This window comes from Sinohyriopsis cumingii, chromosome 19, assembly GCF_028554795.1.
Source record: "Sinohyriopsis cumingii isolate HCF-2022 chromosome 19, ASM2855479v2, whole genome shotgun sequence".
Lineage (NCBI taxonomy): Eukaryota > Metazoa > Mollusca > Bivalvia > Unionida > Unionidae > Sinohyriopsis > Sinohyriopsis cumingii.
Window position 1 is genome coordinate 49368854 of NC_142979.1, and position 116842 is coordinate 49485695.

Below are 116842 nucleotides of genomic sequence, written 5' to 3' on the forward strand. Positions count from 1 at the left end.
AGAAAGTGAAGACAGAAGTGAAGACAGAAGTGAAACAAGAACCGATATCCCCTGTTCCGACATCCTCCTCTGCGACACCTATTGCTGGTCGCACACGCAAAGCATTGCAATCCAAGAAAGTACCCCAAGAGAAAAAGAGTAGCATCTTCCAAGAGTGGGTGTCTTATTAACACAAACACAAAATGGAAAAAGTGTTAGCCAGCATTTACTACGATCCCTCGCATCCTGCAGGTTACGCAGGAGTTCAAAAATTGTATCGTGCTGCCAAAATGCGACTGAAAAGTCTCCGTTTACCTCAAGTGCAACGATGGTTACAAGAACAAGCTACCTACACTTTACACAAACCCATTCGACGGAAGTTTGCCAGAAGTCGCACCCGAGTGGAAGGCATCGATCATCAGTGGCAAGCCGATTTAGCCGATGTCTCTCATTTGGCCAGCTACAATCGTGGCTACAAATATTTGTTTTGTGTCATCGACGTCTTTTCCAAATTTGCCTGGGTCGTACCCTTGACTTCCAAATCGAGTAGCGAGTTAGTGCGAGCCCTGCAACGAGTGTTGAAACAAGGCGGTCGTCACCCTCTTCGATGGCAAACGGACAAAGACACGGAATTTCTGAACCAAGCTTTCCAAAAATAATTAAAGAAACGTGACATCCATTTTTTTACCACCGAGAATCCCGAAACCAAAGCCAGCATCGTGGAACGTTTTCAACGCACTTTGAAAGAACGTATGTGGAAATATTTTACGCATCACCACACTCTGAAGTACATCGACATCTTACCGCACCTGGTGCAAGCGTACAACCAATCTTACCATCGAAGCATCGGACGTGCCCCGCAAGAAGTGACTCCCGAGAATGAAGTGCTGGTGTTTGAGCGCCTGTTTGGTACGTCCCCGACGAGGGCTGTCCCCAAGAAAAGTGGAGTGTTGACCGTAGGAGATTGGGTACGCATTGGCAAAACCAAACGCACTTTCGACAAAGGTTACTTACCTAACTGGACGACCGAATTGTTTCGGGTCACTGAACGAGTGCTTGGCCGTCATCCTGCCGTCTATAAATTGGAAGACATGAACGGAGAAGTGCTCAAAGGAACGTTTTACTTACCCGAGTTACAACGTGTCACCAAAAAAGAAGACGACGTGTACGACATCGAAAGCATTCTCGAACGCAGAACCCGTAAAGTGGGCAAACGACGTGTCAAAGAAGTCAAAGTACGTTGGAAAGGATATCCACCCAGTTTTGATTCTTGGATCGACGCTTCGCAAGTCATCGACTATAAAAAGAAGTGACCATCATGCCCTTTCACACAGACGCAGCTACGTCGACCACTCCTTCACCTAGTTCTTCTGTGCAAGATTTACAAAAACAACCCTTGTGGGTGTGGTGTGGAGAACGTGTACCTAAAACGCAAATCGTCTTTTTATGCCAAATCTTCGTGGTGTATTGTGTCATCGGGGCAGCCATCGCCAATTTGAATTTGCAACAAGGAGACAAACAATTGTGGACGATTTTATTGAGCAGTTGCATCGGTTACCTGCTTCCTAATCCCTCCCTGAAATTCTCTTCCAACGGGAACCAGGGGAACCTTGTGTCCAGTGCCAGTGTCAGTCACCACTCCAATAACAACAACAACCCTATTTTGGGCGGAGTCACGCCTCTGACGTCCAGTAACCCCTCGGACAGCCACAGAAGTCTGGAATTATGAGTCACCAAAACCAATTTTACTTGACCTTACCCAGTGACAGTTCCATGGAGGTGTTTCCCAAGAACACGTTGTGCTGTTACACGGCCAAATTACCTCAAACCATCCCATTAGATCACGAAGCCCATTGGAAAGTGACTTTAGTAGAAATCATTCACCCGACCCAAGTCCTCAATGTCCTTCCCAATCAAAACTTTTTTGATGTAGAAGTTTATGACGAACAATTGCAACAGTACTTGGATACCCATGGCAAATATGACAAGAAAACCCCTGGCACAAAAAATCAAAAGTACACCACCTATCACTTGTTCGTTCCCCCAGGCTATTATTTTAGTGGTCAACATTTGGTGAGCACCATAACCTCCAGGTTTAATGTCGTGTTTCTGAAAGCTTTGGAAAGTGTCAAAAAAAGTGTCACCATGGAATACCACAAAGCAGCTCGTCGCTTCTTGATGAAATTTGACGGGAGTAAAATCGTGTCCATTTTATTTTGTCCTGAATTGTTTGACATGTTGGGCGGAGACATGGACATGAGAAAGGCCATGCTCAAGAAAAACGAATTACCAATCATTTACGACAACGAGTCTTTTAGCAAGTTATTTCGTGCCCCGGTAGAACTGAACCAAGGACTGAATTTGATGTTTGTGTACTCCGATGTGGTGGAGTACAACGTGGTGGGACACACCTCTGTGTCGTTACTGCGTGTCATTCCTTTCAAAGTGGATTCTGCCACGAACGCTGACGAGGAAGGTGGAAACACTTACCACGTTCACCGCGAATTTGTACATCCTCACTATTTGCCTGTCAGCAAGTCGTATTTGGACACGGTCAACATTGCTATAAAAGGAGATCTGGGACAAAATATTCCATTCACCAAAGGAAAAGTCACGGTGAAACTCCATTTTCGAAAACGGTTCTCTTACGATTCGTAAGTCATGTATCCAGTGTACCGAGGGGTTGCTCGACAGCGAGGACACGGTTTAGGAGATATGTTAATATCGGCCTTTCGTTCGGTGGCCCCGGTGTTGAAACCGATGGTGACACGCGGATTGCACGCCTTGAAAGATGCGGCACTGACACAAGGCAAAGAATTTCTCCAAAATGTCATCATCGACAAACAAAATCCTCAAGAAGCCTTCATGAGGGCAGGCAAAAATGTCTTGCTGCAAACGGGCAAAGACCTTTTGGGCCGACGAGACACACTTATAAATGCCTTGCACGCTACCGAGTCAAGCATTCAGCAAGGACAAGGCAGAAAGAGACGACGAAGAAAACACCCTTTCACCAGACTTCACACGTCTAAAGCTAGAAAGGCAAAGAAAAGAAGAACCGTTCGAGACTTAGACGTTTTCGATTATTGAGAAAGGGAAAAAAATGATGCACCGAGAGTCTTGCGCCTGTTCCAAGTCGGAACTGGATCTGTTTGCTATGCCCGCCACCATGATGACCATGCAAGAATCCCAGTGGGTGGAATTTCATCCCGTCTCCTCTTTGACGGATTCCGCTCCCATCGAGTTTGAAATCAAAGGACAACCCGAAGATTACATCGATCTGAATAACAGTTACCTGTATTTGAAGGTGAAAGTGATCAAAACGGACAACACCAATCCAGGAGGCGATGCTAGAGTAGCTCCTGTCAACAATTTCATGCATTCCTTGTTCAGCGAAGTGGACTTGTACTTGAATAACAAACTGGTCAGCAGCAGCATGGATACTTACCCATATCGTGCCTACCTGGAAAATCTCTTGACGTACGGAAAAGAAGCCAAGAATACTCATCTGGATGCTTGCGTGGTATGGAAACCTGACACGGCAGATGTAGGCACGTTTAGCGACACAGTCCTGACAGAAGATGACAATCCTCACAATGTGGGGTTTAACGACCGTCGTAAGAAAATTCTGCAAGGGCGAAGTTTAGAACTGATGGGTCGTTTGCATTTGGACATGTGGTTACAAGAAAAGTATTTGCTAAACGGGGTGGATGTCCGCCTGAGACTGAATCGGAGCAGTGCCGCTTTCCATTTGATGTCTGGTGTTGGTGATGATATCCCTTCTTACAAAACCGTCATTCAAGAAGCCCGACTTTACGTGCGTCGTGTGGAAGTGTTACCTAAAGTGGGAAACGACGTCAGTCAGACGTTGAGCAGAACGACCGCCAAGTATCCGATCCGACGCGTAGAATGGAAAACGTTCACCATTCCCGCCGGACAGCGATCTATGATCGAAGATCATCTGTTCCAAGGACAATTACCCAAGCGTTTGATTGTTGGTATCGTGAGGAATTCAGCCTTCAACGGAACCCACGATCAAAATCCTTTTGAGTTTCAACATTGCAATGTGTCCAAGATCGAAGTCAGTCGCGACGGCAAGACCTTGTGTACCCGACCCTTTGAGCCCAACTTTGGTGTCGCGAAGAATTATTTGAAATCGTACTTGTCCCTGTACGAAGCCACCGGACAGTTAGGAACCAACACCAGTCACGGTATTACGTACGACGATTATGCAGGAGGTTATGCTTTGTGGGGTTTTGATTTCACTCCAGACCAAGGCAGCGACGAAGGACATTTCCACCCTATAAAATTGGGTCAGATTCGTGTGGAACTTCAGTTTTCAAATCCACCTCCAGATCATACAGTGAACGTCCTCATGTATGCAGAATTTGACAATACCATAGAAATCAACAGTTTGAGAGAAGTCATTCTAGACTATTAGAAGCCATTGAAGACTGTTATCCCTCTTTGCCTAGTGGAGAAACTTTGAAGATGGAATGTGAGGAGACCGGGGAAGAAGAATCTCAAGACAAAGACTAAGAAGTTATCATGATGAAGTCAAGATGGCCAGAACAAGAAGCCCATTTAGTCTCCTGTTTTGCCAAACACTTGGTCGAAAAAATGACGGAATTGATCAAGAAAGATTGCTATGGATGTCAAAACGATCATCCCAGTCAAATTCAACACGATAAATGCCTAATGCTGAGTGAAGAAGAAAAATTGAACGAGTATCTGGACGAAGCTTGGAGTCTCATCTCGGACGAAGTCGTGTTGCATCAGTGGTATAAAGACTTGCGTGAACATTCTTGTCCACCATTAACCATTAAAGAGATCCATCGTATCGAAGCTCTCCTGAAACAGAGTGGGGAGACGAAGCGAAGAAACGGTTATTTGTCAGACATTTTCAAGCAAAAAGTCAGGATCGAATTGATGACTTATTATTACCTGTGAAGAAGAAAAAAACCACACAAAACATGGATACCTGGGAACTTTATTACCTTTTGAACCACAGTTCGTACACGGCTTCTTGGAATCCTGTCGTCTGTGCTAAAGATGAACTCCCTCATCGCAAACCTCAAGACCATCTAGCTTATGTCATCAACACGGACGACAGTCATCTCCCAGGAACCCCCTGGGTAGCCGTCTACTTTCCTCAAGAAGGATGTGTGGAATATTTTGATTCGTATGGATTGCCCCCTTTCGAAGACGATATCATTGACTTTATGAGAAGAAATGCTCAGACCACCCGATTCAATAATGTGAAATTACAAGGCACAGATTCCTTGGTGTGTGGACAATATTGTGTGTTTATTTTCTGCATCGTCGCAGCCTGGGCTATTCTTTAGAACATTTAGTGACTCATTTTGATCCTCGTTCTTCTTCTAGAAACGATGTGAAAGTAAATCAATGGTTTTGTGACCATTATGCTTATCTTTTGTCTCAAGCTAGGAAACGTAGTGTCCATCAATGGCCTAATGACTTCCAACAGTGGAAATCACAATTTCATTCACAACGTTGTCAGCCTTGTCCAAAATAATGTGTGAGTTGGAAAAAAAATGTTTGTCATTTGAAACAAAATGTTTGATGTTATATTGTTGGATTATTGTTAAAAATGTTAGAGTTGTTTGTTAGTGTTAAGTGATTTTGAATAAAAAAATGTTGTGTTTTGAAAAAAAAATGCCTTTGTGGTTTGTTTGACTATAGAAATCTTGAGTCATGCTCTTTGACTTCTTACTATCCCTCTCATGGCACTCATTGAACGTTCCGGCTCGAAAACCGTGGAGAGATGTTTTCCTTCACGTCCGCGCTTTGACTTTAAAGCCAGGGTAACCTCCAGTCTAACCATCCATTGTCGACTCATCCTCCTACGAAGATGTGATCCAAACTAGCTAAGCTAAACGAAGCCTACGTGAATTTGTACAGGGTCAGACACAGTCTGATACAGAAGCCAGAAGAGATAGAGAATGTGAGAGTGCTAAAAGTCACTGAAGACCTGATAGAAGAGCTCTTCAGAGAAGAAATGAACAGGGAGAAAGAAGAATGGACAGAGAAGTACAGACTTCAGAAACAGCAGAGAGAGCAGCAACAGCAGCAACAGCAGCAGCAGCAACCTGAACCTGACAGAGGCTTTGTCGATTGTCGTATCGACACCAAAGAGTTCTTCTTCTCTTTCCGAAGAAACAGACCTATCGTCAGAATGTCTATCGTCAGAGGACATCGCATTCTTAGAAACTAAAAGATTGCCATAGCAAACAAAAAAACAGCCCTTTTCAGGGCTACCCAATACTCTAGAAAAGAAATAGTAATCCATTTGCCAATGTGTGTAGGTAGAGTAGTATGAATATAAACACCGGCTCTTTTTTTATAGTGTGAGTGTATGTGTTTGTGTATATGATTGTGTGTTTGTAAGTGCTCACGTACGTTTGTGTGGATAGTAGATTATGATGATTTTTTTTTTTTTTTTGCTGTTTCACGTGTGGGGAGAGTAGATTTGGGGTTTGATTGGATTGCCTTGCGTATGTGGATAGTGTATTATTTGTTTAATAAAATTTTTTAGAATAGTGATGGGTAGTATAAAAAGTGAGTGTTTCTTTTAGGTCCGAGCGTTGTTTGGTTATGATCTAGGTAAGATCAATTTTGTTTTAGGGGGATGTTTTCCATCACGTCCGCGCTTTCAGTATAAATTAAAAATCGTTCGGCAGTCTAGCTACCCTTGTTGATTGATCAACTCCACCAGAATGAACACCAGACTAGCTAAACTGCTTGAACTTCATGTACACCTGGAATATGCCAGGCGTATAGTGAATTGAGCTGGCTGCAGAGGCCATCGTAGAAGAGGGAAGGATGAAAGAGGAGGAGAGAAGAAACAAAGAAGAGGAGGAGAGAAGAAACAAAGAGGAAGAAAAGGAAAGAGGAAATTTCAGAATCCCAGGGACAGAAGATTGGGGTTCTGAAACCACTTATCCCGCCTCTGCTCTCCCCCAAAAAAGAGTGAAAAGAGACTGGGGAAGAAGATGTGTGTGTGGTGCCAGGCCTGGAAGGTGTCATCATTAACCAGGTACCGTGGAGTTCAAAAACAAACAGCCCTTTTCAGGACTACCCAATACTCTAGAAAAGAAATAGTAATCGATTTGCCAACGTGTGTATGTAGAGTAGTGTGAATATAAACACTGACTCTTTTTTTCTTGTGTGTTTGTAAGCGCTCACGTACGTTTGTGTGGATAGTAGATTTGGGTTTAATTTTAATGCTTTGCGTGTGTGAATAGTAGATTAGGTTTTTTTTATTGATGCTTCACGTATGTGGATAGTAGATCATATGAAATGAGAAAAGTAGGGGATGTTTTCCTTCACGTCCGCGCTTTAACTATAAAACTAACAGTGTTTGCCATTGGAGCCCATTCCACGGAATAAGCAAACAAGAAGATGCCAGCAGCTTCAGCTTTGTATAACAACCTTATGGGAAGTTGGTACTGGATGGTGGATGGATTGAATGTAGCAGAAAGGCTTGAACAGGAATGGAGGCATGCAGTGACAAAAGACTTCGTCTCAAGACAAGTAACCAGCCTCCACTTAGCAATCGATATTGTGAAAGAAATGATAGAGGATGAGGAGAAGAGAATCAGAGGTTTCATTAACCCACCGTATGTGAAAGTGGGCAAGTTGAAAGAAGCCACAGTTTGTGACGAGTGTAAGGTGTTTTTTAGAAGACATTGTAGAATGGACAGATTGGTCTTTTGTGAAGTGGGGCTTAGACAAGTTTAAGAAAGCGGAAGAAGTAATGAGGAAAGTGCTGACCGAAGAGGTCAAGAACATCAAAGAAAAGTGGTCAAAGGAAAGAAAAGAAGAAGAAAATAGAAAGAAAAAGGAAGAACTAGAGAAACTAAACGCTAACTGGATGAAAATCCAACAGAAGTTCCGAGCCATGGGTCACCCGGACTGGATACCGGAAACAGAAAAGAAGAAGAAGAAAGAAATGATGGAAAAATAAGGGGATGGATAAAGAAGTTAAGGAGTTAGAAGAAAAAGAAGAAGAAACCCAAAGGCCCTTTTCAGGGCCACACCAATTTCTCGAAAAGAGATCGACTTTTAATTGCCTACCCCTTTTTTTTCTTTTCTTTATTTTTTTAAAAAGAAAACAAAAAAATCCAATGTTCAATTCCCCTTGTCCCTAGAATTGCTTTTTTTCTCCCATGTTAAATTTCCCTTGTCGCTCAACAGACCCACGATTTATTCCCCATGTTAATTTCCCTTGTCGCTCAACAGACCCAAACTCTATTCCCATGTTAAATTTCCCTTGACGCCAAAGTGACCCAGGGGATTTCGTAATGTTAAATTTCCCATTGACGCCTAAGTGACCCAGGGTGTTTTTTAATGCTAATTCCCATTGACGCTAAAGTGACCCGATTTACTACTGGCAGGCTTTCCCACGTATCCACGCTAGCCGAGCCTTGGACTCGAACCCTCGCAGACAGATGTGAGATGGGATGAGTGAAGCAAAGTCATCAGTTGTAATTGTTGTTATCCTCATTTTACATATATTTAGACATTTAGGCAACCTTGTACCAGGATTACCTATTCGAGTTTTCGTTCACTGAGCAAATGAAGCTACCCTGATTACTGTTCATGCTGGATTGTTCTATTGTATGACAAGTGGTAAGTAACTTTCTGATTGGTTGGTTTGCTACTTGTCTGTATAAACAAGATAGTATGAACAGCATACTAGTGGTGGTCATGCCACTGGAGTTTCTGAAGGGTACTGGTCATGGCACTGAAGTAAGAAAAGTGCCTGATTCTATTGCTTCAAGGAAAATGTGACTTTATCTTTGTCCCATATGATAAGGTAAATAGATTTTGAATATGGTTAATGTAACAGTTTATTTTATATGTACTCTGTATATTTCTCTAGAATTTTATGTTGATGAATTTTAGTCTGCATATTTCTCTAGAATGTATGATGTATTTTAGTACCTTTAATAGGTTATCAACCTACATATTCATTTTTAAGAGCCTATCATTATGTCCATACGCTTGTCTGATTGCCTGTCTGTCTGCTCTCTACTTCTGCTCTACACACTGATTGTTGTGTTTAGGTTTATTTGGTCCACTATCTCTCTAGATGGATAATCAATAAATATATGGTGTAGTCAGATTGAATGTACTGTAAACATGATCAATGTATACATGCAGAACAATAATGCACTGATGACGGTATTATTTATTGTTGTAGTAAATGTATTTTCATTGTATTTGCAGTGTGTAACAAAGCAGGAGAAATGTATTTATTTCCACTTGTCAACCTCATGCACAATAAAACCCAATTTCTTTTAACAAATACTGGACTTGTATCGTCTATTCTGTTAGTAGAAGGCATGTGCTGTAACTTTAATCCATTAAAATATGCGGGCAGTTAAAAAAAAATATGGGATTAAGAAGGCAAACGATGTTTCACTTGTGTTTCTACAATGATGTTCAGCAGTTCTGGTGCTAAATAAGAGAATTATTTAATTTCTTTCACTATATCTAAGGCACATTTTCAAAATATATAATTGTAGGCTGAAAAATAACTTGTGAATCACCGTTCCGCTGATAGACTTGTCATTAAACTCGTGTTAGTATCCTGTCCACGAAGTAGGATAGTCCTACAATGTAAGACATCGACCCAGATATTTATCCCTAAAACATAATATCGGGGTCGATGTCTTATATTGTAGGACTAGGAAGTAGGATTACTAATATTAGTACTATCAAAAGTTAGTCATGTTGAAGAAGGGCAATAACTCTTGGAGCGCCATCTTCAGTAGTCAGATATTTCTATCGGTTGTAGGCGGGAAGGTCACCACTATATCAGTGTTCGAGACAGGAAATTTCAGGTACATCGTTTTTATATGGGGAGAAAATCATTGTTTTTGTTAAATTACATTGATAACTAGTAATAGACTGTTGTTCTTCTGCATTCTCTTACTAGCTACGATGTCGTATCCTCCGCAACTTAAGTTGATGAAGATAGTATAAGACCTATACGCGTCTGGGACGATGTCGTATCACAGGGGTCTGACGTTTTATAAATAAAGTACGGCGAAATCTCTGACAATATGAAATCCCCTTATCGATAATAGTGTTTATTTATATTACCGACAAGGGGATTTCATATTGTCAGAGATTTCGCCGTACTTTATTGATAAAACGTCAGACTTCTGTGGTCGTATCCTCCGCAACTTTAGTTGATAAAGATAGTATAAGACCTATACGCGTCTGGGACGATGCACTTGAACATTAATAACATGTGATACGTCTTACATTATAGTGGTGGTGTTTGGTACCGCCCCATTTATAATATTCTGAAAATTCTAAGGATATTGTTTGCTTTACATCAGCAATATATCGATGTTGGATATTTATTAAAAATACTGTCATTATTTTCATTTCACAACTGCTGAAAAAAAAAAAAAAGAACAGAAGAACAGGACGGAAAAATGTTAGTTAACTCCACTACTAACTCCATGGTTATGTTCATGTACACTACATCTCCAGCATTGAACAACATATCTATTCATAATGAAGTTAACGACAGTACTGTGATGTTGTGGTTATTGTTGTGGTTGCTGTGGTTTACAGTGTGAAACATACCTCAGATCTTTTTTTCATTTTTCCTTTTCTGAACTGTTACGTAATATTTAATTTGCTTACTGACCAATCGAAATATCTCCAGCATGTTGATGATTGTGTGTGTATATGTGACTTGGATTTTTAATGTAGTTTTAACAGTTTTTCAGTCATATCGGTATGATGTCTACAGTGTGGCAGTTTATAGTGATGTCTAGCACTGGGGCATCATGCCGCAGACATGTAGCATGATGTCCCACCCAGTCACATTATGCTGGCACCAGGCCGACCAGTCCCAATACTATCCTCTTAATGCTGAGCGCATAGCGAGGCAGCTGTTACTACCATTTTATTAAGTCTTTGGTATGACTCGGCTGAAGTTGATGATTGATAGAAATTATAAATTTTCAAGCTTATTCAGATAAATATGCTGAATGTATCTGATTGTGGAAGGGTGGGTAGGGATATCAGATGAATTTTAATCACTGCTTTATTCTTGTTAAAGCAAGTCTAATTGCATTTATCAGGCAACTTATTTCTCAATAAATTGGAGTTTGTGATCTGGCTTTATATTTCAGTTTAGACCAAGGAAGTCTCTTTCAGATTAGTTTTATGTAAAAAGTTTTTCTTTGTAAAACCTGATGAGATTTTCTTTATGAAGCGGGATTATAAAGTTAAGTACTAAACATTGGCTTAAACTGGATGTTTAAGATTTTTTAGTAAATTTTTATTTCTAAGGTAAGTAGGGCTGATAAGAATATGGTTTAGAGATTTTGTGATATTGTTCTGCACTTCAGATTATTTTTTTTGTTTATTGGACAGGGCATGACTTTTATAATATATATGATATTTTAAAACACAGTATTCATGTTATATATATATATATATATATATATATATATATATATATATATATATATATATATATTTGTAAAATGAAAAAGTTATGACAAGTTCTCATGTGACTGGAGGCTGGTTGTATGTTGAGGTAATGGTAATACATACTTCTGTTCTGAAGCATGACATTTGTATATGGTTGGTGTGGGGTGCTCCCAATGTTTTATTTAAACAATTATAGAAGTCCCACCCAGGCTCTATTTCCTTGGAAGTTAAATTTAGTAAAAGATGGATGTAAAGCTCTGAGCCCCTAGTCAGCAATGCTGACAATTAAATGATTGAATCTACAAAAAGTGAAATTCAATGAGTAATAATTAAGTAACAATGCAATAATCAAATGACTCAAATTTCCAATTACACTCCTTCGTCTCAACCCTTTAATAAGCATACTGCATCACTTGAGAGATTGATTTCTGCCTTTCCTTGTATTTCTCCCAATTCCTTCTCTTCCTTATTGACATTTCTCGAAATTCCATCTCCCCTCCTCGACTTTCTCTAGACTCCTCCACTTTCTCTCCAATGACTTTGTGGATTTCGACTGTCTTGACAAGTCTCAGTTTTGTCTCCAGCTCTTGAAGACTTGGTATCCAGTGGACTGAAAAGTTCTGTGTCCCCTAAAAAGCTTCTGTGAAAACACAAGGACAGTACAATCTTTTTCCTTAGCCCTCTCATCTCACACTACACACAGCCTATCATCACCCTCTCATCTCACACTACACGCAGCCTATCATCACATAACAGCTATTAAATTTCTTGGATCACACATTCGTTCACATTGAGATACCTATACATTCTTGTATGGTAAAGCAGACATCATAATACAGCACGGTATCAATTACTTCTTACACATGCATCAACAAATTCCAAATTCACAATTCAAGCATGTATAAATTCTAACATGACACATTAATAAATACACTAGTTTACTATGATGTAACCTAATAGCAAATTTCAAAATTAATTCTGACCACAAGCTAACAAGCTTTATTATATAGTTCGCCTCATCTAATAATTCTCTACGTAGGCTCAAGCCCATTTCTCAAATACACACGTAAATGAAACATTACAAAGGTTAGTCTACAAAATAAACAATCCTAGTAAGTATACATACTTCAAATAATTACAGTTATGATGACGTAATATTCTGCAAAAATCACGCAAATAACTTACTGACCTTTTTGAAGCTTTCTTTCCTTAGAATCTACCTCTAAGTTTTGCCCCCAAATTATGAGTGGCTTTGTAAACCCTATTGATTTGCAATCCCTCCAAGTGAATACTAAAATTTTTCTTATGAGTTTGGAAAGTATCATTCGGGTCTAAATTGTAATCACACCCTCTGTCTCAATTTTGATTGGATATTGCTGTAAACCAATCCAATAGAACTTCGCCAACAATGTACCTCGCTGTCTGTTAATGTGGGGACTGATAAGAACACACCCCGCTCACCACGCGGGCTTCCCTTTGATCCTAAATTAACCTTTTAGCACATAGGTGTGATAATGGCAAGCCTTTGTTTAGTCATGTGGTCTATTGCGTTTGGCGATTCAAGTTTCTGGTCTCCAGCTGGTCAGGCAACCTTGTGTAAGAGTTCAACACAAACCCCACAGCAATCTTCAGACATGAAACACATGGCCACGGTAATATTCCCAAGACAGGTAGATTATGGCTTATTTATAGCTGGGGCTTAGAAAACGTAACATAAAGGAAACTTGTATTTTATTTAATATGAAGAAATTTTCGGCATAAGGTTTTTTATCAGAATGCTGACTGCGTGTATATATATATGTGTGTGTGTGTGTGGTCATTTATTAAGTTTTCTTACAAGTGGAACATATTTATGCATGAAGTTGCACAACAGTAGAAATGAAAAAGGTTGAAATTCACCAAGCTTACATGCCATTTATTTAGACCTACAGTTTCTTACAGAAAGGCTGTTAAAGCAAACTTAAATAGAGATGGCTAGTTCCACTAGTTCTGACTTTTCTGAACCTGCTACCAAAAGGAGAAAGACTGAGAAAAGGGAACCTTTGGGAAAGCAGCCTGGTGGTAACAAATTTTGGGGGCCTTATCTATCAGAGAGACAGTGGGGTACAGTGCGGGAAGACCTGTCAGCAAATGGAATGTGGTATGCACTTGAGACTGGCATTATAATCTTGGCCTGATTGATCCAATAGGACTTTTATTTTACTGTTAACGTCATTACATATTTTGTACCCTTTGAGTGTTGTTGGACATCTGGATATTAATTAAAACTACTATGAGGAAGACTTTTTTTTATATATCTATGAGAGCTTACATAAATATGCACCATTTTTGATTAGCTTCAGAGGGATTTCCAACTTTTTCTGATTTTATGTAAAATTGTAGTCTGAATCAGGAAGTCACATTGGTGGTCAGGGAGGTGTCACATATAATTTCTCCAGTCTCTAAATGTTCATATTCACCAGATTCAACAGGAATTTTACATTTTTGTTTTTATCTATAATTTTTCATACACATGAAGAAAAAATTAAAAACAATTTGAAACATTGAGGACAGTATGGTACTTTCACCATAAAGGGAAAGATATTACCTTAGTCATCTAATTCTAGTGTTTCTACCCTGTGATGAACTTGCATTGAACAGTGTTGAAGATAACTATTCATTTAAGTGGCAGGAAAATATTTATTTAGATTCAACATCCATGGCCAGCAATCAGTAGATATTCTAACATTAGGGAAAGAGCTGAAAATGTCATTTGTGAGGCTTGTATACTGTTGCAGTCTTAATTTTTTTATATAGTTAGAGCCATTGTGGGTGACTGCTCCTTCTGCCAACAAAAGTAGCACTTAAAACAGGTGGTCTGTTAATGAATATCATATTATTATATCTGCACCTTTGCAGATATGTTGATAGTTCATGTTTGTCCAGTCTTCTTTTTGTCTGTTAATGCATCCATGCATCTATCAGTGTAGCACTGTGTTATACTTTGACACCTGAGCACTGTCTATACTGTTTGAGGGACCGTGATCATATATGGTGTGATCTTGTAGAAGGACAAAAAGATGAAAACAAAGGTTTTGGATTCTGGATCCAGCTTCATGGTTGGGATGGGGATTTGGGGGTTCAAGAACACATTGACTCTGCCATGTGAATTTAACACCACCTACATCAATTTAGAGAAGGTGGTTGTATTTGGTTTGATATTTTATGAGGATGAACAGATGTTAACATAATTTTTGGATCCTGGGTGCAGTCCTAGGAAAGAGATGGTGGGGGTCAACATAACATTTTCATTGGTAATATGGACTCTACCTTGTGACCTAACTAATTTTGATTTGTTGGCTTAACTTCATTTTTCAACACATGAGATTTTACATGGCAGCCAGTTTATATTTTGTAGTGGAAAAACATGGGAAGAACGAATACATTGGAAGCAACTGGCAAATTTTCTTACATACATTGACCAAGGTGAGACTTTTCCATAAAGACACAAATGAGATGTTAATGATCTTTAAAGACATGCAGCTTAGACCACTCAACCACCTGTACGTTTTTTTTCATTTTTTTAAACTCTTCATTCTCAATTCACATCTTTCACCTTAGGAAATGCCCTTGAATATCATGATCCCCCTACATGTACATAGTTGTAATCCTCAAAGCTCCCCATTATTTACTTTAAAGTAATATTTTATAGCTGGAATTACCTCCCTTACGAAGCTGCCCATAAAACTGTGTACCAGTCAGGGGAAGATGGCATATTTGGGATTACTGATGAACAGTCAGAATTCTGCATATCTTTTGCTGTATGGAATGGAAAAGATTCTCATCTCAAGGAGAGACTCTTTGGCTTGTCAGGACCCCAGGTATACCATTCCCTCAATAACTCGCACCCTAATCACTCTCAAACCCATTTATAACAGGGGGTCAGGCATGCATCCCTTTTTTTTCTTTCTTTTTTTATACTAGAAAATGCCCAAGAAGTTACCCCTATTTGTTGAACTTGAAGAAAATTGTGATCAAAATTGTTAATAAGAAGTCATATATTTTGTTACATGTTCTTTCCAAATGACCTTCTTAGTACACCGTAAATAATGATATTCAATGAAATTTTGATCAATGAAAATGGACTATGCCTACTGGAGGCAGTACTTTAATAAATAAAAATTCAATAATTTGTTTATCAAGCAAAATTTTTTTTAAAGTTCAGTTCTTCAGTTTGGTTTAAGTGTAATCATCATAAATGCAATGCGCACACGTGTATTAAGACAAATTGCATCAATCAACCATAACAGCTATGTCCGTGAATGTTTCACTGACAACTTAATTACGTGCCAACCGTGTTTTGATATCTAACTTGCAGAAGTATTTGTTGTATGGTTGCATGGAATTAATAGCTAGTTATGAGGCATGCAGATCCTACATGCATAAGATCCCAGTCCTAAATTGCTTGAACTCATTCCAGATGATAAATGAAACAGATATAAATATTATTCTGTTTAATTAAACTGCTTTAAATTAACCTACTCATTCATAAACGTGATCATAATTAGTAAAAGGCAAGCAATCAAAGTGAATACTTTGGAAATAAAGAGCTATATTTCAGTTTGTGGAGAATTAAGTTTCAGAATTTATGAATTGGCACTTTTAGATATTCACAAGAATGAGGAAAAATATCACTAATATTTGCAGTGAAATCACCTCATCACTATTTTACTAATGAACAATACAGAAATGTTGTTTCAATGTAGGCGATTGTTTCACAAAATAAATATTGCTAGATTTTTTGGAAAAAGGAATCTCGTATTAACAGTTAGTCTGATCCCAGTGTTTGGTTGACTCCCTGCTTTGTACTCCATAGCGTTATATGAAGCAGGAAACCAACAACAAAAAGCAGTGGTGAAATACATGAATGTTCAGGTGCACATGGGAAGGTTGTTGGAAACCAGTTGGAATAATGTTAACAATCTTTCAGATGTTGGGCATCATGTAAATAAATGTAATTTATACAGAAGCAACTTCATTAGAAAAAGAGCTTTATGGACAAGTTTTCTCGATGTGATTATGAAATGAGTTGTCATCTATTAAACAGTATATTTAATTTACACACACACACACACACACAACCTGGTCCTGCAGTTTTTCATTCACTTATGTTTGGAGGTCTATCTGTAACTTGTGCTTTCACTTATAGTAGGGTCTGTTTTTGGAGCCCATTTTGCATGAGTTATCAAGGGAAAGGTGTACAGGACTGAAATAAAATATTTGGTTTATTTTATCAGAACATGTTATAAAATGTTAAGAAATTTGCTGATTTCATGTTTGTACATAAATTTTACCCATCTGTATAGCTGGACTGATCCTGAGTTTGCTAACTGACAAGTTTTGTTTTGAAAATGCAACCAAAGAATTGTTTAAATATTTAATCAGTATTATTTTGTAGACTTTTTAATAACTATTTTAGGTGTATTTAATAACTATTTTAAGTGTATTTTATTATTTTAAATGTGTAAATACTTTATAGTAAAAGTTAATTCTGATTTTCTTACTTACCTCCCATTTGCAGATCTGTTTAATAAAAAGAGTTCTTCATATGAAAAATGACAGGAAAACATAAATATGATTTCTTTCGATTAATTGAGTATGAAATATTATAAAAAGTTAGTGACAAGACTGTAAATTAGATTTTCTTCTTGCAGAATGAAAAATATTGTTACTTTCAGTGTTTTACTTTGATTTTGCTCTCACTTTGCAAGTCCGATAAATCTAGTAAAGTTAGCTGAAATGTACAGGCATTGCAGAAACCAGTGTTTTTACATTGGTATTTCAAAAAAGACAATCGGGTCTAGTGAGCTTTTATGTCCAGGCAACAATATTGAAAGGGGCATTTTGTGTTTATCATTTTTCTCTCCAGTGCCATTATTATCCTTGTCCCAAAACACTATCATGTCATCCCAAGATGCTTAAGAAATGGCTGATACCAGCTTTTATATGTTATGTTTCCAGCTATCCTTTCAACATTATTGTTTAAGTAGACATACTTTGACCCAGAAGACCGTATTCCAAGCCTTATCTCTTGAATGGCACCTTTTTGTAATTGCAATAATCTGAGGTAATTACCCCTCCCTCAGCCCTTAACTATTGTACCTCACTTAGTTTGACTAACTGCATAATGCAAATATCTGATGCTGGTCCAGTCTGTCACCAACATGGATGCTATTGATTTATCTTAAATGTCAGTCATTTTCACTTAGAGCTGATACCAGCAATACCCTGTTTTGGCCCCTGATCCCTAGAATTGGGAGTTTTGTTTAACGAAAAAAAGTACTTTTGGGAATTAATGATGCATTAGCTTTGTGTTTCTAACCTTCTGTCCCACATCAGTAATTTTTGTTGCAATTTCATGTCTTATTTTAGCAGATTTATAAGTGTTTGTGTATAGTGTAAACGAAAGTCAGTCATTTAATTTTGTTCTTGTTTTGTAGAGAAGTTGCATTTTTGTAGTAGAAGCAGTAGTAGTATTTGTTTTGTGTATAAAATGCAGCTTTTACAGAACAAGTTCTTGATACAAGGCAGAGTATCCACAGCCAACAAATGTTTATTCATCAACCATAATATAAGGCTGCATTATAATAATTATTTATTGATTCCAGGTGCTACTGTTTTGTGACGTTTTAGTTGAGAGTAATCTGCAGATGTGTCTTACCAAGTACGGGTCATTTTGACAGACATTACAACTTTTAGTTCTACATTTATGTCAGTTTCTTCATTAAATACATTACCGAATCATAATACCTTAGGAGACCTATTATTATCTTGTAAATTCAGCCTTCCCAGATAAAACTTTGCACTAAAAAGAGCTATGAGTTATCTGCCTACCTAGGTTGTGGATGGTCAGTCATCTCCTCTTGATGTGGGGATTGGTGACAGAACTAATGAATATTTCAGTTACCACTTTCGCTTTTGCTGAGAAGCACACTCTCACCATGAGAGACCTTGCAAAAGCCAGAATCAACATTGATACAAGGTGGAGTTCTCACTTCGCAAGGAAAGTATACTCAATCTATATGTCCAACTTGTGTTTCTTTCTTTGTCAACAGAGTTTGCCTTTACAATTTTCGCCACACTTTGTCCATCTTTACACATTTACTTGTACTTAGGTACTTGCATGGGTAGCCTGTGACTTCACAAATAATTTCGGGCTGTACTTTAAATTATGTTTATGTGCAAGTCCCTGAAACCTAAAGAAAACTTTTAATATATGTATAATTACACAATGACTGGTTACATACAGGTGAGTTTTCTCTGCTAATACATTTAGTGTCTGGACACCACGTTTCATTGCATTTACCTGTATGGGTTGTCCTTGAACCTCGCATAAGTAGTACCGTATAAGCTGACCCTCCAAACTTAACAGGTATAAACGCTAAAAAGTGCATGACCTGCGTATAAGCCGACCCACAACTCGGAGATTTCTCAAGATGCACAAGGTAAGTTCTAAATGTGTTTATTAGGCAAACTTATATTTAACAAAAATGACATGTATACTTAAGTAATTTATTTAATTTTCTGTTTTCTTATTGTTTCTGCATAAGTTAGATTTGTGTATTTGATTGAACGGTGACAAGAATTTAGCAATCGCGAGTTGCTGTAACACTACCTCTCCCTTTTGACTCGATTATATTTTGTTTATGCATTATTGCATTGGACATTTTATATCAGTGTACCGGTAATTACATTTTTTTCTTTGCTTTGAAATTGTAAATCCCCAACTATTTAAAATGTAAGCCCAGTATGACAACACAACGAACATCAATACGGTTCGATTCAGCGCTTGCAATTAGGCTACTGTATGTATTTATATAATGGCGCCACTGCATGTACATTGTAGATTTGATTGCGCGCTGAATTAAGCACATCCCATGGAGTCGAATCATGGGCACCATTGCGCTAAACTTTAATGATATTTCTAAAATAAAATAATGAAGTTTCAGAAATAATGCTTCAAAAATTATGCTGATACCACAAAAGATGAGTTGTAGTTTGTTTTGATGTAAGCGACCTTACACCGTACCTGTCAACTTTCACGCCAGGAGGAAAGGAAAAAAAACTGATTTTGGGAGTCGTTCCACGCCTACCTCCCGATTTCATATCTTCTGATTTTTGCAGAGGACTCCCGATTATTACATTATGTCTTCGATTTTCATTTCTTCTAAACAAAAAAAGTCCTACATGTTCTGTTTTATCACCTGTGAACTATTGTTGTGACAAAATAATTACTAGGAAGAATTCGCTTCTTCAGTAAACAGAATGTTAAGCTTAAACAGTATTCATGTAAATTATTTTTTTAAATTCTACAACAATAAAAAAAGAATAAAAAAATAAACTAGAACAAAAATTAAACCACAACATATATAAAATCGTCCAGTTAATTTCAGTCCCAAGAGTGATCACTATGAATGATGTAACTCCATATCCTGAAGCGCCAGTCCCACGAAAGAAACTTGCATGAGTGAACACCTGGCATTTTTATGCCGTATATACCAATGTTAATTACACTGGTTAAATTAAAAGAAGGAATGAAAATATATTCCATGCAGCAAATGTGTCATCAAAAACTAATTCGAAATACATGCCTTATGATAAACCATACTAAATGCTTTACAAGTTGACAATAAGGGAATATGGTCGGATATACAAAGAGGGGAAAATAGTTGCCACATGTAAGGTACCATGAGGCTGGCTATTTTGGTACCTTTAGTTCAACAAAATTGGGAATCCTTTATTTGCCAATCAATTGCTGGTGCTTGTATAACACACAATAGTGTAGAACATGGTTTCTTTGAATTTAGCTGGAGGGCCGGTTGTTTTCACAACATAGTTGCATCGATAAGGATTAACTTTTAATTAGTCACACAAGCTTTCTTGCTTGTTTATTTAAGACTAACCTTTAGCTATTGTGCAGTTTGACCACAGCTGACCAGAATATGAAAATAGGGCACGTCCTGGGGGAAAATATGGCATGTCACAGGGAGAAATGGTGAGTCTTCTTGCGAATTTCAAGTATATTGGACCAGGAAGATCGATTAATATTTAGTGAAAATAAGGCTTTAAAAATGCCATGAGAAACCTCCCGATTTTAGGTCCCAATCATTTTTTAATTCAGTCTCCATACTTGGCTTTTGAAAAGTTCATAGGTATGCCTTACTCCCCATTTTACAAAATTACGGTAATCGTGCTAATATTATGGAATAAAAGGCAATTACACATCAATGTATCGGTATAGTTGCCAGTCAAAATTCCCACTTAACACAAACCAGTTTCGGGGTTTTAATGATTAACAGGCCTGTATTACTGTCGCAAAATGAAAGACAAATTCGCCAACTATCAACATAGGAGATGCCAAAACATCAAGCTTTCCATTGTGTGGAAAGTTATGTTTGTTCAGCCAAAACACAAAACTAAAATTGATTGATGTTGATCTTAGTTGAACTATGAGAAATTTAGCCTTTATTTTTACCACTCTTCCTGAAAATGTAAATTATGCTGGTTATGTGCCTTGTACAATCAAACATGCATACCTTTTTTAAAATATTACCTCAGTTTGTAGGATCGCTTATATCATTAAAAATGAGTAACTCATGAGCGCGTGATTCAACATAAATGAAACAGATATTATGGACTAGCTGAAATGTTATCTGGAAGAATGCAGTTTGGTCGAAACAATGAATAAAGTAAAATCTGCATCTAATATGTTTGGGAACAAGTAAGGATTTAAGTGATGCTATGCACGCTTTGCACTGTGTAAGTATTGTACATTATAGTTCAGCCTGGTCTCAACCGTCCTGCGAATTATGAAGTCTGTATTTACCTTTATTTAATTTCGTGTTAGAGAAATCAGAAAATATGCACTTAAAATAATAACAAAATCAATCATAGTACTTTATAACAGTTTAATAAATGTTGGGTTACCAAAAGTTGTTTTTTATATGCCTCTGTCTTAGGACATGAAAAAATATTGTTTTGTGTCCCAGGATTTACAGCCATTACAGTAAAAAAAAACTGGCAAGTTTAGATATTGGCCCATGGATAAGGTGACCCCCTTACTTCCCAACCTTTAATTTTTCCTAAATTATTTGGCTTATAGAGTATATATGGTACTGTGAATTATTTTGCTTTTTACATGGATGTTTCATAGCTTTATTAAATATGTCTGCTTCTTTTCCAGGTAATGCTATATGGCATAGTTCTGCACTGTCTTGATGTTCAGTGATAAGAGACAGTTTCATTACAGTTTTATACGTTCTGCTCTCTTTGTCTTACAGATAAGACCATGGGCAAAGTGCAGATACTCACAACTAAGGTGAAGACACTAGAACCCTACATGCTGACTTGCCCTCTGTGCGGGACTTTATGGTGGAAAAAGGCAATAGATAAAAAAAAGGGCTCTCCAATTAAAAATGCCCAAAATATATGCAATGAGAGACAGTCCCGATAACTATGTCACCACCACAGGGATCGTTGACCACTATGTGGCCTAGGGGCTAGAGCATCCACCTCGGATGTGGGAGGTCATGGGTTCGATCCCCGGCCAAGTCATACCAAAGTCTTACAAAAATGGTACTAACAGCTGCCTTGCTTGGCGCTCAGCATCAAGAGGTTAGTGTTAGGACTGGTTGGCCTGGTGTCAGGATAATGTGACTGGGTGGGACATCATGCTACATGTCTGCGACATGAGGCCCCAGCGCTAGGCATCACTATAAATTGCCACACTGCAGACATCATAGTGATATGACTGAAAAATTGTTAAAGCTACGTTAAAATCCAAATCACACAAACACACACAGGACTCGTTATTGCTGGTGATACCTTTAGGCCATGACAGTATAGCCCTTGATGATAATCAGCAATCAAACAAACAAAACAGTATCTTTTTGTTCCACTGATACACGGACCAGTCACATGGATCAGACATCCCACAACCCATCCCAACATTGTGACTTTGACAATGCCATCCATAACATGGCCTATTTCAATTTTGACTGGCTATGGCCTACTACAAAGGATCTTCAGAGACAAAGACCTCAACACATAAGTTCCTGGAAATTGGACTGTCATCCAGTCTGTCAAACCTGGTGTATACATTCAGTTATGGTGACCAGTACCTGCCATCTCTCAATTCTCAACCTTTGGTACAGTAGAAGAGACTCTTTAAACAGTGACCGATTGGAAATGACCATTTCTACTTCAGGACACTCCATGAGTTTTTGTCAGTGGCAGATCTAGACACACTTCACCAGCTCCTTTAGGCAACAGCCTGACCTCAGGCAAGCAAAGACTATGATGCTTGCCCTCAGGCTCCTTCTTTGCTTCTTGATTTCACTATGTCGCTGGAAGACTCATCCTTCAGAGCTTTCATTACAGAAGTTTTCTGTCCTTTTGCCTCTGGAGTTCTGCCTGCCTCCTTCCTTACGAAACATCTGGACCAGAGCTGCAGCATCTGTCGATCTTATCACATAAAATGAAGAATCCAACTTCAAATTACTTCAGCAGTCTGGCAGATTCAGACTTCTTGCACAGTTTAACATCACAAAATGCCTTCCAGCAAGTTTTCGTCAGTGGTTCTATAATTGCCATACACTATCCTTTCATTTGGAAACTGCAACAGTTGACATTGCAGCTCGGGATAACAAATCATATTCTGTTCCTAAGGACTGAATACACTTGGTCCACAATGTAGTAGCCATGGGCTCTGTTTTGACTTGGTATTGATGGCTGTCTTTAAACCGGTGGAACACAGCTCATCACCTCTTATTCCAAATTCCATGGTACATGCATGTTTCTAGAATGGCCAAGGTCTTGAATTGAGCAGACCATACTTTAACCAGTGCCATCACAGCAGCTGCAGATTTAAAGTTGGTGGAAATCTGAATAAATTTTTATAAAAGCTGTCCTTGTTCAACAATTTCATAGAAGCACACATATTTTCCAGGAAAAAAAGAATTGATCCTTTTTAATCCAAGTAATTTGAAATAACTCCAAACAGCACAACATACAACTTTCAGTGTAAGAGCCCAACTGAGAATAGGTCTCCAAAACAAAGGTTATATCGTATTATAAAATGCAAAAGGTGGGTTACTTGATCATGTTCCAGAAGCTTGTCGAAATTATTTACCCATTTTACTCTTAAGAAATATAAATTTAAAAAAAAAATGTTTACATCTTAAACATGCAGTCCCATCATGACCTCAACAACAACCAATCATTTTAAAATAAAAATAGAACTTATTTACGTGGTTGTTACTATTTTTGAATTAAGGTCAGGATCTAGGTCAACACCTGGTGTTTACAAAATGAACAGTCAAGGTCAAATTATTTTCTGGAAAAATTATCATCCCCAGTGAATAAATTTACATTACAATAGCATGTAATGAAAAATAAATAAAATTTAAAACTGACAAACAAACAATTAAATTGAAATAAATATATATTAAATCAGATATAATTAAATAAAATATAACACCATGCTGTGGGATGGTGATCAGAGTCCACATTCTCCAGTTTTTACCTCAGAGATCTTTGATTCCAAAGGGCTTACCTTGATAAAGTCGCCTTATCAGGCTCAACAGCTTCATAAGACGCGGCTTCACAATTTCCGTTCGATTTGCAGAAGTAAAAGTTTCCTTTTCAGAAGCCTCTCCACGACAGATGGAGTGCTCTCCAGTTGGATTACATTGAAGTTACCTCACATACCTTGAGCGGCAGGTGATGGTATCTGGTGGGTAAGGGGATGTACCTCCGTCCACCTCTTACCTATTTTCCTAATTTATTATGATTGGGTAATGTATTTCAAGAAGAAACTAATTTTTTCTAGGAAAATGTTTCTTTGCGAATACCTAACCAATCATACACATACACCATCCCAGTCTTGCTGCAGTTACATCCTTATAGAGAGCAGGCCTGAGACATTCATGGTTTTTTGACAATCTTTATATCTGGGGGAGATCACTCTGCCCCACTTCCACCTACATGGGTAGATGACTAGCTAAGTTTTATCTAGGAGGGCTGGATTTGCGAGGTAGTAGTAGTTCTCCTAATGTATTATGATTAGGTAAGTATTTGTGAAGAAACATATTTTAGTAGAAAAGATTAGTTTTACAGGTATTGTTGGTTTTTTTCCGGGTTCTTCCTCTACCATTGATACTGGCCGCCAAGTATAGCCTATCATGTGCTGAAAAATGGTGTTAAGCCCTACAACAACAACAACAACTTCCAAGAAAAATTCTGGTTTCTACTTTAACTTTTGTCCTGATTTTCTATTTATAGCAGCTCTATGGCTTAGTTAGGAGAGAACAGACCGGTTGTCTAATTTTTAATCTTTGCTTGCAGATTCTTTGTTCTAATTTATATCTGGTATAGAAACTGTATGTATTTGGCACTTAAAGTCAAGATTTTATCAAGTCAATTGATGCAGTGAGTCTGACATTTTATCAGTAAAGTACAACGAAATCTCTGACAACATGAAATCACCTTATCAGTACTCCTGTGATCAATGCATGTGTTTGAGCAAAAATGTTTTTCAAATAATTTCACAGATGGATTAGAATATGACGAAAAACCGATTCAAAGATGAATACATGAATTACACAATACAGCGTTTCATTCTAGGGCAGCTTCACGTCCATTGCAGGCTGTGTGGAAAGGATTTTAATATTGGTCATGGTGGTAAAACAAAGAAACCTTGAATAAGCTCGTTTTACTAACTCCAACACTATGGTAACTTTTTTACATCAGAACTAAATTGTAAACATGAATTTTATAAATGCAGACACGTTATTTACTGAGTTCTTAATAGAACAGACTAACCGTAGCAGTAGAAGACTGTGTTGGTCCTTTATTCAAACAGATGTTTCCTGATTCCAAAATTGCAGAAAATATGCATGTACAAGAACAAAATCATCTAATATTGTTTGGTGTTTAGCAGAAGATACTTCAATTAAAATTGCAGAAGCCAAGAAAATTGGGCTGTTTAGTATTGCAACATACAGGAGTAGTGATTATGTTGACAAAAAGTTGTACCCAGTCTGTGTAAGAGACTTTGACAATAAAAAGGGCAAAGTCAGTGCTTTTCTTTCATTACGAGAATTAACAGTAGATTCCACTGAACTTTATGGACTTTTCAGCTGATACTGCATCAATGATGACTGGGATATCAGGTTGTCCCTGTCATTTGATGCACCTTGCTGCAGGAAAGGCTGCCGATAAATTAGAACTCCTGAAGTATCAAGTTGCTATTCTACCCAACAATGTACTTCATACGGACAGAGTTGATGTGCAATAGCACCTTATTTCCCAGTTAAAAGACCCAATAACTAGAAGATATAAATTTCTTCTTTCTCAAGTTATGAAAGGAATATTGGTTCTTTACCATTCTAATGCTAACTCTGAGAGATTGTTCGTTATTGTTAACATAAAAAGACTGAATTCAGATCCAGGCTCTGTAACCCAGCACATAGTGCTCTACTGGTGTGCAAAACATTGATAATCTCAGCTGGTACAAGGTGTTTTGAAATGCAGTATGAGAGTCTATTGCTTTTTAAAGCTCAAGGTGCTACAGTTGAAAACTTGAAACAGTAATTGATGTTAAAAGATGATCAGGGTATATAAATCATTTTGTACGTATGCTTTGAATTTTATTGTGTTATATGTGGATTACTCTGTTTGTCCACTTGGATTACACTTTTTCCTCGCCACGGGTTTGGCATGTATGTACACGTTGATTGGTTCCTTTTCCCATGATGTACAGAGTCCTAAGAGCACAACAGTAGAATCCAGTCCAGGTCCATGTATACTAATGCATAATGACAATGGACTAAGGTGTAGATGGGGTCACAGGAGCATTATGGTTATAATAGATTCTTGAAGAGCATGAACTGTCATCATGTCATTGTAAACAGAAAATATGAATGCAACATTATATTTTTTAAAATTTGTGGGGAAATACATAATTATGCAGAAATCTTCTGTTCACAGAATGTCTCTTGAAACTTACTGGCATTTACTTCCATTTTGTTTTTCCACCAGGGCAACCATGGAGAGGATGTAAAAGAAGTTTACTACTACCTTGATAATGTACCAGATCATAGTTACATGAAAGCACTGTATCGGTACCCTCAGACTGAGTTTCCATATGATATGTTACTACAAGACAACAAGGCAAGGTCCTGTCAAGAACATGAGTTTAAATTAATAGACACAGGCAGGTTATTTTAGAATTTTCCACTAGCTTGCATCATTGTAATTTTGCAGTAACTTTGATGGGAAAATATGCCATGTGGCTTTGTTGTAATTAATGTTATTTGGAGCATCATGTAAAGGGCCCAATTGGACATCTTTTTATCCATGACTTATAACTACCAGGCTTTTAATTGTTGGACTTAACAATAGCTCAGTATTTTTTTTCAAATTTGGAGAGAAAAAAAAGTATTCTGTTCTGTACAATTTTTTGGTTGATCAAATTGCAGTGTATGCATTATTAATTTTTAATAGCACATCAGGACAATCCAGGTTATATAGTACATTGTAAGTTTAGGTAGCCTAAAGCACAGAATACAAAGCAAAGACAAAGACAGTGAAAGGTAGAATTCTTAAATTAGTGTCAGATTTTGGGTATAAACCGCAGACAATTTAAAATCCAAGATTTCTGCTGGAACATCATCACAGGATGCATCTTGGAGCAGAAATGATTGTCCCCATTAGTCAACTCTTATAATATTCAAGGCTCTAACACATACCTGGTGGACAAGTTAAAAAATGTTTTTAAATAAAAGATGCCATTATGTATGCAATTGATTAAATACTGTCATAATACAACTGCAATAAATTCAGAGTTATATAAGTTCCAATATGTTCATGCATCAGATGACATTTGAAATTTAAATTGGACTATGTCATTTATATGAAGTAGTCATTTGATTTATTTTCTCGAGTATAAATTTGTGTGGTTTTGTAAAACAACAAAGATTTTCCCTTGTACTTAAATTTTGTATGTGCCTCTATAGGTACTTAATCTTGGATAAAACAAGGAAATCAAAAGAATATGCCGACAACAAAGGATGCTAGTTTGAATGTTAACACTAACACCAATATGAGCACAGATCAAACACTTGTCAAGATCAGTCCCTTGTTTAATTCAAGTGCTGAACATCAAGACAAAGCCAGCAACACCAAGGCAAGCAGTAATTAAAGCATGTCAACATATAATATTTTACTTAAACGAGTGTACATAAAATTGCACCATCAGTATGTTCCAACAATCATGGTGTTATGAGTAGGTAAAATTCAAGTTAGATTGCCCATGAGAAATTGTATGAGAGAGCATAGCTAATTACCTGTGGCTTTGATAAAGTTGGATTAATTCTGCTGTTTTAGAGTTATGTAGGTGGCAAAAGTTTGCATGTGTCAGGAGAAATGCTAAATGATTATTTAGCGGCTTTGTCTGAAAATCGGGATCATGCAAGTTTTAATACTGGGCTATAATTGTTTCGTGGTATATATGCATATTATTACTTTTGATTATTACTAAGATGAAATATTTTGTGGTTTTAGGAATATTTTCAGCAGCAGTTTCACCTGTATAAAAGATCATTGTAATGTGAAATAAATGTAACTTTTTTAGGTAATTATGTTATCTTTTTTTAATTTCAGTAATACTAATATTCAAAGATACTTTACACTTTTTTTCCTCCCTACCTTCTAATGTTGAAAAATGTATTTAAGGCAGTTAGTGTAGCTTGCAACTACCAGATGCTTCATATATACATATGCATTAAAAAAAGATATATTTTATAATTTTTTCTTGAAAGCATTAAAATAAAAGACATAAAAAGTAATATTTTATTGCAGTAATGAAATTAAAGTTTTCAACTAGCTAAGCTATTATGATCACTAAAAACGTTTTTGTAAGAAACGGAAGGGGCTTTCTGCATCATATTTTCATTGGGTCTTTAAATGTGTGGCTTAATTTTCATTGAGTCTTTACATTTTTCATTAGGTCTTTAAATTTGTGGCCTAATTTTCATTGGGTGTTGAAATTTTTCATTAGATCTTTAAATTTTTGGCTTAATTTTCATTGGGTCTTTAAATGTGTGACAAAATTTTGATTGTATCTTTAAATTTGGTTCTTAATTTGATTGGATCTTTAAATTTGTGGTTTAATTTTAATTGGGTCTTTAATGTGTGGCTTGATTTTCATTGGGTCTTAATGTGTGGCTTGATTTTCATTGGGTCTTTAATGTGTGGCTTAATTTTCATTGGGTCTTTAATGTGTGGCTTGATTTTCATTGGGTCTTAATGTGTGGCTTAATTTTCATTGGCTCTTTAAATTTGTGGCTTTAATTTCATTGAGTCTTTTAATTTGTGGTTTAATTTTCATTGGGTCTTTAAATTTGCAACTTAAATTTCATTGGGTCTTTAAATTTGTTATTCAGACCAGCCACAAAATCCTTGAAAATTGGTACAACACACAAAAATGAATCACATTAGTATACTTATGAGCTAGTGGTATGACATGTAAGACTTGTTAGAAAATTATCAACATTTAACTGTGATTTTCAATAACCCATAATTATTCAATCTGTCTTTGGAGTATTTCTTTATTCTAGCATTTTCACAGCATTGCAACCCAGCATGCTTATTAGATCAAATGGTTGGCCATTTCACATATTCACTCCCATTGGATGTTGATCAAAAGTATGAGACAAGTGGGGTTTTGCATGATAATCTGGTGACAGGGATAAATCTGAAATTAGGACAAGGAAACATTTCCATGTATGTAAAATGACATTTGCTGTGCAAAATAGAAAATATCTCCAACCAATTAAAATTTGTTGTTTATTGGTGATACTGAACTTAAAATTGATGTTCAAATTTAAACTGATTCCCATCATAAACCCACTTCAAATTCTTGGTAAGATTATGTCTGAAATAAGGTCACCCAGATAAATCAGGGTCATTCTATAAAGAAACAAAATCTATTTAAAAATATCTATATTAAAAGTAGTACCTCTTCATGTGAGCTCAGTTTGAGATGAAATTTATAAAACTTTTAAATAAAACTATTTGGATCTTTTGTTTCACAAGGTTTTATAAATGATAAGAATTAATGGACTTGTTAAATTAGTTTTCATGTCACATTCATTGAAGCTTTTTCATCTATATTTTCAGGAGTGCTCGATGATGGCAAGTACTGGAATATTTATGTGGAGTATGCCAAATCCAGGGAAAATCCAAAGCAGCTCTGGTGTAGGTACACTGTTCAGAATGTTAATCAAGATGAATCTGCCACGCTGAAACTGCTGCCTCAGTTTTGGTTCAGGTCAGTATTAATGTCCAAGTTGCATTAGCAGAAAGGCACATATTCTTTTCTGCTGTAAGTCGGTATGTCAACTGTGATAGCATCCATCTCAGATCTATTTTAGCATGATTACTTGGAAATCACTTGACTAAGATGATGTTTCTGGAGTCCCTCAGTATGTCAGCATGTATTTACATTCATCCCAAATCGTTTTTAGCTTGATAGCATGGAAACCACTTGACACAGATGAAGTTTTTGGAGTACATCTAGATGTCAGCACATCTTTACATTGATCCAGAATTTCTTTTAACATGGTTACATGGAAACAGTTTGACCTAGATGAAGTTTCTGGGATTGATCTGTATGTGAGCATGTATTTTCATCCATCTCCTATCTCTTTAGCATAATTACAAGGAAACTACAAGACATAGGTAATATAATTTACATCCATTTCAAATCTCTTTAGCTTGTCTGTGTGGAAACCACTTGACATAGATACAGTTTTTACGGTCCATCAGTGTGTCAGCATGTCTTTACATCCATGTCAAATCTCTTTAGCTTGTCCGTATCAAAACCACTTGACATAAAGTTTTTGTTGGTCCATTTGCCTGTTAACATATCCATATGTCCATCCCAAGTTTCTTTAGCATGATTTCATGGAAACCACCACTCTGGTGGCCTGGTGGTTAGAGCGTCCACCTCGGATGCTGGAGGTTGTGCGTTCGATCCCAGACCAAGTCATACCAAAGACTTACAAAAATGGTACTAACAGCTGCCTCGCTTGATGCTCAGCATTAAGAGGTTAGCGTTTGGACTGGTCAGCCTGGTGTCAGGATAATGTGACTGGGTGGAACATCGTTCTACATGTCTGCAGCATGATGCCCCAGTGCTAGACATCACTATAAACTGTAACACTGCAGACATCGTAGCAATATGACTGGAAAATTATTAAAGCTACATTAAAAATCCAAATTACACACACACAATTTCATGGAAACCACTTGACATAGATAAAATATTTAAGTCCATCTGTATTTAAGCACTTTCTTATATCTATCCCATATATCTTGACTATGTGAAAATCGCTTGACATAGATAAAGTTTCTGGGGTCTGTATGTTAACTTAACCTGGAATGATGGGAAGACTATTTCATTACATTACTTCAAGTTGTTTTCATTTCTAGGAAATGCACTGAAGACAAGCAAGATAATGAAAATGACTTCCCAAAACCACAAAGTCCATATATAATGCAGATCAGTGATCACACTGTACAGATGACTTATGACCTAGGTAAGAAATAAAGTTCAAGACCCTGAACCACCAATTATCTTATTTATTTATTGATTGATTTTCACCCATCTGAACCTTAAGGTCACATGATGCCGTGGGATGGTCTTGCATCAGTTGTTTGCATTGAGTGCCATTATTTATGTCAGCTTGTTCAAAAACTGGAACCATTCTTGCACAAAGGGCATTAATAATGCCCAGTCCACCATTTAAGTTACAGAGCAGACCTGCCAACCCTACTGATTTTTGGACCTATCTCCCAATTCCCCAATTTTTTAACTCCTCAAGAGAAAAATAAATCTGTATTTATTTTTATACAAAAACGTCATTTCCCTGTTTCTGTTTCTGGTCTTTCTGTGTCTGGTATGTTTCTTAGTACTTTACCATATCCGGCTTGACTTCCAGTTTTCATCTGCCAATAGAGATTTTCTCAGTGTGGTTCTCTTTATCCAACCCCATCAGCAAATCACAGCAACATAATGAATAAGTTTCTCAGCAAGAAGCACAAAAAAAAGAAGAAAAGGGAGTAACTGGTGAATTTTCACCAGCCATGAAAAAGAAATGGGATAAAAAATATAGGAGTGATTGGGAGATGCTTTTCATTCGTCCATCGAATCACAGGGCCTATCATGCAAACTGCTAATGTTGCTCACAGCATCTCTCCGTATGATGTGGTGGTCTAAATGACTAATAAACACAGTGCAAGCGTTGCAGATGTGTCTAAACAATCAGTAGTATCATTTAAGGACCTACCCTTTTTCTCCAGCTGAATGGAAGGAATTGGCACTGATGATTTGCATAGATAGTGTCATCTTTACCAAATCTACAATTTAGAAGCAGAATTGAATGTGGAAAGAGCTGATCATCAGTGGGTTGCTCTCGGGGAAAAAAAATGGATCTGGCCAACTGTTGTTTCCAACCCTTGGGAGAGTAGTACTATCAATACTTTCAATACCGCAAAGCATCAGAAATGCTGAGAAAGCCTTCTCAATGGTAAAAAAACAGAACAAGCCAAAGAGCCAGCCTGTCAACATCAACCCTGGAAGCTATTCTTGTTAGCAAATTTGGCACTCAGGGACAAATAAATGCAAATTTGCAACATACAATGGACTGAAATAACAAAAGTAGACATCTTTATCATGATATATACATCTTTTGTACCTCCTGATTTTTTACCATGCCTCCTGATTTTTAATGGTGATTTTCCTGATTTTGATTTTTTTCAATGTTGGCAGGTCGCTTTCAGCATGTACTATAATAATAATAATAATAATAATAATAATAGCAGCTTTATTGAAAGACATCTAAACAGTTGGAGAACTAATGTCTTTTAGGCCCCCATTCAGAGTAGCATATTCTCACACATATTCTGAAGGTTATACACACCCAGCATCCCCCATGGTGGGTATCTCATTGGATGGGCTATATCAGTTCTTTTTAACACAGCCAGTAGTTGTCATCTTATTTCTAAACTTGTATGGATATAATTTTTAATATTTACGTGATATAATGTTTATAAGTTTGTTTATGTTAATCAGAATGACAACAGAAGCACAGCAGCTCGTGGCTTATATCGTTGCTTACAATTTACCTATGGTATAGTGGGCCATATTAGAGACTATGGTGGCACATGGTATAGTGGGCCATATTAGGAATTATTGTGGCTGTGCTAGGGCTATGGTGGCACATGGTATAGTGGGCCATGTTAGGGACTATTGTGGCTGCGCTAGGGACTATTGTGGTACATAGTATCATGGGCCATACTATGAGCTATACCTGATGGAATTCAAGTAAAGGAGGTATTACTTTTGAGTTTAAAAAAGGCAGTGTGACAACAATAAAATAGGAAGAGGGTTGAAATCTCACTTGTAGTCCTTGTGTATAAATTCTGATATTTTGTTTTCCTCGGCATTTTTTTGTCACTTTTTATGGATAAAATTTGAAAATCGTGCATTGACAAACTGCTGTTTTGATTTAGGTATTTTTTCATTTGGAAACAACAGCATTGGCATTAAAAAGTGAAGAAACAATTGTTATTATATGCTGATATTTTTTTCCCCGTTAACTTTACATTGTCAGAATCGTGCAATATTACCCGATACTGAACCTGCGCGCCAATACACTAATAGCATTCACATGCATAAAGGAACTACTTTCTGTTGTAAACAAACAATGGACGCAGACGCCAGCACTTTTGATTTGTAAACAAATCATGTATGCTTGTAAGAGGCGCTTTACGTTGTGGTTGTTTAAATTTGTTTCTGAGTGAACTAAAACATGTTTCATGGACTGCCACATACCAGCTGCTTTGGCACATTTCATGTTGATACAATGTTTCGGATTTAGGCTAGCTACAGTATACAGTATAGCTTCATATTTTTCCCACATTATGATTTCAAATAGTCAATGACAGAACAAACACACTTGCAGATGTAAACGCGCTTCTCCCACGCTGCTTCATTTTGATGTATTTCATGAACAATTTGCACAGATGAATCCAGTCCAAAATCACAAACTTTCGTAGAATCGAAACAAAATGCCAAAATATATTCAATCCAGAACAAATGGAAAAGTTGTTGCAATGCTCATGCATTCACAATATGACTGCAAATTTCAATTTTAACTAGGCACGGCATTTTCTGTAGAAAATTATTTCGAGCTCGCGACTAAATTCACATTTATCTTGGCGGAGTTATGTGCACATTAATAATGTTGTTGTGTAATGATGAATCTGCTCTTGTGTATTTAGTTTGGAATACGGCATACATTCATTTACATTGTTTATTGTAGTGTATTTTGTTTATAAATTAAGCCTTAGGTAGAATAAGAAAATGAGCATATAATAAAAAGGTTACTGCATTTGTATGGGAAAATATGAACTCCCAAGGTTGTGCAGTATTCCATCCAAAAAACTAGTTCATATTTTCCCATACAAATGCAGTAACCTATAAATATTTAGGTTAAAAATATTTTGATTTTGTTGTACCTGCAACTTAATCATTAATATCCTGATTCCTGGTAATACAAAAAGGTCATCAATCTTGCCCTATCTACAAACCAACCCTAAAGTTTTGGACAGTTTTGTTGTAAGCTATTTTTTTGCCCAAAGATTTTGGACATCAAAAAAGAAAATTATTTTTGACATCTGAAAATATAGGATAAAACTTGTATTACTGCTTATTACCACTGTACTACTTGCTACTTTGGCTGGATAGTAAAAGTTGTCCAGTTGCCTTGACAATGGAAAATTGAATTAGGTCAAATAACATTGCATCTCACATGACTTGAAATTGACTAAGCTATTTACTTATTTATTCAGTTGCCATGAAGTTTAAATGTTCATGTGATCTATTTTTATAAATAACATCAACTTATGCAAAGCTGTTTAACTTTGGTATTACTTCAAGATGGATATAAATTAAAATTGTATTGACTGTTTCTTTGAACCATCTCCTCCCACCAAAAAATAGTCTGTTAGAGATTATTTCTTGAACAAACATTGTTGAGTAAAAGATGGGAGATTTGTTGAACAAGAGACAACTATAGACTAGTGAAGTTTACATTGCACTTTTATGCCAGAATAAACCAGTAATTTTAAAAGTTAATATCCAGCTTCTGCTACAGCTACTGTCTCTGTTAATAGTACTATATATCATAGATTGTTTCAAGAGGTTTTAGTGATCTCTGCCAGTAGTACCATATAAGTTTGTTTCAGGAAGTTTTAGTGATCTATACCAATAGTACTATATATCTCAGTTTGTTTTGGGAGGTTTTAGCAATCTCTGCCAATAGTACTATATAAGTTTGTTTCAGGAGGTTTTAGTGATCTATACCAATAGTACTATATATCTCAGTTTGTTTCAGGAGGTTTTAGTGATCTCTGCCAATAGTACTATATAAGTTTGTTTCAGGAGGTTTTAGTGATCTATATCAATAGTACTATATATCTTTGTTTCATGAAGTTTTAGTGATCTTTGCCAATAGTACCATATAACCTAATTCATTTTAGGAGGTTTTAGTGATCTATGCCAGTAGTTCATCTCTTCAGGAGACTTTAGTGATCTGTGTCAATGCTGTATATCTTAGTTCATTTCAGGTTTAGTAATCTCTTCAGGAGGCTTTAGTGATCTGTCTATAGTACCCTATCTCGTAGTCCTCTTCAGGAGGCTTTAGTGATCTGTCAATAGTACCGTATCTCTTTGTCCATTTCAGGAAATTTTAATGTCAGTTTTGACATTAATGATCAGAGACCAACACTTCTGTTTACTGACAACAAAGATGATCCTGGTGGCGAAAGTGGGGGTCATGGTTGCAAAGATGCCTTCCACATATACCTTATATCGAGTAAGTGGGGCTATCGCATCTTTTCAATCTATGATCTTAGTTTTTTATTACTGCCAGCAGTTGATAGAAAAGAACTTGGTATTGCTTTTGTTGCTGTCATTATTTATTCTGCTTTTGTCACTGTGGCTAGTGTAAAGCATCAGCATTTAAATTTATAAACTAGCACATTTTACTTAGTATGTGAAAGTATTCCTGGTGAACTGTTAGGGCTAAAAGTATTCTGTTCACTAGCTTTTATTTATGAATGGTGGCTAAGGAAGGACAGGTGACTCTTTCAGGCTACTCGTCCCATTTGACACCTGGCATTTTAAGCAGATTCATGTGTGTTGTAGGGTGAGTAAATATAATGCAGGACATGTCAAAGTTCCAAAATTGCTAACCCTGCAGGACAAGTAAATTTTTTTAACCCTGCCTATAACATTTATGATTACTGTTGAATGAATGTATGCATTTTAAACCTAGATGACAGTGCAGTGGTGAAGTCAGATAAATGTGGCACAAAATGTGGGGCATTGTTTGATCTACAATTACCAGCAGGAGGCAGCATTGAAGTATATTGGGTACTGAGTCCAGAGTTTTCACAGATGAACCTGGACCTTCAGACAGCAAAGAGAATTTTTGATGAAAGGCTGGAGGAGGCTAATGATTTTTATGATAAGGTATTGCCATGGCAACACATGTTATCTGGAGTAAATGAAGTCTAAATGTAAAATGTACTTAATTAAATTATTACCCCAAAAAATCTACTTACAAAAGATGCAGAGCATTCATGTCTTCAACAGGTGTTAAAAACTGTATGCTAAATTGATGGGTTCATTCTAGTGTTTTTGTTTTAGTATTTATTATTTCTTCTGTATTTCCAGATAGTAACTTGTATTTTTCATCTATCCTGTATTGCATAGGTGAAACATAGGCATCAGTTTTCTCACGTACCTGCCATAACAAGACATGTTGCGCTATAAACATGATTTTTGCTTCCCCCCAACACATTTGTTCCAAAAAACACAATTTTCACTCATTTTAGGGAAAATAAAACAGATTGCAAGACATTTCTTTACCACCACTATATATGTCCATAGCATGTCGTCAATATAAACTGTAAACAGTCCTGTTCAAACCCAATGTAAAGCTATCCTCAGGACAGTTTATACAATTTACAGCTGATGATCACCAAGACAATTAAAATTCAACAAGATATTGGGGATGGTATGAACAACAATACCATTCTTTCTGTAATTAGTGCAGAGATGAACACACATGAAGCTTGCATTGCCTTCAATGCTTTCACCCCTACTGAACTGTTGAGAGCAGCCAAAACTGCATGATAGTACAAAAATATTCCTGTCAAATTGATTTAAAGACAAAACTTGGTATAATTTGTATTTATTTAATGTCTGTGTAGTTGTGTTTATGAGAGTATGGGCATGTTTGTTTATATGTATAGTAATAATATTGGACATTACTCTGTCTAAAAGGGGCCCGAGTGGTCTAAAGCGCTCTCCGTTATGGATCACTACCATCTCACCTCAGTCTGCGTGGGTTTGAGTCTCAGATTTGACCAATGTGGGTATGTGAGAAAGCTTGCCAGTAGCTTCTTTAGGGTCGGTGGTTCTTCCCGGGGGTTTTCCCAGGTTCTTCCTCCGCCATTAATACTGGCCACCATGTATAGCCTATCGTATGCTGAAAAATGGCGTAAAAACACTACAACAACAACTACAACAACTCTGTATAACAACTGTTTTTGGTGCGTTAGTGTAGTAATGGCTTCAAAGAAAACAGATGAGATTTTCTTTTTTATAATTTTAGAATTTCCAGGACACAATTTTATAGGCTTCTATGAAAGGATATTTTATGTTTAATTGGATGAGAAGTTGTTTTGGGGTCATGCACACTTACCCCCACTGCTTGTGACCTAAAAATGCACTCATAAAACTTGATGTGTGTATTTTGAATGTTCTGTTATCTGCATACCCAAACCTTGACATTATTTACAACATAACACTTGCACCATTGCATGGAGCATAACTCATAACTATAAAACAGCATCTGTAGGACCGCATATAGTTATTGCTGTTACATACGGCATACCAAATTCAAGGGGAAATGTATTGTCATAAAAAAAATCTCTATAGTTATCCAGACAGAACTAAGAATTTATTGTGATTTTCTAAATATACAGTGTATCTGCAGTTGTCTCATCAAGTAGGATTAATGTAGCCTTGAGATACTATGTTGGAACTGTTCATTTTGATAGATTACTTGTATTTCCAGTTGTTTCCCATTGGTTGGAATAATGAGCAAAGAAATCTTGCCAGACAGGCTTATGCTGGTCTGCTGTGGAGTAAACAGTTCTACAGCTTTGATGTCAAAATGTGGAGGAATAAAAAGACACTTCCAGAGAGGAAGAAGTTGTCTGTAGATTCTGAAATCTCTGGTCAAAGATCAGCTTTGAAAAGTGGTATGTGTGTTTACTGACTTTGACTTTACATTGTTTTTACATCTTGGCACTGTTGAAAACTTAGATTTTGATGTAGTTTGGGCTTTTGTGTTTTAGGAGGTGGAGAACCCAAAGGAAACTAAATGTGTGACCTTTGTTGAATACCAATATACCTATACACTTCCTAAAACCTGGAATTGAAGCCAGAGCCTCAGAGGTCTATAGTGGGTGGCTAAGAGTTTTTTTTTTATGTCATCAGTTTTGAGTCCTGCATGAGCAGTTTTTAGTTTTGAAATCATGATCACTGAAAATTGGTTCAGTGAAATGCACTTGTTACTTACATTTTCATTGTTATACCCACATTAGAAGTACAGTGGTGACATCTTAATTTACTCCTACTTGTAAATTCAGCGATACCTGCATTCATTCTTACCTCCATTGAGCCATCCAGTCTGGGATAGTTTGTTTGCATTAAGTTTTAGATACCTGTCTGTGAGCTTACTATATGGCTTGTTTTTCCATCAGCTTCAATTCCCATAGCAAATATTGATGTAAACACAACAGACATCACTTTGCAATTCCCATAGCAAATATTGATGTAAACACAACGGACATCGCTTTGCAATTCCCATAGCAAATATTGATGTAAACACAATGGACATCACTTTGCAATTCCCATAGCAAATATCGATGTAAACACAATGGACATCACTTCGCAATTCCCATAGCAAATATCGATGTAAACACAACAGACAGCACATTGCAATTCCCATAGCAAATATCGATGTAAACACAACGGACAGCACATTGCAATTCCCATAGCAAATATCGATGTAAACACAACGGACAGCACATTGCAATTCCCATAGCAAATATCGATGTAAACACAATGGACATCACTTTGCAATTCCCATAGCAAATATCGATGTAAACACAATGGACATCACTTTGCAATTCCCATAGCAAATATCGATGTAAACACAACAGACATCACTTTGCAATTCCCATAGCAAATATCGATGTAAACACAATGGACATCACTTTGCAATTCCCATAGCAAATATCGATGTAAACACAACGGACATCACTTTGCAATTCCCATAGCAAATATCGATGTAAACACAACGGACAGCACATTGCAATTCCCATAGCAAATATTGATGTAAACACAACGGACATGACTTTGCAATTCCCATAGCAAATATTGATGTAAACACAACAGACATCACTTTGCAATTCCCATAGCAAATATCGATGTAAACACAATGGACATCACTTCGCAATTCCCATAGCAAAAATATCAGTGTAAACACAACAGACAGCACATTGCAATTCCCATAGCAAATATCGATGTAAACACAACGGACAGCACATTGCAATTCCCATAGCAAATATTGATGTAAACACAATGGACATCACTTTGCAATTCCCATAGCAAATATCGATGTAAACACAACGGACATCACTTTGCAATTCCCATAGCAAATATCGATGTAAACACAATGGACATCACTTTGCAATTCCCATAGCAAATATGTAAACACAACGGACAGCACATTGCAATTCCCATAGCAAATATCGATGTAAACACAACGGACAGCACATTGCAATTCCCATAGCAAATATTGATGTAAACACAACGGACATCACTTTGCAATTCCCATAGCAAATATCGATGTAAACACAATGGACATCACTTTGCAATTCCCATAGCAAATATTGATGTAAACACGATGGACAGCACTTTGCAATTCCCATATACAAATATCAATGGAAGAACAATGGACAACACACTGCATTCCCATATGCAAATGTTGATAGAAAAACAATGGACAGTATTTTTCAGTTACAATAAGCAGATGTTAAACAGCATCTTTCCATCAGTTTCTTTTCTTCAGACAATGCAGATCTGCTAGTTGTATGTACAAACTTTTTAAAAAACTGCCTGTTGAAAATCACAGAAAGCATCTTGGCCAAATTTGACAGTGCATCCTGTTGCTGAAGCTTGTCACATTTTTACAAATAAGGCAGACACACACACACACACACACACACTTTAAATATGGTGATTCTTGCATGAAATATTACTGCCATTGTTTAAATACAGAAAAATCTTGTAACATCTTCTTCAAAGATGCCAGACAGTCTGGATGGTGTGGAATTGTTTTGAATCATATTGACAAAATTTATATAAAAAACTACATTTTATGGTCATTGGTAGGGAGAAAAGTAATTTAGCAGCAGTATAATAAATAGTTAGTTTAAGAAATCCATAGTTTCCAAATGTGAAAAAATGGTATGTAGGTAACTAGAAACCAATCAGCTAGATAGTATTCAGGTGAAAAGTGATGACAAATGAAGAGTAAATAAAGACACATATAATGCATGAGGAAAACTGCTGTTTATGGTTTTTGTTTAGGATGAAGAAATTCAAGGTTCTTGAATGGATACATCATGTATTCTTATGGAACCTTAACTGTTACTTTATGCTCACAGAAAGATGCAGTATGATTATATAGATGTTTGTTACTTGTAACAAATATGTTATCATTTATAGACTTGCCTCCTAGATTTTGAACAGTTGATGATGGTAGGCTTTCTCATCAGCATGCTCATGGGTTGGCTTCATGGTTTCTTCACTATCATTTCCAGATTTGACAAGAGAACTTTTCAAGCACAATTTGACAAAAGAACATTTCAAATATGATTTGACCAAACATTTCAAGGTCAGTTTGACAAAACATTTCAAACACGAACTGCCATAGATCAACTTGATATTAAGCTTTTAAAATTGATGCAGTTGATGCCAGTCTGTTTCAGATATGGCTGACATCTGTAACAAAAAAAAGAAAACTCTTTGAAACCACTTCCTAGCAAATTAGAGATGAAGAAATTTTAACCATAATTAATCCTGGCACCAAGTCCTTTCAGACTGACAATATAATACCAACCTGCCATCAGTTATGGTTGATATTGTTAACCCAGGTTGATATTGCTAACCCAGGTTGATATTGCTAACCCAGGCTGATATTGCTAACCCAGGCTGATATTGCTAACCCAGGCTGATATTGCTAACCAAGGTTGATATTGCTAACCCAGGTTGATATTGCTAACCCAGGCTGATATTGCTAACCCAGGTTGATATTGCTAACACAGGCTGATATTGCTAACCCAGGTTACTTGCCAAGTTGCATTCAGCTTCTAGGCAAATGCCAGTCAGGTGAGGTCTCGTGGATACACTCGAGCCTCTTGTTATCTGATTCCATGGACCTGATCAAAAAATTGTTTCAGAGTCAGACATGAAGTAAGATATCTCTACCATCAGACTTTTACATTTAACTAATATCCTCCTTGAATGGTATATTTCATCATGTTAACAAATATTTCTTGGATTACGTGCTGATAAATTTTGTTAAATCTTTACATTTGGTGGATAATGATATAATACATGGCTTGCAGTGAGACTGTTATTTAATAATGTTATTGTGTAATATTACCTGTGAAACTATAGATGGATGTTATCATACTAATCAATTTTAATGTTATGTGATAAATTATATTTCTGAATTAAGAGGAGGCTGGATGTAGTCAACAGTCAGCACATGTGGATCCTGTGGTTTCTTCCGTGAATCCTGCCTATATTCCCTTGGAGAAAAAGATGCTGGTTGAAAATTATGAGAAAGACGAGGAAGCTGGATGTAGCCAACAGTCAGCACATGTGGATCCTGTGGTTTCTTCTGTGAATCCTGCCTATATTCCCTTGGAGAAAAAGATGCTGGTTGAAAAGGATGAGAGAAACAAGGACTGGAAACATATTCAAAACCATGATATTATACTGATGCCAGACAAGTGGGAATTTCCATGGGTAGGTACCTCAAAACTAAATTATACCAGAAGAATGGTAATTTCCCTGGATAGGTGCCTCAAAACTAAATTCCATCAGATGAGTTGAAATTTTCCTAGATAGGTGCCTCAGAATTGAATTCCATCAGATGCGTGGGAGTTTCCCTGACGAGGTGCCAGAAAACTAAAATCCACATAATTATTCAGTAGAAAGTTTTCTTTGGTTTTATTATATCAGGATCAACTGGCAATTAATTTTGGGGAGAGGTAGAGTGGAGCACTTATTTTCAACACATAATAGCACTGTTGTACCTGAAATTGCAGACTTTGTATCTGTCTCAAAGCTGGTTGTGTTAGATTATAATGAGCCAGTAGAATATAAAGGATCTTGTAGATTCACTTGAGGACCAGTGAATACATTGTATATTTTAGTTTGTGTGTGTTTTAACATTTGTGTATGTAACATTCAGTATGCCACATACTTGGCATTCAGTATGCACACATACAAGGCATTCAACATGCACACATACAAGGCATTCAGCATGCACACATACAAGGCATTCAGCATGCACACATACAAGGCATTCAACATGCACACATACAAGGCATTCAACATGCACACATACAAGGCATTCAGTATGCACACATACAAGGCATTCAACATGCACACATACAAGGCATTCAACATGCACACATACAAGGCATTCACCATGCACACATACAAGGCATTCAACATGCACACATACAAGGCATTCAACATGCACAAATACAAGCCATTCAATATGCACACACAAGTCATTCAACATGCACACATACAAGGCATTCAGCATGCACACATAAAAGTCATTCAGCTTGCACACATACAAGGCATTCAACATGCACACATACAAGGCATTCAGCATGCACACATAAAAGTCATTCAGCATGCACACATACAAGGACAAGGCATTCAACATGCACACATAAAAGGCATTCAACATGCACACATACAAGGCATTAAGCATGCACACATACAAGGACAAGGCATTCATCATGCACACATACAAGGACAAGGCATTCAACATGCACACATACAAGGCATTCAACATGCACACATACAAGGCATTCAACATGCACACATAAAAGGCATTCAACATGCACACATAAAAGGCATTCAACATGCACACATACAAGGCATTCAACATGCACACATACAAGGACAAGGCATTCAACATGCACACATACAAGGACAAGGCATTCAACATGCACACATACAAGGACAAGGCATTCAACATGCACACATACAAGGCATTCAGCATGCACACATACAAGGACAAGGCATTCAACATGCACACATACAAGGACAAGGTATTCAACATGCACACATACAAGGACAAGGCATTCAACATGCACACATACAAGGACAAGGCATTCAACATGCACACATACAAGGACAAGGCATTCGACATGCACACATACAAGGCATTCAGCATGCACACATACAAGGCATTCAGCATGCACACATACAAGGCATTCAACATGCACACATACAAGGCATTCAACATGCACACATAAAAGGCATTCAACATGCACACATACAAGGACAAGGCATTCAACATGCACACATACAAGGACAAGGCATTCAACATGCACACATACAAGGCATTCAGCATGCACACATACAAGGACAAGGCATTCAACATGCACACATACAAGGCATTCAGCATGCACACATACAAGGACAAGGCATTCAGCATGCACACATACAAGGACAAGGCATTCAACATGCACACACACAAGGCATTCAGCATGCACACATACAAGGACAAGGCATTCAACATGCACACATACAAGGCATTCAGCATGCACACATACAAGGACAAGGCATTCAGCATGCACACATACAAGGACAAGGCATTCAACATGCACACATACAAGGACAAGGCATTCAGCATGCACACATACAAGACATCCAAAATGCTACAAAACAAAGCATTCAGCATACACACATACAAGACATTCAGCATGCACACATACAAGGCATTCAACATGCACACATACAAGGCAAACATCAACACATACAAGCCATTCAACATGCACACTGTTATGTATATTTAATTTAATTATTTGTTTGTTAGTTATTTAATTTTTTTAATTCTATTTCATGCTATTGTAATGTAACTTTGTTTACTGGATTTGATATTGTCTAGAACAGAGTTCAGTTCTGATTGTTTTTTTAATATATTTTTGACAAATAATGGAGACTTTGTATCTAATGCTGACATAGTTCCTGATCTTGTTTCAAAATCAGTGGCAGTTTTGGTAAACAACTTTTTATATATATTTTGTTATATTCTTTCACAGAGTAAGAATTGTTAAGTTTAGCAAAGGTTATACCTGGACTAAGTGATAATTTTCATGAACAAACTTTCATTTCTTCTGGAGGGGCTCCGAGTGGTCAAGTGGTCTAAAGTGCTGTCAGTTATGGATCCATGCCATCTCACCTCTGTGTGGGTTCGAGTCTAGGATTCAGCTAATGTGGGTATGTGAGAAAGCTTGCCAGTAGCTTCTCATGGGTTGGTGGTTCTTCCTGGGGTTTTCCCGGGTTCTTCCTCCACCATTAATACTGGCCGCCATGCATAGCCTATTATGTGCTGCAAAATGGCATTAAACCTCACAACAATCAATCACTTCATTTCTTCTGGAAGGTTGATCTCTTGACCCCTGTCCGGGATTCTGTTTTGCGTCTTAAGTTAGCTTTCATTCAGGACATTTTATTACAAGGATTTTTTGTTGTATTGTTGGATTATTTTTAGATTTGATTCATAAAACCATAAGTCCTTTTTTTCTCATTTTTCACTTGATATTCTAAGGAAATAAATTATTTGTTAAATTTTACAAAGCTTGTTGTCGTCACTTTTTTCCTGTTACCTTTTGTCAGAGCCTAGACACGTTACACACATGTACAATGCATTCAGCAAGCACACATACAAGGCATTCAACACGCCCACATACAAGGCATTCAACATGCACACATGCAAGACATTCAACATGCACACACAAGGCAATCATGCACACATTCAAGGCATTTAACATGCCCACATGCACACATAATATAAACATGCAGACATACAAGGTATTCATCATGCCACATAAAAGACATTCAATATGCCACATACAAGACATTCAACACACAAAGCAATCATGCACACATACAAGGCATTCAACATGTCCACACATCCAAGACATTCAACACACAAGGCAATCATGCACACATACAAGGCATTCAACACACCCACATACAAGGCATTCAACGTGTACACATCCAAGACATTCAACACAAGGCAATCATGCACACATACAAGGCATTCAACATGTCCACACATACAAGGCATTCAACATGTCCACACATACAAGGCATTCAACATGTCCACACATACAAGGCATTCAGCGTGTGCACACATAAATGGCATTCAGAATGTATACACATACATGGCATGCAACATGTGCACACATACAAGGCATTCATAAATCATGAAAATAATAGAGAATGTTGATCTTTTGTTTTCAACTGAGGAATTTTTTGAGGAAATGGATTGCTTCCTTTTGCACCAACTTAATTACTAGCCCAACATAACTCTTTACCTCCAAGTGCCTATCACTGTACTGCACGTCAGTTTACATTTCTCTTTACTTGTACAGTGTGCTATAAATAGATCAGCTTACCATCAGTGTACAGTATCTCATTATGGCTAGGAGAAAATGCATCTCAATATATGCATATTTAAAGCTATCAAATTCATTTTTAGTAATGATTTTGTTCTTTTAACTAAAAATACAAAATGAAAAGCCCTAACATTATTGCTTGTACATCAAGCAGTGAATTTCCAGTTAGTGTGCTATAATTAGATTCTACTCGGTGTTGAACTTCGAGATCAGTGATCATTGCCATTGCCTTATCAGCTGTTTGGGCTTGTTGGATCATTGCCATTGCCTAATCAGCTGCTTGGGCTTGTTCTAGGGGTGCAAGGCTGTGAGTCAAAAGTCATCTTGATCTCAAAACTTGGGGTCAGACTGAGCAAAAAACAAACTTTGGTTCAAAACTGAGGGTAAAATAACAAATTTGGGGGTCTCTGACACACAAATGAGGGTAAAGGGAAACACTACTTGTTGGATCACTGCCATTGCCTGCCTTATCAGCTGTTTGGGCTTGTTGGATCACTGCCATTGCCTCGTCAGCTGTTTGGGCTTGTTTTATCATTGCTATTGCCTCATCAGCTGTTTGGGCTTGTTGTATCATTGCCATTGCCTCATCAGCTGTTTGGGCTTGTTGGATCATTGCCATTGCCTCATCGGCTGTTTCAGCTTGTTGGATCACTGCCATTGCCTCATCAGCTATTTTGGTCTTGTTGGATCATTCATATTGCCTTAGCTGTTTGGGCTTGTTGGATCATTGCCATTGCCTTATCAGCTTTTTGGGCTTGTTGGATCACTGCCATTGCCTTATCAGCTTTTTGGGCTTGTTGGATCACTGCCATTGCCTCATCTGCTGTTTGGGCTTGTTGGATCACTGCCATTGCCTCATCAGCTGTTTGGGCTTGTTGGATCATTGCCATTGCCTCATCTGCTGTTTGGGCTTGTTGGATCACTGCCATTGCCTCATCAGCTGTTTGGGCTTGTTGGATCATTGCCATTGCCTCATCAGCTGTTTGGGCTTGTTGGATCATTGTCATTGTTATGTAAACTAAATGGACTTTATTGGACCAATGTCATTGTTATGTAAATTAATTGGACTTTATTGGACCAAGGTCATTGCTATGTAAACTAAATGGACTTTATTGGACCAATGTCATTGTTATGTAAATAAATTGGACTTTATTGGACCAGTGTCTTTGTTATGTAAACTAAATGGACTTTATTGGACCAATGTCATTGCTATGTAAATTAATTGGACTTTATTGGACCAATGTCATTGCTATGTAAACTAATTGGACTTTATTGGACCAATGTCATTGCTATGTAAATTAATTGGACTTTATTGGACCAATGTCATTGCTATGTAAACTTGGGCTTGTTTGATAACTATTAAGAATATTGGTAAATGAATATAGTTTTGGGTGTCCAGTAGTCAAAGTAGGACATTGACCCTGACAGTTATGATGGGAGAGGGGCGGGATATGTCTCCCACCCACCCCACATTGTACATTGTAGGACTATGGGTCAAGTTGTTAAAATCTTAGTTTTTGAACCCCCTTCCTCCTAGTGTTTATATCCTTTTAATTTCATTTGTAACCAGATGCAGTGAATGTGCCGTTGCACAATGTTCTTGGTAGATTGTTAGTTTCCCATCTTTGAAGGGGTCTACATAAGAGATCTACTTTTTTTATAGGGGTCTACATGAGAGATCTACTGCTCCGGTGGCCTAGTGATTAGAGCGTCCGCCTCAGTTGAGGGAGGTTGTTAGTTCGGTCTCCAGCCGAGTCATACCAAAGACTTACATAAATGGTACTACCAGCTGCCTCGCTTGGCGCTCAGCTTTAGAGGTTAGTGTTAGGACTGGTCTGCCTGTTGTCAGGATAATGTAACCAGGTGGGACATCATGCTACATGTCTGCAGCATGATGCCCCAATGCTAGACATCACTAATAAACTGCCACACTGCAGACATCTTAGTGATATGACTGAAAAATTGTTAAAGAGTTTTTAAAAAGTCCAAATCACACACACACACACACATAAGAGATCTTGAGGGGCCAAGTGGTCTAAAGCGCTCACCGTTATGGATCACTGCCATCTCACCTGTCTGCGTCGGTTCGAGTCTCGGATTCGGCTAATGTGGTTATGTGAGAAAGCTTGCCAGTAGCTTCTCATGGGTCAGTGGTTCTTTCCGGGGGTTTTCCGGGTTCTTCCTCCACCATTAATACTGGCCACCATGTATAGCCTATCTTCTGCTGGAAAATGGCATTAAGCCCTACACCAACTACAACAACATAAGAGATCTTGCTATTTTGAAGGGGTGTACATAAAAGATCTTACTCTTTGTGAGATTTAATTCATTTTTGTTTATGTTTGCCCTTCCTCTTTGTGAGATTTAATTCAGTTTAGTTTGTGATCATCTTGCTGTTCAAATGGCAAGTGACTCAAATTTAGTTAGTTCATTTGAAATGCTTGATAATTCAGCTTGTGAAATATTGTATACTTCATAAGGAAAATTAGATATTGTTGGGTAAGGGTGTGATATGTATATGATATGGCAAATATGGGGAAAAGTTTAAGAATTCAGCCATTTCAGACAACAGTTGCCTGCAGATGATAGGATGCACAACAGACCTAAACCACATGTAACAGTGTTTCCAGGTTGGGATGAAAAAAGAGAACGATTTATTTTCAGAAAAATCTGTTTCAGTGTGTATATTAGCTACTTTGCACATAATGACTGTATTAATAGATGTTGATATAAAGTTGTTCTCCATACAATTTATACATAAAATAAATCCAGTTCAACCTGATCACATGGTTATGTTCAGACCAATCAAAATTTTCATTACATTTATAAACTAATGCAATTATTTTGATTTTTTTTGGTATGCTGTATTTATAGGACAGTCTGGTTTAATTAATGGACTTCAATATAAACACTAGATTAATGAAACTGAGAAATGGATGATGACTGAGTAAATCATTCTTATGGCATCATATCAGCATGTAAACATATAATACACTAAGTTGTTTTTATATTTATTTAAAAATAGATGTCTCATAAACTGTAACAAAATGCTTATAAACTGTATGACATCATAAAATATATAACATGTTACAAGGTTGTTCATTTTGTTTTATAAGGTACTTTTTTATACTTAATAGGATAGATCATCAATTTATTAGATATAAAGTTTATAAGATATCATATACTTTATAAGATACCATATACTTTATAAGATACCATATACTTTATAAGATAACACACACTTTATAAGATATCATGTACTTCATAAGATATACACTTTATAAGATATCATTTGCTTTATAAGATGTACATTTTATAGTATATCTTACACTTTGAAACATATCCTAAACTTTATAAGATATAAACTTTATAAAATTTTAAACTTTATAAGATATCATAAACTTTATAAGTTATATACTTTATAAGATATCATGGACTTTATAAGATAACATATACTTTATAAGATATCATATACATTTAAAGATACGATATACTGTGCAAGATATAAACTTTACAAGATATCATATACTTTATATATAAACTTTATTACAAATTTAATTAAGATATGAAGTTTATATTTTGTATAGATATCTTATGAAAAGTACAAGAAGTCTGCAAAAACGAACAAGATATCTAAAACAATTTTCAATATGCTTGAGATCTTGTAAACAATGAGATATAAATAAACTATGAGAAATAATGTAAACAATATGAGATATAATGTAAACAATATGAGACATCTTTTATACCATATGATACATCTTATTAACTTTACAAGTTTATAACATACCATAAAGTTTGTAAGATATCTTTTGAATTTTATAAAATAGCTTGTAAAATAAATATCTTGAAAACAGATTTAATTTAGATATTTTATAAAGTATATAAGATATCTGTAAGTATGTAAGATATAAGTTTGAGATATTTTATAACGCTTATAAAATATCTTGTATAGTTTATGAGATATATATATTTTGGAATAAACAGTAACTTGGATTTACAGGTGTCACATAAATTAAACTAGACTATTGTTCTGCAGTCTCTATTATTGTTTTCCTATTTCAGTATGCTATATGGGATCTGGCATTCCATATGATACCACTGTGTAGAGTGGACCCTGATCTAACCAAACAGCAGCTGCTTCTAATGCTCTCTGATACTTATATGCACCCTTCTGGACAGGTAAAGGCATCACTTCACTAATTAAGTTCCTTCTGGGCAGGTAAAGGCATCACTTCACTAATTAAGTTTGATACATAGATATATCCTTCTGGACAGGTAAAGGCATCACTTCACTAATTAAGTCCCTTCTGGGCAGAAAAAAGGCAGACATACTTGTACCCTTCTAGACAGGTAAAGGCAGACATACTTGTACCCTTCTAGACAGTTAAAGGCAGACATACTTGTACCCTTCTGGACAGTTAAAGGCAGACATACTTGTATCCTTCTGGACAGTTAAAGGCAGACATACTTGATCCCTTCTGGACAGGTAAAGGCATCAGTTCCTTATATATTTCCATAATTTGTTGACATTTTGGATGATATCCAGTGCATTAGTTCAGATGGACTATGACTATCTTACTGTGGTTCAAGTCCTACTTGGTCAACAGGACACAAACTGTGTCTGCAAAGGAAATACACTCCAGCCCATTTAATCTAGGTTGTGGTGTTCCACAGGGGTCTGTTCTTGTAGAGGTGCATTTCTGATGTGAAATCATGGATGACATGTAACAAAGCTGCAGATGAATGATGATAAAACTGAGGCCATTCTGATCACAACACAAAAATTTTCTCAGTCATATCCTTTACCTCAAACAATAAATGTCAGCAACACCAACATTAAATTCACAGTCATTACGAAACCTAGGTGTTACTCTGGACAGTACTCCCACATTGCACCAATATGTCATGAACATATGCAAGGCTGCATATCTTGAGCTGAGACGCATCAGCTCAATTCTCAAATATCTTTCAGTTGATGCCACTGAAACTTGTGTTCATTTGTACTTTCAAGAGTGGACTATTGTAACTCATTTCTGTCTGGTTCATCTCAATTTCTACTCCAGAAACTTCAAAAAGTTCAAAGCCCAGCTGCTCAGATCATACTTAGAGTACCACGATCAGAGCTCACCTCCCCGCTGCTCTGTACCCTACACTGGCTATCCAGTCGATCCAGAATCAAACACAAATTTGTTCTGTTATACGTTTCACTGATGGACTCCATACCTATCTGACCTCACCCATGTGAACACACCAGCAAGATACTTAACACTCCTCTTCTGATAATCATATACTCATTATTCCCACCATGAAAACAAATTCATATGGATAACATTCATTTTCATACCAGGGCCCTGTAATGTGGAATGAATTGCCAACTGAACTTAGACACAATGACAGTGATCCCATTCTTAAAATTCACTTATTTCAACTGCAAGAATTTAAAGACCTAATAAAGTGTTCTACCTTAAATATTTTCAGCATGTTTTTTATGTTTTCTAATTTCATGGTGTTAGTTTTTTTGTAATCATATGCTTTTTTATACTTATAGGTGTTGTCTAATGTTGTAAAGCACTTAGAGCTTCTAAATTTTAGGTGCTATACAAAGTCCTCATTATTATTATTATTATTATTTCATTATAAAAACTGTCTGCATTTTCCAAAGTTAAAAAAAACAACAACAAAGAAGATAATAAGCATGATTTGGCAACAGTATTATCATTATTTATCATAGTGACTTTACAATGACTTTGAGATATACTTCCATGATGCTTTTGTTTTCTGTTGTTTGAAAGGGCCATTATATTTCATGTTGATGAAGTTCAAAATATCTCTTTCTTACACACGTACTGCATTTAGCTTCCAGGGTGTGAGTTTAATTTTGCTGATACTAACCCCCCTCTGATACCCTGGGCATGTCTTGATGTGTACAAGCGAACTGGCAGCTCTGACACAAAGTTCTTGAAAACTTGTTTCCACCGACTGAACTTCAATTTCTCTTGGTAAGATGAAAATAATGTATATCTTTCTTCCACTCGTCATTCTGGTTTTTAGTATATTATTTTTCGATGATCTTTGCTATTGACAAAATTGTTCTTAAATGAAAACTTTGCTTTTTCAGATAGAAAAGTTGATGTGAGTAGGTAAAGATGTTCATTTTTACAATCAATGATGAATTGATAAAGGCGAACATTTTGTAATGGGCTGTTTTTCTTTTTTAAAAATTTATATCTTCATGCTGGTCATGCCACACAAAAAATATTGGTGAAGCTCAGATGCATCCCAAATGGAATGGCACTTTTTGTCAGACTAAGTCATTGTGATCTATATTTCAGATTATATTGTCTTCACGTAGCTTAGCATTAAAGTTTTTAAATGCTTTGCTGGCAAGGACTTGTGGATCCAATGGCAGTTGTCTTCATTTTTTAATGGGTTCAGTTTCCATAACTTTTTGCCTCTCATGGCATGAGATCTGGTTGATGCCCTTCGTGGCATTAGATTTGGTTCAAGACTATCGTTGCATGAGATTTGGTTCATGCCTGTCATGACACGAGATTTCGTTGATATTAATATGAATATCTTACTGTTCTTTACTGCTTAAACAAAAAAGATCATTGTTGTGACATTGAATTTAAAATGGATACATGAATTTTAATATATTGCATATAAACTTGGCTCAGTGGAATAATCTAAGACTGTGATCCGTATGCTCGTTTTTCACATTGCCTTTTGACTGTGCGCACTCTTGTACTTAATTTAAGTTTGCATTATCAAACTGATTTTTTTTTTAATGTTTCAAACAGTTTTTGTTTCTTTACTTATAATGATATGTGCAGGTGGATAAACAAGAAAGAAGATGGGACTAGTGGACTGTTCACAGGAGGGTTCTTGGGACTGGATAATATCAGTGTGTTGGACAGATCAGCAAAGATACCAGGATACACTCTGCTTCAGGTTATTTTTTTTAAAAAGAAGAAAGAAAAACAAAATCTGGACTTTGTGTTCTAATTTATTGTTAATGGGTATTAATACATTTCATATAAGATTATTTGGTAACAAGATTTTTTAATTTATTTATTCAATTAAATTGCATTCAAAAGTGTAGTGACAGCATTTTGAAGTATTTTTGGATGCTTCAGATATTATGTGTTACTATTCATATTGTCATTTGTGAAACAATAGTTTTATTATACAAGAGCACTGTGAAAAAATTACATTGTAGGTTTACATATCTACTTAACACAGTAGTCACAGGACAATACAAAACAAAGACTCCTTGGAGCATAATGCAAGTCTTTGAGTTCTTCTTGTGTTTATGTTTTGTGTTAAGTCCCTTGACATTACAGAGTCTTAAGGAATTCTCAGATCACTTGGATCTGGTGGTTTCTAATACAATTGGGTCATTAATATAAAATATACTGCATGTATCAGAAAATTCCATAATTTTGTTCTGTTTACATCATAGAAAATTGGAAGAATAAGGAGACATAAGGTCTGAGTTTATTTACTTAACAGGATTTTTGGATCTTCAAATACAAAATTTTGTACGCAGAGTAAACAAAGCTCAAGTTACCACTTTATTTAGCTGCTTATGCGCAGATGATTAAGGAATTATGATGTCTGCATATCACAGATGTGTTGAAGAACATGGCTCTGTTGTTGATGCATGTTTTTTGTATTGGTTGAACAGGGAATTATGTTAGGTTTGATAACATCATGGACCTTGCCACCATTGTGGAATGTCTGAATTGAGAAGTCAAAGATTGGAATTTACCACTAAGGTGCCATTAGATGGTGATCACAAGGTACTATTGTGTCTAAACAACTTATCAGCATAGTCTTTCCAAGCTGTTGGACCATTTGGGGACTACATCACATGCTTTTTTTTGCCTGTAGGCAGATGCCAGCGGGTGGATGGCCCGCTTCTCACTGTGCATGCTTGAGATGTGTGTAATTCTGGCCGAGTATGACCGTGTATATGATGATTTGGCACTCTTCTTCCTCAATCATTTCATCAGAATTGCTGAAGCTATCAACATGCGTATTGAAGATGGAGGTGAGTTCATGGTTTATGATGATAATGTCAGGCACAATAAAATTGATGACAATCATGATGAGGATGATGATGATGATAACGACAGTGGTGGCAGCGGCAGTCGACCTGTCAGCAGCCTGGTTTCCATAGAATAACTTTACTGGGAAAAGGTAGATTGTAACCAGATTTACTGTGCAGTTTATATTAATGAAACCTTGAAGAAGTTTAATTTTTCAGTCTTCTACGTCATCATGTCCAGGTGTTGTGGGTTTTTTGTCCAGCTAAACTTAGGTTTTTGAAGCATTATTTTACTTAGGATTGTTGAATATCAGTCAACTTTGTTAACAAAACTGTCAACTTTGATAGCTTTATATGAATGAGATTCATGAGTTAAATGTTTCCAAATGATTAAGTGCTAGGATGCAGTGACATTTATTGGTAGAGTGGTGATCTATATTTTTCAGACTTTGGTTTTGCAACCTCACAGTTGCCAGGAATAATTGAATTTCACATAAACTTCTTGTTGTGCTTTAAAATGTTAATTTTTTGCATGAGTTGGATTCTGAGCAGTTTCAGTCATCAGTTTTTAGAGTTATGGCCCATTATTCATGAATGCAACCACTTTGTTTACAAAGTTTCTCTGCGTAAGGCCATGCCAGGCAAATTGTAATACCCATCACTAACATCTTTTGTTATAACCAGAATACATATTTGACTATCATCTTTGTTCAGGTTTGCTTTCTTTGCTTAAGACACATGATCTCAGTACTAACTAAATCAATAAATTTCAGCTAGAAAAACTGCTTGGTGCAAATTAATGTTTCAAAGCTGTATTTCAGGTCACATAAAAATATAAATTATTTTCATGTAGTTAATAGTATGCATATATATATAATAATAATCATGCATTTGTTTCATTATGGATATTGTCGTAATTTTGTCCTTTCATTTTAGGTTTGTGGCATGAAGATGATTGTTTCTATTATGATGTATTGAAAAGTAAAACAAGCCGACGACCACTCTGCATCCATTCACTTGTTGGTCTGATTCCTGTGCTAGCGTTTTCCAGAATAAAACGCACTGATCTTTTGAATGTACCCAGTCTTAGAGACAAATTGCGGGCTTTGAAGGAGACGTATCCAAGTTATGTAAGCAAATTTGTATTGAAAATTATAATGTTTTCATTTTCATTTTCTTATTTCAATAAATTGAAATTGTGTTTTGATGTCAAGAATGTATGGACCTGCTTTTACAGTGTGACCTCCCTATAACATGGTAGTTGGGAACCATAGAACCTGACCGCATTATAGACCGAACCGTGTTATAAGCAACCAGGTCAGTTAGCCGAAGAAAATGTACCCCCAAAAATTTGTGTGAAGGGTGTGTAGGTAATAAATGCTGGCAGTAAAATACATGCTTCATCAGCACAGTTACCATCTTAAATTGATGCATATTAAATGAGAAATACACCTGTAGTGAAAACAGAGAAGAAATGTAATAGTTTGCTTTTATTTAGAGAACCACAAATAATGCAGTGCTGTCCAACCCGTGGCCTGCATGCGGCCCGCAGGCTGATTTTAAATGACTTGCCAGACCTCAAGCAGCTATATTGTCATTGCTTTTCAGTTTTCTGCTGCGGCCCTCAGCTTCAAGAGAAACATTTTTCAGTGGCCCATGGTGTCATAAGGTTAGACAGCACTGGTCTAATGAATAACACGAATGGAGTATCAATACCATGTACTCACCCGCGAACCTCATCATATACACAATACAAGTGATTCCATCGAAAATATGCACACAGCTTTAAAATATTCAATAATTTTGTAACAGGTCATATTGGTCTGAATTCAGTGGAAAAACATAGCACAATCATGTAACAAATGATGAAGCACATTTACTTTTCAGTACGTTCCAAGTCGGTAAAAGTTAGTTTTCATTTTAAGCCGCCGTTGGTAGCATTCTTAAGCATAAACTTTTTCCCTACAAAAAGGAAACTTTCACAGCACAGTTAACTTGTTCACGTCCTGTTGGAAAATGCAAAAATCTATCAGATTCCATCACTTTATTTAAGTTTGGTACTGACTTTCTTTAAAGAAAAGTTCTTTGTTGTTATTGAAAGATTGTAGTCTGCTTTTTTTTTATGAAGGGTGCATGCGCTATTGAAGTCACCGCTCAAGGACAGCTTTGGAGAACCAAACAAATGCCCATTTCTTATTGTGGTGCCAACATCAAATAATTGTATTGCATGATTGAGACTGGTATCTTTTTCCATTTGCTGAGTACATTTTCATAACAATCGGTGCATCAAAGGTAATCTCTTTCCTTTGAAATTTCAGCAAACGATATTATCTGGGTACATTTTTAAAAAGGAATTGGCTGTCGTTTGGACTATTCTAGATACTGTCATCCCATGCCTATTGAACAAACCAATAAGTAAGATTGTTTTTACATTTGTGGTAGCAGCATGATGCTGCAATCCACACGTGCGTTTGAAAATTAACAAAGGATCAACAGACGATAGAGACACGGGTGTTCTGATGACAGGGATTATTACAGAAAATGTGAGTGTTCTGAAAGATTTAATTCTGAGTGAAAAGAAGAGTAATTTTACTTACTATCCACATAAAAATGCCAGTCTTTGTAAATATATTAATTACTAGCGAGTGGCCGAATATGCTACAAAAGATAGATTATGAGATAATGCCTCATCTGGTTGATCTCTATTGCCAGAAATGTCAACAACAAAAAGAGCAGATAATTCACAACATACAGAACTCATGCTAGATGTTAAGATAAGTGGATTATGATATAACAGTGCACTGTTTAGATGGTTTGTCAATATGGACAAAGAATTTGTTTATGTAACAATAGATAAATTTCAGTGCATTTTATATCCAGTTTGCGGCCTCCTTTCATGGGGCCTCTGAATTTCTGCACTCCAAACCAATAGTTGTATATAAAAGTTTAAAACAGCCAACAATGTTGCCAATAAAAAAAAAAATCACCACATGTTATGTTTTGCAGCTAATAAGGAAAAACAATCCAATTTGCGACATTGGCGAAGACCTACACGATCCCAGAATAAACTTATTTTTTGTACTTTTAAGAAGAAAATACTTTTTTACGAGAAAAATACATATAAAATTTCATGAGCCAAGCCACGATTATCTTATATTATTCATACACGATCTCTTCCCCAAAATGATAATAAACTTTTTACAGGTTTTTTTCGTATTTTTTAGGAAAGAATTTTTTGTGCACAAGAAAAATACGTGTTTATGAAATTTTGGGATCAACACAATGACCATGTTATATCCGAATTCGTATTATAACGGAGCGCGCTATAGTGGGGTCACACTGTACTTAATAAAAAGGGTGACCATGCATAAGATATTTTCCAGACACTAGTCTTTAAAATTAATTTAGATAAAACATTCTCTTTGATTTGCATTCTTTTACCAAGAGGTTTATTTCATTTTCTTTGATCCAGAATGTAAACAATATCATAATCATGGTCACTTTCAAAGATTTTATTAAGTTAAAGATTGTGTGGCATTTACATGTAATAAAGATCAAATTGATCCTTATTTAATTTATCATCAGGTTCACATAGCTTGTTGTAAACAAAAATTCTTGATTTGACTTGAATATATGACCAAATATATCAATTTTCCATAAAAATCCAGAGACTGGACCAGGGAAAATTGTATTAGAAATGTGCAAAAGAAATTGTGTATACAAATAAAACCGAGACTGCCATAAATTTAGAATTGGTTTTCATACACATAGAACCTCAGTATTATCGTGATTGCTTTTTAAACTGCTATTAAATTTTAACAAATTTAAATTTTAAGAAATATAGTTAATATGCATGGTGTATAATTTGAAAGTAAAGAGTTTAGCTGATGACATTATTAATCAGTTACTTTGAAAACTTTTTTGATACCTTTCCAAAATGTTCTGTCATTTTTTATCCAATTTTTGATGTATAGAAAGTAATCACTTTTATAAATTCATTAGGAGCCTTCGTTGTTGTACAGAAACTTTATAATAAGCACCTTTAACTTCTGTCAATCCATCTATGTGAATCTGTGAACACTTCTTGTAACCACTATAGCTGTGCAGCCCTCCCGCAAAATTGAAATAGTTAGATGAAGAATTGTGTAGTAGATGTGCTGTTTAAAGGTATTGTCTTTTCAGGTACAATATTGAATGAATTTTAAATCACCATTATAGCAGATCCTTGTAACCGACATAGAACAAGAACAATTCAGCATGTTCTGATGCAGTTTGGCGTTCACATTTTCTCATAGACCTGGATGTGCTTTTTTATGGATTTTTGTATTGTCAGCTTCTTTATGGACAGAGTACATTTAACTTCATATCTTCACATGGGATGTTGTTTGTAACCTGCATAACCACAAACTGTTCAACCTATTCTGATACAATCTGGTATGAACATTTTCTCGTAGACCTAGACATATTTTTTGATGGATTTTTGTCTCATCATCTTCACTATTGACAGAGTTATAGTCCTTGACACTTAACATTTTCTCAGACTTCCATGTGCCTTGTATGGGGTTAGTCTCGTTCATTTTGGACAGGGTATACCATTTTTAAATGTTTTGTTTTAAAGTTGGCCTGTGTTCTTCCAGTAATGATGAAAATCTTTTAATCCATATATTGCAATCCAAGTTAAAATTTGAATGCGAAATCATTGCTTCAGTCCAGGCTCTGTATAGTAGAATAATTTGAAATATAAGGTGAATTCATGCCTTACATGCATCCCATTTATTTGATCATTTGGTTGTTTTAAGAATATCCTTGCTGATTTAATGACTTCTTTTTATTTTATTAATACATTCACCATTTCTTTTGTTATTCTGCAGGTTCTTTTCTCTGATGATGGAGATGTGATACTGACTCAGGTCCCTACAGATAGACAAAAACATATTGTCTCTTACCTAAAGAATCCAGATGAGTTCTTATCTCCTTTTGGAATCAGATCTTTGTCTAAGGTGATCTAAGTATTACACAAACTTGTTATCTTTGTCTATCTGTCTGACAAAGTATTTTTACAACCTATGTTTATGGATGACCTATTAGGAAAATTACCCGTAAAATACAGACTTAAGCATACTAGCAAAAACTAAGGAAAAATGATCGTTGCCAAAAATTCCAGATAATTGGTTCATCCGTGTTTTATCTTAGAATTAGTGAGGTTAGTCAGGGAACCAGACTAACTTTACAACAGCACCCCAGATGCTTCAAACTGCACCTATTTGTTTGCGAAGCATCTGTATGATCAAACTGTTGATTATAGAATTTTTTAAAAAGGCATCCAGAAAGCGATACATGTTTAAGACAAAAGGGAAAATAAACTTCTAGAAAAGTGTTAATAATCAACACAAAAGAATAAAAAGGAGTATTCAGATTCTTGTGAATAAAAGCTGGAAAGGACACAATTACGTTTATTGGACATAACATGCCAATTTGAGTATGTCTTGTGGCAGGAGATATGATTGCCATCGCCATGTGAAATGGAAAAGAATTTCCAAGAATTATGTCAAGTTGAGAGATAGCAACAAGCCATTGAGCTGCATAGATTGGGAACTAGAGTTTGTGCAGCTGTAATAGTGGTAGATAAAGTCTACGCATACTTTACAAACTTTTCAGTTGAACATAATGTTTATCATCGATGTGTCGAACTTTTAATTATGTTTTCCAGCTTAACAAAAGCAGTTATTGATATTTTGTTAACCTTACTGAAAACTGGTCAATCTTATGGGGAAAAAATCAGCTGCCTTACTGACACAGACTCATCAGAGCTGGCAGGTCTGTTTTTATTGTAATTTACTTAGGTAATTACAAAGTGTTCTCTCTCTGACGCTGTTCAGGGAAAACGTAAAAGTGGACCATAATATAAGTGAGGTCACCTTAACACTTGGCTACATTACACTTTTACTGGTGGCCTAGTGGTTAGAGTGTCCATCTCGGAGGCGGGAGGTCATGGGTTTGAACCCTGGCAGAGTGATACTAACAGCTTACAAAAATGGTACTTACAGCTGCTTCGCTAGGTGCTCAGCATTAAGAGGTTAGTGTTAGGACTGGTCAGCCTCGTGTCAGGATGTGACTGGGTGGGACATCATGCTGCATGTCTGCGGCATGATGCCCCAGTGCTAAACATCACTGTAAACTGCTCCACTGCAGATATCGTCGCAATATGACTGAAAAATTGTTAGCTATGTAACAAATCCTAATCTCTCACACACACATTATTATTTGGTAGTAGTTGTCATGATCATCATCAGCATAATCATCATCATTACCACATACATCATCATTATCATTAAAGGCATGAGGTAATCTTTACATTTTTTTCTCCTTCAGATCTATGACCAAAATCCCTACGAGTTTCAGTTAGATAAAGAGAGAATATTATCATTGTACTATGCCCCTGGAGAATCTAACACCAACATGTTTGGAGGGAACAGCAACTGGCGAGGACCTGTGTGGCTTTGCAGTAAGTTCTAATTATTTACAAGTTTATAAATACCTCTGACTGTATAGCATGTACCTAAATGTGAACCATGTAGACCCAGATCTGCCATCACATAATGTGCAGGATTTTATAAAGGTCAGCTTATTTTGAGGGCTTTGGGGAGTTCATAAATGAGTGCAAATATCAATCAGTATTTGATAGAAAAAAAATTGTTCCCGATTCACAACTGATTTCTGCATTAGATTTATTAGCATCAGTATTGTTGATAACTATGAGTTGATCAAGTTTTGAAAGGATAAATACATAATTTTTGAAAGTACTTTCATTCCTAATTTAGACTGCAACCGCATTTCTACTTTGCCTTGTAAGAAGTAGATTATAAGTAGATTAGACACACGGTTAGGTCATTTGAGTTGAATTTACTGTAAAGTTGCTTCTTTCATTGTATATACAAAAGTCAAAGAAAATATTGACCCTTTGACCCCACTTGTATTCTCCCCATTCCAAAGGTTGAAGAAGACATTGGAAAAGACACTGATGATTATTATCTTTCAACGTTTCTGATGTGAGGACTTGTGTACTTGATAAGTATGTGTAGTATGCTGGGATTGAACCTAGAACATATAGAGATGGAAACTAAGTGGTTTATCACTGCTCTGTCTGGTTTTAGACCATGTTTTTTGTCCATAACTTTTGCTTCTCTTTTTCAGTCTACTGGTCTTAGACCAGAAGAGTTTATGGGATGGTCTGTTATCTGTTGTTCACTGTCTGTCTGTTAGAACAGATTTGTTATCACTACTCCACTTAAACTTAATGGAGGTTTGCCAAGAAACTTTACACACATTCTTGCCAAGGTCTAGTTGGACCTAAATGAAAATGGTGCTGTTCAGACATCTCAGACATCCAGTATGGCCACTGAAGCAGCCATCATGAAAATCTTGGTATTGCTGCTCTACCTAAATAGATGGCCCTGTCATCATAGTTTTCACTCTAAGAATTCTTATGATGCCTAATTGGTGCTAAATAAAAATGGTGCTGATCTGATGTCCATTGTGTTGCCACAACAAACATCTTGAAAATATTGTTATAGATTCTCCTTCTAAATGGAAAGTCATATTGACAAGGGACTTTCACCAGAAGACTTCATATGATGTCGTGTTAGTCCTGAATGAAAATGGTTCTGCGTGGACATCCAATAAGGCCACTATAGTTGCCATCTTGAAAATCATGTTTTCACTATTCCTTCCAAATGGATGGTCACATCAAAATGGGGTTTTTACCAAAGGACTTTCTATCATGTATGTTTGATCCTAAATGAGAATGGTGCTGATCTGAAGTCCTATATGACCATCACAGCAGCCATCTGAAAATCGTGATAAAGTTACTTGTCCTGATTGGAAAGTCATATTGACATGGGGTTTTTGCCAGAAGACTTGTTATGATGTATTGATGGTCCAAAATAAAAATGGTTCTGCTTGGACAACCAATATGGCCACTACATAGCCATCCTGAAAATCTTGTTTCTCATCCTGAAGAGAGAGTGGTTTTCACAGGAAGACTTTTTATGGTGTCTAATTGGTTTTTTAATATCGGTTTACACCAGAAGACCTATTATGTCTAATTGGTACTAAATGAAAATGGTACGAATCTGACATCTATTGTGGCCATCATGGCAGCTCCTTCTAAGGACTAATTGTGATATGTGATTGGTTCTGAATTAAATTAATGCTGATCTGATTTCAAACATGGCTGCCAAAATAAACATGTTGAAAATCTTGTCTCAGATTCTCAGTGGGTGGTCATATCAGAATGTGGTTTTCACCAAAAGTCATTTAATGGTGTCTAGTTTGTCCTAAGAAAATGCTGCTGATCATAAAGCCAGTTGCCACTATGAAAATATCTTGCTCAGGAATGTTAAACATGGTTTAAATACTCGGCAGTTGAAATGGTCTTATATTGAATTCCTGGAAATTTTTTGAGACAGTAGACCATCAGTCTGTTTTGAGGGGCTCTTCTTTAGCACATTGTTACAGTATTTTTCTACATGTTGACTGCCTGTTTTTAAGGAAGACTAATTTCAAGAACTTATAATAAGAGTTTATAATATCCACCATTCAACTGAACGAGTTGTTTTCTTACTGTGGATTCATCAAATACAATATAAATTTATGACTAAGAGCAACAGCAAGTTAAATTACTTGGGATATTTTGTCTTGATCACCAGACATTTTCTACAAAATAATGTGTGATAGTTGATGTGTAGTGTCCCATGATAAAAGAAGACAGTCAAAGATTGTTAATAAATGCATGAGATGGTCTCTGTATCTGCTATATTTGATACTGTAAAGTCCAAATTGTTTTTTGTTTGTCTGATCCATAGTGAACTACCTGCTGATGGAGAATCTAGAGGCTCGTGGTAAGGATTTTATTATACTGGGGAGCAACATGGGAGATGAGACTTTGTCTGAATTGGCTGGAGACGTAGCCAGAAGAATACTATCCATTTTCTTGCCAGATGAAACTGGAAGAAGACCTTTACATGGTGAGTATTTTTTTATGTATTTTTAACTTTGACCTTTTGAGGGAATGTGGATTATATAATGTGTTTTGATCCAATATTTAAAAATTTTTCATTTTTTTAAACCGTTATGTTGTATCCCTAATAAAGAGTTTTAACATCTTTACAATTTATTGTATAGTATTGCATGTTTACATTATTATGGAGGGTTTGTCTTCCTGAGGATTTCTTCATGCAATTCTTTGTCCTGACTTTTAGATACAGAAATATTGTGCTGATGTGCCACTAAACCCTATACATGCGTCCATGAAGATGAAGAATACTACACACAGTCTAAACTGAGTCACTGTGACCTGTAATCTGCATTAACCTTTGCAGTTAGTGCCCTGTGTTTATTAGAAACTGTTGCTTGCAGAGTCCTGTAACTTGTTATTTAGATGTGTCTTGATGTACACTTAATTTCTTCTTAGAATACCCAATCATAATACCTTAGGAAAACTACCACTACCTCGCAAATCCAGCCCTCCCAGATACTACTTTAGCTCATTGGCGGTTGGGCAGAGTGATCTCCCTGTACAATAAGACTTTGCGGCAAGGCGTAAGGATATATTAATTACTTCCGCTCGTGCCAAGAAGCATGCTGTCGTCACAAAAGACCTCGCAAAGTCAAAGCTACATGGAACGTATGTAACTTCAAGTTGAGTTTCTTCACTTCTAAGGAAAGTATACTCCATCTATTTTTCCAACTTTTTCTCTCTCTTTCTCTCTTTCTCTCACCACAGAGTTCTGCCTTTACAAATTAGTTGCACTTTGTCCTTGTCACACAATGGTTACTTGCATGTGGAGCCTAAGTGACTTCAGTCCATTTGCGCTTTACTTAATTTCACATGCAAGTCTCTAGTGCTCATATAACTCCTACATATGTGTAATTTCCTTACTAACGGGTACATATTAGCAAGTTTTTTATTCAAGGCTTTCATAGCATCCAAGCGCCATTTTAGTGTAATTACTTGTACGGGTGGTCTCTGTGTCTTTTTTCCCTACAAGTAGGTGTTCCAAGCTGCCCTAGCTGACAAGGTCAGTGGGCTGCCAGCAGGGCAAAGGTTAAAATTTTGCACATTTTGAACAATAAATTTTATGCCATCACTATTCATAAAAATCAATAAATATATGCATTTGTCACAATAACTACTTGTCTTCTATCATTTTATGCATAAATCTTTGTGATTTTTTTTATTTTCATCTTTAAAATTGTTTGTTTGAAGTATGTAGAGGGCATTAATTGTGCAGATGCAGTTTGTCCGAACGTTGAAATTTTACATATTTATTGTAAGGCTTGAGATTATGTGTGGTATTTCCATGTTACTATATTTAGCACCATTGCAGAGCAGAGAGAACGACCTACATTTTGATATCTTTACTTTGTAAATCGGTTTTGTTTTTGCTTCAAATTTTACACGATGAAAAATTCAAAATTACAATTTTTCAGGTAAATCTCAATTTTAAAATACAAATTTGAAATCATTTTAACGTGTGTTCGTTATTCTTTATTTTTGTATAAACAGTGGAATTTTCTGTAACGTCATGCAAGATCACCACGTTTTTTAAAGTCTGCTGGGAATAAGCCATATGCAATGGCTGGCCCAACACTTATACCACATGACTTGATGTAAATCCAAGATGTATTATGACCTCTGATATTCCATCCATGGATTATTTATCGCTAGTTTGTAAGTAAAATGATTCATTTTTGATGTTTTACATTTATTTTTGTCTTTATATCTGTGTTTTGAGTACATGAAGTCATTAATTGGAGGTCCTTTCCTATGGTTCAGGGAAAACTTTTCGAGTCCAATTTCCTCGGCTAAATCATTTTTACACATGTAGTACACATGCAAAAATGGCGTCAGATGATGCTTGGTATGTTATTTTATGTATTTAAAGTAAATTTGTTGACGTAATTTTTTTCTTTCTTCTTGTATGTGACCGAACAAGTAATAATTAATAGATTGAATTGGATAGCGATAAAATTGTGACCTTTGACTTTTCTGTTTGTAGACACGATTCACTAAAAGGAAAATGTGCTCTGTTACCCTTCTTTGAGTAAGGTCCAGAATTTAGGATAAGTGTTATTAACATTGAAAGGGCATTGTAAATTGAGCTAACTATAGACTGGCAGTTTATATTCCAATTTTTATATATTTACATGACATTTATAATTATTCCAGTCTGTAACAACTCTGTAAATTTTCAAGTCAGCATCATTAAATGTAGCTAAAAGTACCTAATTCGTTTTAAAAACTTCGTGTGAAATGAATTAATTCAGCCTCATTTAGGAAATCAAAGAACAAGCTGTGCTCAACCACAAAACAGGACCATTTTTATAAACATAAAACTATTTTGGGCTGAACAAATAATCTACATGAATTTATTTAAATTCTTTCACTTCTTAATATTTTTCTTTTGCTTTGTTGCATTCATCAGTTCAAGTGCATCTGACTTCACTTTTTCTAACCTTTCAGGTTTAGGAGTGGATTAAGAAACTCTGTCCTGAGACATCCTATCCTCATACTGCTTCACATGAGTAGCTGTGTATTACGATTACCAATATTACATTGGACAAGTGTTGGAAGTACACCAACCTGATCTGGCACTTGTACAGTTTTTATGTCAGATGAAAACCAAAACCAGTTGTTTCAAATGGCCAGCCAGTGATGACATTCCCAAGGTTAAGTCATGTTTTGAAACTTTACAACTAGTTTCAAGAGATGGCCAAGCTTGGAAAGTTGAAAATATGGGACACATTGACCAGCAAAATACAGCAGAATAAAATTCTCAAGCTAAAACTTTGCTAAAGCTGTTACTTTTCTGATTATTTTAAACATAGCAGTCCTTTATGACATTTACAATTGTATCTACGGTTTGAAGTGTATATTATCTTCAAAACACTAGTCGTAGTGAAAGATTTTGATACTTTGATAATTTTGATAGTTCTTGCTTTGTAACCTATCTTTGCTTTATCATAATTACATTTGCTTTATTAGTATATATGCATTAAGCCTGTAATATGCTCCATTTTGGTGAGAAAACTATCGGAGTGAACCAAATAAAAGGATTTTTTTGTGTATGATTGTAGTGTTTGCATTTCTTGAGTAACGAAGAACTTGTCTAGCTTTGCAGTAAATGCCACTATTGTATAGCTTCAAATTTTTTTTTTTACTCATCCGAAGTTGATGGTAATTGCATTTTCGGTGGGTATCGCAAATTTCCCAAGTCCCTCAAAAATGTTGAAAGGTCATATCTTGAAAAGTATTTGACCGATTTGCATGATTTTTTTAAACATTTTATTTTCATATTAAGATTTTAAGGATGGTAACAACAGCTTAGTGCTTTTAATTGTATATGCTGATATCCTAAAAGTGCTTGGAATACCTACTTCAAGTATTAACTCATAATGGATTTTGCCGCACCTACCGGGTATATCTCGATGATGGTGCCTTTATTCCATTCTTTGTGAAGGTTGTTTTTGTGTAATGTGGATACTGGTATATTCTTAGTTATACCATTCTAGTCAGACAAGTACAGTTCAGTGCTCTATACATGGTTCATTCAGTCACCTCCTGTGCATGCATGTTTATATAGGTGACCCTTGAGTCATGCATAACTTTATATTATGTTGATTGAACATATAGTCGAGTGCTCATGTAGCCCGTGTCTTCATTGTTAGGTTTGGGCTACATTATTTACGTCTTTACACTCTGAATAACCCCTTATATTTGTATTATTCCATTCTTTTTGTATATCAAGGTGAGTTCATTTACCATGGTATTTTTAACCTTGGAACACCATGCTTCAATGATTCTACCTGCATAGGCCATCCTTGACCTTCCTACAGGTAAGCATGGTCGTTCAAGTCATTTGCTAGCAATATTTTCCAGATAACCATTATATATAGATCTGCACCCACAAACAGGTGGTATTGTCACATGTATGACATAACATGTGCAAGTACACGGGTTTGTAAACAGGTAATATTGTCATTATTGTTTACCTGTACATTTCATTAAATTATTAGACTTGTACACTTCATTAGTATGTCCACTTCCAGCTCCATCATCAACATACACCAGTGTTCCAGCATCTGTTGATCTTACAATGAGTGGACAGTTCTGACTTGAATGATATTCATGAGAGAGACTTTGCCTTCACTCTGGGCTTAAATGGCACATACTTTCATGTCTCCTCATAGGTTCACGATCCATGGTAGTACATTTCTTTCTAGGATTTCCATCCGCATGGGATTGCTCAAAGCGGCAGCAGACATATGGAGCAGCCTAACTTGGCTCATGGTGGGTATGCATCTGCGCATCCACCCACTCGATTACAGGCTGCACACTGACCGCTTCAATGGCCTAGTGGTTAGAGCGTCTGCCTCGGGAGCGGGAGGTCATGGGTTTGATCCCTGGCTGAGTCATACCAAAGACTTACAAAAATGGTACTAACAGCTGCCTTGCTTGGTGCTCAGCAGTAAGAGGTTAGTGTTTGGACTGGTCATCCTGGTTTCAGGATTTTGTGACTGGGTGGGACATCATGCTACATGTCTGTGGCTTGATGCCCTAGTGCTAGACATCACTATAAACTGTCACACTGCAGACATTGTAGCGATATGACTAAAAAATTGTTAAAGCTACGTTAAAAATCCAAATCACACACACACACACACACACAGGCTGCACTGATTCAAGTACAAAAAGCAGGGGAGCCCACCCACTACCATCATTTCAGGACACCAGTGGTGCATGATCTCCACAGGAGCAACATCTACATATCAATACTTCAGGAGAGGATGGCCAATGTGAAAGCTTTTCACTAGGGGCAAGAATACCTAAGGGAGTTCTCATTCTATCTGACATATCTACATTGGTGACTTTTATCTCAAGACTACAATAATGGTTTATCTCCAGCAACAAGGGGGATCCCAGTCCCCAGACCTTTGTGTCATGGTGTGGGACTTATCTCGTACAACAAAGAAGAACTCAATCCTACAGTGGTGATTATCTTCAATAACAAGGATCCCAGTCACCAGACCTTTGCATCGTGGTGTGCAACTTGTTGAAGTGATGTTGTCATCAACAAGAATTTCAAGTTCACCACATCCCAGGACTCCTCAACGCACTGATCATCCCTTCATCATGGAACAGTCAAAAAGTACAGAAGGAATGGTCTCTCCATGCCTTGGTTCTCATGCAGATCTGTACCCGATGGGATTGACCATTGGTAGGCCTGTTTGCGACAATAGGGAATGCCAAACCCCATTCTTTCTCTCCCATTCCAGACCCAACAGCTTGGGCAGTGGATGCGCTATTGTTGGATTGTACCAAGCTTAACTCTTAAACCAACCACCAATACCTCTGATTCCAAGCAATACAGCGAACAAGGGAACCAGCATGTGACCTCACTTCATCGCTCTCCAATGGAAAAAAGTGATGGATCAATGACCTCATCAATCTGGCATCGGAAACCCGGTGCAGTATTTAGGTCTTCCCTCATCTGCTCAAGCAACTAACACAGCAGTTGTTCATCCATGCCTGGAGTTCCTGGACCTGCATGTCTGGATCACATTAAACAGGCCCTCAGACACAAACAATTCCTGCAACCAGTAGTGGAGAGAATCACTCAGGCCATCCACTCTAAAGCATATGAAGGCAAATGGCACTTTACACCCACTAGTGCGCTATCAACATATCTTTCGCCAGGCATCGATATAGCACATAGCTAATTTCATCCTCAGGCTCTTCGAAGAGAGAAAATGAGCTCCATGGATGCGAAGATATCGGACAAAACAAGGACATATCCAATCTCCTTGCAAATTAACCCTCTGCCTCAGGGGGAACCTATCTTGAGTATTAACCGGGCTGAACAAGAACCCTTCTGAACCAGTTGCATGTGCATCTCTGGTGCATCTTTCCTACAAGCCCTGGTTCCTCTTGGCCTTAGCAACAGCAGGCAGAATTGGTGAAATACATCCTCTGTCCTCAGACCCCAATTAACTGCAGTTTTGACAATATGGGTCAGTCTTTCTTTTCATGGCATCCACTTTTATCACCAAAAACCATCACCCTTCAATGGGTAGCCAGTCTTTTCTCATGAAACCTGTCTCATCTGGACACTTCAACTGAAGGCCACTTACAAGAACTTGTCTGATCTTTGAACTGGTAACTTAATCAAATGGAGCTGGTGCGTAGAGGGGAGATAGCACCTTTTACAATCTCATAAATCAGGTCAAGATGATATATCAGCTCAGAATGTCTCATCCTTAATCAAGTGGGTTATTTGCTCAACATACAGGGGAAAAAACCCGGTTTATTGAACTTTTTTATGTGTTTCGGCCGATGAGTTTAGGGCAGTTGCTACCAGACTAGCATTCATTCAGGTTGTGGGATGGAGATCGAGTCCAAAATTTTTCTAGCTTATATCTCCGAGATTTGTCAGCACAAAGGGTCCAATTCGATCTGGTATTACCAATATACGCAGCTCAACAGATCACATTTCCAGGTCGATAGACAGCTTCTTAAGATGCAGCTTCACTACCTTCACTCGATTTGCATGGGGAAATTTTTTTCCCTTTTGAAGCCGTGCCCCAACAGATGGAGTCTCCTCCAGTTGGGCTCCTCTTAGAAGCTGTATCTCATATCTTAGGGGGTTGGAGATTTTATCTCCAGAATAAGAGTATGTACCTCCCTCCACCTCTTACTTATTCTCCTAAGGTATTATGATTGGGTAATGCATTTGAAGAAGAAACCAATTTTTTATAGTAAAATGTTTCTTCGAAAATACTTACCCAATCATAATACACATACACCCTCCCAGTCTCGCTGCAGTTACATCCATAGTGAGCATGCGTTCCGTTCTAGTAATAACTAACATATCCTTATGCCTGGCATCTTATATGTAAGGAGAGATCACTCTGTCTGATCACTAATGGGTTGGCAGACAACCTGTAGCTCCATTGAGCTAAAAGTAGTATCTGAGAGGGCTGGATTTGTGAGGTAGTAATATTTCTCCTTAGGTATTATGATTAGGCAAGTATTTTCGAAGAAACATATTTTACTATTTAACAAAAATGTTTTTTTTTATATCAAAACTAGTTCACTGTGCCCTATAATTCATGCTAGTGTGATCTGTGTTAATCATTTTATTTCTGCAGTTGCCTGGACACTGTTCCATGCAAAGTAATTGTCTTTATAAGATGCATAATTAGAATTAGGAGTCAAATAATTAGAATTAGGAGTCAAATACCATTATGAAAAATCAAAGATTTGTAGTTTGGCTATACATATTGGCAGCTCTTTTCTTGTGTTCAACATAGCCCCACCCCTAATGCAACTCAGTCATAATAACTGAATTATATTTTTTTATTCAGACTTAATACAGATTTTTATATAAGCTTCTCATGTCTCTTGCTAATGTCGGCATTTCAGGGTCAGTTTCCCTCTATGACTTGCCAGACTGGAAGGACCTGGTACTATTTTATGAGTACTTCCATGCTGACACAGGGAGAGGCTGTGGAGCAAGGTTAGTGTACCAGGGTGACCAACATAAGATTATTGTTAAAAAGAGAGAGAAAAAACCTCATATTTAGAAGTATGGGGTTATTACTGTGCAACATAGGGCATTGGAGAGATCTACATTTTAATTTAATGAGCATTTTTCAAATGAAGAGATTATAATGTGTATAATGTACATAAAAATGAGTGTGAATAATTGGTTGCAGAAAGATAGGGTTACTGGACATACTTACTTGTAAGTTGAGTCCAGCTGCAAACAACGTGGACTTTGATTTGCGATAATGTGCCAGCAGATCAATGTCTGTGTTGTTCTGCTGATTACTCCTAACAAATTGCACATTACAAAGACAGATTTGGGTCTGTGCAGTTTGAAATTGGACTCAACTTATGTGTGAGTGTATATGGTAGATATCACATCAGGGTCAATGTAGTTTGAGGTAGGACTCTACTTATAAGGGAGTATATATGGTAGATGTCATATCTGCTATGTATACTATCTGGGTCTCTGCAGTTTGAAGTTGGACTTAAGAGTGTGTGTGTGTGTATAAATATATATATATATATATATATATATATATATATATATATATATATATATATATATGAATGGTAGATATCAGATCTTGGTTTGTGAAGTTTGGAGTTGTACTCAACTTATAAGTGAGTATGTATGGTAATGGCATTAGTAGTCACCATTGTATAAGTTCCAAGTTATATTAATGAGAGAGCATATGGTCATTTTGTCTATAACTTTATGTCACTGTCAATTGCTGGCAACTTGCTATGAAGAGAAGAAAGTCGTGTTGTAGTTGCATTGCAAAATGACAGAACTTGGTTGGCAGGAGACTATCTTTGTTGCCTGTGAGGGACAAAAAGTAAGCCTCCTGTGAAGGTGCTAAGGGCTGAACATGGGAAGCAGGTTGTCGAGAACACAAACTAAACAGGGAGATTGGCATTGTTCAGAGAGTGGGGGCTTTGGGTATTGTTCATAGTGACAGTCTGGTATAGTGTATCACGGAAAGAGGAATCAAATAAACGGGCTATAAAGTGCATGGGCTGTGATGGGGCTGCAGCTGTGATGGAATGGCCCAGTTCCCTTTGCCAGGCAACATTTACTTCTTTTGTCTAGAACTAGATATTGCAGGAAGGTTGATGATCATATCTTTTGTCAGTTTTGCTGAGTTTAAATTATGGCCATGCAAGAACTGGAGTGGATGGGATTTCATACTGGCTAACATCAAGTCCAGATTATAATAAATGGTACACCACTCCCTCGATAACTCACACACATCGGGGTCCAGAAACATTGACCGCACTATAAGTGAGGCGCGAGTTATCGAGGGACCTATAAAATAAGCCCAAAACCAATAAAGTGATTGACGATATAACGGAGAAATAAGGGGTGGGGGGTAGGCAGATTATACTGTTGAATACTCACTTTATAATCGTTCTGAGATTAAATGTTAATAAATATCTCTTCATAACGGTGTACTTTATTATTTCCTCATAGGACAACATTAATTTCAGGATAAATTACAGTATATTGAGGCGATCATCGAAAACATTATTCCACGTGGTTTCCGTTCGCTTAACATGTGTACCACTTCACACATTGTGTACTACGTCACTAATTTTTATGTTGAATAGGATACATTCTAGTTTTATTGTTTGATCCAAATTAGACGTTTTTTTATATACAAAAGATCAACTCTTTTCAAGAAACAGCGTCAATCGAACAATAGATAGATAAATAGATTTGAATGTGATAGAAGTAAAATGGAAAAAAAACCAAAAAAAAAACAAGGGTTAATCAGTACTAACATATTTAATTGGTCTACAAATTTAAAACAACGTAAATTAGAACAAGTTAATACTTGCCGTTTGTGCCACGCTTGATAAATATCAATTCACTTTTTGAAAAAATCAGTTATTTTTTTATGTGTGTGTTACTCCTTGGTTTCTCTGCCGCCGAGCAAAATCCCTCAGATTTCTCAACTGCATGAGCTTTACGTAGTCAACATTTTGGGTCTCCAGCCACCTTATGGCAATATCAAAATATTTGATTGCTTCCTGTGCAGAGGGGTGGGGGGTGCAACATCTGCGTCTGCATCACTTTCAACACTTGTGTTACTCCAGTTAGAATCGTCTTCTGCTGCAAATTTGTTCGCCATAGAAATAATTATAGTTTCATCTGACATGTATTCGGCTGTGGGGCAATCATTGTCAGCACAAATCCACTCCTCCATATCATCAAGAGAAACGCCCATCTCAGGACCATGAGTCTGTACGAATTTCTCCCAAACAGCCTCGGCATTAATGTCATCAGTTTCACTGAAGCATTCTAAGACACTATCATCGTTGTTGTCTGTTACTGTTTTGCTTTACGTCAAAGGCAGCTCCAAGACCCTTAATCCAGCACCCGAGGTCTCTTGTAAACGATTTTTTTTTTAATGCAACAAACACTTCCCCAAGTTGTTGATCAAAACAAAGCCGGCATGTACATATAATTAGGTTCTCACAGAAGTACTCACGGGTTTTGATGTGACGGTCGATTGACTCTTTTAATGTTTTCAATGAACAGAATATGTTGTGATTATAATGTTTACACTGAAACGGAATTAAAGGATTAGAACATGACTTTCACACAGGAAGACGTTTAATTGGTGTTTATTTCATTCTCTGTTGCCACCTGTTAGCATTTACCAGAAGTTTTCATTGATCGCTATTTCACCAGACTGTTTATTTATAGTATACTGACAACTATTTATCATAAAAACTTACATAATATATGATTTCTTTAAACAGAGGTCTTGCTAGGATTTTAAAACTGGGTCTTTCTGCCTCTGAATTCAATCACTAAATATCAGTACATTTTCTCACTCAGCCGCTAGTCAAAGCCTTTGAACTAGCCACCTAGCTGTTGCATCATGTTCTTTTTTTTTTTGTAATGTACTCTTATAAAATGGCAACAGTACATCAAAGAGTCTTTCAGTCACTGAATTCTGTCATTGTAAATATCAGCACAGTTAACTGATCAACACATTTTCCCACAAAGCAGGTGGCTGAAACAGGACTGGCAAATCTTTGAATTTTCACGTGCATCTATTACATGCGTACGGAGGACTCCCGCCTCAGTGATTTTCTGCATCCCAGATCAAAAATTGGCGTCCAAATACGCGTAATTAAGCGTTTTCGAGATCTCTGAAATTAATTCTTCTTTAGAACTTGCAAATTTCAAAAGATGGATTATATTTTCACGGGCATTAATCTCCATTTTCGATGATAAAACGAGCAATGTATCAAGGTTTAATTTATCAATTCTTATCGTAATTTTTTCATGTTCAGCATATTTTAAAGATATTTTAAATACATTTTCTCTGGAAAAAATCAGGAGCCAAGACGGACACCGCGTTATAAGCGGGATTGCGAGTTATCCGGGCGCGAGTTATCGAGGGAGCGGTGTACTGAGCTGTAGTTGTGGGTTCATTTCACCTGGGCTTCTGGGTCATGACATTACTGGCCCAGGAATCTGTCCATTGCTGGTATAATCAGTGGAGTATCACTGTGACATAGTGAGCAAATTTGACACTGAAGTTGTAAAGATTGCTGTCCCTTCTTTTTCATCAGTGATTTTTCAGACTCGAGTGATTATGATGATAGAAATTTCATCAGAGGCACCATCAGCAGCAAGGGTGATCACTGGCTCGAGTCAGTTATTCGTCACCTATCTGGCCTTCTATACAAATTTTACAAGTGTGATCATACTCAATGCAAGTTGGGTAATTCTTGTAAGCACTACTCCTAATCCTGCCCACAAAGCATTGGGATACACAGGTAAAATCACTCAAGCAGCATGATGAACTTAATGGTGTGGATACTAAGAAATGAACTAAATGAACTTGAGAATTGATGAACTGATCCTTATTTTGGGAATAAATGATAATTTAATTTAAATGAATTGTGATATGGTAGAGTAGAATGGAGAATTAAGCTGATACAAAATAAATAACTGAGATGCAGAATGTTCATTTACAATGAAATTCATTGAGAGAATAAATCTAGTGTACTTCCATTTTAATAAAAAAAAATCCTTGGATCATGCAGACTTGAGAAATAACACAAAATTAACGATACTTTCACCAGCGACCACTCCAGTGGCCTAAATGGTTAGATCGTCTGCCTTGGATACTGGAGGTTGTGGGTTTGAACCCCTGCCAAGTCATACCAAAGACTTATAAAAATGGTACTAGCAGTTGCCTTGCTTGGCACTCAGCATTAAGAGGTTAGTATCAGGACTGGTCGTTCTGGTGTCAGGATAATGTGACTGGATATGGGTGGGACATGATGCCACATGTCTGCTGCAAGACACCCCCATGCTAGACACCACTATAAACTACACACTATAGACATCATAGTGATATGACCGAAAAATTATTGAAGCTACATTAAAAATTCAAATCACACACACATCACATACACCAATTCACTATCAAATAAGATCACCATTACTAAAAACAGAATAAACTAGAAATAACTAATTCTCAAATCAAATACCACTAAACAGAATTTAACAAAATATATGGATGCATAATGGTATAAAAACCTTTCCATTTGATACTGGTTCACTCCTTAATGTGGCCACCATATTTGAAAATAGAAGAACCTTGAAACAACTTTGTTAAACAGAATTTGACAATGTGAGAAAAAAAATGTCATGGCATAAAGGCCATTGAAAATTTTCCAATTGATGCCTGTCAGAGTAGAAATATGGCCACCATTACTAAAAGAAGAAAACTTTTTAAATGTCTGCTTTTTTAAAAACCGCTTAAAAGAATTTTATCAACTTTAGTAGAAAGTATTCTTGTATTGAAGGACTTTAAAGTGTGTAGATAGAATGCTGATCTACCATTAAATGTGGCCACTTCACTAAAAATAGAAATACTTTTACACAGCTTCACAAAACCTCTAAACAGAGTTTTAACCAGATTAGACAGAAGCATAGAAGGCCTTTGCAAGTGGGTACTTTTAATGTTAAGTGTGGTTGCCTTTAATATTCAATGTGGCTGCCTTTAATGTTCAATGGGGCTGCCTTTAATGTTCATTGTGGTTGATTTTAATGTTCAGTGTGGCTGCCTTTAATTTTCAGTAAGGTTGATTTTAATGTTTTAATGTTCAAGGTGGCTGCCTTTAATGTTCAGTGTGGTTGCTGTTAATGCTCAGTGTGTTTGCTTTTCATTGTTCAGTGTGGCTGATTTTAACATTAAATATGGCTGCCTTTAATGTTCAATGTGGTTGCTTTTAATGTTCAGTATGGCTGCCTCTAATATTCAGTGTGGCTGCCTTTACAACAGGAAAAAAACCATCACATGATTTCTTTTTAAATACAGCTCAACATAATTTGACCAAAAGCATCCTAGTTGAAAGTTTGTATAAGTAAGGCTGATCTGCCCTTCTAATCTGACAACTGGAACTGAAACCAAGAAGACCTATGAACAGTATTGAAAAAACTGATCAGCAGAATTCAACTCATCCAGTTGATATATACATATGCAGTATACATGCCAATAATTACGCTTTTGGCGTAATCATTATGATTTTTCCCCACTAAATTACACCTTACACGTAAATTATTCAGATTATGCGTTTTCAGTATATCCCCCTCCCAAAAATTTAATAATTTGTTTTCTCATTTTTATTTACATTCCATTAATCCCACAGACTGTATTCTAGAAAAGACGGCTTCTATGTAACTAAGACATAAGAGTATGCTTGTCCATAGACTTACATGGACTTTCCTAACATTATGTTCTATTTATAGCAGTTGCCCTATTTTCAAGAAATATGCTGGTTCTACTTTCAGACTTTTGACCTCAGTTTCTATTTATAGCAGCTGTATGGCTTACTTGGAGGGAACAGACTGGTTTTCTAACTTATAATCTTTGCTTGCAGATTCTTTGTTCAAACTGATAACTGGTACATAACCAGTCTTAAGTATTTGGCGCTAAAAGTCAATTTGGATTTATTCTAGTTGATGCGTGTGTTAGAGCAAAAATGTTTTGCAAATAATTTCACAGATGGAATAGAAAAGATGAAAAATTCAGAGATGAATACATGAACTACATATTACAGCATTCCATTCTAGGGCAGCTTCATGCCCTTTGCAGGCTGTGGAAAGGATTTTAATATTGGTCATGGTGGTAAACGAAAGAAACCTTGAATTAGCTCATTTTCCTAATTCCATTACTATGGTAACTTTTTTTTACAGCAGAACTAAATAGTGGACATGAATTTTATAAATGCAGAGGCGTTATGTACCAAGTTCTTAAAAGAACACGGACTACCTCTAGTGGTAGAAGACTACATTGGTCTTTTGTTCAAATGGATGTTTCCGGATTCCAAAGTTGTAGAAAATATGCATGTGCAAGAACAAAATCATCTAATATTGTTAGGTGATTAGCAGAAGATACTTCACTTAAAATTGCCGAAGCCATGAAAATTGGGCAGTTTAGTTTTGCAACAGACAGGAGTAGTGATTATGATGACAAAAAGTTGTACCCAGTCTGTTTGACAATGAAAAGGACAAAGTCAGAGTGCTCTTCTTTCATTACTAGAAATAACAGTAGATTCCACTGGAGAAAACAATTTTTTATTTGCTTGATAATGCTTTGAATAAATATATGTTGGCAGAACTCTTTGGGTTTTTTAGCTGATGCTGCATCAGTGATGACTGGAATTCATAAAGAAGTTGCATACTATATTTTGAAAAATGTCTCCATCATTGTTCATATCAGGTTGTCTCTGTCATATGATGCACCATGCTGCAGGAAAGGCTGCTGATAAATTAGGAGAACGCTACCTGACAATGTACTTCATGGGGACAGAGTTGATTTTTTCATATTAGTTGCCATTTAAAAGACACAATAACTGGGATATAAATTTCCTCCTCTCTGTCAGGTTATGAAAGGGATATTGGTTCTTTACCATTCTATGCCGACTGTGAGAGATCGTTCATCATTGTCAACAAAAGTAAAACTGAATTTAGAACCAGGCTCTGTAATAACCCAGCACTTAGTGCTCTACTGGTGTGCAAAACTTGTATAGTCTCAGCTGGTACAAAATATTTTGAAATGAAATATGAGAGTCTGTTGGTTTCTAAAGCTCAAAGTATTATATACGAAAACTTGAAGCAGTAATTGATGATAAAAGTCCAGAGGGGTAAATAAAATCATTTTGTGCATATGCTCATTGAATTTTTATCATGTTATATGTGGATTACTCTTCTTTTGCTCGGAATACTCTTTTTGTCCACTTGGATTACACTTTTTCCTCGCCAGGGGTTGGCATGTATGATGCAGTATAAATATCCCTTGCCTCCACAGTGACTGATAGCATATATATCCACATGCAGACTAGACCTTAGTGACAGACAGATGCAATCTGTGTTAAATGATCTCATTCATTATTATTTTGGGAGTTTTCTGGAATTTGTGACACGATATTTAATGCTCTTTAACGTCTTTTAGGTAGACGGTTCCAAATGATTTGGCCTGAAAAACCAACTACTTTTATGCAATTTGGTGTTGGGTTTAAGAAGAAAAAAGTTTATAGATGAAATCAAGCTTATTATTATATGCTCATTTTTTTCTGTTAACTTTACATTGTCAGAATCATGCAATATTTTATGATATTGCACTCATGTGTGCCCAGTAGTGTATTAGGAACTACTTTGTAAACAAATCATGTACACTCACATAATAGGCACTTTACGTTTTGATTGATTAAATTTGTTTCAGGATGAACTAAAGCAGATGTTTCGTGGACCGCCACATACCAGCTGCTTTGCCACATTCCATGTTAACTTTCTTGATGCAGTGTTTCGGATTTAGGCTAGTAATAGATGCTAGATTTCATAAAATTGCCAGGTCCCTACAAATAATATGCAAATGACAAGGCATAAACTGTCTTCTTTAGCTGGTAATAAGAATGGCAAAAAATATACTTAGTTTTACATCCAGAATTTCCTCAAAATATACTTTCTTGGTTCTGCAAATCTGAATTATATGAGCCATGTCATGGGTTCTCAAGCTTGATTACACATTTTGAAATTGTACTGTAACTTTTACTTTATTCCATATGCAATTACATCCTCCTTACTGCACTCAAAATGAAATAAATATTATATTCCATAGCACCTTTTTGATAATTGCAATTGAAAGACTTCATATTTTTCCCACATTATGATTTCAAACATTCAGTGACAGAACAGAAACATGTCAACATGCTGCTCCCTCACTGCTGAAATACGATGTACTTTGTGTAGAATGGGCACAGATAAATCCAGTCCATAATCATGAAATTTCACAGAATCAATAAAAATACCAAAATCGATTCATTCCAGATCAAATGGAAAAGTTGTTGCAGTGCACATTCATTGACAATATGACTCCAGATTTTAATTTTAAGTAGACCAAAATTGCCATTTTCTTTCGAAAGTTATGTCTAGCATGCAACTAAGTTCAGATTTATCTGGGCGAAGTTATGTGTGCATTAATAATATTGTTGTGTAATGATAAATCTGTGCTTGTGTATTTAGTTTGGAATATGGCATACATTCATTTACTTTGTTTCTTATGTATTTTTGTTACTGCATTTGTATGGGAAAGTATGAACTCGTTTTGTCGGATAGATATACTGCACTCCCAAGGTCATGCATTATATCCATTCGAAAAACTTGTTCATATTTTCCCATACAAATGCAGTAACCTATAAATATGAGTAGACTTGACTCTGTATTTTTATTATTTGTCCTCACATCATTTATATAGTTGGGCACAGAACCATTAGGGGCTCCAAGTAACTGAGTTGTTTAAAGCACTCACCATTATGGATCATTGCCATCTCAACTGTCTGCATGGGTTTAAGTCTCAGGTTTAGCCAATGTGGGTATGTGAGAAAGCTTGCTTGTAGCTTCTCATGGGTCGGTGATTCTTTCTGGGGTTTTCCTGGTTTCTTTTTCCACTATTGATACTGGCCGCCATGTATAGCCTATCTTGTTCTGAAAAACGGCATTAAATCCTATAACAACAACGGCAGAACCATTAGAAACTTCTAACACAAATTTAGCTTATCTTATTCCTAGAGAGTCATGATCTTCATAGTCATTTTCAACATTGTTGTCAAAGTTAATTATAATGGCTTGTTTTTTTAAGTCTTCTTGCTTAAACAATAGTAGGTAAATTATTTATTGCTAACACTGAGCATAAATATGGAGATCTGAATCAGCGAGCTAAATAGAACTTTTTGTTCCTTGGTGTGAACAAAGCCAGTAGCTTGATGTTTTAAAGTACTGGTACATTGCTTGTAGAGGCTGCAGTTTCATTTAAAAGAAAATGGCATCACACCATTGTGCCAGCTGCATAAACTGATAAGTTACAACCCCCCTGATTTATCAGTCAGTTATCCAAGAACAAACTCAAATCATGCACTTGTAAGTAGTGTTTGACTGTTGATTTGTTTATTTAATGGAATAGATATAAGTGCAGATTGACCTAAAAACATCTACCCTTAGGCCAGTTGACACAAAGGGGATTATCACCACAGATGACAAAGTGTCATTTCAGATGATCAACCTAGAAACATCTGCCCTCAGGCTAATTAACACAAAGTGGATTATCACCAAACATGACAAAGTATCATTTAAGATGGATTAAATTAAAATGGACTTCGAGAGAGTGGGACTGATCTGCTGATTGTTTATTCAGCAGCTAGCTAATTAGTAATAACCATGTGCTGAAGTGTTTTGTTTGCACACAGGGGTGGTGAACAGCATTTGTCATCATTAGATTAAAAAATGCATTGAAATGTTTTATTAATGAAACTATTAATGTTAAGATCGGACATGATAATTGTATTCATATTAATCTGTCTATTCAGTATGGAACAGTGTCTGTCAGTAGATAATACATTGTCTTGGTAATCCCTACATTATGTTGGGTGTTTTTATGGACAGAAAGGTACTAATGTTATTCAGAAAATACCTGTTTTTAATGAACGTTTAAACTGTGATCACCATTTTATTTCTTTCATTTTTTTCATTTTGATGCTTTCACATTTCTCAGATGTTTCCTTATTTCTTGCATAACATTTTATTTGAGTTATCAATGTTATGAATATATTTAATTTGCGCTTTGTAAGGTAAATAACGACACAAACTGTGAGTGATCTTGAATTTGTTACTGACTCTGAATCAGGTCTTGACTAAAGCTTTCATGAAATTTTGCATGCAAATCAGATCTTAATATATTTCCATTTTTTCTTCCTCTTTCATAAAATTATAATGATATATATTTATATAAATGTCATTGGTATAAAATGAAATGAGTAAAGATTTACCATGGCTTGAAGTGGGAGATGGGTAGGCATACTGTGAGTAATATCAGTTTGGATTCATTGCAGTATTAAATTTATCTAGTATGACCATTAAAATCATAATCTTTTTTGTATTCGACACATAATCTTGAATTCATAGTATATATCATCAATAGACAGTGCATCAGGTATCATAACCTCTCCTGCCTCAAGGTCAAGGGTATAGCAAGGGAAACTATATACAGTAGGACCTCTTTCCATATACAGGTATAACTTTTGAAGCAGTCAGGATATTTTAGTCAAATTTAGCCTTTTATATATCTTGCCTTGACAGTGCCTGAAATATTCAGTCATACCCCAGACTGCTCCAGTGGCCTAGTGGTTAGAGTATCCACCTCAGATGAGGGAGGTCGTGGGTTCGATCCCCAGCCAAGTCATACCAAAGACTTACAAAAATGGCACTAACAGCTGCCTTACTTGGCGCTCAGCATTATTGGGCTAGTGTTAATGACTAGGCGGCCTGGTGTCAGGATAATGTGACTGGGTGGAACATCATGCTACGTGTCGGCGACATGATGCCCCAGTGCTAGGCATCACTATAAACTGTCACACTGCAGACATCGTAGCAGTATGACTGAAAAATTGTTAAAGCTACGTTAAAAATCCAAATCACACACACACACACACACACAGAGTCATATCCCTTGCTTTACGGTCAAGGTTACAGCAAGGGATAATGCAAGGCAGTGTCCTGTTTCCTTGTCCAGGCTGTCACTTTACAACCCCAACAGGTACTTTGATAATACTTTACCCATAGCTGCACATTATCATGCAGTAGTCATGTCCCTAGCTCAAAGGTCAAGGTCATTAATAGATAGATGGACATGTGCCATTTGCAGTATCATTGTTTACAACTGATACATATCTGTGATGTTGTTGTTGTTGTGGGGTTTAACGCCATTTTTCAGCACAAGATAGGCTATACATGGTGGCCAGTATTAATGGTGGAGGAAGAACCCGGGAAAACCCCGGAAAGAACCACCGACCCTCGAGAAGCTACTGGCAAGCTTTCTCACATACCCACATTGGCTGAATCTTAGACTCGAACCGCCGCAGACAGAGGTGAGATGGCAGTGATCCGTAATGAAGAGCGCTTTAGACCACTCGGCCACTATCTGTGATATAATATGGCTGGTGATAGTAAATAAATAAAGAAACCTTCAATATTTTTCATTTTGGGGGGTAACCACTAAGCTGAATTTGAAGAAACTTTGACAGAAAACATCCTGCTGACTTGGCCAGGTGAGTGATCTTGGGCCTCTGTTGAGAACAAAGATAGGAGAATGCTTTACATTGGATCTGAGGGAGTCGTTTGAAGAATGCAAAGTATTCATATTATTGATGTTTTAGTTATTGAAATTTTCACCTGTATGCCTGAAAAAAAAGGTTTTCTTAGTGGTTTACAAGCTTGTGACAAGCTGTCTCAATTCAGCAGATGGGGACTCGGGGTATGAAAGAATACAGGGCGAGGTCTTTTCACTCATTTGTGGATAGTGTTGCATAGCACTGAATTGTGTATTTGTTTAAGTTTTAGATCAGTTAACATTGCGTGAAAACTTGGTTTTGGAGGGAGGTGTTTCATTTAAAATTAATAGGTATAAGGTGATGTATGATCCAAGGAAAACAATGAGGTTTGCAAAGTTAAAATGTTTGCTTAAAGGCTTCATAAAGAACTGAAAGTGTTTAGGTTCTTGATTGAGTTCAAAATTGTCCAAGTTGCAGCAAATATTTGAATTTACTCTACTGTGAAATTGTTTGCCATTATTATTGATTTTCATAGCTTCTATAAACATGAAAATGTAACTTTTTGATGGACCATAAAAATTTATACCACAACAGTAAATTCAGTCTTTCTTGGGAATAATGATCGTACACTTTATCATTTGTTTCTTGGTGATATTTGCATCACCATTTTACATTTCAGTCATCAGACAGGATGGACATCACTTGTGATCGAGTTCCTCTTTAAATATGCCGACAAGATGCGACTACAAGAAGAAATGGATAACAAGACAGATGGTTGTAATGAGAAATTGGAAAAAATGGATAACAGGATAGATGGCTGTGATGAGAAATTGTAAAGGTGGATAACAAAATAGATGACTGTAATGAGAAATTGTAGAAATGGATAACAAGACAGATGGCTGTAATGAGAAATTAAAGAAATGGATACCAAGACATGTGGCTGTAATGAAAAATGGTAAAGAAAAGAGGAGCTGGAACTGTTTAAATAACTAACAGCCCACTACAAGTGTAACATCCATGCAGAAGAACAACTATGGAAGACCTGGCAAACAAGAGGAGACAAGACCAGAGTTACAGTGATATTACAGAATCACCTGTCTTCTATTCAACAGTTCTACAGTGTGATGTACAGGACCATTAAAGTCTAGAACCATTGGTGACAACATGTGATTCCATTTAATGAGACAACAAGCACCATTTTAAATAAGACTGATCCATTGTCCTGGTATGGTTCATACAGCACTGAAAAATCCTTGCATTTAAAAAAAAAAATCTGATTTTAATTTTTGAAAATTGTGCGTTTGTCAGAGGATGAAAAACTTGAATTTTCTTAAAAACTTGTTGAATTTTTCTGACACAGAAACTTAATAAGATACAAATTTTTTAAAATAGTATTTTTTTAAACTTTTGATTTACATGTCCAAAAATAATATAAAAAAATTAAATGGAATAGAATTTTGTGGATCAAATAACCCAATGATAGTAGTAAAAAAAAATGGAATAGAATAGTTAACAGAATAAGATATAGAGAAAGTACAGTTTCTGTATGATAAAATATTCTTTAAAATTATTTATTTTCTTGAAACGAAACTTCAGGCTTCTACAGACAATGCATTGGGAATGACCTCAATGAGACCCTTGTTTTTAAGCCCAAATTGGAATCATGTCATAAGGTTCTGGTCTCTTGCAGTTTTGTACATTTTTGTAAAGGGTTCTGTTTTTATGTTATATTTTTTATATTCTTGTGTTAAACGGTAGGCAGATTTTGTCAAGGCATTTTCTATCTGTCCATTAACATTTTTGAAGTCATTTGAAGTCATTTTCTGTCTTTTCATTCATGAACATTTGTCAAGGTATTTTTCTATCTGTCCATTCATTAACACTTGTCAAGGCATTATCTGTCTGTCCATGTCCATTCATTAACATTTGCTTGTCCAGACCATAAACTTAAATCTCCATGGCTGAATCATGAATCAGATCCAAATCATAATTATGAGTTGTTTTTGACACATTCATGAGTAATTTAACCTTTGTTGCCTTAATAACCATTTGAAATTTAACAAGATTTACTCATTTTATATATTGTCAGTGGTATAAGCTATGTCTATGAATTGTACCACAGATGGCTACTTTAAAGTACTGTATAGATGCAAAAACACCTGCAGTGTTTATTATAAACTGTAAAAGTATCAAGTTAAAACATAAACTGAATATAACTACGTATTGTTTTCGTGTATTTGTGATCAAAGTGCATGCTTTTCATGTACTTGTGATCAAAGTGTATACTTTTCATGTACTTGTGATCAAAGTGTATGCTTTTCATGTACTTGTGATCAGAGTGTATACTTTTCATGTACTTGTGATCAAAGTGTATGCTTTTCATGTACTTGTGATCAAAGTGTATGCTTTTCATGTACTTGTGATCAAAGTGTATACTTTTCATGTACTTTTGCAGAAGACTTGTGTAATTACCTCCTTAAAATGTTAAAATTATTTTGTCATGTATAATAGAAAAGAACAGCCTGTGAATTATAGTTTTACACAATTTATATTAACCCTGGTAGTGCTTAATTGTTTTAACATTACATGCACCGACTTGCTGAATTGTTTGTAACTGCCTATGCTGTTGTTGTGACAGTTGATAGAGAGTTTTAATTAACATCAGTATTACTGCTTTATAACCAGTAATATTAAACAGAATTATGTGATATTTGTTCAGATAATACAGGGTTGTTACCTTGTTCTGTACATGTATTTTTCATTCAAATAAACTTTTTATAATTGCCATGGCAACCAAAATAATGAAATTAAAGAAAATTAGTGACTATATGTATAATTGTTTTTGGAATATTTTACTTTACAAATATACATTTTTTCCTCTCAAGTTACTTATCATTGGCCTAGTCATACCAAAGACATAAAAATGGTACTAACAACTGCCTTGCTTGGCACTCAGCATTAAGAGGTCAGTGTTAGGTCTGGTCAGCCTGGTGTCAGGATAATGTGACTGGGTGGGACATCATGCTACATGTCTGCAGCATGATGCCTCAGTGCTAGACATCACTATAAACTGCCACACTGCAGATATGACTGAAGAATTGTTAAAACTATGTTAAAAATGTAAATCACACACTCACACTTGTCATAACGTTACTTATTTCATTACCTCCAGGCTTAATACAAATAATCCATTGAACAAGAAACACCTTATAGTATTAAACAATCTTCATACAAATGAATTTTAAATTCTTTTTTGCACTAGAAGGAATTTGTGAAATGTGTCATGGTTGAAGTATTATGTGATACTTTCCAATCCTTATATCTATAACAATATCTTTAATTTTTTTTTATACCAACACCAGTGCTCTTGCAAATCAATTAATTATTGGTCGATTGGATCTATTTGTATTAAAAGAATTGTTGCATCAACCTTTCAGTTTTTTAACACATACCTACAGCAATAACTTTTTGATAGTGATAAATGATCCTGTGGCCTTGACATTTATGTTATCGAAGGAATAATGTTAGATACTTAACAGAAAAATAATAATAACATTGTTGAAACAATAACATATTTTATTGTGTAAAATGTTCAATATCGGTAGAGAAACATTTGACATGAGCAATAACCTATAAAACAACAGCAAGAAAAAACATTTGAAAGGAATTATTAACATAAATTATGATATACACATGAAAATACATTGCATATTTATTATGATTGTATTGACATGACAATCAGACTGATTTAATTTCTTACTAAACTTATCAATACCTTATTGCATTGTATTTCAGAAATGAAATTTCTGAAAATGGACAAAGAATGATAAACTAATTACATTGTTAAACAACATTAAAATTCCCTCTAAATGGGATCATCCTGTCATCCAAAGACAAATGTTAGTACAGACATCACCAATTTTTCTGACTGGATTATAACCAGGGATACCTGAAATAAACATTAGATAGTATTTTACAAAATATTAATAATATATACAACATAATATAAATTCTTCTTAGGAGTATGAATAGAACATTTACATATTCGTTCCCATTTTATGTAATGTTATTCTACTTGGTACAATGTTCTGAAATTAATTGACTGTTAACTGACTAAATATTTCGCCTGAATCAACATACTTTATAATTTAATTCAAATACATGTATTAGTTATCTAATATTTAAAAATGTGTAAAAATATGACTTGAACAACACAAGGTTCGTGATATGTTATACCTTAAATTTGTTTATATTACCTCTGGCAAGATAATCTGCATTATTGCAAAGATGAGAAAAGCTCATGTTGATGAGAAATCTATCCCTTGACTTGACAGAATGGAGAAATGTTGCTGACATCACTGGATATGTGCTCCAGTACTCCTGCATATAAAATATACATGCTAAATAAAGTTTGATATTATATTCCACTTAATCATCATACACATGACATACTTTGGTTACATGATAAAAGAATTTGGGAAAATGGTATTACATAAAATTAAGTTTGTTTTTACCTGTAAAAGATAAGCATGTCAAACAAAAACCACGTGTATATCTTGTATCATGATCAGTCCCATAGCAATAGTCAGGGCTATAAATGATTTAATTTCTTTTCCACTTGTATCACACCAGTGCCAAAATCTCCAAAATCTGGACTCTAGTTTCAAGAGCTCACGATTCTGCTGCAAGAACTCATTATCATGTCTGAAATAATGTTGAACAATTGTTGATTGAAAGAGGCACACCTAGATACTAATTAAGATATGTCACATGACAAACGTAGAAAAATGTCATTATATTGACACTGGTAATTATTTTAAATGAATCAAATATCATTTTGTAACAAGTTTCTACCAAGATACGTGAATTTTTTTGTTTGTTTAGTCTTAACAGTAAACTTATATAGGTCTTGTATTTGATGAACTTATTTAGATGTGAAATTATATTAGTTTAAATATCTGACTTTGTTCACAAATAGATAGATATAATTTAACCACACCCCTGTCACCAACATTTATAGATGCTGTTATTGATGAAACAAAACTTCATTTTGAACAATATTTATATGTGACTCGATTAAATGTATAATAGTTAATTAATTCCTGAATATTGAAAGTAAGTTATTATGCAGGCCAGTTTCCCACTCCCCTAAAATATAATTTTCTGTCAACAACATCCTCATCATCTACCTCACAAACATCTGCCTCATCAAACCCTTTGAATTCACTCTCAATATCCTCCTCACACACCAACTTGCACAATAAATCTTCCTAATCACCTAACACAACCATCATATTGTTTATATCGATGTCTGTTATCAACCAAATTTTCCCAGCAAATTTGTTACTTTTATTCACTATTTTGTTAGGGTCAGCATCAATCACATGTAAGCAAGATAATTATTGGACCATCTTGTGTGGTATTCTGTATGTTTTTAGCACATGCTTGATGATTGGTGGAGATTCAGCATCCATTTAGGTCATTGTAAGAAACCATATTTTTATGGCTTCCGCATATGGAAGATGGTTATTGTGATCATATAAATATGGTTACTGCATAGAGATTCATCTAACATAATCCGTACATATATGACTTCTACACTACCAGGGTTAAGACCCAATTACATTTATCAGTATCTGTTTGATCCATTTATTATGTATTTCTTTTCTGTTTCGCACATTTTGGAAATATTCATGCAATTACAGCATGCATAACTTTGGTCATTAATATTTCATTATGTATAGTATTAATGTAATTATAATTTTGAATAATCTCTGCTTCCAAAAAGTAATGCATTCAAAACCTTTTGACATGGCGATAGAAAATTATCGAGTATTCATGCAAAGATGAGGAATAATTGTAGCTCCCTATGTGAGTGTCTCTAAAGAGTATTTTTAAGTTGTGTATATGGAGAAGATGCCAGAACTGATGAATATTATTTCTTTTTATCTTGCATGTACCATATTTACCGTATATGTTGGGACATGGTATCTGTTGGGACACCATAAATTAATATGGTATATAATCAAAAATGAGTATTAATACTTAAAGATATTGAATTTATGTATTATTAAGAGGAAAGCCCTGACTAAACTAAGTAGGAAAATCAGAACATTTCAAAACAACCAGATGGTAAACCTTTCCAAGGATGTTACACAAACATGAGTGCAGAAATGCATTAAAACTAGGAAATGGTTTAATCCCAGTAATGCATGAATCTTTTCCTGGTTTTACATCCTTTTCTTTTCTGCCTTCTTTCATTTTCTTTTCTTCTATCTCCGTTCAGTACCAATATAAAATATTTTATTTATGAAATCAGTTCTGTGTATATGCCAGCCATTGTAACTGTTTCATTTTAGAATGTATTATCTTTAGGCAAAAAAATAAAAAATTGCTACAGCTTTTCAGCAAATCTTGTTTACAGTAAAAATTGTCTAACCAAGCAAATTAATATCTGAAATTGTAATCCATAGTCAGATTTTGCATTTTGTCACATTTACCATCGTAGGGCAATTAGCACGTGTGTGAGATTTCAAAAGCATTCCATCATGTTTGTTGGACCTAACTGCAGCTGTTTAAAAGCTAATAATGATGTGAGCCATTCTGTTTTTCCTTCATAATCATTGCATGTATACATGGTATTTTATCATTGCAGAGTGTTTATCTCTTAATCTTTGCATGTATACGTGGTATTTTATCAATCCAGTGTGTTTATCTCTTAATCTTTGTATGTATATATGGTATTATATCATTGCAGTGTTTACATCTTAATCTTTGTATGTATGCATGGTATTTTATCATTGCAGTGTGTTTATCTCTTAATCTTTGTATGTATACATGGTATTATATCATTGCAGTGTTTATATCTTAATCTTTGTATGTATGCATGGTATTTTATCATTGCAGTGTGTTTATCTCTTAATCTTTGTATGTATACATGGTATTATATCATTGCAGTGTGTTTATCTCTTAATCTTTGTATGTATACATGGTATTATATCATTGCAGTGTTTATATCTTAATCTTTGTATGTATGCATGGTATTTTATCATTGCAGTGTGTTTATCTCGTAATCTTTGTATGTATACATGGTATTTTATCATTGCAGAGTGTTTATATCTTAATATTTGTATGTACACATGGTATTTTATCATTTCCCAGTGTCTATTGCTAGGACCTAGGGGCTTAAACTATGTAACAAGAAAGAGCATCAACCAACAGGTTTTGTGTAATTCAAAATATGTTTTGTTTTCCCTAAAATACAAAGTGAAAGAATTAAAAATAACTTACATTGGTTAATGAATTCCTTACATTCCTAAAAAATTCTATCAATTCCAAGTAATCCAAAGGTATTCCAAATGAAAATGATAATGTTCTTACATGCTAACACCACAGAAGATTCACTGTTTTAAAACCAGATGTCCTGTAATTGAATTCAAGGTAAATCCAAAAGATATAAATCCAAAATGTCCTTGAATGTTTCATGGCAGATCTAAGGGATATTAATAAATCCAGGTCTTCAAATAGACGTTATGGCACTGTAGTACCAAAGAATGATAATAAATTAAATACATCAAGCCTCAGTACTCTTTCAAGACCAATATCAACTTTAAGAAAGAGTGATTCTGCATTCTAAATCAGTTATATAGAAAGATAAATTAAGCTTATAATGCTGAAGAGAAACTACAATACCAGGATTTTGAAATCATTGTTATTTCAAAATACTAATTTGCAGTAAACAAAATCAGCTGTTCCAGCTCTAGCAAATTTTGAACCAGGTCAGTATGACCTCTTAGTAGCAAGAATGTCCTTGTTGGATCATGTTATATTTACTGAATTGTTCCAGAGCGGCGACTTTGGAATTTATTAATGAAATAGTACTACATATACCTTATGTGACTCATTATTGAAGTACAACCCATTCATAGGACTGCCTTGGATGTAATAGGTTGCGACTTCGATTCCCAGCCGAGTCATACCAAAGACTTGTAAAAATGGTACTAGCAGCTGCCTCGCTTGGAACTCGGCATTGAGTTTAGTGTTAGGACTGGTCAGCCTGGTGTCAGGATAAAGTGACTGGGTGGGACATGATGCTACATGTCTGCAGCATAATGCCCCATTGCTAGACATCACTATAAACTGTCACACTGCAGATATCATAGCGAGATGACTGAAATGATTTTAAAAGTTATATTTAAAAAAAAAAAAAACATTCATAGACCATTAGTGATAACAAAATGTCATTCACTAAATTACCCTTGCTAAAATTATTTTGAAAATGATATACATAATATAGATACACATAACATGATATCTCTTTGTATGTATGCATGGTATTTTATCAATGCCCAGTTTCTATATCTTAGTCATTGTAGGTATACATGGTATTTTATCATTTGCCCATGTTTTATATCTTAATTCTTGTATGTATACATGGTATTTTATCATTGTCAAGTGTTTTTTAAAAATATATGTCAAGGTACCTTGATAGCACAGAGTTCATATTAAAATGAAAAGAAATTTCTATATTGCATCTATGGGCGAGTATCCCACTTTAAAAGTGCCTTCCCTGGGTCCCATATATGTTTTACAGGAAATGCCCTTAGCTTTTGTATGCATACATGGTATTTTATCATTGCCAAGCGTTATTTATTGTTTTTGTATGCATACATTGTATTTTATCATTGCCAAGTGTTATTCATAGTTTTTGTATGTGTACATGGTATTTTATCATTGCCAAGTGTTATTCATACTTTTTGTATGTGTAAATGGTATTTTGTCATTACCAAGTGTTTTATCTTAGCTTTTGTATGCATTCATGGTATTTTATCATTGCCAAGTGTTATCATTGTTTTTGTATGCATACATTGTATTTTATCATTGCCAAGTGTTAGGACATACTTTTTGAATGTGTAAATGGTATTTTGTCATTACCAAGTGTTCTATCATAGCTTTTGTATGCATTCATGGTATTTTATCATTGCCAAGTGTTATTCATAGTTTTTATATGCATACATGGTATTTTATCATTACCAAGTGTTAGGACATACTTTTTATCTGTACATGGTTTTTTGTCATTACCAAGTACTCTATCATAGCTTTTGTATGCATACATTGTATTTTATCATTGCCAAGTGTTATTCATAGTTTTTGTCTGTATACATGGTATTTTATCATTGCCAAGTGTTAGGACATACTTTTTGTATGTGTACATGGTTTTTTGTCATTACCAAGTGTTCTATCATAGCTTTTATATGCATTCATGGTATTTTATCATTGCCAAGTGTTATGTCATGTTTTTGTATGCATACATGGTGTTTTATCATTGCCAAGTGTTATGTCATGTTTTTGTATGCATACATTGTATTTTATTGTTGCCCTGTGTCTATATCTTAGCCATGGTTCCGTTTCCAAAACCTTCCCACAGTCATTTTTCCCTGGTACATTCAGAAGTCTGCAAAACAGTCTAAACTGATGCTCTATTGCAACAGTCTTGTCCTTTGTCCATTGAACTCAGCTTTCTTTGTACTGAAATGTATTGCAAATGGAAAATTGTCATAATTTTCATGCTATCTGTGGCAAATTAATGAAAGTCTCAACCTTAGAGAATATAAAATGAATTACTGGAGGAATACACACACTTACCAATGTTGTGTATTTTAGCTTCTGTATTTTGACAATGAATATTTTCAATTTTTTCCATATCCACAACCTTTTTATCTTCATCATCAGCATAATTATCATCTTTGTCATCTGTGCTGATCATTTTTTTCAAGGGACTCTAAAAATTAGGCATATATTTACTACTGTATCAATACTTTTCCCATTTATTGCTAACAATATATAATTTCATAGCTTTTGTATGTATTAATTTGGATCCATTTCAAAAGTGAGCAACATTATAATCCAGTGATATTCTTCCATTAAATCAAAAACTGTTTAAAACTAGATAATATGCAGACGTCTTTCAATTGTTTGAGTAGCCACATGTGGTTAGAAAATTCATCTCGAATGCAAGTGGTTGCAGGTTTGAACCCAGACGGAGTCATACCAAAGACTTATAAAAATGGTGCATATAAGTAGCTGCCCAGCTTGGCGCTCAGCATTTTGAATTAGTGTTTGGAATAGTTGGCCTGGAGTCAGGATAGTGTGACTTGGTGGGACATGATGCTACATGTCTGCGGCATGATGCCTTAGTGCTAGACATCACTATAAACTGCCACACTTCAGACACTGTAACAATATGATTTAATTTATTTTAGAGTTAAATTAAAAATCCATATCACACACACACATGCACACACAACTCTCTTTCCTCAAAATTAAGAAATGTCCTCCTCTGACAGCTAACAACAGTTTTGCTGTTATGCAGCCAGTTATTGATTTCTCTATAAATCTCTGGATGTTGACAGAATGCCTCAGATGGTATGATGACCATTTGAGCTCAACTTCATTGGCATCTGTGAATATAAGAATTTCACTTAAAACCATTTCATTGCTGCTTGTCCTTGAGGTAAAAAAAAAAAATTCTTGAACATAGCACACATTTATTCTATTTATGCATAATCTTAAAATATTTTAGCAGACCGTTGCAGAATATTCAGAATCCAGAATTGAATGAGACAATATCATATTCAGTTTGCCCCAAACTTTGGACAATAGTGAACAATGGTGTTTATTGCCGTGATTATAATGCACAATACAGTTTTTCCATAAGCAAGGCATCATCAGTATGATTAACAAAATAACACGTGTAATTTTATGCGAATATTTTCTATGTTATATCCTCTGTCAAAGAGACAAACATTTACGTCAGAACTATGGTTGACTTTGCTTATAACTTTCCCAATACAGTGAAGAATTCCAGAAAAAATAGGAAAAAGGAAATAGAAACTCCCTTTGCCATTTTAACATTGCTCAAAAATGCTAATTCTTTACACACATCAATAATATCTTTTGCAGTCTTGCACAGCATGCATAGGAGGCATCAAGGAGATGATATAAGCCTAGTCTGACACAGAAATATTGCACACTACAAAAATACAGTTTAATAGATGTTATCAAATATGTATAATTTTGAAGCAATATCCCACAAATTGCACAAGGGCTTCTTGATCAATGGGTACTAATGGTTGCTCGTATTTGATTCCAGCATCCTGACATTACCTGGAAATGTCTGAAGGCTTTCCAACCCAACAAATAAAGACTGCAGATGTATGTTACATGCATCATGCAGTAAGTGGTCCACAGCTTTAAGAGAGTTTCAGCTTCTCTTGGGCTGAGCACGGATGAAGAGTTCTATCTGCTGTTGGAGTTGGCTGCTGGAATTTTTGCTTCTCTGTTCTCTGGAAAAATTCTTTTCTTATTGTCTCATCCGATGTAACAGCATTATTGGCAATATTTTGCAACCCGTCCTGGAGAGTTGTTGAAATCCATTGAGCAGCAGCAAAGCTGTTGGCACTTTTAGTCCCTGAACTAATTTCCTCTTTGTCTTAGCAAATGTGAGACCTTCAGTTGCAATCCATTCCAACTACATTTACCAGCAGCATCTTTCACAGCTAATTCTTCTCCTTTGCTTTGCTTTGTGTCTTCCAAAATATCAGTTTTGAAGAAATTTGAAAAGTAGTCTACTGTGATCAAGTAGTTGTGAGCTTCAAACAAGAAAAATATAAATTCAAATTTGGCTCATAGTCTGTCTGGTACTTCTTAATGGACTAAGGTTTCCTTCTGCTGGGAAGACTGATGTATTTGGCAGGTTGAGCATTCCTGAATGTATTCCATAATGTCTTCATTCATTCATGTCTAGTATAGGATTTCTCTGGTTTTTCTTAAACAGCCTTCAATTCCAGTGTGTGATGAATGTACTTTGTAGCATATCATATTGAAGTGCAGTTGGTACAACAACTGTCACTGCAAAACACACCACCATCCTGGATACTCATTTCGTCTCTGACATTGAAGTATGACATTTATCTGTGCTGATATCTTTATTTGTTTTTATGGCCATACCTTCAGAATTGCTTTTTGTAACTTTTTTTAAAATAATTTTATCTTGTGTAGTATATATCTATATATCTTTCAAGTGTTGCTTAGAGATAGGTAGACAGTGTAGCATGTTGACAGTTTTGACTTTCATTTCAAATTTGCTAATTCCCTCATCTACTATGTAAGCTGTGCTAAGCATGCCTGCCAACTGCATGTTTGCCTGGTCCCTAAGTTAAACATCATTTTTGGGTGTGAAGTACCTTAACTTGCATTGTAATCTTGGACAGGAACTTGCTTTAATGTAGTTTACAAAGCCAAGGAATCTTCCGACTCAGCTAACATCAGTCAGATTCTGCAATTCTTGGACAGCTTTCATCTCCTCTGAGTCGGGCTTAAACCCTTGTGCTGTAAGTAACAAAGTTTACTTCTCTTTTGTCTTAGCCAATGTGAGAGTTTCAATTGCAACCTTTCCCAACTCCCCTCTGAGAGTTGTTGAACTCCATTTATAAGCAGCATTTTTGACAGATACCTCTTGTCTCCTAACAAATTCTTGTTTGCTTTCATCCAAATTGAGAGCTTCAAAGGCAGTCTTGGCAAAGCTGTCTCATTCTCTAGTTTTGCCTCCTTTTCCTGTCAGAATTTCTAGCATCACAACTCCCATACTGATCAGTCAGAGGATGCAATATCAGGGTCTATACTCTCTTTCATGGCCTCTAAAACTAATTTCACATTGAAGTTTTCATCAAGCAATATTTTGTGGGAGGAAAGATCTAGAACAAAAATAGGTCACCTCATTGAGGGTACAGGTTTATGATGATACTTCATGACTTGAACAATCTAATAAATACAGAATGTCCAAATGGAGGACACAACACCTTCCCTTTATTTTCACAGTCAATGTTCTGATGCAGGCCTTCATTTTTCTTGGATGGTAATGTTAGGTAAGAAACTCTTTCTTATGCTGTATGTATGGAGCATTCAGCATTGCAATTATGGAGTAGATGAAGGGGTGGGGAATTGTTCCATCATAATTTATCATGTCATATGACTTCTGACAGGATTCATCTGTGAGATCCATATCTTTGACCCCATCTATTCTTCACAATAATAACTCAAAACTGACTGTTGGCAAACTGTTTTTCATTATGAACTCCCTCTGTTGTCATTGATTGGCTGATAGTTGATACCAGCATAGTAGGCATGTTTGCTCAACTGCCTTGCATAATAAGCTTGGTTGGAAACCATTATTTGTATTAACATCATTTAATTAGGTTAAACACCTATTAAAATAGCATACCTGAAAGAACATATCGGTGTATTTTCTCACATATTGATCCAGCTTGCAGAGCATGAGCACAGCATTCTCTGTATGAAATTGCCATCTACGATGTGGAAAAGGTAGGGGTTCTTTTCACTTTTTTGTATGACCAGTGTACACTTTGTTCCATCTTCGTTTTAATGATGAATTAATACGTGACTAAAAGAAACACTTGATTATTGTCACATGGCTGACAAACAAGAGGGTGAGCTACCCTTATACACCCTTACCCTTAAGCAGAAACCCCAAAAAATATTATTTTGACTAGAACTTTTCATTGTTGTGTTGTCCTTTGCTTTAGGTATAAACATTATTAATAAAATTGATACTTTAATTTGAGTCCTTCACAGGACTCCATGTTGGTAAGAATCCTATATGAATAAAAACGTGCAGCTTATTTACATACAAAATCTTTAAATTTGACTGGACAATTCACCATTCTGCCTGACCTTAAAACACTTGGCTTTGACTGACACTGATGACGTCTCTTTGATGATATCACTGGGTTATGTGTTGATTTCTCGTCCATGAACGATTTGTACCCTGGTTCATTTGATATATCCTGTTACACATTTTTATCCTGGCTGTCTATCAATGGTTGTGTGATCTGTTCCTACAAAAGGTTCTGCCATCTTCTTGCAAGACTTAATATGAACAAATATTTGTTTTGTCCGTAACTGTTGCTTGCTTCAGTTACTTGTAGCATGTCATATTGAAGTGCAATTGGTACTACAACTCTGTCACTGTGAAACACACCACCATCCTGTACACTCATTTCATCTCTGACATTGAAGTATGACATTTATCTGTACTGATATCTTTGTTTTTCTGGCCATACCTTCAGAATTGCTTTTTGTAACTTTTTTAAAAATAATTTTATCACGTGTAGTATGTATCTATATATCTTTCAAGTGTTGCTTAAAGATAGTTAGACAGTGTAGCATGTTGACAGTTTTGACTTCCATTTCAAATTTGCTAATTCCCTCATCTACCATGTCAGCTCTGCTAAGCATGTCTGCCAACTGCATGTTTGCCTGGTCCCTAAGTCAAACATATCACTTCTGAGTGAGATGTACCGTGACTTGCATTGTAATCTTGGACAGGAACTTGCTTTAATGTAGTTCACAAAACCAAGGAATCTTCCAACTCCGCTAACATCAGTCAGATTCTTCAGTTCTTGGACAGCTTTCATCTCCACAAAGTCAGGCTTCAACCCTTGTGCTGTAAGTAACAAAGTTTACTTCTCTTTTGTCTTAGCCAATGTGAGAGCTTCAGTTGCAACCTTTCCCAACTCATCTCTAAGAGTTGTTGAACTCCATTTAGCAGCAGCATTTTTGACAGATACCTCTTGTCTCCCAACAAATTCTCGTTTGCTTTCATCCGATTTGAGAGCTTCAAAGGCAGTCTTGGCAAAGCTGTTTCATTCTCTAGTTTTGCCTCCTTTTACTGTCAGAATTTCTAGCATCACAACTGCCAGACTGATCAAGCAGAGGGTGCAATGTCAGGGTCTATTCTCTCTCTCTCTCTCTCTCTCTCTCATGGCCTCTAGAACTATTTTCACATTGATGTTCTCATCATGCAATATTTTGTGGGAGGAAGGATCTAGAAGGAAAGGTCACCTCACTGAGGTTACAGGTTTATGCTGATCCTTCACGAATTGCACAGTCTGATAAATACAGTATGTCCAAATGGAGGACACAACACCTTCCCTTTATTTTCACAGTCAATGTTCTGATGCAGGTCTTCATTTTTCATGAATGGAAACATTAGTTAAGAAATTCTTTCTTGTGCTGTATCTATGGAGCATTCAGCATTGCAATTATGGGGTAGATGAAGGGGTGAGGAATTGTTCCATCATAAAGTATCATGTCATATGACTTCTGACAGGATTCATCTGCAAGCTCGATTTCCTTGATTACAACTTGAGCCTCTCTGCTCTCCACAATGGTCACTTGAAACTGACCGACGGATAACTGCTTCTCTGTATGCAGTTCCTCTGATGTCTGTTGGCATTGATTGGCTGATAGTTGATACCAGCATTGTAGGCATGTTTGTTGAACTGCCTAGCACAATAGGCTTGGTAGGAAACCATTATTTGTATTAACATCAATTAGTTAGGTTAAACACCTATTAAAATAGTGTACATGAATGGCCATATCAATGTATTTTCTCACATATTGATCCAGTCCTTTCTGGGTATATTTAGCCAGCTTCAGAGCAAACTGGTGCATGAACACAGCATCCTCTATATGATGTTGCCTTCTATGCTGTGGAAAAGGTAGGGGTTCTTTTCACTTGTTTTGTATGACCAATGTTCCATCTTTGTTTTAATGATGAAATAGTTATATAACTTGAACAGACACTTCATTATTGTCACATGATCAGTAAGCAAGAGGGTGGGTGAGTTACCTTTGTATACCCTTACCCTTAAGCAGAAACAACAAAATATTAATTTGACTAGAACTTTTCATTGTTGTGTTGTCCTTTGCTCTAGATATAAACATTATTAATAAAATTGATACTTTAACTAGAGTCCTTCACAGGACTGCATGTTGGTAAGAATCCTATACGAATAAAAACTTGCAGCTTATTTAGATTCAAAATCTTTTAGTTTGACTGGACAATTCACCATTCTGCCTGACCTTAAAACACTTGGCTTTGAATGACACTGATGATTTCTATTTGATGTCACTGGATTGTGTGTTGATTTCTTGTCCATCAGCGATTTGTACCCTGGTTCATTGGAAATATCCTGTTACACATTTTGATCCTGGCTGCCTATCAGTGGTTGTGTGATCTGTTCCTACAAAAAGTTCTGCCATCTTCTTGCATGACTTGATATGAACAAATATTTGTTTTGTCTGTAACTATTGCATACTTCCAGTTACTTTTATCTGTGGAGCTATCGTCTGCTTCTTTTTCAAGCTCCATAAGATCCTTTACAGTTCCATTATAACATGTTGTTTATCTTGCTTTGTTCTCTTTAATCCACCTCCAGGTTTTCTTTCCATCTACTGCTTGTGGGTTTTATTAAGTGTTTATGGTAGGTAGTACCGTCTTGGTTCTTCTATTCATCAATTTTTGCACTGGACTTTCAATCCTTGGGTTGGTGTATTCTAAAGTTCAAAAGAGCTGGATAAGGGTCAGAGGATAAATCTTTCTTTATTGGATTTTTGGCTGTTTTGACTGCTTGTTCTGCTTTGCCATTAGAATGTGGATATCAAGTCATGCCATTAGAATGTGGATAGAGAGTCATGCCATTGGAATGTGGATATCCAGTCATGCCATTAGAACGTGGATATAGTCATGCCATTAGAATGTGGATATCCAGTTGTGCCATTAGAATGTGGATATAGAGTCATTGGAATGTGGATATCAAGTTATGACATTAGAATGTGGATATCAAGTCATGCCATTAGAATGTGGATATAGAATCATGCCATTGGAATGTGGATATAGAGTCCTGCCATTGGAATGTGAATATCAAGTCATGTCATTAGAATGTGGATATAGAGTCATGCCATTGGAATGTGGATATCAAGTCATGCCATTGGAATGTGGATATAGACATGCCATTGGAATGTGGATATAGAGTCATGCCATTGGAATGTGGATATCAAGTCATGCCATTAGGATATGGATTTCCAGTCATGCCATTAGAATGTGGATATCCAGTCATGCCATTAGATTGCTGATATCCAGGTGAAAACACCACATGTTTGAAACCCCATTTTTCAGTGAACATGTAAGCTTTCCCAATGAAAATTGTGGTCCATTATTTGAAATGCACTCATCTGGAATTCCATAAATGTGTCTGCCAGAAAATCAGTTTCAAAGAAATTTGAAAAGTAGTCTACTGTGATCAAGTAGTTGTGAGCTTCAAACAAGAAAAATATAAATTCCAACTTTGGCTCATAGTCTATCTGGTAAATCTTAATGGACCAAAGTTTCCTTATGCTGGGTAGACTGGTGTATTTGGCAGACTGGTGTATTTGGCAGGTTGAGCATTCCTGAATGTATTCCATAATGTCTTCATTCATTCATGTCTAGTATAGGATTTCTCTGGTTCTCGTTAAACAGCCTTCAGTTCCAGTGTGTGATGAATGTAATTTGTAGCATGTCATATTGAAGAGCAGTTGGTACAACAACTCTGTCACTGCGAAACACACCACCATCCTGTACACTCATTTTGTCTCTGACATTAAAGTATGACATTTATCTGTGCTGATATCTTTATTTGTTTTTATGGCCATACCTTTTGAATTGCTTTTTATAACTTTTTTTAAAATAATTTTATCTCGTGTAGTATGTATCTATATATCTTTCAAGTGTTGCTTAGAGATAGGTAGACAGTGTAGCATGTTGACAGTTTTGACTTTCATTTCAAATTTGCTAATTCCCTCGTCTACTGTGTAAGCTCTCCTAAGCATGCCTGCCAACTGCATGTTTGCCTGGTCCCTAAGTTAAACATCATTTTTGGGTGAGAAGTACCTTAACTTGCATTGTAATCTTGGACAGGAACTTGCTTTAATGTAGTTTACAAAGCCAAGGAATCTTCTGACTCAGCTAACATCAGTCAGATTCTGCAATTCTTGGACAGCTTTCATCTCCTCTGAGTCGGGCTTAAACCCTTGTGCTGTAAGTAACAAAGTTTACTTCTCTTTTGTCTTAGCCAATGTGAGAGCTTCAATTGCAGCCTTTCCCAACTCCCCTCTGAGAGTTGTTGAACTCCATTTATAAGCAGCATTTTTGACAGATACCTCGTGTCTCCTAACAAATTCTTGTTTGCTTTCATCCAAATTGAGAGCTTCAAAGGCAGTCTTGGCAAAGCTGTCACATTCTCTAGTTTTGCCTCCTTTTCCTGTCAGAATTTCTAGCATCACAACTCCCATACTGATCAGTCAGAGGATGCAATATCAGGGTCTATACTCTCTTTCATGGCCTCTAAAACTAATTTCACATTGAAGTTTTCATCAAGCAATATTTTGTGGGAGGAAGGATATAGAAGAAAGAAAGGTCACCTCATTGAGGGTACAGGTTTATGATGATACTTCATGACTTGAACAATCTAATAAATACAGCATGTCTAGATGGAGGATACAACACCTTCCCTTTATTTTCACAATCAATGTTCTGATGCAGGCTTTAATTTTTCTTGGATGGTAATGTAAGTTAAGAAACTCTTTCTTATGCTGTATCTATGGAGCATTCAGCATTGCAATTATGGGGTAGATGAAAGGGTGGGGAATTGTTCCATTGTTCCATCATAAAGTATCATGTCATATGACTTCTGACAGGATTCATCTGCAAGCTTGATTTCTTTGATCACAACTCAAGCCTCTCTGCTCTCCACAATGGTCACTTGAAACTGCCTGACGGATAACTGCTTCTCTGTATGTAGTTCCTCTGACGTCATTGATTGGCTGATAGTTGATACCAGCATTGTAGGCATGTTTGTTGAGCTGCCTTGCACAATAGGCTTGGTAGGAAATCATTATTTGTATTAACATCATTTAATTAGGTTAAACACCTATTAAAATAGCATACCTGAATGACCATATCCATGTATTTCTTGCACAGGGGCCCCGAGTGGCCGAGTGTTCTAAAGCATTCACCGTTAGGGATCACTATCATCTCACCTCCGTCTGTGTGGGTTCAAGTCACGGATTCGGCCAATGTGGGTATGTGAGAAAGCTTGCCAGTAGCTTCTCATGGGTCGGTGGTTCTTTCTGGGGTTTTTCTGGGTTCTTCCTCCACCATTAATACTGGCCGCCATATATAGCCTATTGTGTGCTGAAAAATGGCATTAAACCATACAACAACAACATCATGACTTGCACAATCTAATAAATACAGCATGTCCAAATGGAGAACACAACACCTTTCTTTATTTTCACAGTCATTGTTCTGATGCAGGTCTTCATTTTTCATGAATGGAAATGTTTAGAAACTCTTTCTTGTGCTGTATCAGTGGAGCATTCAGCATTGCAATTATGGGGTAGATGAAGGGGTGGGGAATGTGAATATCAAGTCATGCCATTAGAATGTGGATATAGACTCATGCCATTGGAATGTGGTTATCCAGTCATGCCATTAGAATGTGGATATAGGCATGCCATTAGAATGTGGATATCAAGTTGTGACATTAGAAAGTGGATGTCAAGTCATGCCATTAGAATGTGGTTATCCAGTCGTGCCATTAGATTGCTGATATCCAGGTGACAACACCACGTGTTTAAAACCCAGTTTTTCAGTGAACATGTAAGCTATTCCAATGAAAATTGTCTTCCATTATTTGAAATGCACTCCTCTCGAATAACACAAATGGCAAACTGTGATCTTAACTTCTGTGACTGTCTTGGACTTTGTGTCTTCCAAAATAGCAGTTTCAAAGAAATTTGAAAAGTAGTCTACTGTGATCAAGTAGTTGTGAGCTTCAACAAAGAAAAATAAAACTTCCAACTTTGGCTCATAGTCTGTCTGGTAAATCTTAATGGACTGAGGTTTCCTTCTGCTGGGAAGACTGATGTATTTGGCAGGTTGAGCATTCCTGAATGTACTCCATAATGTCTTCATTCATTCATGTCTAGTATAGGATTTCTCTGGTTCTCTTTAAACAGCCTTCAGTTCCAGTGTGTGATGAATGTAATTTCTAGCATGTCATATTGAAGTGCAGTTGGTACAACAACTGTCACTGCAAAACACACCACCATCCTGGATACTCATTTCGTCTCTGACATTGAAGTATGACATTTATCTGTGCTGATGTCTATTTGGTTTTCTAGCCATACCTTTTGAATTGCTTTTTGTAACTTTTTTTAAAAATAATTTTATCATGTGTGGTATGTATCTATATATCTTTCAAGTGTTGCTTAGAGATAGACAGTGTAGCATGTTGACAGTTTTGACTTCCATTTCAAATTTGTTAATTCCCTCATCTACTATGTAAGCTCTGCTAAGCATGTCTGCCAACTGCATGTTTGCCTGGTCCGTAAGTCAAACATATCACTTTTGGGTGAGAAGTACCTTAACTTGCATTGTAATCTTGGACAGGAACTTGCTTTAATGTAGTTTACAAAGCCAAGGAATCTTCCAAAACTGCTAACATCATTCGGATTCTGCAATTCTTGGACAGCTTTCATCTCCTCTGAGTTGGGCTTCAACCCTTGTCCTGTAAGCAACAAAGTTTACTTCTCTTTTGTCTTAGCCAATGTGAGAGCTTCAATTGCAACCTTTCCCAACTCCTCTGAGAGTTGTTGAACTCCATTTATAAGCAGCATTTTTGACAGATACCTCTTGTCTCCCAACAAATTCTCGTTTGCTTTCATCCAAATTGAGAGCTTCAAAGGCAGTCTTGGCAAGGCTGTCTCATTCTCTAGTTTTGCCTCCTTTTCCTGTCAGAATTTCTAGCATCACAACTCCCATACTGATCACTCAGAGGATGCAATATCAGGGTCTATACTCTTTCATGGCCTCTAAAACTAATTTCACATTGAAGTTTTCATCAAGCAATATTTTGTGGGAGGAAAGATATAGAAGAAAGAAAGGTCACCTCATTGAGGGTACAGGTTTATGATGATACTTCATGACTTGAACAGTAGTCCAGTTATGGCTGAATATAACTTTTATAATGATGACCCTATACTGAAGAGGAATGTATGTTTTGATTTTCCTCAGTAGCCAAAGATCAGAATTAATCTTTCTTGAAATATGTTTAATGTGAATAGACCAAGTAAGATAGTTATCCATGAATACACCAAGAATTCTATATTGAGAGGTCATATTGAGGCTCACGTCAGATAGAACCTGGAGTTTGTCACTGTCTAGCCTTGCTCGTTTTTGTTGTGTTGTAACTACCAGTAGTAGGGTTTTCATTTTTTCTGCATTATATGACCATACTGTTTTCCTTGCACCATACTTGAAGTCTGTTGAGAGCATCTTGTAAGTTATTTTCAAATACTGTTTTGGTTTTACCAATCTCAGTTTAGTGTCATCTGCATAGAGGTCAGTGGAAGAAATTGAGGTTCCAATCTTAAGAGGTAAATTGTTGATAAATAGAATGAATAACAGAGGTCCAAGGATAGAGCCTTGTGGTACTCCACAATTAATATTTTTACTTTCAGAAAGTTGACCATTTAAAGATACTTTTTGCATTGTATCGATTAAGTAAGAAGTAAACCAGTTTTTGGAGTTTTCACTGCATTGACAGATTTTTAGTTTTTCAAGCAAAATTTCATGGTCTACAAGATCAAAAGCTTTATGAAAATCAACCATAATAATGCCTAGCATTTCTCCATGATCTAGTGCTTTCAGCCATTTATCAATCAAAGATACAAGTGCAATTTCGCAGGAGTGATTCTGGCGAAAGCCAGACTGATTATCATGAATAGGATCATAAGTGTTCAAATAGTTGAGAAAAGAATCATGTACATGTTTTTCTAGTAATTTGGAGAGACAAAGAAGGATAGAGATGGGTCTGTAGTTATTTGCATCATCTTCTGTTCCTGCTTTATGCAGTGGTATAACCTTGGCAGTTTTCCATGTTTGTGGAAATTTATTAGACTTATTACTTTCATTGCAAAGGAAAGCTATACTTTCTACATTTGCAGGTGCAACTACCTTTAGTAGCCTTGGTCCAATTATATCATGTCCTGTAGTTTTACAATCATCCATTTTTAGAAAAAACATATTTCAACACAAATTCGGGTCTCATTTCAGGAATTTCAAACTTTAAATAGTTTGGTAGTTTTTTTAGCACAAAAATGTTTGAGTTCCAAATGATCAGATGAAGTTCTGGGTTCTTTAAGTTTTTCAACAATTTGAACAAAATAGTTGTTAAAAATATTTGAGATGTCAGTTGGATTATCATGAATGGAAATGTTAGTTAAGAAACTCTTGTGCTGTATCTATGGAGCATTCAGCATTGCAATTATGGGGTAGATGAAGGCGTGGGGAATTGTTCTATCATAAAGTATCATGTCATATGGCTTCTGACAGGATTAATCTGCAAGCTCGATTTCCTTAATCACAACTCAAGCCTCTCTGCTCTCACAATGGTCACTTGAAACTGACGGATAACTGCTTCTCTGTATGCAGTTCCTCTGATGTATGTTGGCATTGATTGGCTGATAGTTGATACCAGCATTGTAGGCATGTTTGTTGAGCTGCCTAGCACAATAGGCTTGGTAGGAAACCATTATTTGTATTAACAGCATTTAATTAAGTTAAACACCTATTAAAGTAGTGTACCTGAATGGCCATATCAATGTATTTTCTCACATATTGATCCAGTCCTTTCTGGGTATATTTAGCCAGCTTGCAGAACAAACTGGTGCATGAACACAGCATCCTCTACATGACATTGCCTTCTATGCTGTGGAAAAGGTAGGGGTTCTTTTCACTTGTTTTGTATGACCAATGTTCCATCTTTATTTTAATGATGAATTAATTATATAACTTGAACAGACACTTCATTATTGGCACATGATCGATAAGCAAGAGGGTGGGTGAGTTATCTTTGTACACCCTTACCCTTAAGCAGAAACAACAAAATATTAATTTGACTAGAACTTTTCATTGTTGTGTTGTCCTTTGCTCTAGATATAAACATTATTAATAAAATTGATACTTTAACTAGAGTCCTTCACAGGACTGCATGTTGGTAAGAATCCTATACGAATAAAAACTTGCAGCTTATTTACATACAAAATCTTTTAATTTGACTGGACAATTCACCATTCTGCCTGACCTTAAAACACTTGGCTTTGAATGACACTGATGATTTCTATTTGATGTCACTGGATTGTGTGTTGATTTCTTGTCCATCAGCGATTTGTACCCTAGTTAATTGGATATATCCTGTTACACATTTTGATCCTGGCTGCCTATCAGTGGTTGTGTGATCTGTTCCTACAAAAAGTTCTGCCATCTTCTTGCATGACTTGATATGAACAAATATTTGTTTTGTCTGTAACTATTGCATACTTCCAGTTACTTTTATCTTTGGAGCTATCGTCTGCTTCTTTTTCAAGCTCCAGAAGATCCTTTACAGTTCCATTATAACATGTTGTTTATCTTGCTTTGTTCTCTTTAATCCACCTCCAGGTTTTCTTTCCATCTACTACTTGTGGGTTTTATTAAGTGTTTATGGTAGGTAGTACCGTCTTGGTTCTTCTATTCATCAATTTTTGCACTGGACTTTCAATCCTTGGGTTGGTGTATTCTAAAGTTCAAAAGAGCTGGATAAGGGTCAGAGGATAAATCTTTCTTCATTGGATTTTTGGCTATTTTGACTGCTTGTTCTGCTTTGCCATTAGAATGTGGATATCAGGTCATGCCATTATAATGTGGATATCCAGTTGTGCCATTAGAATGTGGATATAGTCATGCCATTAGAATGTAGATATCAAGTCATGCCATTAGAATGTGGATATCCAGTCATGCCATTAGAATGTAGATATCAAGTCATACCATTAGAATGTGGATATCCAGTCATGCCATTATAATGTGGATGTCCAGTCATGCCATTATGATGTGGCTATCCACATATGCCATTAGAATGTAGATATCCACTTGTGACATTAGATTGCTGATATCCAGGTGACAACACAACTTGTTTAAAACCCCATTTTTCCGTGAACATGTAAGCTTTTCCAATGAAAATTGTGGTCCATTATTTGAAATGCACTCATCTGGAATTCCATAAATGTGTCTGCCAGAAAATCAGTTTCAAAGGAATTTGAAAAGTAGTCTACTGTGATCAAGCAGTAGTGAGCTTCAAACAAGAAAAATATAAATTCCAACTTTGGCTCATAGTCTGTCTGGTACTTCTTAATGGACCAAGGTTTCCTTCTGCAGGGAAGACTGATGTATTTGGCAGGTTGAGCATTCCTGAATGTACTCCATAATGTCTTCATTAATTCATGTCTAGTATAGGATTTCTCTGGTTCTCCTTAAACAGCCTTCAATTCCAGTGTGTGATGAATGTACTTTGTAGCATGTCATATTGAAGTGCAGTTGGTACAACAACTGTCACTGCGAAACACACCACCATCCTGGATGCTCATTTCGTCTCTGACATTGAAGTATGACATTTATCTGTGCTGATATCTTTATTTGTTTTTATGGCCATACCTTCAGAATTGCTTTTTGTAAGTTTTTTTAAAATAATTTTATCACGTGTAGTATGTATCTATATATCTTTCAAGTGTTGCTTAGAGATAGACAGTGTAGCATGTTGACAGTTTTGACTTTCATTTCAAATTTGCTAATTCCCTCATCTACTATGTAAGCTCTGCTAAGCATGTCTGCCAACTGCATGTTTGCCTGGTCCGTAAGTCAAACATATCACTTTTGGGTGAGAAGTACCTTAATTTGCATTGTAATCTTGGACAGGAACTTGCTTCAGTATAGTTTACAAAGCCAAGGAATCTTCCGACTCAGCTAACATCAGTCAGTTTCTGCAATTCTTGGACAGCTTTCATATCCTCTGAGTCGGGCTTAAACCCTTGTGTTGTAAGTAACAAAGTTTACTTCTCTTTTGTCTTAGCCAATGTGAGAGCTTCAATTGCAACCTTTCCCAACTCCCCTCTGAGAGTTGTTGAACTCCATTTATCAGCAGCATTTTTGACAGATACCTCTTGTCTCCTAACAAATTCTCTTTTGCTTTCGTCCAATTTGAGAGCTTCAAAGGCAGTCTTGGCAAAGCTGTCTCATTCTCTAGTTTTGCCTCCTTTTCCTGTCAGAATTTCTAGCATCACAACTCCCATACTGATCAGTCAGAGGATGCAATATCAGGGTCTATTCTCTCTCTCATGGCCTCTAAAACTAATTTCACATTGAAGTTTTCATCAAGCAGTATTTTGTGGGAGGAAAGATATAGAAGAAAGAAAGGTCACCTCATTGAGGTTACAGGTTTATGATGATACTTCGTGACTTGCACAATCTGATAAATACAGCATGTCTAGATGGAGGATACAACACCTTCCCTTTATTTTCACAATGTTCTGATGCAGGCCTTCATTTTTCATAATAATAATAATAATAATAATAAAGACATTATTTAGAAAAGGTAACTCATTTAGTTACAGAACTAAGCTACCTTGAGGCCATCTATCTGTTATGTGCAATATATACAGTATATACAACATGTGAAAAGTCTGGCTTGACACTAAGTAATTTTAAAATTCAAAGTATCAAGCCTGGAACACGTGCACAGGCATCGGTGAAAACATAAACATATTTTAAAAAAAAACAAAGTATTATCCTGCATTGAAAAATTCAGCTATGAAAATGGTGCAAAATTACAGAAAAGCAGGCGGTATTTTTTGATCTAGATCTGTTAAATTTTCTAAAGATTTCACCCATTTAAGACATTGATTGTGAAAAAGTGAAATGCTATGAGCCTGCTTTATGTCACTGGGAATGTTGTTCCATACCAGTGGATCGGTATATTGAAAACTTTTTTTAAAAAAAAATCCTTCTTTGGCCTTGGTATGATGTAATTTTTTCTTCTTATGGACCTTAAATTTGGAGTGCCATCAGCATCTTTTTGGTGAAAGATATTGCTTAGACAGGAATGTCTTTTCTGGATACTTAATACATCAATTTGGCCTTTCTAATAAATATTCTTTCATGTATTGTTAAAACCTTTATATTATTCATTGCATCCTGAAAATTATCTATACTTTGATCTAGAATTAAATGGCAAGCCCTCTTTTGAAGTCTTAAAAGTGTTATGTTTGAATTAGAGGTATTACCCCAAATTACATTACAGTAGTCCAGATATGGCTGAATACAACTTTTATAAAAGATGACCCTATACTGAAGAGGAATGTATGTTTTGATTTTCCTCAGTAGCCAAAGATCAGAATTAATCTTTCTTGAAATATGTTTAATGTGAATAGACCAAGTAAGATAGTTATCCATGAATACACCAAGAATTCTATATGGAGAGGTCATATTGAGGCTCACGTCAGATAGAACCTGGAGTTTGTTGCCGTCTAGCCTTGCTCGTTTTTGTTGTGTTGTAACTAGTAGGGCTTTCATTTTTTCTGTATTATATGACCATACTATTTTCCTTGCACCATACTTGAAGTCTGTTGAGAGCATCTTGTAAGTTATTTTTAAGTACTGTTTTGGTTTTACCAATCTCAGACAGTGTAGTGTCATCTGCATAGAGGTCGGTGGAAGAAATTGAAGTTCCAATCTTAAGAGGTAAATTGTTGATAAATAGAATGAATAACAGAGGTCCAAGGATAGAGCCTTGTGGTACTCCACAATTAATATTTTTACTTTTCAGAAAGTTGACCATTTAAAGATACTTTTTGCACTGTATCGGTTAAGTAAGAAGTAAACCAGTTTTTGGAGTTTTCACTGCATTGACAGATTTTTAGTTTTTCAAGCAAAATTTTATGGTCTACAAGATCAAAAGCTTTATGAAAATCAACCATAATCGTGCCTAGCATTTCTCCATGATCTAATGCTTTCAGCCATTTATCAATCAAAGATACAAGTGCAATTTCACAGGAGTGATTCTGGCGAAAGCCAGACTGATTATCATGAATAGGATCATAAGTGTTCAAATAGTTGAGAAAAGAATCATGTACATGTTTTTCTAGTAATTTGGAGAGACAAGGAAGGATAGAGATGGGTATGTAGTTATTTACATCATCTTTTGTTCCTGCTTTATGCAATGGTATAACCTTGGCAGTTTTCCATGTTTGTGGAAATTTAATTAGACCTAATACTTTCATTGCAAATGAAAGCTATACTCTCTACAATTGCAGGTGCGACTACCTTTAGTAGCCTTGGTCCAGTTATATCATGTCCTGTAGTTTTACAATCATCCACTTTTTAAAAAAAATATATTTCAACACAAATTCGGGACTCATTTCAGGAATTTCAAACGTTAAATAGTTTGGTAGTTTTTTTAGCACAAAAATGTTTGAGTTCCAAATGATCAGATGAAGTTCTGGGTTCTTTAAGTTTTTCAACAATTTGAACAAAATAGTTGTTAAAAATATTTGAGATGTCAGTTGGATTATCATGAATGGAAATGTTAGTTAAGAAACTCTTGTGCTGTATCTATGGAGCATTCAGCATTGCAATTATGGGGTAGATGAAGGCGTGGGGAATTGTTCTATCATAAAGTATCATGTCATATGGCTTCTGACAGGATTAATCTGCAAGCTCGATTTCCTTAATCACAACTCAAGCCTCTCTGCTCTCCACAATGGTCACTTGAAACTGCCTGACGGATAACTGCTTCTCTGTATGTAGTTCCTCCGTTGGCATTGATTGGCTGATAGTTGATACCAGCATTGTAGGCATGTTTGTTGAACTGCCTAGCACAATAGGCTTGGTAGAAAACCATTATTTGTATTAACATCATTTAATTAGGTTAAACACCTATTAAAGTAATGTACCTGAATGGCCATTTCAATGTATTTTCTCACATATTGATCCAGTCCTTTCTGGGTATATTTAGCCAGCTTGCAGAGCAAACTGGTGCATGAACACAGCATCCTCTATATGACATTGCCTTCTATGCTGTGGAAAAGGTAGGGGTTCTTTTCACTTGTTTTGTATGACCAATGTTCCATCTTTGTTTTAATAAATTCCAAAAATTGTTCATAGGAGTTTCTGTAATTATTTCACGCATTAGTTCACACTGAATTTAATTCGTTTGTAGTCTGATTAATTTCTTAAACTCTTAATTCTGGATCAAGCGCTCTATGATAAGTTTTTTCTTCATAATAATCCACCAAATTCCTCAGCCTTTTATGTGGAGACAATCCAACAAAAGGTGGTGGTTGACCATTATTGCCACATTATTTCAGCAGTATTTTTTGTCAATATCCAATCCAGACATTTTTAACGTTTCTAATGAAACGGCGCATATTTCATCCCAAACAATAATCCTTGGAATATATTTCTCTCCCATTCGCTCAGGAGTCCATTTATCCCCCTTCCATTGAAAGAATTTATGATAAGTGCATGGCTTAATATTTGTTTCTTTCGTTTCTCTTGCGAGTCTAGTTGTATGTGTTAATACAACTCTTTCTGAACAACTGTTCAAGATTAGTTTAATCACCCGAATTGTTTTACCAGAACGACCAGGTCCATTGAGATAAACTGTTTTATGTCTAGCTACAGGATCGCATATAGATGGTGCTGGTGATAATTTTGATATTTCATTTTTTTGGTAATAAATATCAAAGTTCAACGTCGGTGGATTCAGAATAATTAAGTATATTTTCTTGTTTTCTCCATTCACCCCATGATGCATAAGTGCCGATATGTAACTGTTCTAGCAATCCTGTATTCTTGTTGATATAAAATGAATCCGTAGCGACTCTGACAGTAAACTCAGAAATTCTAGTTATCATTGATAATAGATTTATCGAAACATACGCGAGTATTGAAGATCTTAAATGAATAAGCTGTGGTGACTCGCTATCCATATAACTCACAAATATACATAATTTAGTTCCGTCTGATAAATTAATATTACTTCGACTTATACACGTATTTCTCTATTCGTTGTATTAGCAATTATAAAATCGAGTTCAGCATCATCTATAATAAATCCTGTACAATGTCGTTTATGATCATATGATCCTCCTTGGGTAAATTTGCCAGTTATTTTTCTGCCAAGACATTTTGCTATTTTATTCTCAAAATCAGTTATATCAGGATTTTCATCATTAGAATATTTTTTTTTGTTGTTGTGGTAACCAAACTTCTTTCTGTGGACGATATGATGTAATTGCTTCACTTTCAATCAACGATATCAGTATTTTTACATCGAGCACAAAGCGTAATAATACTGTTGGTGCCCCCAGTTTTTCTAAAAATCTTTGCCAAACCAGACATAACAAATCGGATGAAGTTCTTCGGCAAACTTAAATGACTCAATACACACAAATCCAGTCAAATCAAAATCTGGTAATGGTCTTTTTATTGATAATCTGGTCATCATGTGTTGGATGTCCAAATGGCTCAAAATGCTTAGAACACTCTTCCCATTCCAAGAAAACTTCCTGGGTAACATGCAGCCATGTCAACCGAAATAACATCCATTTAATCGTATTTGATATTCCACAATCCACTGTGTCTGTATTTGACTCAACTGCGTTGTATTTCTTCAAGATTCCACAAATTTTTACTCTAGCAAAATGAGCAGCAACTGACGGAACAGTAAAACGATTACTCAGTAATTGTGCAGCATCGTCATGGGTATATTTCAACGCAAGATTTTTCATTTCTTAATGGAGAGATTCTGTGCGATAAGGCCGTACAAACTGATTATAGTTTCCATTATATGAACTTCGAAACAGCCACACGGATACAAGATCGTTCTTACTTATTTCGTTAATAACATCAAATATATCTCCTTGGTAAAATTTAACAATTCGATTTTGTGGAAATATTGTTCTGCATTAGTTCACGCATGCGCATTAAAATCAATAATTTCAATAGAAAATATCTTTGTTGAGATAATTATCGTTGCCGCTCGTTGGTCGTTCATTGTAGCATCGATGACTTCGGTGTTATTGTGTATGATTTTGAATGTTGACCACACATGAGTTACGCCATCTATACGCAATTCTTAGCATCGCGAATACTTTAAATCAGAGTTTTCGTCGGATCAAACAGAGCTTGTCTTCGTGGGTCAGGGGTTCTTCTATCAAGATTAAATTTATATTTAGGCGGTTTAATTTTAATCAAGGATAACTAGTCCATATTATAATTAAGATAAATATATATTTAAATTGAAGCAAGAATAAATGCAAATGACTTATGATAGGCTCTACAATTACTTGTGACAAAGCTTGCATAAATGAATTCTGTGGATTTCACTCACGAAGAGGGAATTTAGGACCTAAACCATGTTTGAAATGTGGTGTTGGGGGGTAGAAGAAACACGCAGGTGTGTGTGCAATGTGGTGGTAAAAAATACAGAGCTGAAAAGATATTATGAAGAAAAAAATAACATTGATAAAAATGAGAAGAAAAAAACGCTGAAGACTATCTTGCTAGATTCTCAAAATTATGATTTAGACACATCATTATTTAAACAATTGATATTATTATATAAATGGAGCAAAAGGAATTTGTGAAACATCCTATCATCAAGCATTATGAGGCATCTCGTGATGGTATCATCAGGCACTGGCGGCTAAAAAAAAACAATCATTTCTGTCATTAGTAATGGTTTATCTTCAATTTTCTGTTCAGGGGGAGATGTGATGTTATGTGATGTGATTGGAATTTTTTTAAACGTAGCTTTAACAATTTTTCAGTCATATCGCCATGATGTTTGCAATGTGGCAGTTTATAGTGATGTCTAGCACTGGGGCATCTTGCTGCAGACATGTAGCATGATGTTCCACCCAGTCAGATTATCCTGACACCAGGCCGACCAGTCCTAACTCTAACTCTTAATATTGAGCGTCAAGCGAGGCAGCTGTTAGTACCATTTTTGAAGTCTTTGGTATGACTCGGCCGGGGATCGAACCCACGACCTCCCGCATCAGAGGCGGACGCTCTCACCACTAGGCCACCGGAGCTGGGGGGGGGGAGGATTTCTATTACAGGTTCGTTTACGAATGTTTTAATGGATGGATCAAAGACGGTCATGTGATCAATCATATTGATTCAAATGCAAAAAATAATGATTTAAGCAATTTACAGGTGGTTACGCGCAGTCAGAATTCTGCATTCGTAATTGTTGACAAATTAGTATCATCTTGTGCATGTACATGTTTTTTGCGATGATATTAAGAAGGCCAGCAATTTTTGTTGCAGCTGAAACACAAATTGTTAAAACTGCTGGTGCCATCACTAGACATGGTGTTATTGTTGATAATAATACACTGGTTCCAGCAATAACAGTAGACGCCGAATATACAGTTATGTCAACAACAACTACACGTCTGCGATATATTTTACTTTTACTGTATATTCGTCAACGATATTGTTTAGTTTTGCTTGCTATTCACGTGCTTGATTGTATCTAAAACGTTGAACGTTGATTGGAATACTCATTATATTTTAATTAATTAGTAACAATTGAGGTGTTTCATCGACGAATTCCAAACACCACCAGAAAGACGCTGCGGTTAATTTTTTATCAGATGATTCCAGCATAAAAGTTTCTTCGTCTCCTTTATTTAACACAATAGACATGGTTCCAGAAAAACTATGGTTGAATGACGCCAGGATATGTGGTAAATATATTAAATTTTGCACCGCTGAACAATGACAGCCTATACACACCAGTGACTTCTGCAGTATGTTAGATAGTATTATTTTGCTGTGACCATATTGATAATCCTGAAGACACTGTTTATACCACGTTGATAATCTGCTTGTGGGGAATTTTAATCAGATTAAATTTTTTTAGCGATATCAGGAATTCCACTTATAACATCTTCTAGTTTTTTTCTAATATCGATATCACACTGCACCACCGTGATTAGCTCAGAAAATGATTTAGGATCTTTGATAACAGCTAATCGTTTATTAATCGTTTCAGTGTTTGACATAGCTGTTTTCATATTGCCGAGTTTTACAACAGTCAACGGACTTCCAAAGAAAGCTTCTGCGATTTTTTTTTTTGAAAGTTTCTACGAAGATTTAAAAACATATTTACGTGAACGTCATACTCAGCTCGCAGTGTAGTTAATTAAGTATCTATTGTATTATAGTTATTGTCTACATATTATTAAGTTGCGGCATCTATATCAGATGTTGGATCTCTTAAAACAACTGTTTTATTTCCATTCATTCTGAGTTCACCTGTCATTGTATCACCGGTAGATCATAAACGATTAGCAACACTTTTTGTAATTTCTTTTCTAATGGTTGCGATTGGTAGGTTCATCTATAATCGCGTCATTTGACAAATCAATATCTTTTTTCCTTGTCTTTGATAGAAGATGTTCCGTAAATATCTACCATTATACTTTAACGTCTGTTTAAAACGATTAGCGATTACTTGTATAATCGTGTACGACCTTATGAGGTGGTAATGTTGATGAAGATATAGCGTTGAATACAGCAATTACTTCACGGCCACATATTGGTGGATCTGTTATTGTCTGTGTTGATAATGTTGAATACCAGACTGGAGTTTTTATTGTGCTTACGTAATTTAAAAATTATTTTGTGGAGCCAACCCATATGAATCCTATTAAACAATTCCACTTGAATCAATTACGTATGCCACCCACCGAGTACCAGGGACAAAACTTTTATCCAGATTAAAGATACCTGTTTCAAAATTATTTCGTTGATTTGATAATTGATCACGCATAAAAATACCTCTGAAATTTTTTATATTTAATTTTTTTAGCAGCATCAGGTAAATTAAAATTTGACATTGGAAGAATTAATGAACTGTTCCTGGAAGTCTCAGACCTTTTCCATATCGATAAGAGTTCCTGGTAATCTTAGACCCTGACCGCATCTTTTTCTAAAATCCTTGTCCTGTTGCTTTCTTTAACGCCATCCCAGCAGCACTTCCAAAGGCACCAAGTGCAGCTGCTTTTGCAACAGCTGGGGCTGCAGCGGCTATTAACGCTGATATAGCTGCAAGAAGTGGAAATATACCGCCTGTTTTAATTGAACCTTTAACTTCACCAGCAGAAAGATTGAGTGTAACGCCCGTTTTTGATTGTTTGGCACTATTGAAATGCCTGAGTTCGCGTTCTGACAATGATAGTTTATTTGGACCACCTGTGATCTGATCTTTGTTTAGTGGTGTTTTTATTCCACAGTTCTTTGCTGAACTTGATTGAAGCTTTTTAATCTGACCAGAAGTCAGACTAACACTAACATAATGATATAACCTTTGTATAAGTAATGTTATTTTCAACTGAAAATGTTACATATTTTCTACTGGTGCGTCAATATCCCCCATTCGCCCGGCAGTACCTTCAAGTAACATTGCTTTATCGCTGAGTATAACTGCGATTGCTCTAAAATTAACACCAGCTTGGTTTACATGAGCTCGAAGGTAAATATCAACAACAGATTGTTTGAATAAATCTATATGCTCTAATGATATTGGATCAGATACAGATTTCTAAAATCTGTGATATTTGTAAACCAGTATTTATATTTTGATGACGTCCCATAAATGTCATTAAACGGTTATATGCACGTGTTACATGATTATTTTCAAAATTTAATAATGTATCTAAAGATGGTTCTTGATGTCCATTTACCCATATAGAAACTTCACTAATTTCAAGGTCGTCAAATATCATACGACTATGTGTTTGTGAATTTAACCGAACAGTATTTTGTAAAGCAATACATATGTGCCTTGGCGCAGAAACTTCTTGTTGTGATGCAATATGCCATGTAAATAACCCAACAACATTACTCTGAATGCTATCTGTAGTTACTGTCGACCATGATGATAACGATTTTTCGCCTGAATTCATAAAACTAATAAATCTTTCTTCTTCACCATTGTTGGAGTCATTACTGGCATCCACGGTGAAAGCTTTGTTAATATTACTTTACCATCAGCAGCAACAGCACCAAATCACCAGATTGCATCATTATCATTACCCTTTCTCACAAGTACAACTGTATGTTTTGCTCCAAAGATAACTTTTCTGACATTTCTGCAAAATCCAAGATATGTGACAGTGGAATTGCGCATGAAAATCTTCTATTTGCATCTTTTAACATTGACTTATGTACAACAAAGCCTAAATTATATTCTGGCTTGGCTCCATGAACCACTGGCCACACATCAACATTAGTGTTATCGGCGAAGTTTCTTGGTCGTCTTATATGATACGCTCTATGACCAGGACTATCAAAACATCATTGACAGACCAGCTGATCTTGAATAATCATCTGAATATCCTGCTAAAGTTATTATCATTGTAGCAACATCAACGCCTTTTCGAATTGTTTCAATATTTTTTCTGTCAATCATGTATGTAGCGCTGTCCAACAACGCCATAATACCATTGTTAACAAAACCAACTATGTCATTAGCAATGTTTGTGACAATTTCCCACTTCACTTTGATAAATGCTTCAGCAGGCAAGAAATATCTCCTTGTATCTTGAATTGCAGTTTGATCCTTCCTCATGCGTCAGGTACATGTGCGTCATAAGAATAATACTGATAATCGCGTATATATTCTATAAGAACTGGTGCATCCATATCAAACGCTGGATCAGATATAAAACTTGTATTTGTTGGCCTAATTTTATTAGTCAACTTTGTAGGAACGACTTCATTAACAGCCAACTCTGCTAAAAAAATATTGGCAACTTGATTTATTATTTTACTGATATTTGCAGGCATAATTTCAGTGCTGGGTAATTTTACTGGTTGTGGTTTTCTTTGTATTAATTGAGCTAATCTGTGCTTGATGAAAATACTTTACCAGCAACATTACCAATAGCACCAATACCTTTATCGTGAATAACAACAATATCTTTCATTCCTAATTGTTTTGCAAATGGCATTGCTTTTGGAGTTATTCTCTTAAATAACCCTTGAACAACATCGCCAAGTCCATCTCTATAAATTGCTTTGTACGTTGGCAATCATGAATTTACTACCCTAATATTACAGGCCCACGTTGAGCATTGTGTATATTCATTTTTAAATTACATGCAGATTAATTAATTATTTCAGTCGCTGTAATAATCGTCAGCAATTTCATTAGTGAGAGAACGATAAACATTATGATCCATAATGCTGCCTGTAAACAATCTTCAACAAATATCAGATATTTCAGTCATAATCTCTGGAGAATTATTTCCTGCACGTTTTCCTC

At 36.0% G+C, this 116842-nt stretch overlaps 1 protein-coding gene and 1 non-coding gene across 2 annotated transcripts; one reads left to right on the forward strand and one right to left on the reverse strand.

The window, feature by feature from the left end:
- Window positions 1-9779: 9779 nt before the first annotated feature.
- LOC149775674 (uncharacterized) lies at window positions 9780-91049 on the forward strand. The gene is made up of 20 exons (XM_089943509.1): window positions 9780-9845; window positions 13402-13600; window positions 15152-15320; window positions 26539-26713; window positions 29680-29830; window positions 30994-31100; window positions 35310-35441; window positions 35904-36100; window positions 37713-37899; window positions 41451-41743; window positions 49492-49608; window positions 51286-51428; window positions 52263-52380; window positions 53323-53482; window positions 54416-54609; window positions 58351-58479; window positions 59852-59984; window positions 62344-62505; window positions 69963-70056; window positions 82402-91049. Exons 2-20 carry the CDS (start codon window positions 13431-13433, stop codon window positions 82556-82558), a joined length of 2988 nt encoding a protein of 995 aa, XP_089799635.1. The 5' UTR covers window positions 9780-9845; window positions 13402-13430; the 3' UTR covers window positions 82559-91049.
- Window positions 91050-112525: 21476 nt separating this feature from the next.
- On the reverse strand, window positions 112526-112599 carry Trnaq-cug (transfer RNA glutamine (anticodon CUG)). Its single transcript has one exon. It is a non-coding gene; the product is annotated as a tRNA-Gln (tRNA).
- Between the last annotated feature and the right edge of the window lie 4243 nt (window positions 112600-116842).

What these genes read in the sequence shown, in the direction of transcription:
- LOC149775674 (XM_089943509.1), top strand. Translation starts at nt 13,431, where the DNA reads ATGGCTAGTTCCACTAGTTCTGACTTTTCTGAACCTGCTACCAAAAGG. An exon ending in ATATGCACCCTTCTGGACAG is followed by an intron (nt 49,609 to 51,285) that starts GTAAAGGCATCA and finishes TACTGCATTTAG; the next exon opens with CTTCCAGGGTGTGAGTTTAA. An exon ending in GGGAGAGGCTGTGGAGCAAG is followed by an intron (nt 70,057 to 82,401) that starts GTTAGTGTACCA and finishes TTTACATTTCAG; the next exon opens with TCATCAGACAGGATGGACAT.